Source organism: Muntiacus reevesi, chromosome 1 (assembly GCF_963930625.1).
Source record: "Muntiacus reevesi chromosome 1, mMunRee1.1, whole genome shotgun sequence".
Taxonomy (NCBI): Eukaryota; Metazoa; Chordata; class Mammalia; order Artiodactyla; family Cervidae; genus Muntiacus; species Muntiacus reevesi.
Genome location: NC_089249.1, coordinates 118,314,906 through 118,434,323, shown reverse-complemented (window position 1 = coordinate 118,434,323; position 119,418 = coordinate 118,314,906). Strand labels below are relative to the sequence as shown.

At 38.4% G+C, this 119,418-nt stretch overlaps 2 protein-coding genes and 1 non-coding gene across 3 annotated transcripts; all 3 read left to right on the top strand.

The window, feature by feature from the left end:
- Positions 1-6,558: 6,558 nt before the first annotated feature.
- On the top strand, positions 6,559-6,665 carry LOC136156597 (U6 spliceosomal RNA). The gene has a single exon (XR_010661092.1). It is a non-coding gene; the product is annotated as a U6 spliceosomal RNA (small nuclear RNA).
- Positions 6,666-17,062: 10,397 nt separating this feature from the next.
- CLCA2 (chloride channel accessory 2) lies at positions 17,063-66,436 on the top strand. Its single transcript, XM_065906922.1, has 17 exons — positions 17,063-17,150; positions 17,448-17,673; positions 24,375-24,461; positions 26,694-27,156; positions 28,055-28,192; positions 31,620-31,770; positions 34,404-34,512; positions 35,762-35,921; positions 37,954-38,181; positions 41,088-41,318; positions 42,394-42,571; positions 43,400-43,506; positions 48,229-48,453; positions 50,847-51,117; positions 53,831-54,001; positions 57,373-57,606; positions 65,994-66,436. Exons 1-17 carry the CDS (start codon positions 17,063-17,065, stop codon positions 66,434-66,436), a joined length of 3,510 nt encoding a protein of 1,169 aa, XP_065762994.1.
- Positions 66,437-83,270: 16,834 nt separating this feature from the next.
- On the top strand, positions 83,271-118,098 carry CLCA1 (chloride channel accessory 1). Its single transcript, XM_065909687.1, has 14 exons — positions 83,271-83,432; positions 89,056-89,196; positions 89,363-89,510; positions 91,871-91,976; positions 96,464-96,644; positions 102,151-102,369; positions 102,917-103,144; positions 106,889-107,063; positions 108,863-108,969; positions 111,636-111,851; positions 112,930-113,191; positions 114,090-114,260; positions 116,670-116,903; positions 117,716-118,098. Exons 1-14 carry the CDS (start codon positions 83,271-83,273, stop codon positions 118,096-118,098), a joined length of 2,733 nt encoding a protein of 910 aa, XP_065765759.1.
- The last annotated feature ends 1,320 nt before the right edge of the window (positions 118,099-119,418 follow it).

Below are 119,418 nucleotides of genomic sequence, written 5' to 3'. Positions count from 1 at the left end.
CCTCAGTCATGGCCAGCTCCTTGCCACCCAATGAACTGTAGCCTGCCAGGCTCCTCTGTCCATGGGATTGTCCAGACAAGAATACTGGAGTGGGTTGTCATGCCCTCCTCTAGGGGATTTTCCCCACCCAGCGATTGAACCCCCTCTCTTATGTCTCCTGCATTGGCAGGCAGGTTCTTTACCAGTAGCACTACCTGGGAAGCGCTTTCTGAGCCACAAGCTTTTGTTTCAGACTGTACAGCTAGGTTAAAATCGGAGCATTAGAATCCGTATTCATCATTCTATGTACCCCCTTGGTGAACCTTATCTGAGCTGGGATGAGAACAGATTGGCTTTCTCTAGCAGCTGTGGATACATTCTAGTTGCAGCATGGCTTATAGGCTGTATCATGATTCGTATCAGTCGTGTCCAACTCTTGGCAACACCACTTGGACTGTCTTCTCTGTCCACGGGATTTTTCAGGCAAGAATATTGGAGTGGATTGCCATTTCCTACTCCAGGGGATCTTCCCGACCCAGGTATTGAACCTGAGTCTCCTATGTCTCCTGCATTAGCAAGCAGATTCTTTACCATTGAGCCACTGGGAAGCCCTCTCCTGGGAAGCCCAAGAAGCATAATTCTTGGGGCCTTTCTAGCACTAAACTAGGATTCTAGCTAACTTTGCTAACTTGTCATAATTAGAAAAATAACTGTACACAGAAGTTAGGCTTTTGTTAAGAAAAATACTTATTTAAATTGTATTGGTATTATAAGTTGTTGTTTTGTTGTTTACCACCTGTGTAAACATTCAAGAGGAAACATTCACAAAAATCTCAAAATGATTACTTAAGATTCTTAAATTGACCTATTTAACTGAATTGTCCAGGTAAAGTAAATATGGCATCCCTCATCATCTGACTCTAGTCTGTTCCTGAAATCTGGTTGGATAGTGAAATTTTGGATAGAAATATCTTTTATTCCATTTTTACATAATGGCAAAACATTCCAGTTCATCAAAAACCCCACTTTCCCCAAGTGTCATTAAATACTTGACCACCTGTGAAACAATCTGCCAAGGATTTCTGCATAATTTAAAGCAAAGGCCAGTATACTTTTTCTGTAAAGGGTCACACAGTAAATATTTTCAATTTTGTGGGTTATACAGCCTTTGTCATACTTAACTCTGTCACTGTTGCATAAAAGATGCCATAGAACATATATAAGCACTTGGCTTGTCAGTGCTCCAATAAAATTTTATTTACAAAAATAAGTACCAGAATAGATTTGGCCTATGGGACGTAGTGTGCAAACCTCTGATATAAAGCATTTTAAAACATCAAATGCCTAATAAACATTAAACTCATTAGTGGGACATTTGTGTGTAGGATGCAACAATATGGAGTTGGATAAAAATTATGTTTGTTTGTTTTATACCCCTCGGCAGTGCTGGATAAAATTTATGTTTGTTTTTTTTCCCCCTCATGGCACCAAATGTACACTATAATGTAAAATAGCAAACAGTGAAATAATAGGTTAAAGATATTTGATGAATAGAAATACTTAGCAAAATAAAAAAGCAATTTAAAAAATAGTTTGGTGGTACAATAAACTGTTTCCAAAGATGGCCTCCCAACAATTCTCAGGCCCGTACACACGTCACAAATGGAGTCTATTTTCCCTCCTCTTGAATTTGAACAATACAGTGTAGTGAAAGAGTGATCCTAGACTGGTTCCAGACCTAGGCCTTGGGAGAACTAGAAGGTTCTGCTTTCCTCTCTTGGAAACCATATAAGAAATCAAATTCAAAAAAAAAAGAAAAAGAAAGAAATCAAATTCCCTGCTGAGGAAGGAGACTTAGCCATATCCAAGCTATTTGAGCCTCTCACCTGAGGTGCTAGACCTGTGGGCCAGTTGACTTTCAAGTCACAGCCTTGTTCCTAGGTGAATGCAGCTGAATGAGTGACCCTAGCCAATACAACATCTGATCCAAAGGGATACAAATTGAAACTACTTTCATTTTGAGGGAATAAGCAAATATATCCCAGACCATTTGGACCCCAGAAATTTCAGTGAGGTATCAGAACTCTGAATTGTCACAGAGTTTAAACCACCCTCCCCATCACCCCCAAATCATATGTGTTCTTTCCAATTTGTTTTAGTTTTCTTTTGTTGTTTTGTCAAACTTAGTGGTTTGAAACAACACTGTTTTATTTGTTCTGAACTATAGGCAGGGTTCCGCTGGGTGTTTTTTTTTTTTTGGTCCATGTGGCAATACCTGGGGTCTCTCACCAAGTTGCAACCAGATTGTTGCTGAAGCTGGACTCTCCATGATGACTTTATATGTCTAGTGACTTGGTGGGTTCACTTGAGAGGCTAAGACTTCTTCCCCCTCTATCTATGTGGCTGTCTATGTGATACCTGAGTTTTCCTCATGGCAACTGTACCCCAAGAGTAAGTGTTCCAAGCAACAAAGGCAGAAACTGCAGATCTATGGCCACATAAGTTACACAATGAAAGGTCGGGTATGTTGAGGCATGCCCCAGGAAAAAGTGCTGCAGACAAGTTCCGGAGGCTGGCTAAACTTCCGGGGACCGACCCCCCCCCCCCCCACCTCGCAGCCTGGTCCAATCAGGAACCGACACAGAGCCCTTGGTCACCCACCGCCGCTGTAGCCCGCGCTTTCTTCCTTATATAGAAAGACCTGGCCTGGGCGCCGGTCCGGGCTATAAAACCTCTCCCCACCTATAAAACCTCTCCCCACCTCTCCTTCCTCACAGACTCCCTTTGTCTCCTCGCTCACCCGCCCCTTCCCGGGAGATCTGCCCGAGAGCGCCCGCCCAATAAAGGCCTTCACCACCGGTCCTTAGAGGTGGCTCTTTCTTCCAGCGGCGTTTTCTAACACACAGAATCTGTTCCACTGCATTTTGTTATCTAAAATATATCAGAGAGTCAGGCCAAATGTGAGGGATTCCACCTCTGAATGAGATAATGTTAAGGTCCATAACATCTATGGGAGACAATTTACTACACAAGGCATCTATGGTATGTGCTATTTCCTGATCATCGGGTCTTGTCAGCACAATATCGTAAATAGAGTAGAAAAAAAAATGATGTCCCATAAGGTGATAAAATCATCATGGTTCCTGCACACTAAATTATGAGAAGGAGTGAAAGAATTATTAAAGCTTTACGTAAATAAATTCTCCTTCATTCTCTCACTTCCAAAGGAAACTGAATAGTTTCAGTTGTTCCATGCATAGTAGGGTGAGTAAAAGACGTTTGTTAGGGTAATATCTGCATATTAGGTGCTAAGAATTGCATCTAATTCCTAGGAATTGCTAGGAATCAACATTTTAGACAACCCATTCATCTTCTACACAGGCCAAATGGCAAATTAAATGGGAATGTGGTGAGAATCACCACTCTCTATTTCTTGAGTCTTTGCTGTTGGCACTAATCACTAGAATTTCCCCAGGAATATGGTATTGCTTTTGGTTTACTCCTTTTGTAGAAAAGGCAATCCCAAAGCTTCCAACTGGGCTTCCTATTTTAATAGCCACGAGTTAAGAAGCCAATGATAAATATTGTAAATCTCCATTAAGGTGATGAAGTTTAGGTCTCTCTTCATCATATCTATCAATTTTTCATTATCATGTAGATTGTCCATCCATTTCACTGATTGTCCATCCATTTCACTGTCCATCCATTATCCACAGCTAAAGATGCCCCTCAGTGAAATGACTATAATTACTGCTCTGGCCCTCCTGCCTATCACCATAACCACAACTACCTCATCTCTGATGGTTAAGTGTGGTCATTTGACCTCTGCCATTTTTGGATTCTACTGTGTGTATTAGGGAATTGGGGACCCCATTAAATGGTGTTATCTCCTAATTTCATCCCTGGGCTCAGAGGATAGCAGCTACAGTGCTGTGAAAGGATTCTGGCTCTCCTCCCCACTAGTTTCTCCATGCATTAGTGAAGAGAAGGTCTTTTGGGCCTTTTCAGGACATATTTGGAGATGGATGACTGGGTCACACATGATAAACCTGTTCCAACTAGCCTATCTCCTTAAATCATTTAAATCAACCCTCTAAAACATCTTGAGAGAGTTCTAGCATGTCAATTATATTTAAATGCAGGCCACCACTGAGTCCAGGCTTCAACCAAAAGACTAAGAAAATCTTTAGAATCACCCCAGATGCTCATGATAAATCTATGGTCTCTGGTAAAGTATAGTCATTAAACATTTTTGTCTCATCAAAAATTGTATTCTTTCATGCCTGTTCTAACACCATTGGAATTCATTATCATATTCAATAGGTTTCCACCAGCACAAATAAGCAAATTCTTGCTATGTTTTGTGTGAAAGCCTTTTCCTAGGCCAGACTTTTTACTTATGCCCTAGAATATACTGAGAGCCAACTCTGTAGATCTATACTAGTGGTTCTTGACATTTTTTTTTTTCTTTTTTTGGAGTCAAAACTGGAACTGTGGGAGGGTACTACCAGCACCTGGTGGGTAGAAGCCAGGGATGCTGCTAAACATCCTCAAATGAACAGGACAGCCCTGTTCATAAAAAAAAAAAAAAAAAAAAAAAAAAAAATTATTTTTCAGGATAAACGTCTATAGTGATGACATTAAGAAACCTTGGTTCAATATGGAGAATACAGAAGTCCTAGTCACCTATAGCTATTGAACATTTAAAATGTGACTGTTTCAAATTGAGATATGCTTTAAGTGCAAAATACACACTGCTTTTACATATTAAGTTGGCTTAAAACTCAACATTCAGAAAACTAAGATCATGGCATCCAGTCCCATCATTTCATGGCAAATAGATGGGGAACAATGGAAACAGTGACAGACTTTATTTTTGGGGGCTCCAAAATCACTGCAGATGGTGACTGCAGCCGTGAAATGAAAGACACTTCACTTCAAGCCATGAAAGATGCTTGCTCCCTGGAAGAAAAGCTATGACTAACCTAAACAGCATATTAAAAAGCAGAGAAATTACTTTGTCAACAAAGGTCCAAACTAGTCAAAGTTAGTTTTACCAGTAGTCATGTATGGACGTGAGAGTTGGACTATAACGAAAGCTGAGCACTGAAAAATTGAGGCTTTTAAACTGTGGTGTTGGAGAAGATTCTTGAGAGTCCCTTGTTTGCAAGGAGATCAAACCAGTTAATCCTAAAGGAAATCAGTTCTGAATATTCATTGGAAGGACTGATGCTGAAGCTGTAACTCCAATACTTTGGCCACCTGATGTGAAGAACTGACTCATTGGAAAAGACCCTGATGCCGGGAAAGATTGAAGGCGGGAGGAAAAGGGAACAACAGAGGATGAGATGGTTGAATGGCATCACTGACTCAATGGACTTGAGTTTGAGCAAGCTCCAGGAGTTGGTGATGTACAGGGAAGCCTGGCACGCTGCAGTCCATGGGGTCACAAAGAGTCAGACATGACTGAGTGACTGAAATGGACTGAATAATAATAATTTTATATTGAATACATGTTTAAATGATAGTATTTTGAATACATGGAATTAAATAAGATATATCATTATACTTTAATATTTTTACTATTTTTAATGTGGCTACTAGAAAAATTTTAAAATATGTATATGGCTCACATATTTCTATTGGGTGGTACTGGTTTAGAAGGATAAAGAAATGATAACACTGAGTTATAAGAAGGTAAATTCCTCAGCTGCTATTATTTCAGAATTTTCAGAAAAGACAGGACCAGCCTCATAAGACAGGGAAGGGGGAGTTTTTCAGAAAGCCCAAAGCTCTATAAGGTCTGTGTATCAAGATGACAGAATTATCTAAGTCTATCCAAACAGCTTCACTACAGTTCTCAAGATCCAACTCCTTCTCAATCATTGCTTTAATTTTTCACCTTGTCAGTTTGTTTGTTCAACTTACTTTGTAGCTCAGCTCTTCACAGTGTTAATATTTGATTTAGATATGTATACTGGCTCAGCAGTAAAGAATCTGCCTGCAATGCAACAGACCACCTGCAATGCAGGAGATGTGAGTTTGATCCCTGGGTCAGGATGTTCCCCTTAAGAAGGAAATGCAACCCACTCCAGTGTTCTTGTCTGGGAAATCCCATGGACAGAGGAGTCTGGTGGGCTACAGTCCTTGGGGTCGCAAGAGTTGGACATGACTTAGTGACTAAACCAACACCACCATGTCATCCCAGCAACCCACAGTGATGTTTTTAGGCAATCACAGAAGCCTTCCTGACTGCTGTTCTGTGTTTAGTCACTCAGTTGTGTTCAAGTCTTTGGGTCACTGTGGACTGTAGCCCTCTAGGCTCCTCTGTCCATGGGATTCTCCAGGCAGAATACTGGAGTAGGTTGCCATGCCCTCCTCCAGGGGATCTTCCCAACCCAGGGATCCAATCCAGCTCTTGAGCTTATTGCATTTTTCTTTAAGCCTCTTAATACAGTGATAAAGATCAAACCCATCACATAATGTTTATATTCTTCATTTCTGCCATTCTCAACAAAGGCTTGCCTTTAATAACTATTTATTTCCTGATCACTACAGGTCATTTTAAAACTAAGTTAAGTGCTCGCTTCGGCAGCACATATACTAAAATTGGAACGATACAGAGAAGATTAGCATGGCCCCTGCGCAAGGATGACACGCAAATTCGTGAAGCGTTCCATATTTTTTTTATAATAGCCAGGACATGGAAGCAGCCTAGATGCCCATCCACAGATGAATGGATAAGGAAGCTGTGGTACATATACACCATGGAATATTACTCAGCCGTTAAAAAGAACTCATTTGAATCAGTTCTAATGAGATGGACGAAACTGGAGCCCATTATACAGAGTGAAGTAAGCCAGAAAGATAAAGAACATTACAGCATACTAACACATATATACGGAATTTAGAAAGATGGTAACGATAACCCTATATGCAAAACAGAAAAAGAAACACAGAAGTACAGAACAGACTTTTGAACTCCGTGGGAGAAGGTGAGGGTGGGATGTTTCAAAAGAACAGCGTGTATATTATCTATGGTGAATCAGATCACTAGCCCAGGTGGGATGCATGAGACGAGTGCTCGGGCCTGGTGCACTGGGAGGACCCAGAGGAGTCGGGTGGAGAGGGAGGTGGGAGGGGGGATCGGGATGGGGAATACGTGTAACTCAATGGCTGATTCGTGTCAATGTATGACAAAACCCACTGAAATGTTGTGAAGTAATTGGCCTCCAACTAATAAAATAAAATTTAAAAAAAAAAATAAATAAATAAAACTAAGTTAAAATTTACATTCAATAAAGTGCACAAAACATATTAAATGTTCAGAACATGAGTTTTGACAATTATATACACCAATAAAGCCACTACCTAAAACAAAGATTTAGAAACTTACATCAACCTAGAAAGTTTATTTGTATTCCTTTCCAGTTCATCAACCAAAACTACCTTCACTCCTTCTCACCGCCTATGTGCACACCGTCCTTCTCACCACCTATGTGCACACCAAAATAGCCATTTTCTAATTCCAGCCACTAGAGGTTAATTTTACCTATCCTTGGTCTTTATATAAATGTAATCATACATTACATATTATTTTGTGTCTGGTTTCTTTTATTCAATATATATGTTTTTTAGATTCATTCATGTTCTTGCATATTTTAGTACTTTTGTTCCCTTTTATTCCTGAGTAGTATTCAGTTACATGAATATATCACAATTTATCAGTTCTCCTCTTGATAGCTATCTAGGTAGTTTGCAGTTTGGGATTATTATAAATAAGGTTGCTACAAACAATCTCATAAAAGGCATTTTATGAACCTGTTTTCATTTGTTTACCTCGAAGTGGAATTGCTGGGTCATGGGATATATATATCTTTAATTTTATAACAAAATGCTATATTCATCTTCAAAATGATTGTACCAGCAATGTGTTAGATTTCCAATTGCTTCACATTTTTGCCAATATTTATTATAGTCACCTTTTTTTAAGCTATTTTAATAGATGTGAAGTGGCATCTCATTGAGATTTTATTTTTCATTTCCCAGATAATTAATAATGTTATTGAGCACTGTTTTAATAGTCATGGGCCATATGTGTATCTTTATGAAGTGTTATTCAAGTTTTTTGCCCACCTTTATTGGGTTGTCTTTTTATTACTGATTTGTAGGAGTCTTTTATATTTGTGCTTTTATCAAATATAATATGAATATTTCCTCTCAGTCTGTATTTCAGTTCAGTTCAGTTCAGTTGCTCAGTTATGTCTGACTCTTTGTGACCCCATGGACTGCAGCTGATTCCATTCCTTGTGGGAGCCCTCTTCCTACTTTACAGATAGATCCTGTCCTCCCAGGAGAGAGAAAGAAAACAAGCTCTCTCATGTGTCTTTTAATGAGGGCACTAATTCTATAATATGGGGTCCATGCTTATGACCTAATTATATCCCAAAGGCTTCATCTCCATATACCATCACATTCTTAAATATGAATTTGGGGAGAACACAAATATATAGTCTGTAATATTGGGCAACATGCCACCTGTTGTTGAAAGGAAGTCCTTACCAGAAAACATTTGGAAATGCAGCAACCCCAGTTTGGGACTAACTTGTTCAAGCTGTATTTAGAAAAGGCAGAGGAACCAGAGATCAAACTGCCAACATCTGCTGGATCATCAAAAAAGCAAGAGTTCCAGAAAAACATTTATTTCTGCTTTATTGACTATGCCAAAGCCTTTGACTGTGTGGATCACAATAAACTGTGGAAAATTCTCCAAGAGATGGGAATACCAGACCATCTGACCTGCCTCTTGAGAAACCTGTATGCAGGTCAGGAAGCAACAGTTAGAACTGGACATGGAACAACAGGCTGGGTCCAGATAGGGAAAGGAGTATGTCAAGGCTGTATCTTGTCACCCTGCTTATTTAACTTACATGCAGAGTACTTCATGAGAAATGCTGGGCTGGATGAGGCACAAGCTGGAATCAAGATTGTTGGGATAAATATCAATAACCTCAGATATGCAGATGACACCACCCTTATGGCAGAAAGTGAAAAACTAAAGAGCTTCTTGATGAAAGTGAAAGAGGAGAGTGAAAAAGTTGGCTTAAAGCTCAACATCAGAAAACTAAGATCATTGCCATCCAGTCCCACCGCTTCATGGCAAATAGATGGAGAAACAGTGGAAACAGTGGCTGACTTTATATATTTATTTTATTTTTTTTTTTGGCCTCCAAAATCACTGCAGTTGGTGACTGCAGCCATGAAATTAAAAGATGCATACTCCTTGGTAGGAAAGTTATGACCAACCTAGACAGCATATTTAGGAGCAGAGACATTACTTTGCCAACAAAGGTCCGTCTAGTCAAGGCTATGCTTTTTCCAATAGTCATGTATGCATGTGTGAGTTGGAGTATAAAGAAAGCTGAGTGCAGAAGAGCTGATGCTTTTGAACTGTGGTGTTGGAGAAGATACCTGAGAGTCCTTTGAACTGCAAGGAGGTCCAACCAGTCCATCCTAAAGGAGATCAGTCCTGAGTATTTATTGAAAAGACTGATGTTGAAGCTGAAACTCCAATACTTTGGCCACCTGATGTGAAGAGAACAGACCCTGATGCTGGGAAAGATTGAAGGCAGGAAGAGAAGGGGACGACAGAGGATGAGATAGTTGGATGGCATCCCCAACTCAACGGACATGAGTTTGGATAAACTCCGGGAGTTGGTGATGGACAGGGAGGCCTGGCATGCTGTGGTCCATGGAGTTCCAGAGAGTCAGACATGACTGAGCGACTGAACTGAACTGAACTGAAGCCACTGGAGATCAGGCTGGGAATAAGCAAGAAATAAGATTGAAATGCATTGTTGCAATAACATAGTGATTAGTAGCAAGGGCTTTGAAAACATTCCACTGGCATTCATGTTTTCTAGTTGTGAGTCTTGAGCAAGTTACTTTATTTGTAGAACACATAGCCCTGACCTTGATAAATCCTGATTTCCCATAAGTAGGTGGTATTAATAAACAATGATTGTTTTAAGGTTCAAAGCACATGATATAAAATTAGAATGATTAGCTCTCTCTTTTTTTTAAAGACTTACTTTTCTTAGAACATTTTTGGGTTCACAGTTAAAATTAAGAGGAAAGAACAGAGATATACTATATATTTTTCTGCCCCACACATGCATCCATCAGCAACACCTCTCACCAGATGGAACATTTGTGATGACAGATGAACCTCAGCTGATACATCATGATCACCCAGAGTCCATAGCTTAAATTAAGTTTCACTCTTGGTGTTGTGCATTCTATGGGTTTGGACAAATATATGACATGTACTCACCTTTATAGTAAGATAGAGAATATTTTCACTGCCCTAAAAATCCCCTGTGCTCTGCCTATTCATCTCCTCCCCCCAAAACCCTTAACAACCACTGATCTTTTCACTGTTCCCACATTTTGGACTTTATAATATATTTGGAATCATACAGTATGTGGCCTTTTCAGATTGGTTTCTTTCACTTGGTAATATCCATTTAAGTTTCCTCTGTGTTTTTTTCATGGTTTGGTAGCTCATTTCTTTCTAGTGTTGAATAATATCCTATCGTCTGGATGTACCATAGATTATTTATACATTCACCTACTGAAGAACATCTCAGTTACTTCCAAATTTTGGCAGTTAGGAATAAAGCTACTCTAAACATCCATGTGCAGGTTTTTATGTGGACATATATTTTGAAATCCTTTGGGTAAATACTAAGGAAAGAGACTGCTGGATCTGATTATCAGTTTTCACCCAGATACTGTCTGCAGAAGTTGACGTCTTCAGACATGAAATTTCTTAATAAACAGAAGCAATTTCAATCTAATGGTATAAAGATGCTGTGTGTTAACAGAGAGTACACACATTATTTTATTATTCTATCATTTCAAAATTATCTACTAATATAATTAGAAATTAGGAGAGTTAGTTAACTATCTCAAGAACACTCAAAAAATAATGGACCCCCAGGTGTCAAATATGAAGAAAAATACTCATAAGAAGATAGAATGTGGTCTTTGGAGGCAGAAGATTAGTAACTCAGGGATACAAATATGAAATTGGCATAGTTACTATATTACAGTCAGTTTTTAAGAATAGCTTAAAAAAGCTAAAAGATTAACTTTGGGTTTTTTTAAATTATTTTATTTTTGGCTTGTCTGCTATGGATGGGCATTTTTAAAACAGATCTTTTCCCTGCTAGCTTATTGAAATCAACATGATCCTTTTGTACAGAAAAGAAAATTACTTGGACAAAATTTTTTCAAGGAAATGAAAATGATATTAATTTGTTCATCAGAATATCATACATTTGCTTATTAAACCACTTACTGTACACATTTTCAAACATTGACTTGCACTTTTTAGAAATGCCTTGGAAAAAGGAGCATCAGACACCACTTTCGACCTGTGGTGTCGGAGAGTCCGTTGGACTGTAAGGAGATCAAACCTGTCAATCCTAAAGGAAATCAACTCTGAATATTCATTGGAAGGATTGATACTGAAGCGGAAGCTCCAATACTTTGGCCACTTGATTTGAAGTGTCTACTCATTGGAAAAGACCCTGATGCTGGGAAAGATTGAAGGCAGGGAATAACAGAGGACAAGATGGTTGGATGACATCACCAACTCAATGGACATGAGTTTGAGCAAACTCTGGGAGATGGTGAAGGACAGGGTAGCCTGGCGTGCTGCAGACCATGGGGTCGTAAAGAGTCAAGCACGACTGAGTGACTGAACATCAACATTGCTATTTTCTGGAGAACATTTATCAGCTGCAAGATTTTTGGTGGGAAGTAACTGGATACCTAACTAATGATGGCTTGAAGAATCAGCGCTTACTTTACACAGTAAGAAGCCTGGAGTTTGGCACACCCTGGTCGGCTCAGTTGTCACCTGTGTCATCAGCGACCTAGGCTCTTTCTACCTTTCAGCTCTGCTACACTTCACTTTTGGGCTGCCCTCTTCACCTAAAGACCACAGAGACTTTCCCAGCCTCTGTCCCTTACAGGAAAGAAGGGTAGGCTTTTTGTAGACATTTCTCTTCTTTTTCAGGCAGGAAAATCTTTTCTGTGAATGATCCCAACACCACCACTTCCTTCTCCTTGCTCTCTCTCCTGCTAGGAGACTACTCCTTAGATTACTGACTGGGATCAGGTTACACAGTGCCCCAGTATGAGGGAGCCTTGGGGAAAGAAGTCTCAGATATTTCTGACTTCTGTTCTGCCAGCAAGAAAGAGAAGGAGGCTGACTAATAGTGTCCAAGCAGTTGCCACACACCAGAGGAAGGCCATAATTAATATGGATTAAAATTTACTAAACTCTTACTCTGACCTAGATACAGTTTTAATCATTACATGTACAATTTAAATTTTACAGATGTTGAAACTGAGGTATGAAGATGGTTAATAGCTTACCGAAGGAAATGCAGCCCACTCCAGTATCCTTGCCTAGAGAACAGCATGGGCAGAGGAGCCTGGCGAACTACAATCCATGCGTTCACAAAAAGTCAGACACAACCGAGCGACTAACACACAAGGCCATTCAGCCAGTAGAAAGCAAAGCTGAGATTTCAATTCAGGAAGCCTAACTTCAAAGCCCAATCACTTAACCATGTAACCACTGCTTCTACATAATTAATACAGTACAGGATTAGAGGTGAATGCCAATAAAAATTTATAATTGAAAACAGAAGTGGTAGAAAATTTCAACATATCCTTAGACTCTGGGATTTTAATATTTTGGCTTGATTCACTGCTTAATAAGCAATCTACAGTGTGTGACTCATTGCTGTAGTTGATATTATGATAACTCATCCTCGGGGAGATAAAACATGTATGTGATATAATAACATTTAAGATAAATTATGACACTGGTAAAATTCTTTATTCTTTGTTAAGAAGATAAAGTGCTTCCTGAAAAGTTTCTTTTAAAACATTAGTCAAGTTTTCATAACCATTGTTTTAAAAATGCTCTTAATATTTTTATAATATGAGAATTTGATCTTAGCTAAAAATGTATCATTCATTGCACATTTTCTCCTTAAAATTATTGTGCTTTAATAACTGATTATAGGATCATATTAAAGAACTGATTGTTTTTTTTCCTTTTTCCTAGTTATATGACTCTAAAGAATCCCTACTCAAAAGACCCCCATTAACTTTCTAATAGAAAAAAAAATAAAACAGCTATGTAATAAAAGATACATATTAATAATTCTTTTTAAAAAATTACTCCCTAGCATTTTAGGAGAACAGAAAAAAGGAGAGAAGAAAGTTGCCATAATTGAGACAAAAAAAAAAAAAAGAATTGATAGGTAATAAGGAATAAAGGGTGCTTCCCTGGTGGGTCAGACACTAAAGAATCTGCCCACAATGCAGGAGACCCGGGTTCGATCCGTGGGTTGGGAAGATCTCCTGGAGAAGGAAATGGCAATCCACTCCAGTATTCTTGCCTGGAAAATTCCAAGGACAGAGGAGCTTGGTGGGCTATAGTCCCTGGGGTTGCAAAGAGTCAGACATGACTGAGCATCTAATACTTCACTTCAAGGAATAAAGAAAGGAGATCTCAGTTTAAGCAGGGCCTTCACTGGAATTTTCAAGCAAGCCGCAGCCCAAACTCTTGAAATAATTACAATGGGAAGTTATTCAAGAAAACTTGGCTCAAGGTAGGTTGCTAGGAATTGTGGGATAGGGGATGAACTCTGAAACCTTATCTATGCCCAGCTAGCTAAAGAGAAAAGAGCAACTTTAGGAAATAGAAATGACATGTCACAGGAGAAGTAATGGTAATAGAATAAATGCTTTGACTTTGAATTTAGAGAAGATGGAGAGATGATTTGGAGTGGCTTTTGAAACCATCCAGAAAGATGAGTGGCTGAACCAGAATGGTGTTTAAAAGCTCTCATTGGCCTGAATCCCTCATGGGAGAAGACTAGGTGTGTCTGTGGTTGAAGGGAAGCCCTTCTAATCCTCCACCGCGCCTCGTCTCTGAATGGTGGATTCAGAGGAGCAGGGCATTGGCTCTGTATGAGGCCATGCAGGGATTTTTGTTGTAGCTGATTGGTTGGTTTTCCTTTAGAAAGTAAGGAAAAGAGAGAAAGGACAAGAGATGAAGATCCCTCAAAATAGAAAGAAGCTGAGGCAACTTGGGCACCAGGCTGCTCCATAGTTGTAGAACATTATTTTTTAAATGCTGATGCCTTCCTTCAGTGATGTAAAAACTTTATTTTTTTTTTCTGTGACAGAAATACCTCCTTAGCTTCCCCTATGAACTCTTTGATAAAATTCAAATTGCTCACAAACACAGTATGTACATAGTTCTCAAGAACACTACATTTGAACAATGTGAAGAGCAGAAGCAACGTGTGTGGATCTAGGAAAAAGGAGTTTCAAGATCAAGTGTCTAAGCAGTTGCAGAAGTCTTAGTCTTCCACAAGCCATGGAACTGACAGAGATAAAAGCAAGTTACATGTAGGTCTCTTAAGAACAAGAGAATTCCAGCTGACAATAACTGATAATCACATTGATAATAACTGTACCTACCATTTATAGCACACTTCTGGATAAGGCATAAAGAATCACAGCCTTATGTTACAAACATGGTGTATATTTTTATGTCATTTAAATACAGGTAACTATAGATCTCAGGTTATTTTCATGGCATTGTTTCCCAGTTAATCTCTTCTGTTGTCAGTCAGTATCATGATAGGTACTTTTGGGCAAAGAAGTATTCCTTGATTCCTCTCTTGATAAGCATACCAACTGAAAGGCTTTTATTTCATCTTCATAGCAAAAATATTTAACTGAGAGGGGAAAGGCAAAACTGTTGTCTGAGCTCTGTCCTTTTCAAATGCATTCAGCAGTAACTCCTTTGCTGGCCCCTGCTACACCTTTGCCTTCTCACAAAAAGTCGAATGGTCAGATCATGTCACTCCTCCACATTCACCATTTCCTAGTTCATGGGTAAACTCTAGTCTTTTCCACAAGCTCTGGCTGAATGAAAACAAATAGGTTGCCAGGTATTTCTCCAGCGAAAATGGGTTGATTTGGGATTGACAGAGAACTGCAATTTGGGATCAGTAATGATGGTGAATAACGTGCAAGTCCCCCACAGTTGGGTAAGGAGAGACTTTGAAGAGAAGAAAAGGAATTTGGGAGAGCTATAGTAAACCTAGAATCCTTGGCTTTTCGTTGGCTGAGTCCTTGGCAGGAAAAGAACAGTCTTCTTTTTCCTGCTGGGCTCAGCTGTTGTCTCAGGATGTTAGAGCCACCTCCCCACCCCCCCGAACCCCAACCATTTCTGGCCTCCCAACTTTATTTAATTGAGCTTTCTATTTATTAAATTTTACAGCTGCAAGCTTTATGTGATCTGTGTTCTAAACACAGTTCCCTCCAGTTCATAGCGTCTCCCACTGCTCTCTTCAGGGTGCATTTCACTCCAAGCACTCCCCGCCTCAGGGTCTTCCCTCTTGCCCTTCTATCAGCCTGTGCTACTTTTCTCTCTTGTGGTCAAATGGCTCCTTGCCCCAATCCTGACAGTCTTACCTGTGAGGCCTTGCCCAACCACATGATACAAAATAGCACACCTCTCTCATTGGCCTCCTCCCCATTACCTGATTTCTTACTCTTCATATCACTTTCACTAGATATCCCATCATATGTGTTTCCTTAGTCTATCTCTCTCTCCCCTACTGTTAACTCTCTGAGGACAGACTTGGTCCATTTCATTTTACATCCAACATTTAGAAGAGTGCCTGACATCTAGTAGAAACATGGTTTCAAATTTCCAAAAGATTTACTGAGGTACATTTGATACAATTTTATTTTTGAGTGAGTAAATGAATGAATGAATAAGCAAGTGAAAAAAGAAAAAATTAAGGAAGCAGTTCCTTGTTTAAATAAGGTATATCCTTAGAAATTACTTGCTTGAGGCTACATGCAGAGATCAATAAAGCAATCTTATCATGGCTCACATAATGATTAAAAAGAAAACAGATTGAATTTGAGGCAAGAGCTTTAATAATAGATGATTGTGGCTTTTGAAAATCTAAAACCTGAAAGATTAAAGCTTAGGCAAGCAGTCCAAGGTGCTTTAAGGAGAAGATGAACATTCTCACTCATGCTTTCCATAAGCCTTGTACCACAATGTATCTTACCCAAGAACTGGCCTTTCCTTAGGTCTGGAACTAATGATCACACAGTACAATGTCTTACAGAAATGCTTTTCTTAGATTCTATGTTAATGATTATAATTGTAACAAATCTTGCCTGGGAACCTATTTCTCAAGACTTGTATCCCTGATGACACAGCAACAGTATTATCTTGTCCAGAGACTTTGCCTGTAACCCACTCTCCCTGGTTTATCTTGTGTCTAAGTTATCTCAGGATGATGCCTTGGGAAAAGCTCTGGTGGAAATCTTACAACTTTGAGGTATTCTTTTTATCTATTCTCAGCAGCTAGTTGGAAAGTATACAAGGTCCTACTTAAACTAGTGAGGTGGCTATTCTGCCCCCTTCTGATGTCTGTGTCAGAGCTTTTTCTGTCACTTTCACTTTAAATAAAATCTACCCAAGGCTCTGCGTGACTGAGACTGTCTTTGGGCCCAGAGTTGAATCTTCTCCCTTAGAGACCACGAATCCAGTGGCACCGTTCACTGCTTGCCACATAAGCTATCATCTTGGGGGCTTTCCCAGGATCTTCAAGACAAGGTAAGAATACTCAGAGCTGAGACTCTTTTGCTCTTTGCTGTAAAGTCTCTACTAACTCAGAAGCATAAGGACCAAACTTCTTTTGCTGGCCAGCCTTTTCTGGTCTCTCTGACCATTTCACAACTGCTTGGGGAATTAAAGCTACTAACCTAGTGTGCCAGATTGTAGACTTTCAGGGGATTCGCAATCCATGATGTTATTGTGTTTTGCTAGCCAAACCCTCATTCCAAGTTTTACAGGACATTGCAGGCAGGATCACATTAGGGAGCTCTAGCTCCAGGGACATCTCTCAGACTGGAAATCATCATCCTGACCCCAGAGACCCAGAGGCAAGTTCTTATCATGGCTATGCCTCCAGACTATATGGATGGAGGCATTACTTCTAAGCATGAGATTCCTGAGGACACAGTTCGGGGAACCTCAGATTTGGGTAGATTGAAAATTCAGCGGGCTTCTGAATTTTCTTATAGTGCTAGCTCTTAGAGGACCAGAGAAAACCCTCCAGTGGCTCTTGTCTCAATTCCTTAGATATTCTTTTTGTACAATCTGCAGGACAGGAATAGAAATATTGACCTTTACACACCATGAACATGAAAGATTATTTTTTTCCCTCTCAGGCCAGCTCTCCATCACTTCCTTTTTTATCACATAAACTGGTGTGATGACACTCAGAAGGGACATCTTGGGTTTTTGTTCATCCCTTTATGACTTACCACTTCTATTACAGTCAGGAATATGCTTGGGAATGTGCACAGGCATACAGAAGAAGGATGTTTCCCCCTAGCAGTCTTAGCTTGGGAGACATTCTGGAAGGTTATTCTGCTCCACCCCAGGAGGCACCAGAGAGAAAAAGGAAATCAAGTCAAAGTTTTAATAGTGGGGAACTGGGCATCAATCTGGGATGCCATCAGGTCTACCCCTGGTGTACCTCCACCGGTAGGACACCTGTGTCGGTAAGAGATGGGTTAACTCTGGCCAGGGAAGGAAGCTTAGGTGGAATACCTGTCTCTGCCCCCATCTAGAGTGGGGAGGGACACCTCCAGTAGAAAAAAGCCACAGCACTCAGTACCGCTTTTTTCTCTCTTACAGATGGGAGCTAGCAGTTCCAGAACCACCCCTTTGAATTGTGTATTGAAAGACTAGCATATGTTTGATCGCCAGAGCCTAGAAAGGCCAGTATATATAGGCTCTCTTCACTTTAAGAAAGGACCTCACCTTCCCAGAGAGACTATCCCTGCTGGGACAACATCTTATCAGTCAGTCCACTCCTGTCATCAGAGCCAATTTGAACACACTCTGGTTTAACTTTTAGCTATGAAACTATAACTACATAAAGGAGAGATGACATTTCTGACACTAAATGTTAGACTCTGGAGAAAACTGGTTAAAATGAAATCTTTTTGAAATTGCAAAATTGTTTCTTTTTGCATGTGCAATTAGGAAAAAGCTGACTTGTTTTTTGTTTTTCATTTATTTTTATTAGTTGGAGGCTAATTACTTTACAATACTGTAGTGGTTTTTGCCATACATTGACATGAATCAGCCATGGATTTGGATGTGTTCCCCATCCTGAACCCCCCTCCCACCTCCCTCCCCATCCCATCCCTCTGGGTCATCCCAGTGCACCAGCCCTGAGCACTTGTCTCATGCATCCAACCTGGACTGGTGATCTGTTTCACACTTGATAATATACATGCTTTGATGCTATTCTCTCAGATCATCCCACCCTCGCCTCCTCCCAGAGTCCAAAAGTCTGTTCTATACATCTGTGTCTCTTTTTCTGTCTTGCATATAGGTTTATCGTTACCATCTTTCTAAATTCCATATATATGCGTTATTATACTGTATTGGTCTTTATCTTTCTGGCTTACTTCACTCTGTATAATGGGCTCCAGTTTTATCCTCTTATTAGAACTGATTCAAATGTATTCTTTTTAATGACTGAGTAATATTCCATTGTGTATGTGTACCATAGCTTTCTTATCCATTCGTCTGCTGATGGGCATCTAGATGACTTTTAAATTTAGTGATTTACACCTGTTGGTAAAGTTATAATTTTTTTCTCTCTGCCTCATCTCTCCAGAAATCAGAGCCTTATCAGATATAAACCTCAAAATATACTGGGGAGCTCTAAAAGAAAAATCCACCCAACTGATGTCAGGCCTATGGCATCTATTATGTTTCACTGAATACTAAAGTTCTAGTTTTGTTAATTAAGGTCTGTATATACTAAGATTCACTTCTGAGACAGTTCCTTTTGGTTATGTTATATTGGTAAGAGGTTTAATTAAGTTATTTAAAAAGGCACTCTGAGTTTTTTTATAAAGCTTATCTCAGTAACCAGTCTTTGAATAAAGATCAGATGCTCCAGGATCTACAACCAGGAGATTAACAATAGGCCAGAGTCATTTAACAAACTAAGTCAGATGACCTGGAGATGTCACTGGGCTATACCTAATGGAAGTTCTTGACTTAAGTTCTTACTTATGATTTACTATTACTACTAACTATATTGTTTTCTATATTGCTTGTTGCAAAAGTGTTGCCCCTTACATTATCAAGTGTGTGACTGAGCCACTGATATAATGATGGTGTACAGTTACATTTGAAATTCATAATTATAATGGTGTGACTCTGTATATGAGAAGAAGCAACAAAAGGGAATATTTTCATGGACCAACAAACTAGTGAGACAAATGTGGTCCAGAGACTTTTGCTACTCACAGGGCCTGGTCAAGGTCACATTGAGTGACCTATCAGTGAAAACCACAACAGAACTGGGAATGAGCCTTCCCAGTACTGTGGGACAAGATGGTCTTGAAATCCCCTCCGAACCATGGGCAAACTCATGGCCATCAAGGGGCCCTGTGACTGGAAATTGGCACTTGCCATCTGCCTCTACAAAGATTAAATCATGGACACTACAGCTGCTGACCTTCAACATCCCCTGAATAGAATTCAGGGTGAAAATCAGAAATTAGACACTCACTCTGTGCTCTGAAAAAAATGAACAAAACAGGCCTTCAGATAGCTAGATATTTTCAGGTAAAGATTTCTTGAGCCCAAATTCTTGCATCTTCTCATACCTAGAAAAACACTGAAATTGTTAATGGTGACAACTGCTTTGGCTTATATGTTAATACCACAATAAGAGGCTAAAGCCTACTTGGACAAACTTAGACAACTGGTTACCTGGCTATAAGTCTCCCTAAAACAGCTGTCTACACTGGGGCTCAGACTCATTCTTCTAAAAAGAAATGGTAAGACTTATTTTGTTTGTTAAGATTCAGGTTGTCACTCTTCCAACTACTTCTAACTGGGTTTGTTATACCTACATTCAAAATGTGTATGAACACGCCAAGTGGCTCCATTCTTATAAACAGGGCAGCCCAAGTGTTGACTCTATCTAGAACAGGATCAAAGTTAACTACCAATGTGACCTGATTCTTACTCTTGCTTGGACCGCTAACTACAATAATTCTTTTACTGATTATTGGGCTCTGCCTTTTTAATCTACTTGTCTAGTTTGTTCTTTCTAAAGGGTACAATGGCTTCCCAGACAAAGTAAAGGTGATGAAGAAATTCTGGTCACACTTCAAAATGGACTCCCTTGATGTTCTACTCTCGTCACACATACAATTGTGATTTACAGGCTCTCCTTGGTGGAAACCTCTCTCGACTGTAATAATCGTAATCATCTTAGTCTTGCAGTTTGCTCCTTATATCTGTAACTGTATAATGAATTTTGTATCTAAGCGGCTTGAGGTATTTAAGTTACAAATGGTTTTTCAAGCTCCTAAGATTGCCACAGCCTCTTCCAACTATTACTTGGGGCCCCAGGATCAGAGATCCTCAGTATGAGGGTAAGGAGAATATGTTGCCTAAACAATTTAGGGTCTGTGCCCCTTACAAGCAGGAAAAAGTTACAGAAAGAATTCTCTGCCCCTTTCCCTGGCAACCATATTCTGCTAAAAGAAAAAGAGCGGGGGGGATGAAAGAGTTAAAGCTTAGGCAAGCCGTCTAAAGCCCTTTAAGGAGGAGATGAACATTCTCCCTCATGCATTTCTTTTTGCCTTGTGCAACAATGCATCTTGCCCAAGAACTGGCCTTTCTTTAGAAGCTAATGATCACACAGCACAACCTCTTACTCACAGAACTGCTTTTCTTAGGCTCTGTGTTAATGATTATAATTGTAACACGTCTTGCCTGGGAACCTGTTTCTCAAGAGGTCCCCTGATTACACAGCAACAGTATATCTCACCCAGAGTCAGTTGCCCAGAACTGTTCTCCTTGGCTAATCTTGTGTCAAAGTTATCTCAGGGTGTATGCCTTGGGAGAGGGTTTGATGGAATTCTTACAACCTTGAGGTATTCTTTGTATCTGTTTTCAACAACTAGTTGAGAAGTATATGAGGCCCCTTAAACTAGAGAGGTGGGTACTCTCCTTCCCCCTCCTGATGTCTGTATCAGAAGCTTTTTCTGTCACTTTCTCTTTAAAGAAAATCTACACAAAGCTCTGAGTGACTGAGACTGTCTTTGGTCCCAGAGTTAAATCTTCTCCTTTGGAGACCACGAATTCGGTGGCACCATTCACCATTCACTGCATAAGCTATTAAACCTAGCTATCTGTGTTGATATTTTCAACCTTGTACTTAGTAGTTGTTTCTTTACAAAGAATAAACAATGGTGTTACCACAAAAATTCATAATTAATGCAATATTTTTTCCCTGAGTTCTGAAGAAAACACATGCCTTTCCCATGAGAATTTTTAAAAAAATATATTGAAAGACTACACAGACTACCTCTTTCTAGTGTAAGGAATGTAATCACGAAGTGTGGCCCAAGGACTAGCAGCCTCAGCATCACCTGGGAGCTGAATAAAAGTGCAGAATGTAGACCTTGCCTTGACCTCCAGAGTTGGAATCTGCATTTGAACAGGTAACTCTCAGGAATATTTAAATTTGAAAAGCACTATGCCAAGTATCTTTCGGTCTACTCTAGAAGGTCTGTGCAGGCTAATTTTGTTTGCTGAGAGTTTTGCCTGGGGAGTCAGAGCCCCACGTACCTACACTCTAGAAACAGAAGGGGGAGCCCTAATCCCCCCATTTCCAGATCTGGTTAGAGTTGATTCCTGTTCTTTGTCTGGTGGGATTAAATGGAGTAGTAGAAGCAGCATAAGGAGAGAAGGAAAACCGAAAAATTTGCTGCCCCCTGTTGGTGGGAATGGGGGAAGTCAAGGAATCTGGCAGAGTCGGGGGCTTCTCAGAGGTATTGAGGACAGAATCAGACCAAGAAGAAAGCAGAAAGGGAAACTAGGGAAGAACAGAGTCAAGATTTTATACTTCTATTTCTGCTTTTTGTTCTTACTGAGTCTCTCTGGTTATTTTTCATCTTTTAAAATAATTTCCCCTGCATGTTTGCTTTCTCTTTTTTCTTCTCTGAAAAAATAATGGTAGTAATATCTTATACATAGCGTGCTACTATACACTACCTGGTACATAATAGAACAATATTTTATAGAAAGCAACTTTATAGAATTTTTTGCAAATGAATATTCCATACTTTTCTCACATTTTCTTTATTGTGCTGTGTCCTCGGTCGCTCAGTCGTGACCAACTCTCTGTGAACCTATGGATGCTATAGCCCGCCACGCTCCTCTGTCCATGGGATTCTCTAGGCAAGAATACTGGAGTGGGTTGCCTTGCTCTCCTCCAGGGGATCTTCCTGACCCAGGGATTGAACCCACATCTTTTAGTCTCTTGTATTGGCAGATAAATTCTTTACCACTAGCTTGGATTATCATTAAAAGTAGTTCTTGTTTCCATTCATTTGGGCAAATTTTGGAGGGTTTTCTTGTGCACAAAATCATCTTCATTATTGCCACCATGAGGGTGGACTTATTGTTGTTCAGTTTCTCAGCTGTGTCAGGCTCTTTGTGACCCCATAGACTGCAGCACACCAGGCTTCCCAGTCCTTCATCATCTCCCAGAGTTTGCTCAAACTCATGTCCACTGAGTTGGTGATGCCATCCAATCATCTCATCCTCTGTCGCCCCCTTTTCCTCCTGCCTTCAATGCTTCCCAGCACGAGTATCTTTTCCAATATCCTTTTCTAAGATCCAAGATGCAAAAGTCAGCTTTTTGCAGCAGAAGACCAAAGTATTGGAGCTTCAGCTTAAGCATCAGTCCTTCCAATGAGTATTCAGGGTTGATTTTCTTTAGGATGGACTAGTTTGATCTCCTTGCTGTCCAAGGGACTCTCAACAGTCTTCTCTAGCACCATAGTTCAAAAGCACCAATTCTTTAGTGCTCAGCCTTCTTTATAGCCCAACACTCACATCTGTACATGACTACTGAGAAAACCATAGCTTTGACTATACAGACTTTGTCAGCAGAGTGATTTCTCTGCTTTTTAATAAGCTGTCTAGGTTTGTCATAACTTTTCTTCCAAAGAGCAAGCATCTTTTAATTCCATGGCTGCAGTCACTATCCGCTGTGATTTTGGAGCCCAAGGAAATAAAATCTGCCACTGTTTCCACTGTTTCCTCATTTATTTGCCATGAAGTGATGGGACCAGATGCCATGATCTTAGTTTTTTGTTGCAAAATCCCAGAGGTGAAAGACTGCATGGGGAGAATTCAAGAAATGAGAAATGAAGTGTAAGCATTCTGTGCTTTGGCAAAGTGGTGACTCAAGAAACACAAATGACTTCCCAGACCCTGTCTGCACCATCAGCTGCACTCCTTTGCCTTGAAAATGAGTGTAACTGTAAAGAAAATGGGGTAAGGCAGTGTACAATGTGCCATCTTCTTCCTTAGCAAGGCCTGTGTTTTATTTAAACTCTGCTCAATACTATGTAACAACTTAATTGGGAAAATAATTTGAAAAAGAATAGATATATGCACATAGGTATGATTAAATCACTTTGTTGTACACCTGGAACTAACAAAATATTGTTAATCAACTATACTCCAATATGAAGTAAAAAGTTAAAACAAATTTAGTTTACAACTGGTTTTACCTTCTGTTTTGATTTAGTTCAAAAACATTGCAAAACTAAAGTGGCCCATAAGCTTTGTAGCCAAGACACACAGATGATGATATTCTCCTCTTCTAAATGGGATTGCTGACAAGCTGAAACAAAAGCCTGAGAGAAAATTATTCAAAGCTTTTTGGGACTCCTCAAGATGTCAGATCTTCTGATTGTCTGACCCCAACTGCATGTTTAGCTCACTTGGATTATGGGTCTCTACCTGCATATTCCATGAGAAAGAAAGAGAGGCCTTCTGGGGTCAGCCTGAACTGTAGATTTAGACAATGAACAAAAATGTGCTTTAGATTCTTCAGTTACTGAAATGGAATAACTCTTATTTTCTTGAAAACAGATAAAAACAGTAGAATCCTAAAATTTATATAACATTGAAATAAATGCTTAAACACTGTATTCCCATTTTTCTTCACGTCAGGTTTGTTTCAGTTCTCAGATATCATAAAATCTGAGGGAGCAGGGACTTTTTTTGAATGAAAGGATAATCTGGGTTTTTGTTGTTGTTGACAAGGTCTCACAATTTATCGGAAGTGGACACTGCTCAGGAATGACTTTAAGTCACTTAGTCAAGTCAGGATTTGCCAGCTCTTTAGTTTTGTCTCCTGTAGGGTCAGCGTGGTCAGAAGAGAAGGTAGGAAGAAGAAATACTCAGCCCGGCCCCAAGTCTGGTTGCTGAGAGCAGAAAGTGTTCTCAGGTAGGTCAGAATAGAGGCGATGGGAAAGGGCTTTCAGGAGTGAGTATGACTCCCAAGACACAGGGTTTAAAAAAAAAAAATGGGCCAGGGACTAGGAATCTGAAGAGGCAGCTGATGAAAGTGGAATCCTGCCAAGCGGCCAGACCTAGGGATTAGATTCCAGAACCAAGGAATCAAAAAGCAGATAGACAGGAATGGATGCTATGCCTGGACTCTCAGCCCAAGGTGAGCAAAATCTGACTGTGTTTTTCAGGTTTTAACCCAGGTGAAGTTGGATAAAGCTGTTCACTTATGATTGTTCTTTATAAGGTTGCATGCATTCTGTAGCCAACATTCTCCACCCCTACATTCTAAGAGAGCCATTGTAACTATTAAGAACAAGTAGAGAGAAAGCTGGATGTCCGCCCTCAGCTCCCACCTTAGCCAGCGAACAACTTACATAAGTGTGCACAGTGCTAAGAAGAAACTTCCCTGATTGTGGCAAAAAGCTACTGTCATGATGTGGCTTACGCATTTAATTTTTTAGTATATTGCTTTGCTGATGGGAATAATGCTTTTCTTGAAAGCATAAGAGATTAGCAAAAGAAAATTAAATGCCAAGGAAAGCTGAAAATAAAGCGTATTGTTTAATCAATGAGTCACAGTTCTGGGCAAAGACTTTGAAGTTGCCACACCTTATAGCTTCCACTCAGACACAGCATGAGTGAGAGGGAAAAACCATGGCTGTGAATCGGCCCCAGAAGACAAGACGGCTAGGGTGACCTCTGAGCTGTAGCATGAGCAACTCTGGTAGGCACGTGGTGACTAGTGACATTCATTCCCCAGCACCCCCGAGAGAGCACCAGAACCCAAGCAACTTCTCTTAAGAGGAATCAAGAGGGAAACGGTTCCAGAGCAGAAGTGATACCTTCTAGAAAAGATACTTTCAAAATTGGGGAGATTATTTTCACACTATAATCCAGGCTGCTACTTATTCTGCTTTACTTTACTTCTCTGACTCTGTTCATTCATTTATTCAACAAATCTTTATTGAGTATTTACTGAATTAGGTACTAAGGAGGTAGTGAGAAAAACAGGCAGGGTCCTTCTGTCATAGGCCCCTCAGTAGGAAGCAGGCAACCGATAACACAATATGAATGTGACACTGTAGCGATGATCAGGCTTCAAAGGGGAGGTACCTGATGCACTGACAGAGTGAAAGAGAGGATTCTAGGCAGGTAGAGAGCTCAGCTCAGGCTCCCAGGATGGTAAAGGAATTTGTAAGAAAAGCAGGTGAGACGCAGTGGGAGAAAAGTTTACAAACAGAAGGACAGTAAGAGACAAATTGCCTTCAATATCCCTCAACATTTCAGCTCTGAACACTTCATTTCTAGTTTCTTGAGAACATAGAGACATGGTTCAGTGAAAAACCCTGGAACCTCGAGTCAGCTGGTCTCATTCTAACCCTGTAATAATACTGACACAGCTTTGAACCAGTTACTTAGATTTTCTGAGACTCAGTTTTGTTACCAATAAGATAGAAATGATAAAACCCAGCACACAATAAAAGTTAGCTCTCTTCTCCATTGGCCAGTTTTCATCATCTGTCTGAGACTCAATGTCTTCGTTGAAAAATAGTAGTAAAAATTACCTATACTAGGCAATTGAAATTGAAGTGGGTTCACTTGTAAACTCTAAAGCATTATATAATTATCAGGTAACATTAGTCACTTATAAAATATTTGTGAGGCCTACTGTACTCCAGATCCTGTGAGAGCTATTGGAGAAATGGAAGGTTGATTGAGGCACAGCCTTGCTCTCTGGAGAGAGCTGCTAAAAGAGAAATTAATTCTTTCCCTTGATCCAGAGAGAAAAGGCAGCAAGGTCAGAGGGAATGGCCTCTGTGGCCTGCACAGGCAGGCGAGTTCCTGGTACCTGATCCTCCCTGGGGGATACCTGATACCTTCCCTCCAGTTATCAGCTGACCTAAGGGAGAGGGTTGCAGGATGGATTTTCGAATCTTAAATATCAGCAGACAGAGGAATCTTTCGTCAAACAAAAAATTACCTGAGAGCCATAGGGAAGTAGTTGCTCTGACTGATGGAGGAGGTTTTCAAAGATGAAGAGAGAAAAATAGATCTCTGTGTGTCTAGTAAAAGTAGATGGAAAAACCCAGATTGATTCCCAGCCCAGCCAGCCAGCCCTCCCTCTTTGAAGCTCTTTTTGCCTTATTTTCCTATTCTTTTTGAGAAGACATAAAATAAGTAAGGAGTGGAAGATTTCTTGCCCAACCGTGATTCAGGAGGAAGCCCAGCCGCAGAACAGGCAAGTGTGGTATCGCCTAGAGAAAAAGGACTTGCAGAGACAGGTCTCATTTAGATCCACCCCAGATTTTGCAAAGAAGGCACCTCCTTCATCACAGACTCTAAGCCCTTCCAAGTTCGGGAAGAAATTATCTGCGTCGCCATTAACAACTTGGCACAATGTACCTGGCAGGACCAGTGTGACTGAATCGGAGGTTTTTCTCAACATGACCCACAGGGACAGTGAAGGTCCTGTTTGCAGCCTGAAATTTGTGACTCTCCTGGTGGCCTTAAGTCCAGAATTCCTCTTCCTGGGAGCCGGGCTGCAGCTTCGAGACAGTGGGTACGATGGATTACTTATTGCGGTCAATCCTCAGGTATCCGAGGATCAGAACCTTATCCCAAACATTAAGGTGAGTGGCATACATGAAATTGAAACCATCATCTTACTCATGTAGACCTGTAGCCTTCTTTACGGAATTAACAACCCTGCCTGGTTTGTATTTGAGCAGCAGAGAAAGGGGTGTTTCTCAAAGATAGCAACAAAAATTATAATTAAAGCCAAGCCAATTCATTCACCTAATTCTGTGTAGTCTCAGCCTATATACTGTTTACCTAGCCCCCTTTTATCTGTTGTTGGTTACTACTAATTTTAGCTTTTGTGTTTAATGACTTGACTGTTTTGGGGGCAGAAACTCCAAAAATAACCCATTGTGGCAACAAAGACCAGATGTTTGACTGATGAAGACGCATGATTGGGTTTATTAAAATCATGTTGCTGAATTCCATCCTGAGGGTGGGAATTCTCAGACAGAAAAAGAGAGTCTGGATGGAGCGCCAAAAAGCAACATTCTTTTCACCTGAATGTCCTGTGAAGTAACTTGACTATTTTCACCTTAGTATGGTAAGGTAGACTCACACCTCCATTACTTGATTCTCCCTTTGGTATTGCTTTAATGAAATTAGTATTGTCATAAGGTATGGTCTTGGCCATACCCACAGGTATGACATGAAAAAGATTTGTTTGGTGAAAGCTTAGAAAGCTTTGTGAAAGCTTTTCTTTTACAAAACTGGGAAAATTATATGGGCAAGCCGAGACACACAGTTAGTGTCCTAAATTCTCAGATAAGCATTTGAAGTTTATTTATTTTGCTTCTAAGTTTTCCCCAAATCTAATGCTGTCTCTAAAAGAAATGGGCTCCTTCAAAATAGTTTCATTATTTTTGTTACTACCTATTCAAGTATAACTAGAAAACCAAAACATTAAGAATTCACAGTGATAATATAAACTTTTCTTTTATTTGGTTATAGGAAATGATAACCGAAGCTTCTTTTTACCTATTCAATGCTACCAAGAGAAGAGTGTTTTTCAGAAATGTAAAGATTTTAATACCTGCCACATGGAAAGCTAGTAATTACAGCAAAGTAAAACAAGAATCATACGAAAAGGTAAGAATTCAGGATTTCGTTAAATGAATTTAACTGAAGAAGAAAATACAATATAATGTTCAAACTTTAGGCAATAATAAATCATTGATATTAATACACAAATAATATCATTGAAAAGATTGTTATGCACAAAATGTATGAAAATGCATACATGTAATAAGTGAAAATTGTGAAGTAAAAAATAAGCAAAATGCCATTGCCCAAGCATCCTCGCAGATGATCTCTTTCACTTACAGGGTCCTTCCTTTCTGAAATTCTTGGTTAAGGACCAAGAACTAGTTTTATTCTGAGTATGAGATGTAAAGGGAATGATTCCAATTATGACTATCCTCATTTCCTACCCTGTCAGGGGCAATAAACATGCATGTCCACATGGAAGCCTAAGCCACTCACACATAAAAATTTGACTTTCCTATCCCACAGAGTGCAAATTAATAGAATTTCACATTAGCCCAAGTCCAGGACACTGTTTTTGAGAGAAGCAAGGAAGAAAGCAGCATAAGAGGCATGGCTACCTTTTCTTTCCCAACCAAAAAAAGGAAAAGAATTTAAGCTTCAGGGACTCTCATAAGCTGAAAATTATAAACATCCATGGTCATGTCTGGCACATACTGGGAGCATGCTACAAATAAATGTTAAATAAATTTGGCAAATGACTATTTGAGATTACTGTGAAAAGAGTCCTGGCAGCTACCAGAAGGGGCAGGAGCAGGGGCACTGAGGACACAGCTCAGGGCGTCAGCAATGGAGTGGGTTCGAGATCTGTAATGACAGCTCAAATAGAAGGGCTGGATTACGGTAATTTCCCCTTTTCCTTATTTGTGTCACTTGGCATGAATTTTCCTAAGGCTGTTTTAATTCTTAGCTCTTTTTTGAAGTTTATGCCTCAGTAACCAAATGATACATTAATAGCAATCTTGATAGGCATTCCAGCGTCCTAAAAAAGTTAAAGGGGCTCTTAAAACTATTTGATTTATAACCAAATGAAAGCATTTGATGCTCGGACATGGAGAAAAGAGAGACAGAGGCACTGGGATAAACTAAGAAGAGAGATGCTGTTTATCAAACTTCAATTAAATGCCAGGCATTCCACATATAAATTATTACAATATTATTATATTGTTGATGTATTATTATATTATTGTGTATCAGCTGGTAAAGAATCCACCTGCAATGCGGGAGACCTGGGTTCGTTCCCTGAGTTGGGAAGATCCCCTGGAGAAGGGAACACCTACCCACTCCAGTATTCTGGCCTGGAGAATTCTATGGACTATACATTCCATGGGATCGCAAACAGTCAGACATGACTGAGTGACTTTCACTTCACTTCCAATGCCAGACATTACATATATATATATAATTATTATAATATTAACATTATATTATTATATTGTTGGCATATTATATTATATAGTATATATTCCTACATATTCCATGTAACTGCTTAAGTACTTAATATATATATTGCTTAGTTCTCGGTCACACCTAAAATTGTTGCTGTTAGTTGCTGTTATCAAAAATTACAAAAATGAGGCTCAAATATAGTAAGGATTTTATCCCAAGTCAAACAGCTGGTAAATTAAGGAGCAATTTTTAATACATGCTTATTTGATTCCAAAACCTATGTTTTTTTTTCTAAGCTATGCTGTCACCAGTTACCTTACACAGATGTTGTTAATCACTTTGGCCTTTTGTAGAACAAAAAAGTATTGGCATTAACCAACAACAAAATCAGGTGGTACTTCTTATCCTAATGGAGAAAATAAATAAATAACTAAAGCAAAGATGACTGAACAGAAAGATTGAAAGAAAGAATCACTGAATCATATACCTGCTAGATATCAATTCTTTTAATCTCATAATGTTAATCAAGCAAGCAATTAGTGAATAATCATTATATACAAGAGCCACGTGAGGTGTGACAGAGGACACAAGGAAAAGCAATATAGTTCCTGTCCTTATGAATCTACAGTCCAGTGTAGGTAGGAAGCAGAGGGCGGAGAGAGGGTTAGGAAAAGCAGATAAAAACTGCCTTTTATGGCCTATAAGGTAGAATATAACCCCAAACAGCCTGAGCATTCCATCCATGCAGAGCACTCTTTCCTGGTTGCTTCAGGACAACTTTCCAGACATAGAAATGAGATTTTGTCCTCGTGAAGACTCTTCTACGGCAAGACTGTAGTTCTTCCACAGGTGTTGCCTTGAAAAGTCCTTGGCCTGAATTTTTACCTTTCTAAAAATAAATGTTAACTATTATAAAAATAATCCATGCTTATTGCAAAAAGACAATGTAGAAATATGGAAAATGAAAACATTACCTTCCATTATTCCTCAGTGGTGTGTACACAGACACATACACTTACCAATACACATGTAGTACTTTTATAGTGATCATTACATATATATATATATATATACACACACACACACACACACACACATTTGTGAAAGTGAAAGCCACTCAATCGTGTCTGACTCTTTGCCACCCCATGGACTATACAGTCCATGGAATTCTCCTGTCCAGAATACTGGTGGGTAGCCGTTCCCTTCTCCAGGGGATCTTCCCAACCCAGGGATTGAACCCAGGTTTCCCGCATTGCAGGCGGATTCTTTACCAACTGAGCCACAAAGGAAGCCCATACACTTATAGGATTATATTAAGTCTATTGTTCCAAAATCAGCTTTAAAGAAATTAACCAGATACTCAACTTCTAAGAAGTCTCCAACTTCTAAGAGCAAGTCTTAAGACATTGTATTATCTTTCTACCTAAAAATGAACAATGTTGTATATAAAACTGTGTTTTCTAGATGGTTATTTGAATAGATATTTATTTTAGTTTTCAACTTAAAATAATGTGTTTTATAAATAGTAATTGAAATGGTCAGGATACAATATGAAATATAACTTCAACAGAAAAATTGTTTTGTTGATCTGATTGGTTATGGGAATAAAAGGACAAGGGATCAACCTACAGAAAGTTGTTCACAAAAAGCTATAACATTTCACAGTACAGCTCTAAATGATGTGTAAATGATCTTAAAATTTCTTTAAATATTTAAATTACATTTTACAGTGTATATAATGTCAGAATTTTACTGTGTTGACTTCTGAGAAAATTTTAATCTGGAAAATGGGTACGTCAAATGACAGTAATGAAGTTCCATGGAAATCTGTTAAGTCTTTTAAATGTACACATTTTTGAAAGTGACAGATATTTGTGTTGACATTTAGTTGTGAATTCATTCTAAACTCCATCTAAAAGCATATGTTTTTAAAAATCTGTTTTTAAATTGGAATACAAACCACACAGAAAAAATGCACATATCTTAAATGTACAGTTCAATGTGTTTTAACAAATGTAGATATTTGTGTCACCAATATCACAGTCAGGATACATGGTATTACAAGGCATTTCTCTTAATCTAGGCAAATGTCATAGTAACTGACTGGTATGGGGCACGTGGTGATGATCCATACACCTTGCAATATAGAGGATGTGGAAAAGAGGGAAAATATATTCATTTTACATCTGAATTTCTACTAAATGATGGCTTAATAGCTGGCTATGGATCACGAGGTAAGTGTGATCAATCAAGAAACAGACAATGGACAGCACTATTTATAATATTGTGCTCAGTGCTGAAAGGGATTCAGAGAACCTGAAACCTGTCTGGGACTTACATTTGGATGAGAAGATAGGCCACATGCCCATAAAAATGATGAAAATCAAGGTGAGCCAGAAAGGGTTAAGCACCAGATTAGTGGCCCAGACAGGGAGCACTTTAAGAATTCAGCAAAGAAGGAAAGCATTTTGAGCATTTGAGCTAGAGATCCTCTCACAAGAGGATCTTCAAGGTTGAATATCATTTTAATGAATGAAAAGAAGGGAGAGAAGAGTGGGAAGAGTATGAATAAAACTATGGCAGCGGAAGAATCCAGGGCATATTTGAGAGAAGGAAGCAGTAGACCCCACTGCTGGTGCAGAGAGATTATGGGCAGCGAATAGGGGGAGAAAATGCTGAAATGCACACGGGGTAGGTAATGGAGAGCCTCAAATGCCCAGATTAAGGAATCACCACTGAAGGTTTACAAGCATAGCAATGAAACCATCCAAGCAGGGTTTTTCAGAAGCTGAATGTGGCTGCATGGATAATCTGGCTTCCTCAGATCAATGAGGAAGAAACTGGATTATTGAGAGAATAACTAGAAGTCCAAGCATGAGGCCGTGAGACTTGAGTAAGATTGGAAGCAGTGAAATGGGGAGGACAAGAAAGATAGCAATGAGAACAAGAAAATTTTCTCCGTGCCAAGTGCTGGGCTATTTGCTTTTTAAATGTTGTTTAATTTAATCCTAACAACTCTAAGTAAGGACAGTCCAGAGAGTGGAAAAATATTAAATAGAGATCAGAAGTGCTTCAGAGTGAAAGGCAGTGGGTGTGTGTGTGGGCAGCAGCATTAAGGAATACATTAGGTTTTTGTCAGAAATAAGATAGCAGTTTAAAGGGGAAATCCACAAGTCTGAATTTAGGTGATTGAGTGTGAAGAACAGTGTTCTGTGCTTGGAAAAGCCTAGACTGTGGCTGGAGGAGGATGACGAGTGTGACAGAGAAGTCAGTGTCATAGGTTTGGAGACCAACATTTAGTGGATGAGATCTGAGAAAGAAACTGTGGTGAGAAAAAAATCAACAAATCGAGGGCTAACTTTTGAATTCTTAATTTTTTGCCTTTGATTAACGTACAGTAGTGCCATTCAAATGTTGTTTTCACTTTTACCCGCATTTAAATCCAAACAGATTTTATTATCCTCTGTATAACTAGCAGGAAGCAGAGCCATGCACCCCATAAAACACACTTTACATAACACTTTATAAAAAAGGCCTCTTTTCCTGGTAACTATGAGGTGCTGATAATCTCTGTACAAATATATGACTTTACCAGCACTTCTAAATTCCATGAGTAGGCAGAAACTTTCCTTAACACTTTCAGCTTAGACTGTTTCCCTCCCTTCCTTTGTCCCAAGTTCCCAAAATTGCACAACAGGTCACAGCCCGAGTCAACTCAGCAAACATTTCCTGCCTTCCCAGATCTTAAAAGTATTCAGTAAAGAAAGTGTACTTTGGGAGGGGAGTTAATCTGGAAAATTCTAGAGAAGTCAGTTTTTTGCTGAATATTGAAAGAAATGCAAGATTTAGAGAGGTAGAGAAAAACTTGTAAAGGACCTGATGCTGACAATGAGGATTTTCATGAGTAAGAGTTGGAGATAAACATGAAGAATCAGAGATATAATGAAAGAGAAAGGACCATTCAACCTGGTGAGGAGATTCTATGATTCTTTTGGCTCCTTCCTCCCTCCCTGGCCCCAAGGTTTTAATTTTTGCTCCAGACAGAATTATCTATAGGAAAAAAAGCAGCAGGCATGCCTGGATAAAATAGACTGAAACACAAGAAAGCTTTATTTGCTTGTTTGGCGTCTTAGTCCATTTTGATTGCTATAACAAAGTATCATAGACTGAGAGGCTTACTCACAGCAGAAATTTCTCACAGTTCTGGAGACTGGAAGTCCAAGATCAAGGCACCAGCAGAACTGGTGCCTATGATGGTCCACTTCCTAGTTCACAGACAGCCATCTGCTCCCTGTGTCCTCTCATGGCAGAAAGAAGGGAACTCTCTAGGGTCTTTTGATAAGAGCACTCATCCCATTTATTAGGGCTCCAACCTCATGCTAATAATTACTCCCAAAGGCCTTACCTTCTAACACTTTCACATTTGGGGTCAGGATTTTGACATATGAATTTGGGAAGGACATAAAAATTCAGTCCATTGAATTAAAACATTCAGTCCATGTGTTTTTTTCCTTTCCCAGAATCCTGAACTTATAGGCGTGTATGAAGCTAAATAGAAATCTGTTAGGCAGCTTCATTAGGGAAATGAGAGGATATGAGATTCCTCACTACTTTCTAACAGGTGTGCAACAGGTAAATCACTGGTTTACACTTACAACACTAAACATATTTTTATGCTCCCTTTTTTGTGGTGGTGGGAATAAAGCAGGAGATGGGAATGGGGTGGGGAAGAGGGAAGTGGAAGGAAGAATTGCACTTCAACCATTCAGAATCAGTATATGTAGTCAGCTGATGCTATATCATCAATGATTAGCAAGGTACATTGCTGAAATTTTAGGAACTCAAAACAAAATTCTCTCTTCCACAGGCAGAGTGTTTGTTCATGAATGGGCCCATTTCCGCTGGGGTGTGTTTGATGAATATAACAATGACAAACCGTTCTACATAAATGGGCAAAGTCAAATTGAAGTAACAAGGTTAGTGGTTTTTCACATGTTTAAAATTTCTTGTTTATTTTTTTATTCTAAAATAGTTTATAATGGCAGCTAAAACTTAATTGACAATTTTGAAATTTTATTGTATTTTTTAAAATGTGTAAATATTTATGTGGTCAAATATGAAAACAATAGAAAAAGTTATACTCATATATCATGCTGCCACCACTCTCTTCACCCTATCCTCTTTCATTCCCTCTAGGTCACCCACCTTATTTGTGTTTTTTTAGGAAAATTGAAATAAATCTTAACAAATATTTTTCTTCACTTTTTTCTTTTAATTGCATAGTGTTCCAAAGTATGATATGCCATAATTTTTCAACCAGTCCCTCGTTGTTGAACAAATGAGTTGTTCACAATGTCTGTCATTACTACTGGTTGCAATGAGATATATATAAATATATATATACATGACCTTCCCTGGTGACTCAGATGGTAAAGAGTCTGCCTGCAATGCAGGAGACCTGGGTTCAATCACTGGGTCAGGAAGATCCTCTGGAGAAGGAAATGGCAACCCATTCCAGTATTCTTGCCTGGAAAATCCCATAGACAGAGGAGCCTGGCAGATTACTGTCTGTGGGGTCACAAAGAGTTGGACACAACTGAGCGACTTCACTTCACAATATTTGTTATTACTACAGGTCATAATGAGATATATATATATATATATATATATATAAAATATATTATTTCCATTTTATACAGGCAGATCTGTGTATCTATTGAACAGCTTCTAACAATTACCAGGTCATAGGGTAATTTTAGTTGTAACTTTGGTAGATACTGATTCTTCTCCTGAAAGTTATAGGTTTTTCATCCCTTTGACAGTATTGAGACTGTTAAATTAAGAAGGAATCCTTTATCATTGTTACATGTTCACCCTCTTCTTCCTCTGATGTCCAGTGGCAATGAGCTCAAAGAAGTCCTGATTCAGGATATCATCACTTATGCTTTTCCTAGGGCCTCCAAAAGTTCATGGGGATTTCCTAGTTGCTTTTGCTTTGACCTTGTATAGCTGGTAAAGCCCTTGGCAAAACAGAGCTTCCCAACAAAATCAAATGCCTGAAAATAAAGTGGAGTGCATTTATAAATTAATGACCTTTCTTAATAGTTTTAAAAATGTTTTATGTGTATATAGCAATCTACAATCCTTAAAACAAATTATTTTATGAGCCAGTGAAAAGGAAACATAAGTTTTTATAAAACAAACCAATTTCTCTTACTATTTCAGGTGTTCATCTGACATCACAGGCATTTTTGTGTGTGAGAAAGGTCCCTGCCCCCAAGAAAACTGTATTATTAGCAAGATTTTCCAAGAAGGATGCATGTTTATATACAATAGCACCCAAAACGCAACTTCATCGATAATGTTCATGCAAAGTTTATCTTCTGTAAGTATAATCTTAGAATAGCAAACTCCTACAAGACCCCACCTTTCCCCAAGATAGACTGATATGTTTTAAGTATTGAAACAAAAAGGCAGTTAAGATGCACTACATTTTAAAACTTGGGAAACCTTAGAGTTAATCTAGTTTTTACTTTACAGATTAAAAAAAATACCTCAGCATCCCCCTCCCCCCCCACACACAGTCCAAGGTGATCAGTAAAAACTGATTCCTTTATAAAAGTGATTATTTCCTCTCTGGGGAAGATGGTTTAACAAGGAGAATCCTGGAGTCTTCAAAAAATTTCTTGTATAGCGGCTCTCCTGTATCCTTTTATGGGAAAGTATACCAGGGGTTAATGACAGAGATGTAATTTATGATTATATTTCTCACATTTGAGGTAGAAAACCATTTTTATTTATATGAAATTCCCAAATTCTCTTTCCCTCATTTTGCATATTCTAGAACTTAAAAAGAAAAGTCTGTTGTTACCAAGGGAAGTCAACTAACCCTTAGCTTTTCAGGTTCAAAAACTCAATCTTGTCAGTATTCCCCACCAACTGACAAGAAATTTGTGTAGGAATCCAGAACACATTTTTAATATTATTATTTAAAAAGAGTACTCTGTCATGGAGATCTGACACTTGCATCTTCGAGTCAGTTCATTTTCTATTTGAAGGAAGCATCATGGAACAGCCAAATTCTACCCAGAGCCCTGCTTTGACTTTGAGAGTATGAAATCAGAAAGGAGGGAGATAGATAGGAGATTCAGAGATTTAGTTCCATCAGCCTTCATAACCTGATACATTTTCCCAACTTCATCATCTCTGTGGGTCACTTCCTCTCCAACAGGCCGGGAACACTATGGTCAGTGTTCCAGTGAAGTTTTCTGTCTCTGTGGTTGACCCAATGTTCCTTGGATTGACACATTCATTGTTTTAGATAGTTTGTTTTTTCCCTTCAGTCCAATTTTAGTCAAGGCTAAGAGTCATTCTGTAACTTTAAGGTGACTTCTCATATTTCTTATCCAATTCATTATAGTTTTAATTACAGTTTCAATATCTGAACCCAAGCTAATTCCGTGTTATTTAATCCACATTGTTTGTGGCTAGTACTCTCTTTGTGATCATTTGAAAGCCCTACTCATTAATATCATCAGAAAAGTTTCACCATCTCCTAACCATAGTCATGAAATATAAAGAGTTAAAAACAAACAACAATAAACCAGTTCTATCTTGTCTTCCCATCCTACTAAGAAACTCATGTCTTTACACAATTGTTAACTTTTTGAAACTTCAGCTTATTTTCTAAGAAGTTAGACTCAAGATTAGAGAGTCTATAAGATTTCTAATTTTAGCTCTAAGATTCCATGGCTCTATTAGCAGGCAGCTTCTACTCTTCATAGGAATATAGCCACTGGGAAGTAGATAACACATTAGTTTGGAATGCAAATCATGCCTTTAAAAAGGGTGCTGCCATAGGTTTAGTATTTTTATATGAGTTATGGCCATATCTCCAAATGAGGGGAAGATTAGGAAATAGATTTCAGTTGCTTTTCTCCTTATCCTATTCTTACATAGATTAGTATTTGAACTAGCTTAATATATGTTGACTGATCAACAGATAGAGATGCAGTGGTTATTAAATATGATTTCAAGGAATATCTGACCAAGATAACATCTCCTGGGGTGTTTTCTTTAACACATTATCATGCTAAGGAATGAGAATCGGGTTTTATTTTTTTAAGGACTAAGTTATTTATACATGGTCTACTCTCTCTGTTATCTAAGGGCAAATAAAATTTAACAGAGATTGACCACAATACCACAAGGGTGCCAGTGTTTGAAGCAAAAGGTGTCAAGGTTCATTTTTGAAATGGCATTCTTGAAGTAAAGATGGACATTGCTGTAGCACTTCTGATTTCTCGTGTTTCAGCTCACTTTTCCTTTTACCTTTAGTTGTCTGAGAATGAGAAGTATGTCTAGTATGAGAGGAGTATTTTTATTTTCTGAGTACTTTTATTTTGTTCTTTTTCTAGGTGGTTGAATTCTGTAATGCAAGTACCCACAACCAAGAAGCTCCAAACCCACAGAACCAAATGTGCAGCCTCAGAAGTGTCTGGGATGTAATCACAGGCTCTGATGACTTTAGTAACAGTCTTCCCATGAGCGGGACCGAGCTCCCACCTCCTCCCACTTTCTCTCTGGTACAGGCTGGTGACAGAGTGGTTTGTCTAGTGCTGGATGTGTCCAGCAAGATGGCAGAGGTAACATCTGAACCAAAATGGTTATCAACCATTCATCCCTTTTTTCTATCAGTTTTTAATTTCTTTCCTTTTCAGAGGATAAGGGCAGGGAACGGTGAGGGCAAACGTTTGGAATATTTATGGGCATCATCTCTTCTTGCAGATGAGAGAAACAGATTCAGAATGTGGCCCAGAAATTGATATAATGCAGATAAAAAAAAACCGCACAAGTAATTTCCAACCCTTATTTTTGCTAATAATTGCAATCTTTTCCAACAAAAACCCTCTACGAAACTCTGACATGTAACTGAAGGCTCCTTTCTGACCACATTCCACTCACTGGTAAACACCCTTCCTGAGGCAATAGACTGAGTTTGCAGTTAAATGTGCATATCCACTACATGTATATTTTCTATGTCATTGTGTACAGAGAATCATATCTCAGTCACCTCTAATAGCAGCCTTCCAGAAACCCACTCTCCAAAGCTCCATAATTCCTAGGCAGTATTAGAGATTTGAAAGTGAAAGTCGCGTCCAACTCTTTGCGGCACCATGGACTATACAGTCCATGGAATTCTCCAGGCCAGAATACTGGAGTGCATAGCGTTTCCCTTCTTCAGGGCATCTTCCCAACCCAGGGATCGAACCCAGGGTTCCCACATTGCAGGCAGATTCTTTACCAGCTGAGCCACAGGGGAAGCCCAAGAATACTGGAGTGGGTAGCCCATCCCTTCTTCAGTGGATCTTCCTGACCGAGGAATCAAACTGGGGTCTCCTGCATTGCAGGCAGATTCTTCATCAGCTGAGCTGTCAGGGAAGCCCATTAGAGGTTTGTCTCTGGAATCAGGCAGCTGTGCTTTGAGTCCTGGCTCCTTCACTTACTGTCTGTGTAATCAAGAGCAAATAACCTCTCTGGAAACTCAGTTTTCTCTTCTGGTAAAACAGAGACAACAATACCTATTTCATTGTTGGGACAGAGCCAGTTCCTAGTGACTCTCAGGAGTCAACTGTTAAATTTTTAGGAAATCTGCAAGTTGTAAAGGCAGCCATTATTAAAAATTAAACTATGTAGACTTATAATTAAATAAAATATTGAAATAAGCATTAATAAATGCTTGAAATTCATTACTTCCTAATTATTTTTCTACTATTTTTACTGCTTTGCATTGCCTGCAAATTGAGAATGGGTTTATTAGGTAGACACATGAAAATTATATGAAATTCAAATTTTAGCATCCATAGTAAAATTTTATTGGATGACAGCAACACTTATCTGTTTACATATTATCCATGGCTGCTTTAGCACTAAAATAGGAGAGTTGAGTAGTTGCTGAAGGGAATATATGTCCGACCCTAAAACATTTACTATCAGATCCTTTATAGAAGATGTCTGCTAATCCCAGATATAGGCTCCTTGAGGTTCTTTCTGGTCTATCCTATCTCTATGTCTGCTCCTACATATCTCTTCGCAATTGTGGACTCAGTGACATCAGGTTGACAACTTAAACCAGTCACAGTGGGAATATTTTACCCCACAGAAACTGCAACAAGCCCAGGATTTCCCCCCTCTCTCTTTTCACCAGAGAGCCATTTTTTAGCATTTACCAGAGCACTACTACTTCACAGAATTGTTGAGAGGATAATGAAATAATTGATATGAAGGTTTTGGTTTATAAGTGGCAACTGTTATTTTATTATAGTATTGAATACTTTAAGGAAGAGTTTATCCTCTTGCATTTTCTGGATCAGTTGTTTTGGAAATCTGGGTTCGAACCCTGAGCTGGGAAGATCCCCTGGAGAAAGGAATGGCTACCCACTCAGATATGGAGGCTGGCAACACAAGAGTAATAAAAGAGAGCTTCAAGTTTCTGACTTCACTAATTAGGAGTAGAGGTCATGACTACGATATTAGGGATAGCTACTATTTACTAAATGCTTACTATGTATCCATTTTGCAGATAAGAAAATTGCAGCTAAAAAGGATAAGTAATTTCTCTATGGTCACACTATTAGTAAAACTTGAAGGCATATTCAGAGTCCTTGTTTTATCTACTCTGCCAGTTTACCTCTCAATATTGAAAGAAACAATATTTGCGAAGGAGGGCAATGAATTCAGCGTGAGCAGATTTTGAAATACCTATGGGATGTTAAATTGGAGGTATTTCCTAAGCAGTGTGAAAAGCAGGTCCAGATGTTAAGGGAGATGCGTAGTTTGGAGACAGAGACCAGAATCATAACTGAGCAGGCAGTCACTGAAGCTCAGCTTGTTGCTCCTGCAGCCTCCAAGACTAGTGACCCTAATGAATTTATCACTAGTATCACCTGCCCAAATGCAGTCAGTAACATTAGTATTACTTTATACTTAGTATTTCAAGGTGTAACTATTGTCATATACATATCTCAGTTGATCCTCACGGTAATTCTATTTTAATAAGTAAGAAAGAATATTATTCCTCCAATTTACAGATGGAATACCCAGTCTAAGATAAACATGGTAACAGAGGGTAGTGCTAGGATATATACCTGACTACTGTTCCTCTCTACCATAAGGTGTTTGCTATGTTTCCTCTTACTCAGGATGAATTTTCAAAGAAGAAATTACAAACCAAGTCTCTGTTGGTTCTACAGATCTTTGAATTCGGATAGGAGAGAAACAATGGCTATATCTGTTCTTAGGGAATGGTAAAGTATGAACAGCATCTTGGGGGCAGAGTTAAAATCACACCCTCCCCGAAAAGTGTTCATTTTTGAGCCTGCAATATCAAACAATATTCTAGCATCATATCAATTTTTACAACTCAAAAAGTCACAATCTGATATCTCTAAAAAATTGACAGAGATATTTGCTAATTGAATTACTAAGTCATACTTTTGTTTACCTACCAACCAAATGTTATTATCTTTCTTTTTTCCTTTTTGAAACATAGGCTGGCAGACTCCTCCAACTGCAACAAGCAGCAGAATTTTACTTGATGCAGATTGTTGAAATTCATACCTTTGTGGGCATTGCCAGTTTTCACAGCAAAGGGGAGATCAGAGCCCAGCTACACCAAATTAACAATAGTGATGACCGAAAGTTGCTAGTTTCACATCTGCCTGTCACCGCGTCAGCTGAAGCAGAAACCAGTGTTTGCTCAGGACTGAAGAAGGGATTTGAGGTACAGTAGAGCACCCTAAGCCTCAGATCACCATCACTTTCCTTTCTCTCACTTCATATCTGAGGTTGCTTCTGATTTGGGGAAATCTGTTACAATGTCCTCACAATATCAAATACAGGAAAATAATAATGGGTTAACTTTAAGATCAGGAACCACAACTTTCTCATCGCTGAATCCCCTGCACCTAGTAAAAGGCATATAACAGTAAATAGTTGCTTCAGAAATGTTTGTTGAAGCAATGAGTAAATAAATAAATACAATGGTCAAGGTTGGGGCATCAGGATCATCCGAATAATTTCTAACACTGTCCCTATCCTTTCTGGGACTGTGGCCATTGTTACCCTTGGATTTTCCAAACAAAATCAGCATGTCTGGCTCCTGCCTACAGTCATACTAGAACTTAAGCATATGAATATTAGTTAAAGTCAGAGGTATGTTTCAAGAATAACGGAGTTCATCTAAATCAGCATAAGTTTGGATTTGACACTGAGGATACAACCATTTGTTAAACATCTAGTAGCAAGCAGAACAAAGTTGCAGTTGTTACTGCTCATAGGTAAGTGTTTCTCAACCTTGGCTGCCCATCAAAATCACTTGGGGATACAAAACTTCTGTTATCTTTGTCTCACTCTGAGAGATTCTGTTTTAATTTATTTTGGGTGTGATCAGACCATTAAAAATTTTTAAGTTCTCATCTGATTCTAATGTATAGCCACTGCTCTAGGTTCTTTTATTGGCCACTTATTGGATCTCAGAAGCAAGGATCTCACACTATAATGTTCTCCCATATCCTCTATGATGGACACTGTTCTAAACTAGGGCATCTCATAGTGATTTGAACAGGAAGAAGCCCTGTCCATGAGTAAGCTGACAATGGTGTGTAGGGTGACAGGTGCTCTGATGGGGTGAGGTAAGTACTGACCACACATGGGCACGTGGAGTGCAGGGAGCTATAGAGGACCTGGAAGAGGAAGAAGCCCCACTTATGGGGAATTTGCAATGAAAGTGAATTCTTCTGCTTAGTAAGGCAATCTGAATTACATCTCCTCCTAAATGACTGATACCCTGTGTTCAGGTGGTTGAAAAACTGAATGGAAAAGCCTTTGGCTCTGTGATGATATTAGTGACTAGTGGAGATGATGACCATATCACCAACTGCTTCCTCACTGCTCTCAGCAGTGGTTCAACTATCCATACCATTGCCCTGGGTTCATCCACGGTCAAAAACCTGGAGGAACTGTCACGTCTTACAGGTAAGTAAATTCCTGGGAACATATTCTAGAGACTTTGCTTTCAACTTGAATATTCAAAGAACAGCCATGAAACGCATATAATGTGAACAAAATACAGGGCTTAATTGAAGGAAAAAAATATAAACAGTTTTCTTAGAATAAAACACAACAATTCAGTGCTAAATTCTGTCAAAAAATTTGCTGACTTTTTTGTACTTTCCTTATGAAGTGCCAGTTTTATACATCCAATGAAAATATTATTACTACTTCTTTGTTAAACCAACCTGAGTATGTGTAATCACGGAGCTAAAAGTATGTTTAAATGCATTAACTTCTATGATAAGATCACACACAGTATTAAACGTATATCTTTTTGTTTTAATTGAGGCATAAGATAATTTTATCTTATATTCCTTATACTCAATAAAAAATGAGTATGCTAACTTGAAAATTAGGTTTTATTGAATTATGCTTGAAAATAATGTTTTCAGAATGTAATGTAAACATATAGTGATATAAATAGGTAGCAATTAACCTATATTATCTGGGAATTGCCTTCATTAAATATTTATTGAATTCAATAAATATTTATTGAGTTTTTATTGCATACTGGATAAAGCTCGAGACCCTACAATTACAGCCATGAATAGCACAAACAAAGACACCTGCCTTGGCCATCTACTCACCATGTGATTGTATAGGATGTCTTGTATAGCAAGCCAAGCACAGCTCCTGTTTTCCCCAAACTCACCCTCTTAAGCAAAGGAAGTTTGTCAGGAAAAGTCTATCATTTTATCTTTTGTATTACTTTACATTTTAATATATTTTAATCCCACTCATGTATTTCAGGAGGTTTAAAGTTCTTTGTTCCAGATAAATCCAATTCCAATAGCATGATTGATGCTTTCAGTAGAATTTCCTCTGGAACCGGAGACATTTTTCAGCAACCTATTCAGGTCAGAATTTCCTCAGTATTTTATTTACAGATGAGTGAAAGAGGAGCAAGAAAAATAGATGAATTGTGCTGCCTCATTAACCTTATTTGAATATGTAACAGTCCTTGTTAAATTAAAAGAAGGCTTTTAATGAGTTTCCTGACATCACTAGATCCAGGCTCCATCTTTATCTGATGTCTATACGTCTCAGACCTACGAGTCATCTCACAGATGGTGAGTGAACCTCCCAAGTTAATGGCTTGATGGGAGCAATGAAGTCAGTAAAGTGTTCTAAGAAAACATTTAACATGAAGATTATGTGTACACAGTAAAAGCAATGATCACAATTCTATCATTAGACGTGGAAAAAGATGAATTTTAAGTGACAATTTATATTTTAGATTAGAGTACAATTTGCTGTCTCGAATAATCTTTCTACCTTTGATTTTCTCTTTAATAATATGAAAGAAAAACAAATGTTCAAGAAAGTAAAACAAAAAAATTAACAAAACATAGTTCATATGACTCAAATTAGTTTCCAGACTTGGCCACCTCTCCCCCATTCTTTGCACATCATTAACCCCATTAGACTATGGGCAGAAACTATATCTAATCCCCTTGAACAGTACAGAGTGCAGCAGAGAATGTGTTTGGCACAGTAGTCAGCAACCAGGGACACTTGTGAAATTGGTTTGGACAAATAACCCACAATGTTTTTGCTGTTATTCACCAATAAAATTTTATGTTCTTTACAAGTTTGAGCAAATTTTCAGTGTTGCTAATGTGTTTATTTAATAAATGCAATTTTTCAAAGTTATGTATAGATTTGTATCCTTTGTGAAGGCACAGCAATTAAATGAAAAGGATCTGGTGTCAGCTAACCTGGGCTCTAGCCCATTTCACCTCCTTGCTGTGTGACAGCTTCCTTCCCTAAGTCTCATTGATTTCATCTGTGAAATGTGAGTGACCACAGCACTCATCTCAGAGGGCTTTGTAATGCCCTCTGAGAACAATGTGAACAATATGAACACATGAACAATATTTTGTTAAATTTTTTCATTTACTTTTTTAAACATTTTTAAAATTTCATATTATTAAAGAGAAAATCAAAGGTAGAAAGATTTTTTCAGGATAAGCCTCTTATCCTTCTCCATCAGAGGGCAGACAGAATGAAAACCACAATCACAGAAAACTAACCAAACTGATCACATGGACCATAGCCTTGTCTAACTCAATGAAACTATAAGCCATCCATGTAGGGCCACCCAAGACAGATGGGTCATGGTGGAGAGTTCTGACAAAACATGGTCCATTGGAGAAGGGAATGGCAAACCACTTAAGCATTCTTGCCTTGAGAACCCCATTAATAGTATGAAAAAGCAAAAAGATAGGACACTGAAAGATGAAATCCTCAAGTCAGTAGGTACCCAATGTGCTACTGGAGAAGCGCAGAGAAATAGCTCCAGAAGGAATGAAGATGCTGAGCCAAAGTGGAAACAACTCCCAGCTGTGGATGTGACTGGAGATGGAAGTAGAGTCCAATGCTGTAAAGAGCAATATTGCATATGACCCTGGAATGTTAAGTCCATGAATAAAGGTAAATTGGAAGTGGTCAAACAGGATATGGTAAGAGTGAACATTGACATTTTAGTAATAAGTGAACTAAAACAGACCAGAATGGGCGAATTTAACTCCACTGACCATTTTATCTACTACTGTGGGCAAGAATCCCTTAGGAAAAATGGAGTAGTCCTCATAGTCAACAAAAGAGTCCAAAATGCAGCACTTGGATGCAATCTCAAAAATGGTAAAATGATTTCTGTTCATTTCCAAGGCAAACTATTCACAATCACAGTAATTCAAGTCTATGCCCAAACACTAATGCCTAAGTAACTGAAGTTGAACTGTTCTATGAGGACCTACAAGACCTTATAGAACTAACAGCAAAAAGAGATATCCTTTTCATCATAGGGGACTGGAAGGGAAAAGTAGGAAGTCAAGAGATACCTGGAGTAACTGGCAAGTTCAGCCTTGGAATAAAAAAATGAACCAGGGCAAAGGCTAACAGACTTTTGCCTAGAGAACGCACTGCTTATAGCAAGCACCCTCTTCCAACAACACAAGAGACAACTCTACACATAGACATCACCAGATGGTCAACACTGAAATCAGATTGATTATATTCTTTGCAACCAAAGATGGAGAAGATCTATACAGTCAGCAAAACAATACCGGGAGCTGACTGTGGCTCAGATCATGAACTCCTTATTGCCAAATTCAGACTTAGTTGAAGAAAGTAGGGAAAACACCTAGACCATTCAGGTATGACCTAAATCATATCCCTTACAATTATACAGTGGAAGTGAGAAATAGATTTAAGGGACTAGATCTGATAGACAGAGTGCCTGAAGAACTAAGGATGGACTTTCGTGACATTGTACAGGAGGCGGTGATCAAAACCATCCCCAAGAAAAAGAAATGCTAAAAGGCAAAATGGTTGTCTGAAGAGATATGGACCTAACAGAAGCAGAAGATATTAAGAAGAGGTGGCAACAATACACAGAAGAACTATACAAAAAAGATCCTAATGACTCAGATAACCATGATGGTGTACTCACTCACCTAGAGCCAGACATCCTGGAATGTGAAGTCAAGTGGGCCTTAGGAAGCATCATTATGAACAAAGCTATTGGACATGATGAAATTCCTGCTAAGCTATTTCAAATCATAAAAGGTGATGCTGTGAAAGTGCTGTGTGCAATATGCCAGAAAATATGGAAAACTCAGCAATGACCACAGGACTATAAAAGATCAGTCAGTTTTCATTCAAATCCCAAAGAAAGGCAATGCCAAAAATATTCAAACTACCACACAATTGCACTCATTTCACATGCTAGCAAAGTAATGCTCAAAATTCTCCAACCTAGGCTTGAACAGTATGTGAACCAAGAAGTTCCAGATGTTTAAGCTGGATTTAGAAAAGGCAGAGGAATCTGAGATCAAATTGCCAACATACGTTGGATCATAGAAAGAAAAAAACAAAAAACCACATAGTGTTCCAGAAAAACATCTACTTCTGCTTTATTGACTGCGTTAAAGTCTTTGACTGTGTGGATCACAACAAACTGGAAAATTCGTTAAGAGATGGGAACACCAGACCACCTAACCTGCCTCCTGAGAAATCTGTATGCAGGTCAGGAAGCAACAGTTAGAACTGGACATGGAACAACAGGCTGTTTTCACATTGGGAAAGGAATACGTCGAGTCTGTATATTGCCACCCTGTTTATTTAACTTACATGAAGAGTACATCAGGCGAAATGCTGGGCTGGATGAAGCACAAGCTGGAATCAAAGTTTCAGGGAGACATATCAATAACCCCAGATATGCAAATGACACCACCCTTATGGTGAAAACGAAGAGAAAGTAAAGAACCTTGATGAAGGTGAAAGAGGAGAGTGAAAAGGCTGGCTTAAAACTCAACATTCAGAAAACTAGGATCATGGCATCCGGTCCCATCACTTCATGGGAAATAGATGGGGAAACAATGGAAACAGTGAGAGACTTTATTTTCTTGGGCTTCAAAATCACTGCAGATGGTGACTGCAGCCATGAAATTAAAAGATGCTTGGTCCTTGGAAGAAAAGCTATGACAAACCTAGAAAGCATATTAAAAAGCAGAGACATTAGTTTGCCAACAAAGATCTGTCTAGTCAAAACTCTGGTTTTTCCAGTAGTCATGTATGGATGTGAGTGTTGGTTCATAAAGATGGCTGAGTCTTGAAGAATTGATGTTTTTGAATTGTGGTGTTGGAGGAGACTCTTGCGAGTCCCTTGGACAGCAAGGAGATCAAACCAGTTAGTCCTAAAGGAAATCAACCCTGAATATTCACTGAAAGACTAATGCTGAAGGTGAAGCTCCAATACTTTGGCCACCTAATATGAAGAGCCACCTCATTGGAGAAGACTCTGATGCTGGGAAAGATTGAACGCAGGAAGAGAAGGGGAGGACAGAGGACAAGATGGTTGGATGGCACCACTGACTCAATGGACATGAGTTTGCTCCAGGAGATGGTGAAGGACAGGGAAGCCTGATGTTCTGCAGTCCACATAGTTGCAAAGAGTTGGACAGGACTGAGCGACTGGACAACAACGACGACAGAGGACTTTCATAAGGATTGTGTAAGATAATATATGCAGAGCATTTAGCACAGTGCATGTCATCTGTATGTAGTTTACATATGTTACACACACACACAAGTCACAATTGCACACATAGTTTAAGTGCATACAGCTTAAATCATGACTAAATTTTTTTTTAATGTACAAAACCCATGAAACCCATGTCTGATATCTTTTCAAAATACATAATGGTATCTGGACAGATTATATACAAATTAATTAGAGCATATTCACAAAATGAAGTAAAAAGAAGCTGGTTTTAACTGCTACTCTGAAGCTAATGTTGATTTGGATAAGAGGCAAATATGAGAACACCTAAAATCTCTTGATAAAAATGAATGAAGTGACATGTGTACTAGCTACAAAAATATTTTATATCTACTGTACTTATAATACTTTGCTGAAGCAAATATTTTTATATGAAAAATAATTTATATACTTAGGACATGTTAGAACGAAATGGTTTTTATTTCTGCCAATTCAGTTTTGTCATAAAAACAAAGAAAATATGGAATGATTATGCATATGCTGGAAACTGTCACTTACATATTCTTTTGAACAGCTTGAAAGTACAGGTGAAAACGTTAAACCTCAGCATCAACTGAAAAACACCGTCACTGTGGATGACAGTGTGGGCAATGATACCACCTTCCTAGTTACATGGCAGACCAGTGGTCCCCCTGAGGTTGTGTTATTTGATCCTAATGGAAGAAAATACAGCATGGACGATTTTATCACCAATCTAGCTTTTCGGACTGCTCGCCTCTGGATTCCAGGAACAGCTAAGGTAGGTGTTGTAAGCTTGTTCATAGTGACAACGTTTAGTCAAGCACATGACTTTCGAATGAATCACAGAACTAAATGCATTGTGTAAAAGAAACCAACTCTGATATACCAAAATTCTACTTTGAATTTATGAGGGAGTTTTGTGAGTGTTCAAAATTTAAAAGGAACGACTAAGGTATGTTCAAAACTTTAAAATGGATACCAAAGCCTTCTCTCACTTCAACAGTGAAAATTAGCATTTACGTAGTGCAAATAAGTTTTTGCTTACTTCCTTCTTTACAAAGTCTATATAGAATACTTATCTCTACACTTCGAAAAAAGCCCTCTACTTAGAATTTATAATATAAACACATGCAGTACTTGTTTTGGAACACCTTCTATGTGCAGGGTCTTGTTCTAGGTGCTTTAAAATAAAATGCCATAATAGGAATAAGAACAGGGTACTCAGAACACAAGAAGCCATGTGCAGGCAGTAGGGGAAGGAGAATGCTTCCTGAAAGTGAAGACATCGAAATGGAAATATGGAGGACGAAGGAGCCAGAGGTGTAAATGACATTCTGGACAGAGGAAACAGCACATAGAAAGGCTTATAGAAAAATAATATGGCTTTTCATAGAACTGTAAGTACTAGTTTGATGTGGATGAAATACAAAATAGCATAGAAAGTGGAGATTTAGGGGAAGAAGAGGAGGGTGTGATGGGGTTAGACGGATATACAGGAGTCAATAAGAGGAACAGTTAAAGGGAACCACTAGAGGTTGTCAGCAGGGTGGTAAATTCGTTAGATCCACTCTTGCATTGCCTGAATGCCGTCCCTCTTCAGGTCTGTTGGCCTTCACCTCCCCTTCACGTGACTGTTGATAGCCTCTGCTAGGTCTTCCAGCCTCTGCACCAGCATCCTTCCTTTCATGCACCTTTATTAGAGTAATCATTCTGAAGCACAAATCTTATCAAATCTGTGTCCTACTCAAAACTCTTTGATGGTCTCAGAATAAAATACATTTGGTTATTATCGCATACCAAGCTTATTACTTTCTGGCTTCTGCCTAAACTTATCTCTTTTTTAAAATTATTTTTTAATTTAAAATTTTTAATATAATTTTAAAGGCTACAATTATTACAAAAGATTGGCTATATTCTCCAGGTTGCACAATATATCACTGAGCCTCTATTATATACTATTTGTACCTCCCACTCCCCAACCCCAAGCTTATCTCTTAACCTTTCTCCCAAATACCTTATGCTCTGCCCTTACTTTTCTCCACACTCATCATGTTCTTTTCACACCTGTGCATAAGGACCAGGCCACTTTACCTACTTTTTGCTGCTTTTGCCTGACCACTTTGTCTGGATTAGGTGCCCTGTATCAAAACACTTACTATGCCCACAGAGAAGTTTTCCATGTGGAGTTTCCACCATGTGTCTGTTACTAATGTTACGAGCACAAAAACCAAAAAAAAAAAAAAAAAAAAGATAGATAATCTTGTTGCTTGAATTGTGACTTCACTGTAAAATGGTAAAGCATTGTTTCCCAATGAAGAAGGCTGGGTAGGGCATTCAGGCATCTTAATTTTATAGTTAAACCTTAACCCATTGTTCTCTCTTCTTCCTCCTGCTCCACTGTGTTCCTCCTGCTACTTCCAGGGTTTAAGAAGGAGCAGCAGTAGGAATGAAGAAAAAAGGGAATACTTATGGACAGCTGTATCAAAAAAACAAATTTCTGCTACACTGTAGTTTAAGTTTTTTCTTCTAGATATTCTTTTGCAGGTTTCCCTCAGGCAGCCCGGGCAGATAAAGAGAATGGTATCTAGCAATATTTCTATAATTCAACATAGACATTATGAAATCCTGACCTATTAAACAATAGTATTCCTTTTCTTGATCCCTTATAGGGCATGTGGATTTTGTTGCTTGGGATTTCTGGGTCTGGGAATATTGAAGGAAGTAGAGGGAAGGAAGGATACTATTGCCTTTTAGTCCAGGATTTCCACATAAATCATAATTGTCCACTTTATTTGTTATAATTTTTTCCATTATGTAAAAGGAATAAAAACACTGAACCTCCTTTTGGGTGAAGGAACTCAGATTAGTGTTTGCCAAGTACTTGGAAGGTGGACACTTGTTATTATTCTCTAAAAATGTGAATCAAATTGTGTCCTTCCCCACAAACAAATTCAGGGTTTAATTCCCTAAAGAGAAAGTAGGTTGTACTTGAAGTCATGTAAATACTGAATTTAGTTATCTCTTAACCAATATTACTCTTCCTGACATTCTTTTGTATTATTTTAGAAAATGCAGTATCAACAAAGCAAGAACAATAAACCCTTGGAGGTTATGCTTGCACTTTAAAATAAGGGTTGATTTTCTTCTTGACAAACAGTCTTTGTTTTGCAGCCTGGGCTGTGGACTTACACCCTGAACAATACCCACCACTCTCCTCAAGCCTTGAAAGTGACAGTGACCTCTCGTGCCTCCCGCCCAGCCATGCCCCCTGCCACTGTGGAAGCCTTTGTGGAAAGAGACAGCACCCATTTTCCCCATCCTCTGATGATTTATGCAATTGTGAGAAAGGGGTTTCATCCCATTCTCAATGCCACTGTAACTGCTACAATTGAGCCAGAGACTGCAGATCCAGTTATGTTGAAACTTTTTGATGATGGAGCAGGTAACAAGGAATTCCATGTCATTTTTCATGTTCTTAAGAGCTGTTCTGATGTAATATCAATATGAAGTTTTTTTTTAATTCTCTAAATTTATATTTTTTCTCACCTAATCTTATGAGATTCTCAGATTGTCATAGTCATTGACATACCAAGTAGCTACAGGTTTCCATCTGCACAGCAAAAGTAAAAAGTGAACTTGGGAAAACGAAAGTCCCCTTGAGGCTCCTGAGAGTGGCTGTGTGTGAGCAGCATTGAGGGAGGAAGTCTCCCGACATTCAGGTCTTGGCTTCCACTTGTCCTGTGACACTGAGCACATTCAGTAAGGTCACTTGGGAATAGGCATGCCCACATTCCTCTCGGATTCACCAGTTTTACTATGCACTGAAATAATTGGATTAGACAATTAAATAGTAAATGAAAACCCAAAAAGGGAGATGCTTGAACTTGTGAGTCATGAGATGTCATAGACTGTTCTTTAGTCAAGTAGCTCAGATGATGAGAGAAAATAGCCAGTGCCTTTTACATGTGTTATTTGATCACAAGAAGACCAGGCCAGCAAGCCTAGTGGAATCAGGGTAGAGATTTTTCCATCTCTGGAAAAACAAAGCAAGTAAAACCAACTCTGCCTCAAAGCACTTATTCTGCATAGAGTTAAGAATTTCATCATCATATCTCATAGCACAGCATCAAGCTGGGCAAGGAACAGCAGTCGGGCTCTTTCTGACTAAGTTGTGTTAACTTTTAAAAACAAACTCCTTTACTGTTTTATCTTTCCTGTTCTGTTCTTTTCCTAATCTAAATTCTCAGAATTACAATAGACCTCGAAGTTTATGTTGGCAGCTCCAATGTTTGATCTACCATTAAAATCATATTCCTTCCCTTTGTTGTTTCAAAGGTAAATTTTTTTCAAGAGCCTCATGTTTGACAACTCATTAGTATCTTGCCATGGCAATCTTGTATGATATTTATGAAGCAAAAGTTCATTTAAAGGATTTTAGTTCAAGTCCACCTCAGACAATACTAGAGAAGTCCTCTTGTTTTGCCTACTGGAATGGAGCCAAACAATTTTTCAGACTCTGATGCCACACCTTTCACTTTTTGTGTATAGTCCAAAAATACACTTGGGCTGGCCTGGAGAACAGATCCTGCTGTCTTATGTTCAATATGCTCAATAGGCTTTTATATTTATTCCCTGGAACCATTTTATTTATTTGATATCAAAATTTAAGCCGGATGAAAGAAACAATGAAAAGGCTGTTTAAACATCAAAGTGTAAATTTTTATTTTCCCCCTGTATTTACACACTTGCATATAGTTTTCTAATACTTATTTTTATAGTGGAAATAGTATTTATCAGCTAATAAAATGAACAATAATAAAATTTATACTAATAAAATGTCATAATTTAAAATGTACTTTCTTATGCATACTCTCAAGTAATCATCACAATCACCATGTGAGATGTTATGCCCATTTTATAGGAGAGAAACAGAGGCTCAGAGGGATCAGCTACTAAGTGGCAGATCAGACCTTAAAAAAGTCCCCTGAGATCCAAGTCAGTGTTCTTTCCCATTTCTTTCTGACTCAGCAATTAAAAGAGGTAACAGTGGTAACCATGGCAGGAAGAGATTTGGTTTTATCATTTCTCAACAAAGATAGACCTTTATAAATAATTAAAACAATAAATATCAAGATCTGGTTCCTTTCCAGTACATAAAAACGTTTTCTAAAACTACTATGATGATAAAGTGTTTAGTGTTTTTGTTTTAATAAAATATACTCCCATTTTTCTCATGTTAAGAAGCAGCCCTGCCTCTTTAGCTGAGATTCTAGAGCCCTTCAGTGTAGGGCTTGGGTGTGTGGTGTGAGAGCTGAACTGGCCCTAGAATAAGACGAGATGCTTGCCCCATGTGGCCATCTGCACTAGAACAGTGAATGTGATCTCTGGCCTCAGCTACACCTTCTATGGCTGCCCTGGAGTCCAAGCCTTGCTGCCATTCAGTCACGTACTTGGTTTGGAATTGAATGGCTCTCTGAGGAGCAATGCAAATGGAAGAAAGTCTAGCAAGTTTTCAGAATGCCTCCAGAAATAAGGCACATTCTCCTGAAGCAGACAGATCCCAAAGCCTGTCATTCTCCAAGTCAGTGAGCCTCTTCAAATTGAGAACAACAGTTCCATGTATCCTCTAATGAGGAAATTAAATCATTTCACATTGTTATATCAACTACCAAAGTTTTTTTTAAAAATCAGGGCTTCAGGGTATTCATAAACATCTTGAATTTGTATGAACGTGTGTGTTTATGTGTATATATATTTATTCACTGGGAGCAGAAAACTTTTACCTCCAAAGGGTCTGTGACTATAAACTGACTTAAGAATGTATTTGGTTTCTGTGAAAACCTAGTACTATTTTCAGTGATAGAAATGAGAACTCTAAAGGTGATTAAATGCTTTACTGGCACTAAAGCAGGTACAACTCATTCACCTTTAGAAAATAAATTTTCAGAGGTTAATGAATCACAAGGAGAAATTATAGAGCCAATGGAATTTTTTAACCACCTGATAATGTCAAAAGTAGATATTAGCATGCCCGCATAGGTCAAAATTGGAAAAATAAGGAGAATAAATTTTATTTTAATGACTTAATTAAATGTTGGTAATCAACCGTGATAAGTATTGACCTTGAGTTTCTTTTTTTATTTATATATAAACAGGTGCTGATGTTATAAAAAATGATGGAATTTACTCGAGGTATTTTTTCTCCTTTGCTGTAAATGGTAGATATAGCTTGAAAGTGCATGTCAACCGTTCTCCCAGCATAAGCACCCTAGCCCACTCTATTCCAGGAAGTCACGCTATGTACGTACCAGGTTACATAACAAATGGTAAGAATCATAAATACTGTGATTTGAATAACATTATTTAGTGTGTGTATTTCTAGTGAATGTGTGTATGTGTATGTATTAGAGAGAGGTGAATTTCAAAACTCGTGCAAGTCAGTGCATAATTTGTTGATTATCTCTTCAGTCCTTAGTGATTTATAGTAGTGGATAACAGGAAGGCAGTAGGTAATTCCCACAGATTATTTTGACCTCTTTCTGGTGAGTGTTTTATCAGAATTACTACCAGGCAAGGGGATTAATTGAATTTTTTCAGTTCCAACTCCTATAGTTCTTTATAGAGCTTTAGGCAAAAGGAAGAGGAAAATGTTGTTAGCAGTTTAAAGAAGGAAGCAAACAGCCCAAACGATCCACACAGGAAATGGATTCCTGGAAAAATATGAGTGTGGATATTATGGGAAAATGAGGGCTTCCTGAGGATGTTCTGCCTTCCTTCAAGATAAAAGTGCCGAATACACATCTCTTTTAAACACCATTATTATAGTAGTTCCTGATAGGAAGCAGTGGTTAAAGTATAACAAACAGAAATATGCTGTAGTCTTTAAACATAATCTTAAAAAATGTTTGGAAGCATTCTTATTTGCAAAACAGCAGAGTCTTTAAGAATACCTACATGTATTTTAGCAGCTACAACCAATCATTTGGACTATACAGTAGCATGATTCTGTATTTTTCTACTATATGTACTTTTCAGTAGAAAACAACTAAGATGTTACAGTGGATTTGCATCTCATGATATTTTTTGCATTGCTAGAATATAACTTGCTCTCACCTATATTTAAAATAATTTGGATTACTTCAAAACCAACATAAATCAATTTGCAAGGTAACTCAACTTTACTTCCAAGATGTGATTTTGTATCTAGATGTAATACTTCATTTCGAAATAGATATCTCCTCTATATCATACATTGACGTTTTTGAAAGCCTAGTAAGTGACAGGCTTAGTCCTGGGAACTTGGGATACTAGGACTTATTGATATCAAGTCAATAAGACTTGATTCCTATCAAGGAGTTTGCAGATTACACACTGGTATCTTTTTTAAAGCCATGAATTTAAAGGATTCAAATATCAATATCTACAGTACACTGAGAATAGAAAAGTCGTATTCTACTCTGCTTTTACCTATGTACTTCATATAGGCCCTTGATAGCACAGAAAGAAAAATTTAAATTTCTCTAAGCATGCCTAGCTCACATAACATTCGTTAGCTCATTTTCAGGTGATGACCCTGAGCATGCACAATATGGCACAAAATGGCAACTGCTCTGTTTCCACACAACCGAATCTCCGAATCTGCAGCAACCTCTCCCTTCCTCTCCTCCCCAGGGCCTCTGCTGAATCTGCTGTAGATTCCACCCTGCCTGCTCACTCAGAGCTTGAGAGCTCTCCCTTGCATGTCCCCACACTACTGATCCCTCTGAACAGCATTCAAGAATATTAAAAAGAAATTTTGTTGGTCCCCCTTAAGCTACTGTCCACCTCTTTACTCTCTGTCATCTAGTTCCTTGAAATTAAATCTGTCTGTACCTTCTTGTCCCCAGTTTACTATTCAGCTCGCTGCAAGCAGACTTCCAGCCACATGACCATGATGCCACTGGAATTGCTCTGGTTCTAGTTACCAATGACCACCTGCTGTTAAGTCCAAAGGACACATTTCAGTCCTCATTTTACTTGACACAGCTGATTGATTTCTCCTTTGTCATTTCCTGGTTTCTATGATACCACACTCTCTGAATTACCTTTTATTCTCTGGAATTTTTATTCTTAGGCTCTTTTTTCCCTCCTCTTTTTCTACCAAGCCTCTAAGTGTTAGCAATTATCAGAGCTTAGTCTTAACCTTCTCACTCTTCTATCTGGAGCAACACTGCCTGAGTTTGAAATCTAGCTCCTCCATTTACTAGTTGTGTGACTTTGGGCAAGTCACTTAGACTCTGTATGCTTAGCTTCATCATCTATAAACATGGGGGCAATTGTGCTCTCCTCAGAGCATTGCTGAAAAAGTTAAATAGTTGATACATGGAAGGTACTTTAAAAAGTGCCTGACATATAGCAAGCACTCAGCAAATGCTATTTGTTTTTACAGCTGAAATTCTTACTGGGTAATAGCATTAACTTACATGGCTTTAATAACATCTTTATGCCGGTAATTTCCTAATTTGGAGGTTCAAAAGTATTAAATTTAGCTAAAACTTCTACTTTGGGCTTATAATCTACATCTAACTGGCTCCTTGACATCATCAATTAGATGTTTTACAGGGACCACAAACCTTAACACTTAAATTTGTCTTCTCCTCTTAGCCTGTTAGTCTTTCCATTTGCTCATTTTAGGAAGGTGGGAGCTATTCTTTTTGTTCACCAACTTTCTCTCCTTTACCATTTCATATTCAAATGCATAACCAGATTTTGCTGATTTTTATCTCCAAAATGCGTCTCAAAATGCCTACTTGCCTCCTCTCCACTGCTGTCACCAGCCCAAGCTACCATCTCCTCCTATCTGGACTGTTGCAGCGGCCTCATTGCTCGCTCTGCTAGTCCATTCTCCGCTGAGAGTAGCCAGAGTGACCTGTCAGAGAGCAAAGTGACCATATCACTGCCTTGCTTCCCCACAGTGTGTAAAATTAAACTATAAAACTGTCACGGTGGCCCACAAGGTCCTGCCTGAACTTCTCTCTCCTCGCTCATCTCAAACTATCTTCCTCCTAGATTTAAATCTTTCTATTGTGCAAAGCTCTTCCATACCTCAGAATTTTTTACTCAGCTTGCTTTCTCTGCCTGGAATGTTCTTAACCTCCACTCTTTACCTCCCTGACTCCTACTCAGCCTGTAGGAAATCTTTAAATGTTCCTTCCTTGATTCCACTTTAAATTATTGGTTGCTGCTTAGTTGCTAAGTCCTGTCTAATTCTTTATGACCCCATGGGCTGTAGGCCACCAGGCTCCTCTGTCCATGGGATTTCCCAGGCAGGAATATTGGAGTGCATTGCCATTTCCTTCTCCAGGACATCTTGCAGACCCAGGGATGGAACCTGCGTTTCCTATATTGGCATGCATAGCACCCTTCCTTTTTTTTCCTTTCAACATTTGCCACAATTATAAAACATATGTTTATAAACAGGACTTATAAATTCTGTGAGGGATACTGTTTTGTCTATGATTGCTGGCACAGCATATGCCCTCAAAATACTTATTGAATGAATGAATGGTTGAATGAATAAAAGAACTGTTGAATAAACAAACTTATTCTAAAGATGTAGCAAAGGAAATAAGGACTTAAAATGTCAATAATCTATAAAAACAAGCTATCCAGGAGATTGTAATTTGTTGTTTTGGCTATTTTTTCTTTGATGTCACAGGTAATATTCAGATGAATGCCCCAAGAAAATCGGTGGGCAGGAGTGAGGAGGAGCAAAAGTGGGGCTTTAGCCGAGTAAGCTCAGGGGGCTCCTTTTCTGTGCTGGGCGTTCCAGCTGACCCACATCCCGATGTGTTCCCACCATGCAAAATTATTGACCTGGAAGCTGTAAAAGAGGAAGAAGAGGTGGTTTTATCTTGGACAGCACCTGGAGAAGACTTAGACCAGGGCAAGGGTAGGTTTCTTGCTTTCATTGTCTGTTTTTCTGTAAAGTGGCATTTCCAATAACTGTCAGGGGACAGTTGGCTAAAAATAGCTTTGGGGATTTTCAGCTGACAAAGTTGTGAGGGTTGTCATGAAAAGTTTTGAGTTGCTGATAAGGTCATGTATCCTGGAGCACAGGAAGAGAATGTACCAGCTCCCCCAGGATTGAAGAGGTCCTGGTAGACTTACTGACACTAATATAGAAACCTCTGTTGGAAGTATGAATATCACATGTAACAGTGATCTAGTCAAAAGATATGGGCTTTACATGACAGAGCATGGACTTTTAAATATTGGAGGTGATTAGTCTTCTGAAGATTGAATGGTAAATTGTAAATTCAAGGATTTACAATTCAAGTTTAAGGGAATAATTCCTGTAAATCATGAAGTACTTGGCACACTGTCCTCTCCTACTTCTGCTCATCATTTTTTGTTAGGGAGGCTGGGGCCTGTTCTCCAATTTGAGGCTTTCTAACCCTTGCTTGGACATGATGAGTTCCTTCTTCTACCCTCTCTTTTCTAATGCTTTTATGCCAGCCTCCAGGCTTCCACCTACCTCATTTCTTGATAGCAACTCAACAGACTAAATTTTGTGAAAGAACAAATGTTCCAACATCTTTGCCATTACCAGAACATGATTATCATTGGTTACACATGAAATGGTTGATTTCCTAAAGCCTCTAATTGAGATTTCTGTAGGAACCAGCCTTCTCTCTTGAAAGCGAATTTGTCAATATCAGTGAATAACAGTGGCCACCTTAGGCCTCTGCCAGCCTTGCTTTCAAATTGGATCTTTTTTTTTTTTTGGCTTATAATTCTCTACTACTCTCTCCAGAAAGCATCTTAATTACAAATAATTCTGCACTGCTGAGAAAGTCAATATTGTACTTTTGTCTTGAAAAATCTGTTATCACAATCTATCTCTTCTTGCTAGAAAAGAAGGAAGAGGAATATTTTACATTCTAATTTAAGGACTCTCCTAATTTAAAGTTTGGAGATATGAATTGACTGAAACTGTGGAATGGGTCTATCACTTGTATAATGGAAACAGCTGTAACTTAACATTAGAGCCAAAAAGTAGTCCCCACTGTGACTATAAGTTAGGACTCTCCTAATTTAAAGTTTGGAGATTTGAATTGATTGAAACTGTGGGATGGATCTATCACTTGTATAATGGAAACAGCTGTAACTTAACATTAGAGCCAAAAAGTAGTCCCCACTGTGACTTTAAGTCCAGTTGTTGGGTCTTTGGCAGTTTGCTTAAACTCTATTAGCCTCAGTTGCATATGTGAAAAATAGAACTAAGACTATCTATTTCACAAAGTATTATAAATATGAACTAAGGTGACATATATGATACAAAATGGAGGAGGAAGAGGGCCCAGGAAATTTCCTGGGCTCTTGATTTGTGTTTCTAGAGTTCTCTAGCTTCTTATTTGAAGTAAGGAGCCACCCACACTCACTCCCATCTTTATGTAAAAGTAAGTGTGGTGCCTGCCATCTAGTATTTTTCCTCTTTCCTCACTGCCTAAGAAGCACAGTAGTGTGAAAAGAGACAAGCTCAGCCTACTGGCAACTGTGTTCCCAGTTCTCAGGGGTTTCAACTATACCACTGAATTAAGAGTACAAAGAAAATGGGTGTACAGTATCAGTGGTTTTGGATGGCTTGAAAAGAAGAAATACAACTGAATGGGACTTTAGAACTGATATTACAAAGGGCTTTAGAAAGGGAGAGAGGATTTCACACATTCACATAAATGGCCCTGCAGGATGGGAGGATGACTAGAGCAGGATGACTAAAGCATATCAAGACTGTTACAATGTGAAATCTCAAATCACAAAAGATCGGGAGGTAGGGAGCGGTTAAATGTGTATTAAATTGCTGAGATCACTCAGTCATAACTGACTTGATGACCCAGCAATGGCAAAATTGACCAATTAGCCATGAGTATACCAACTAGCAAGTAGGTGTCTGTTTAACTCATAAAAATGTGCTTTCATCCCCTCTTTTTTTCACAAATTGTTGTCTAGAAAGTTGTGATATTCACCTCTATCACCAGAGTTAAAAACAATCAGGGTATGTCTCTGGCATTACATTATGAAAAATTTCACTATTCTTAAAAACCTGATTAGCAATAAATGAACAACTCATATATATCACTGTATATACAGTACCAACTCTTTACCATATATAATATACCGTAAAAAGATGACAAAGTATATGAAATGAACAAAATATTACCAGATCATTATTATGTTTGGGAATATATGTGGACAAAGTATTATGGAAATGGATTATTTCCTTAACTCTTCATTAAGAGTTTGGGTTAATAACTGTTAAAACTGAGTGTTTATTATTTACTGTGTGCTAAGTCACTTCAATATGTTCAATTCTTTGCAACCCCATAGACTGTAGCCCGTCAGGCTCCTCTGTCCATGGGATTCTCCTGGCAAGAATACTGGAGTGGGTTGTCCTGCCCTTCTCCAGGGGATCTTTCCAACCTAGGGACTGAACCTGCATCTCTTTTGTCTCCTGCATTGGCAGGTGTGTTCTTTACCACTAGCACCACCTAAGCAATATTAAGTGCCCAGTACAGTGCTAAGTGAAAGTGAAAGTTGTTCAGCCACGTCCAACTCTTTGCAACCCCATGGACTATATAGTCCATGGAATTCTCTAGACCAGAATATTGGAGTGGGTGGCCTTTTCCTTCTCCAGGGGATCTGCTCAACCAGGGAACGAACCCAGGTCTCCTGCATTGCAGGCAGATTCTTTACCAGCTGAGCCACAGGGAAAGCCCAAGAATACTGGAGTGGGTAGCTTATCCCTTCTCCAGCAGATCTTCCTGACCCAGGAATCGAACCAGGGTCTCCTGCATTGCAGGTGGATTCTTTACCAGCTGAGCTATCAGCAAAGCCTGTAAACAGTGCCAAACATTATATAAAAGTAATTTAAGATGGTATTACACTCCAAGAACTTATAATCCTATGTTAAGACAGAAAAGACATAAAATAGTCAAAAAACCATTTTATGTATTACATGGTGCCATTTGTACAATTCAGACTTTGGGAGCTAAAGGTATTAAAAGGATGTAGAGTGGTTGGAAGCAGATCAAAGGCCAGATTCTAGTGCCAGAGGCCTGAGCAGAGCCTTTGGAGTAGTGACAGATCACAAAAGCACCAAACTTGCACCTCCTTCCTTATACTGAGTAGCTTCCATGTGTCTAACAGCCTGACTTTCAAACTGCTTTTTCTGACATCTTTTCATTGTGTTCTTATACAACTGTCATTGAATATATTATCTTTACAAATTGTTGAAAATTTGCTGCTTCTGAAAAGCTTTTCAGTGACAATAGTTTTTTCCCACTTCCCCCAAACCTCAGTTATGTTTCTTGGATGGAAGAAGGCTCAATGTAGGAGAAACATAAAGTAATCCTTAAGGGATGGTTTGGATTTCAAATGAAGAGAGGAAGTGGGAACTGTACCCACTGACAAAGAGTAAACTCCCTGAAGATTGGGTCAAGTTTTTGATTCTCCATGTACTAAAAATTTATTGGCAAAGATGCTAATGAAAGTGTAAACCTTGGTAACTGGAAGAGTAGCTTATTAGGAAACAGGAGACAGTGTAGCCTAGCAGAAGATATTGAGCTCTGGAATCAGACGGACCACCTTTTATCTGTGTAGCCTTAGACAAGTTACTTGATTTCTCTAAACTTCTGGTTTCTAGTCTGAAAAAGCAGATAGTAGGAGTACCCATCTTAGTTGAGAGAACTGAATGAGAAAAGGCACAAAGAGGGATTAAAACTGTGTGTGTGTGTGTGTGTGTGTGTGTGTGTGTGTGTGCGCGCGCGCGCGTGCTAAGTTGCTTCAGTCGTCTCCAGCTGTTTGCGGCCACTTGGACTTGCCAGGCTCCGCTATCCATGGGATTATCCAGGCAATAATACTGGAGCTGGTTGCCATGCCCTCCTCCAGAGGATCTTCCCGACTCAGGGATTCAATCTGTGTCTCATATGTCTCCTGCATTGGCAGACAGGTTCTTTACCACTAGTGCCGCCTGGGAAGCCCAAAACAGTGTCTGGTCCACACTAAATGCTCAGTAAATATCAGCAGTTATAACATTTGGGAGCCTGAAAGGATCTTAAAGATAAACTAGTCTGACCCCTTGTTTTAAATGCAAGGGAATATTCCTGAGAGGTTAAGTGTCTTGCTCATGGCCTTGAGAGCTGCTTTCATAGGCTGAAATATACTGGGAATGTAGAGGTAGAGGCCAAAACTAGAGATAAACCTAAGAGGTCAAAGATACAGAACCAGCCCATTTTCTTTCTCACAGGGAGACACAACTGTTGTAAACAGAAAGAAACCTTTCATGAATGTATGAGCTGAATTAGTTTTGAGTCCTTGTAGTTAACACAGTTGTCCTGAATCATTTTTAATAGCTGCTCATTGTTGAAAGTACATGGAGCTTGGAATTAGAAGAAATGAATTCATTTCCCACACTACAGCTTCCTAACTTGACTATAGGCATGACATTTAACCTGAGTCCCAGTCTTTTTTATTTTAAAATGGGATGATCAACTTCACACAGGGAGGGCTAGGTATGTGGAAAATCTATGTAAATGCAAAGGCTTATGGAATATTACTTGTTTCATTATTTAGGAGAAGATTCTAGCATTGCCCCATGGGGAGGGCTTTCTCCACAGAGAACAAAGGGCATAGGAAAAATGAACAGTTTCCATTGTGAGTGAAGATCCGATGGTCAGCCTAGCTTCTCATTCCTAACTATACAATTGTATTTGATCCACAGTAGGAAGCAATTCAAGTGGGTTCACTCAGAGAAAATTGGCTGATTGATAAATTTGAATATGAAGGTGATTTTTGTTTTGCCAGCCTTCTTTAAGGGCGCTTTACTCTAACTACAACTCAGAAATAGAAACAATCTCATTATTAAAAGTTATTATAGATTTAGAAAATGCTCAAAACATAGTCACTAGGATATTTTTATTTTTTTATTAAAATTCAGAATGTCCTGTTGTTTTTATTCCTGAGAATAAAATTGTTCTTTGTTGAATTCTGTTCACTGTTGAATCTATTTTTAACCGTTTTAGGTAAGAATTATGCTATATTAGAGTTAGTACTACAGGTGGCTTTCTTTAGCAATTATTTCTGACCAATAATTTTGTTTTTGAGTTGATAATACATGAATACAGTTTGAAAGCCATAGCAGTACAACAATATAAATGTACTTAACACTGCTGAACTATACACTTTAAAAAGTGGTAAAAATGGTAAAGTTTATGTTATGGGTATTTTACCACAGTTTTAAAGGTCAAAACAATATAAGGGAAATCAAAACAAAATTCTGCCCTCATTTACTCAAATGTTTCTCTTCTATCAATTGCATTTTTATTAATTTATCAGAATCTGCCTTGCATTAGTATCATGCTACTACCCATATAGAAAGAGACATGGGTGGCTCAGATGGAAAAGAATCTTCCTGCAATGCAGGATACCTGGGTTGGATCCCTGGGTTGGGAAGATCCCCTGGAGAAAGGGATGGTAACCAACTCCAGTATTCTTGCAAAGAATTCCATGGACAGAGCTGCCTGGCAGGCTACAGTCTATGGGGTTGCAGAGTCAGATGCAACTGAGCAAATAACACACATACACACACAATAATATGTGAATCTTTCAAAAGTATATTTCCATTTACCCTCTGTCATATATTTTACTTCTACATTTGTTATAAACCCCACAATGCATTATTATGGCCTTTGTTTTAAACAATCAATTATCTTTCAAAGAAATTTTAAAGAGAAAAAATATATCCTTTTTAATTACCTATCTAGTATAAACACTATTTCTAGTCCTCTTCTTTTCTTCCTGCAGATCAGATTTTTTATCATTTCCTTTGTAGTTGAGGCCTTTGAGTAACAATTTTTTTAATATTAATTTTTCTGAAATGTGTCCCTTAATTTTTAAAGGACATTTTTCACTAGGATGTAGATTTCTAGGGCAACAAGTGTTTTTTCCAGCACTTTAAATATATTATTTCATTGTCTTCTGGCCCCAATTTTTTTTCTGACAAGTTAGCTTTAAATTATTTTCTTTTATCTTTGGTGTTTAGCAGATTGACCATGATGTGACTCAAGTGTGGTTTTCTGATACTTACTCTGTTGGGGATTACTGAACTCTCCAAGTCTGTGGAGTGTTCTTTTGATACAATTTAGAATATTTTCAGCTGGCAAATCTGCAAAAAATATCTACATTAATTTATTCTTCTTTCCTTCCTGGGTATTATATATCATATCATAACTTATCAGACACACTAAATGGATATGTCTGAGGATCTTAAAAGTCATTGAGATTCTGCTGAATTTTTGTTCCTTTTCTTTAATGGACCTGTCTTCAAGGTTACAAACTCTTTCTTCCATTGTGTCCAGTCTGCTATTAATCCTCTCAAATGATTTTTTTCATTGTATTTTTTTCTAAAATTTCCATTTGTTTCCTTTTTAAAGTCTTCATATCTCTCTTCAAATTTCCTATGCCTTCATTCACTATATCCAGCTTGTCTTGTGTGTAGACCATATTCACCATGGTTATTTTAAGATCCTTGTCTATTAATTTCAAATCTGTCATTTGTGACTGCTTTGATTTGCTGATATATTTCTTGACTACATATCACATTTTCTCTTTCTTTGCATGTCTAGTAATTTTTATTATATATTGGACATATGGTAGTAAATTATAGACTCTGGACTTTGTTGTATTCCCCTGGATAGTTTTGAAATTTTCTAGCAGATACCTTGGATCACCTGGAATTTTAGGATGCTTGATTTTACTTTTGGCTTGTGTTTGTCTATTTCAGTTTTGCTCTTAATTGTATGGCATATCGCTTAATCCTGGGACACAACTGTATTCCTAAGGCACAGCTTTTATAGTGTTTTAATAGGCATGTCAAGATATTTACCAAGCTCCTTTAAAGTGGCAAGACTCACACTCCAAACTCTATATCTCCCCTGTGATGGGCGCTGGCAGAAGACTGCACTCCTTTTATCAGCTATCTAGCTGTGGTTTTCCCCTTGAGTCCTTGATTTTTCACCAACACATGTAATTCAGAGGTCTTCCAATAATGTGAGAGAAGCTAATATCCAGATTTGGGGCTCATCTCTCTGCAGCTCCCCAATTTTCAACCACTCTGGCAATCCCACACTATCTTCTCTAATTTTTAAGACCAAGAAGATAGTAGCTTTGTGTATCAGTTCTAGATAGCTGTACTGAAGTGGAAAGTACCTTCAAAGGAAAAGTTGTATAAATGTAAATCAGTCCCAGTCTGGTTTTCTTCTTTTACAAGTTGTAACTCCTCTGGTTCTTATTTGTTTTTATTGGATTCTAGTTTTTCTTTCCCCTTTCCTTCTTCAGAGTTTATATCTATTATCTGCTAGTGAGTTAGTCCAATAGAAGCCACTCAACCATTACCATTTATCTTTGACTTAAGTTACAAATATTTTTGTCACGTAATATATATGCTTATATTTTGCTTAAGAGTCTTTTTCCCATGTATAAAATTTTTATTTTATGTGTATAAATTCATGGAATTTTTTGTTAATGGCATCTGAATCTTGAGTCCTAATTATAAGGTCCTTTTCCACTTCAGGTTTTTAAAGAAATTCATTCATTGTTTCTTACTACTTAGTATTTTTTTACATCAAACTTTTTATTTACTTTGGAGTTTTTATCCTGAAAATGTTTGCAGTATGGATCATATTTTTTCCATCTTTTCGCCCAATTGTTATAATATCATCATCAAGAAATTTGTACCTTCCCCCATTAACTTGGATTCTATCTTTATCATATACTAAATTCCTGAATATATTTTGGCCGATTTTTATATATGAATCTATTCATGCACCCGTGCTGCAGTTTTTTAGCTATTGAAGCATTGCAGGGTTTTTATATATGATTAAGTCAGTCCTTCCACTAAAAATTTGCTATTTTGTAAATTTATATGGCTAATTTTGATTATTTAGTTTCTGTTTAAACTTGCAATAAGCTCGTTAAAACAGAAACTAGAGGTACTTTTAATAAAATCATGTAAAATTTACAAAAGAACTTAAGGAAAAATAACATCTTTTATTTTGTTGAATCTTGCTATTGAAAAACATAATAAAACTTTTCTCTTATTCAGGTTTTAGTATGAGTTCTTATGTAGTGTTAAAAGTTTTGTTCATATGCATATTTCTCACCTTGTTTATTCATAGGTATTTTTATTTTTTGGTTGCTATTGTCATTAAGCCATTTCTAATAAACTAGAGAGTTTATTCAAAATCACCTAACTTCCCATTTGTATTTTTTTAATTTCAGCTAACAGCTATGAAATAAGAGTGAGTAAAAGTCTGCAGAAGATTCAAGATGACTTTAGCAATGCCATTTTAGTGAATACATCGAAGTTAAATCCTCAGCAAGCTGGTACCAAGGAGATATTTAAATTCTCATCAGAGCTTTTCACAAACAGACCTGAACACCAACCTGATGGAGAGGCACAAAAAAGCCACAAAATTTATATGGCAATACGAGCAGTAGATAGAAACTCCTTAAAGTCTGCTGTCTCTAACATTGTACAGGCATCTCTGTTGATTCTTCCAAATTCTTCTCCTGTACTTGCCAGAGATGATCTGATATTAAAAGGAGTTCTGACAGCAGTAGGTATTATAGGAATCATTTGCCTCACTATAGTTGTAACACACTGTGTTTTAAACAGGAAAAAGAGAGCAGGTAAGAAAGAGAATGAAACAAAATTACTATGAGCAAATGTACAGAGTACATTCCCTCTTAAATATAAGATCCATGGCTTTTGCACTTTACAAAAACATACTAATAAAGTCAAATTAATATCAAATTATTAAAAATGCCTTGAGTTTCTGTGCAGTATAGATCAGAATTTTACATGGTAAACAGACAAAAAATCTTTTTTATAACATTAATTTAGGGGAATTAGAAAACCTTTAGGCTTTGGCTATGGACAAAATAATGGAATTTATTCTCTAAGTTAATGTGTTGAAAGGCAAAGGCAATAGCAAAATTGAAGCAAAGATTCAAAAGCGTGCTCTATTGAAGAGGAAAAACAGCCCCAAGTAAAAAGAAGGAGGTTATGCCTGAATGATACAGTATAATTATCTACATGAAACAATTGTTCAGTTGTTATGATTAATTTTTCATTTCTCCTTATTTGTTCAGAACAGATTGCTTGTTTATGGCTAAAAGTCAAGTTGTATTTTATATATGAAGCACCTACTGTAAAGTTCTTTTCTTCTTTCATTTGGTTAATTAGACTATAGATAGATGCCACTGCTAATGCTCAAAGAGATTTGGTGCACTGTAAGAGTTAACCTTAAAATGTACTGACACTGGTTTTATAACAGAGGTATAATAAAATTATCACTTATAGTGTTCTACTCTTATCAAAGCAGCTTTCCAAGTAATTTGCTTTGAGTGTTATTCAATGAAAATGGTTATAGTTCTCATAAGACTAAGTAAAGTAAAGAGTACATAGTTCTGAGCTTATTTTAACACATATATAGGCTATATCATTTCATTCAGCTTCAACCAAAGAAGTCACAGGGGAGAAACTGACCTTTGGAAATTATTAACTAATTCTGTTTTTTACTGTTTAAATAAGACTTCAGGAATCCTTTCCCCATAAAAGATTATTTACCTACAGTTATTTACCTACAGGGGTGGAGGGTGACTAGAGAGAGGCAAGCACAGGTCATAAGGAAATAAAAAATTATCTTTTATTTAATTTTACTCTTATTTTTTTAAGATTATGGGGCAATAAAATTGCATGTTTTGCATATTATAGAACTTAAAATTTTATTGGGTAAATATAAACAATAATGTGGAATAGAACTGTTTCATTACTAGTACCAACTAGGAATGACAATTAGATTAAGTTTTGGAGGTGGACTTCCCTGGTGGCGCAGACAATAGAGCGTCTGTCTACAATGCGGGAGACTTGAGTTCGATCTCTGGGTCGGGAAGATTCCCTGGAGAAGGAAATGGCAACCCACTCCAGTACTCTTGCCTAGAAAATCCCATGGACGGAGGAGCCTGGTGCAGGCTACTGCCCATGGGGTCTTAAAGAGTGGGACACGACTGAGCGACTTCACTTTCACTTTCACTTTGGAGGTGGAGAGGGAATAGCGGGGAGCTGGAAGAAGAATGCAAAGAGACAAAGAGCATGAAACCTTGAGTAAGAGACTCCAGAACAGTGCTGGGGAGTCAGATGACCAGCAAATACCTCTACCTAGGCTTCCTCCTTGCAGTTCATATGACATCCCAGGTCTGGCCTGTCACATGCTGAGTCTCACGGTGCCTAAATTTTCACTGATGGGGACTTCAAGACTTCACTTGGCAGGCAGTCCCTCATCCCTTTCTTCCATTGTGTCCGTATCCTGGGATCTGCTTTTTTGTAGCTTCACTAAGCTGGTAAAATACTGAGATGGGGTGGGTGGGTTTTCAAATCTTTTCCTCAATTTATAAATTGGGAAATGAAGGTTAAGGGAGTAATCTAAAGCACTGTGCTGGCTAATGGCAGAGTATACAGGAGTGAAGTTGTCATAATGCTCCTTCACTCCTGTCTATTTTTTAAATTCATTTCTTTATTTTGGCAGTGTTGGTCTTTGTTGCTGTGTGGGCTTTCTCTAGTTGCAGCAAGCAGGAGCTACTCTTTGTTGTGTGTGAAGGCTTCTCATTGTTGTGGCTTCTCTTGTTGCAGGGCGTGAGCTCTAGGCAGGCAGGCTTTGGTAGTTGCATCACCCAGGTTCTAAATCTTCAGGGCTTCAGTAACCTTGGCACATGGATCCAGGTGCTCCTCGGCATGTGGGATCTTCCCAGACCAGGGATCGAACCTATGTCCCCTGCACTGGCAAGTATGATCTCAACCACTGGACCACCAGGGAAGTTTACTCCTGTCTATTTAAGAAAATATGGGGAAATGCCAGGGATATGTCTAGAAATATTTAAATCTTCAAGGTTAATAAGCAAAAAAACAGGGTTAGGCTGAAGGAACAGGGCTTTTTTTTTTCTTTTAGTTTTGTGGGTATAGTATGAACACATGGCTTTAAATCCACAAATCACTGCATTGAGAGAGACAGAACTGAAACAGATTAATGATGTTGAAGTGGTAAAGTGAAATATAACAGAGTTGAAAGAGTGATCTCTTCAAAGGTATAGGGTAAACAAGCTTCAGTGATTGTGAGGGAGTGAAAAACACTTTGTTGGCTTATCTTTTACTCATTGCAAGAAAGTCTGCTTAAACAAGTGAGTTCTTTGAAAGAAACATGGTGCTTGCAACTACTTGCTAGGAGCTCATCTCCTGCCTACTACACCTAGGCTTATCCAGGTGTACATTAGACAATAAGAAAGATGTGGTAAATGTGGGATGATACTGATTTCGAGACCCCAATGATCATCAATAGAACAGAGCCATAAGAAAGAAGGTGACACTGATCCTGAACAAATGATAAGGAATATAAATATATGAGAGCTGGGCCAAAGAGAATGAGGAACTGTGAAGTATTGGTCACTAGTGGGATACCACATGAATGGTGACATCACTGATGATTTGATCCAAGATCGCAAGAGGAGGAAAAAATTTTGAGCCAATTGCTAAATTATTTGGGAGAGGAAAGAGAAGTTTAGGAATTGAAGGTGACATAAGCTGCTCTGTGGCTTACTTATGTCTGACTCTCAGCAACCTCATGGACTGTAGCAAACCAGGCTCCTCTGTCCATGGAATTCTCCAGGCAAGAATACTGGAGTGGGTTGCTGTCCCCTTCTCCAGGGGATTTTCCCAACCCAGGAATCAAACCCAGCTCTCCTGCACTGCAGGCAGATTCTTTACCATCTGAGCCACCAGGGAAGCCCAAAGATGGATAAGCTGCCTGGGAGGTAATATAGGAAAGTATTATCATTATCATATTCATACGCCAGAATGGTTAGTTATGCAATATATAGAAATCTGTTCCTGATATTGAGGACAATATCCTTTCCATTTTTACACTATTCTTTTTAGGGATAGTAAAAGAAGGTTAAATTTCAATGATAGAGATTTTTAGGAGATGAATTCATGCAGCCTATGTGCTGAGCAGTTGCTGTTATATGTGCAATGTTGACTGTTCCAAAATGCAAATGCTTTTGCACCTGCATATTATTAGAAAGTCTACTAAAAATTATTTAGTTTGGTTTTGCCTTCTGCCATAACGTAATTATTTCAGAAGAATTGATCCCCACCTATATCGTTTATTTAAAATAACATGATGAATACAATTGCACTAATGGCAAATTTCTTCATATCAAACCAACCATCTTGTTGATAATATTTATAACCCTGGAATAAAATATAAATCACAACCCTTTGACGGCACCGGAAACCAAGAAAAACAGGTGAAAACTGGAGGGGATATGATCCTTGAAAAAAGGAACACAGTCTAGGTGATATCCACATTTAACCAGTATTTTCCCCAGAAGTCATTCCCAGTTTGCTCAGAATATCTGGATAGAGCTCAAGCAGAGAGCAGCAGTCTTACTGAGCTGATAAACCAAAAGTAAGAGTTCTGGGTTGCTAAGGCAGTTGGCAACTGACGGAGGAAATTTCAGAAAGGAAGCAACTGTAAGGAGGAAATTCCCAAATCTGCAACTTCTTAATCCTTGGATAAATGCTGATTCATGTCAATGTATGACAAAACCCACTGAAATGTTGTGAAATAATTAGCCTGCAACTAATAAAAAAAAAAAAAAAAAAATCTTAAACTGCAAAAGAATTTAAAGGAAAATCAGAGCTTAGAGGCTAAAAGAGCTGACCAGAGATTTCAGCAACTACCTAGTCCTGAGGAGAAAAAGTTTAAGGTTCAACCTCATCTAAGTTGGAGGAGTTGGTAAGCACCTTGTGTTTTCATTGAAACTCTGGAAGGGCCACAACTGTGGTAAGGATCACACCCACAGACTAAGAATTAGGCCCCAGAAGCAAGGGCAAAACTAAAATAGATCTGTTCTGACAAAGTCTAAAGCCAATACTCTATAGAATCAAATCAATAATTTGATTATGCTAGAACATAACTCAGAGAAAGAGGGCATAACACAAAGTCTTTACAATTTATCATCCAGTACATAATAAAACATTAATATACACGGCAACAAGCAGGAAATGTGTTCTATAATTAATAAGAATAAAACTTTGTCAATAAAAGATGATCCAAAAATGATCCAGATTTGGAACTGGTAGATAATTAGTTTACAATAACATTATAAATAAGATAAATTATAGGAAAAGATAGATACAAGTGATTAATTGAGGAAGAATTTCAGGAAAGATGTGAAAGTCTTTAAAAACAAGCAAATGAAAATCCCAAAATTGAAAAATGAAATGTATGGAAAAAGTCTGTAATGGATTAACAACAGACTGGCACCACAGAAGAAAGGATCATATGACTTAAAGAGAGGAAATTAGAAAGCGTCTAAACTGAAGCATTTCATTAAAAAAAAAACAACCAAATGACTTGTGTGACATTATCAAGTAGTCTACTGTAGACATAAATAAGTACCAGAATTAAAGGGAGAGAAATAGAGCATAAAATATTCAAAGAAATATGAAAAATTTCCAAATTTGATTCAAACTACCAACCCACAGGTCTAACATGCTCAGTGAATCTAAAATTGGTATCTATATAAAGAAAATAACACCTACATATATTATAGGAAAGGTGACTAACTACTCATCAGAAATAATTGAGGGCAGAAAAAAACAAAATGATATCTTAGAGTGCTAAAAAATATCTGCCAATGAGGAGCTTTATATTGAGCAAAGATATATTTTAAAATCTAGGCAGCCAAAAATGTCAATAGTGCCATGATTGAGAAACCTTGCTTCACAGGGAGGAAGAGAAAGGCACCATTCATATGGACATCTGACACATGAATGTGTAAGAAACGCGGAAAGTGAAAGTGAAAGTCTTTCAGTCCTGTCCGGCTCTTTGCGAGTCCATGAACTATACAGTCCATGGAATTCTCCAGGCCAGAATACTGGAGTGGAGAGCCTTTCCCTTCTCCAGGGGATCTTCCCAACCCAAGGATCGAACCCAGGTCTCCCACACTACTGGTGGATTCGTTACCAGCTGAGCCGAAGGGGAAAATGAGAGCAAAACTGAACCAGATCTCAATGAAATAGAGAAGACAAAATGAATAGAAACAAATAGTTAAAATAAAGTGAAGACAGTCCGTGTTAGAAGATTTAACTCATATGAGGCTGGTAGAAAATCTAGCTGATGAAAAATTAAGAAGGGAGATGGATATAAAGTTGGGTGGATGCTGCTTTATATGCTAAGATCTGTGCTATTATCTGGGACTGTAAAATACAGGAAAACAAGGAATAGAAGCCAGGGGAAAGTCAGATAAATAGCAGGCTCTGAAGAAATGAGAATCTGATTTATTTTGTATGTATCATAGGACTTTATTTTCCTGGGCTCCAAAATCACTGTAGATGGTGACTGCAGCCTTGAAATGAAAAGATGCATACTCCTTGGAAGGAAAGTTATGACCAACCTAGACAGCATGTTAAAAAGTAGAGACATTACTTTGCCAACAAAGGTCCATATAGTCAAAGCTATGTTTTTTTCAGTAGTTGTGTATGTATGGGGGGCTTCCCTTGTGGTTCAGCTGGTAAAGAATTCTCCTGCAATGTAGGAGATCTAGGTTTGATCCCTGGGTTAGGAAGATCCCCTGGAGAAAGGAAAGGCTACCCATTCCAGTATTCTGGCCTGGAGAATCCCATGGACTATACAGAATATATAGTTGGGTCACAAAGAGTTGGACACTCACAAAGAGTTGGACATGGGTTCCATGGACTATACAGTCAGGTTGCAAAGAGTTGGGCATGACTGAGTGACTTTCACTTTCACACATATGTATGTGAGAGTTGGACCGTAAAGAAAGCTGAGCACCAAAGAATTGATGCTTTTAAACTGTGGTGTTGGAGAAGACTCTTAAAGAGTCCCTTGGACTGCAAAGAGATTAAGCCAGTCAATCCTAAAAGAAATCAGCCCTGAATATCCCTTGGAAGGACTGATGCTGATGCTGAAGCTCCAATAATTTGGCCACCTGATGCGAAGAGCCAACTCATTGAAAAAGGCCCTGATGCTGGGAAAGATTGAAAGCAGGAGGAGAAGGGGAGGACAGAGGATGAGATGGTTGGATGGCATCACTGACTCAATGGACATGAGTTTGAGCAAGCTTCAGAAGATGGTGAAGAACAGGGAAGGGGCATTCTGCAGTCCATGGGCTTGCAAAGAGTCAGACATGACTGAGCAACTGAACAACAGATCATAGGAAGTGGAAAAGCACAGCTCAGGCACAAAGATAGAGACAAAATAAAATATGAAAACTAGGGATACAGTTATAGAATACATGATGATAGACAGAGAAGTACTCAAAGGCACAGAAACGTATGCTCATATGCATGGAGGTGATTAGAGCTTGTCCCCAAAGATCAAAAGAGATGCCTCCCTCCATAAACTCCGTCTGCACTTAGACCATAAAGCTCTTTTCAGCAAGATGATTCCATGCATGCGTGGAAAGCAACCCAGATGGTAGCCAATTTTGTCTCCTCTCAGCTAGTTTGCTGTGCTTAGTCGCTCAGTCGTATCTGACTCTGTGACCCCGGGGACTGTAACTCACTAGGTTCTCTAAGGCCACCCTTTCTTACATGCATGTGTCCATGGGGATTTTCCAGGCAAGAACACTGGAGTGGGTTTCCACGCCCTCCTCCAGGGGTCGAACACAGGTCTCCCGCATTGCAGGCAGATTCTTTGCCATCTGAGCCGCCAGGGAGGCTTCTAAGTCTTATCAAAAAGCAGCTTTCTGAGCTGTTCTCTTGAACACTTGTCTCAAGGGCACAAGAAGGAGGAATTCATTCAGTACAATGGGCAATAGCTTTCAACAGAAAGCTTGTGGAACAGAAGCAACATAAGTTAGCAAACATTCAAAAGAACATTTATAAAACTGGCATAACCTTACTTCACATTAATATAGGGAAGAAGAAGCAAGGGCATGAAGATAAAAGAAAATGGAGAGTGTTAAATGGAAAAATAAAGAAAAAAATAGGTGAGAAATTAAGAATAGAGAAAACAGAACTACCACTTCTATGCTAACATTTTAGGATTTCCAATGATAGTATTTAGTCTAACATTTTAGTTTTATATATGAATTTAGTTCACATATAAAAGCAATACATGCTATTATTAAAACTACAGATGTTTAAGATGTGATAAAATAGATAATTAATCAATAAGCTTACTTATTAATTCTACTTCTTGCTATTATAAAGTATATTTTGAGGGACAAATTATATTATCCTTGTGCATATAATCTTATACACCTATATGAGTCTATTGGTAAATTCCCAGGATGGAATTGCTATGTTGAAAGACAAACACACTTAAACTGTAATGCATATGTCCTTCCAAAACATTTGAACCAATTTTTCTGTCATCAATAATGTATGAATACCTTACAGTCTTATTACCATTACTAAAGGATGTCATGAACTAGGGAGTGGAAGCAGGAGTAATACTGAGGTGCTATATGGCAAACAGCTTAAAATTACCTGTTAAACACACCAATGTCCTACATATATATATTGGTCATTCTTACTTGATGCCATCTAATGCAAAGCCCCAGCTTTTTCATGTTGTTGACTCCTCTCCAATCTTCCCCTTCAAGGCTACAGTTTGGGTAAAGGGAATGAAGAAGTGTAAAGATACTTTATTGAATAAATTCCATATGCCAAGAACTGTGCTGTGTTTTTTTTAACTTTTTAGTGTTCAAAATACCAGTATACCATAGTTAATATCATTAAAAGTAGATTTTATGTAAGAGGCATTATTAGAGATAGAAAAGACATTTTGTGATGATAATTATATAACAATCCTAAATTTGCCTACACCAAAACCATAGCTGAACTGAATAGAAAGAAAAATAAATAGATAAGTTCACAATTATAATTGGAGATTTTAACATATCTCTCAGTAAAAAGACAAAAATTGGTAACAAATGAGAAAATTTGTATAACATGATTAATTAACTTGGTTAAACATGTACAGAACACTGTAACTTAATAACTACAGAGAAAATATCTTTCTCAAAAGCACATGAAACATTTTACCAAACAGAACATAAGCTGAGGCTAAAAGTAAGATTCAACCAATATCAAATAATTTAAGTCTTAGCGTATGCTCTCTGGCTCCAGTGGAATTAAACTAGAAATTAATAATAGATTATCTAGAGACTCCCCAAATGTTTGCAAATTAAGCAATAGCCTTCTTTTCACATAGTACATATGCTAATAAAAGAACCCAAAATAAAAGTTAGAAAATATTTGGAACTGAATAATAATTAAAATATATCATAGCAAAACTTACAGGATGAAGCTAAAACTGTAGTCAGAAGGAAATTTAAAGAAGAAATAGCATGTTTTAAACAAGTAGTTTGTTTAAAACTATTCAAGAAAATAGAAAAATAGGAAACATTTTCAAACTTTTTTGAGACCAGATAGCCTTGAAACTAATACCTGGCATGACCATCATAAGAAAGGAAAAGTTAAGGTCAATCCCTCTCATGAACATAGATGCAAAAAATCCTAACCAAAATGTAAGTACACCAAAAAGTATACTACATCATGATCAAGAACTTATTCTAGGAATGTGAGGGGGATTTAATATCAAAAACTCAAACCCATGTAAGCCCCCATATTACCAGCATAAAAAATAAAAATTAATAGATGCATAAAAAGCACTTGGGAAAATCTAAAAACCTATTTATGATTTTTAAAAAGAAAACTGTTAGCAAACTAGGAATAGATGGAGACTTTCTTAGTCTGATGAAGATATCTACAAAATATCTCTTAATATTATACTTAATGGTAAATATTAATATTTACCATTATACTTAATGGTAATATTATACTTAATGGTAAAATTATATTATTTTATATCATACTTAATACTTAATGGTAATATTATACTTAATGGTAAAATATAGAATGCTTTTTCATTTGGTATTGGGAACAAGAATAAAGATATCCATTCTTTCCACTGGTATTCAATGCTGTACTGGGGAGAAGTACAAGTGTAATAAGAGAAGGAAACAAAATACAAATATTATAAGATTGAAAAGGAAGAATATTATTATTCATAGATGACATAATTATAAGCATACAAAATCCAAAAGACTCTATAAACTACTAGAAATAAATGTATTTAGTAAGTTTTGTGGAAGAAAAGTCAATACACAAAAATCTAATATATTTCTATATATCAGCAATAAATAATTAGAAAATGAAATTTTCTAAAAATACCATTTATAATAACACCCCCAAACTTTTAAAAACCATGGAAATAACTTTAACCAAAGGTACATAAGACTTTTACCCTTAAAATTATAAAACATGATTGAGCTCAAATAAATAAAACTTAAAATGAAAAGATATTCCCAGACCATAGATTGAAAGAGTCAAAAACTCAATATTATAAAAATGTCAATTCTTCCCAAACTGATGTATAAATATATATATATTTATATATTTGTTTAAGTAAGAAGTGGATTTATTTAGAGAGATACACATTCCATAGACAGAATGTGATCTGTCTCAAAAAGACAAAAAAGGGTTTGAGAGAAATACAGTCCACCGACAGAGTGTGGGCCATTTCAGAAGGTGAGAGGCCCTGAAATATGAGGTGGAGAATTTTTATAGGCTGGGTAATTTCACAGGCTAATGAGTGGTAGGATTATTTCAACTATTTTGGAGCAGGGGAGGAGATTTCCAGGAATTGGGTAACCATCACTTTGTGACATTTTATGGTTGACCTCAGAATTGTCATGGCGCTGGTGGTTGTATCATTTAGCTAACATATTACAATGAGCATATAAATTTAACATGATCCTGTCAAATCCAGAAATTTTCTTCTGGTAGAATTTCCAACCTGATACTTTTATAGTTAAATGCAAAGGACCAAAAATAGCCAATATAATCTTGAAGAAAAATAAATCTAGTGTTTACACTACTAAATATTAAGACTTATAAACCAGCAGTAACTAAGACAAAACAGTACTGAGATAATAAGCCTAGTCATATACACCAGTAGAACCGAATAGTCTGGAAACAGATCTGCACACTTGCAGTCGCCTCATTCACAACAAAAGCTCAACTGCAACTCTGGGGGTGGGGAAAGGAATGCGTGCTCAGTTGCTCAGTCATGTCGGACTCTTGGTGACCCATGGACTGTAACACACCAGGCTCCTCTGTTCATGGGATTTCCCAGGCAAGAGTACTGGAGTGGGGCCCCATTCGCTTCTCCAGGGGATCTTCCTGATCCAGCGATCGAACTCAAGTCTCCTGTTCTCCTGCCTTAGCAAGTGGATTCTTTACCACTGAGCCAGTTAGGAAGCCCTCGGGGGTAAAAGATGATCCTGTCAATAAATGATCTACATGTACTGCTACCTAGAGAACAAAACAAAACAAAACAAAATCTTGAATCCTACCCCATACTATACATACAAAACATAATTTGTGATAGATCACAGAACTAAATGTGAAAGATAGAATGACAAAGCTCTAGAATAGAATATTATATAACATCTTCATGAACTTGGAAATGCTGTCTCCAACATGACCCCAGAAACATTACCCATAAAATAAAACATTAAATTGAATTCCATTAAAATGAAGAACCTCTGTTTATCCAAGAGAACCGTTAAGACAAGCCACAAACTGGGAAAAGATACTTGCAATGTATACATCCAATAAAGAACTCAAACGAGAGAACTCAAACCCAGAACATCAAAAGAATTCCTAAAAATCAACAAGAAAAAAACTAACCTGATTAAAAACTGGGCAAAGACTTGTAAAGGCACTTTGTAACAGAGGATATCCAAATGACTAGCAATTAAATGAGGTGTATAGCAACATCAGTCATCAGGAAACATGCAAATTAAAACCACAGTACATGATTATACCCCATCCAGTGCGGAAAAAATTGTAAAGACCAGCTGCACTGTGTACTAGTAGAAATGTAGATCAATCAGTACACCATTTTGAAAAGTGTTTGGGAGATCAACTATGGCTAGACATACACATATTCTGTGCCTTAGCTAGTCCACTCTTGGTACATACCCAACTGAAGTCAATGCTTATGTCTATGGCACTGTTATTTAAAATAGCCCCAAAGAGGAAATAATCCAAACGTTCATCAAAAGCAATCAGTAAGTAAATTGTGGCATATTTTTACAATGGAATACAAAGGAAAAAGAGCATGATTACTGCTACAGAAAACAACATAGCTGAAATCCAAGTTGAAAATACTAGGTGAAAGCAGCCAAACACAGGGAGACATACTTAAATTTCTTATATCTCTGACAAAGCCAGATCCCAGGTGCCATGGTGTGAGATGCTATGTGAGCCAAAGCCCCTGTGAGTCTGTTTAGGCTGAACTTGGGTACCAGAGAGTGTAGAGCTGCTGCCACAGCCTGCCCAGCAGGTTCATGCCAGCTCCCCCCTCTCCCTTGGGACACAACCAGCCAGCGGCGTTAGGAGATGAGGCAGCCGCAAGCACTCTCTACTGAACGAGCAGCCAAGCCCCAGCCAGCAGGGAAGGCCAAGCAAAATATGAGCAGGCACCTAAACTGCTCTGTCATGCCAGGTGACGCCTGTCACAGGCATCCGCTCCAGCCATAGCTCACAAGGGCAGAGTGACCCAAGGCTCAGACACCTCAGGGATGAAGGGCTGGCTCATTCCATCAGGCAGACAAACAACACAGATCAGCCAGAATGCTGGCTAAAACCTTAGGGAAACTGCTGATGAAGAAAGGAGATGATACATATCTGTACTGGTCTTGAGACCAGCTGTAGCAGCAGGCACCACAACTTATTTCAATAACTCTCTTGCTTTGGGTGTTTTAGGAGATTGCCCATGACAAGCAATTCAAAGGAGATTCTATGAATGACTGATCTTATACCTTCTCTCAATGAAAATGTGAACTAGCTCATGTCCCTACCCCCAATTCCAGCCTTACCTTATAATAATGGAACTAGATATGATGAAAGGACATGAGTGGATCTGAGCAGTTCAAGAAGTAAACTGTACTGGACTCACTTTAATGAACTTCTTTACGTTTGTTTGGCCCCACCTGACCCATTGGGCACCTCAATCACTACCTACTCCTTGTAGGCCCAAGTGGATCTACTGTCAGAGGTCAATCAGGCACCACTTGGAATCTTTGCCTGTTTATATACCATGAGGCACAGCGTTTTTCTTTCTTTCTTTCTTTCTTTTTTTTGCAGTCAGTTGCTGAAGATTTGGGTGACACAAGAAAGTTGAGGAGAAGTGATCACACGTAGATGAGAAGGATCCAACAGACACTTTCCCTTCCTCTGATTGCCCATTAGGAGACATTCCAGATGGCAGGGCAGCTGAATCTGCAGGGTAGCCTGCTGATCTCTATGACACCACAGTGGTGTAATAAGTGCTTTTTATTACTTTCCAGGCTTCTTTGAATTATTTCCCCTTTCTCTCACTCCCATTGTTCGGGAATTAGGCTTGCAAATCACTAGTACATAAGCTTGTCTAGGCTCTCTTTTCTAAGGAACCCAGGGGAGAGACATGTATGGGGGGGGGGCAGTGTCTGAAATATTTTAAAACGTAAAACTTTTAATGATTCATGCATATTAAATGCATAAATTTAGTCAATAAGCACTGAATAAATTATTTTTATGTAAAAGCATACTGGACAACTACTTTATAACTGGGTACTTCCACTCTATTCCAATGCCTCACTTTTGATTAATTACAGATTTTATACTTAAGCAATAAGTACTAATTATTGCGGCTTCTTTTGTGGCTCAGCTTGTAAAGAATCTGACTGCAACATGAGAGACCTGGGTTCAAACCCTGCGTTGGGAAGATCCCCTGAAGAAGGAAAAGGCTACCCACTCTAGTGTTCTGGCCTAGAGAATTCCATGGACAGTCCACGGGGTCGCAAACTGTTGGACATGACTGAGTAACTTCCACACACTAATTATTAGCAATAAGTACTAATTTAATTTTTATTGAGTGAATGTCAAAGAAAAAGGCAAGATGAAACTGATGCTTACCACTATGCAAAGATCAAATGATATTATCAGTCAATTCAGTTGCTCAGTCATGTCCAACCCTTTGCAAGCCCAAGAATGCACCATGCCAGGCCTCCCTGTCCATCATCAACTCCCAGAGTGCCATCCATCCATCTCATGCTCTGTCTTCTCCTTCACCTCCTGCCCCCAATCCCTCCCAGCATCAGGGTCTTTTCCAATGAATCAACTTTTCGCAAGAGGTGGCCAAAGTATTGGAGTTACAGCTTCAACACCAGTCCTTCCAATGAACACCCAGGACTGATCTCCTTTAGGATGGACTGATTGGATCTCGTTGCAGTTCAAGGGATTCTCAAGAGTCTTCTCCAACACCACAGTTCAAAAGCATCAATTCTTTGGCACTCAGCTTTCTTCACAGTCCAACTCTCACATCTATACATGACTACTAGAAAAACCATAACCTTGACTAGACAGACATTTGTTGACCAAGTAATATCTCTGCTTTTCAATATGCTGTCTAGGTTTGTCATAGCTTTCCTTCCAAGGAGCAAGCGTCTTTTAATTTCATGGCTGCAATCGCCGTCTGCAGTGATTTTGGAGCCTCCAAAAACAAAGTTTGACACTGTTTCCATTGTTTCCCCATCTATTTTCCATGAAATGATGGGACCAGATGCCATGATCTTAGTTTTCTGAATACTGAGCTTTAAGCCAGCTTTTTCACTCTCTTCTTTCACTTTCTTCAAGAGTCTTTTTAGTTCTTCACTTTCTGCCGTAAGGGTGGTGTCATCTGCATATCTGAGGTTATTGATATTTCTTCTGGCAATCTTGATTCCAGCTTGTGCTTCTTCCAGCCCAGCATCTCTCATGATGTACTCTGCAATAAGTGAAACAAGCAGGGTGACAATATACAACCTTGATGTATTCCTTTTCCTATTTGGAACCAGTCTATTATTCCATGTCTAGTTCTAACTGTTGCTTCCTGACCTGCATACAGGTTTCTCAAGAGGCAGGTCAGGTGGTCTGGTATTCCCCTCTCTTTCAGAATTTTCCACAGTTTATTGTGATCCACACAGTCAAAGGCTTTGGCATAGTCAATAAAGCAGAAATAGATGTTTTTCTGGAACTCTCTTGCTTTTTCAGTGATCCAGTGGATGTTGGCAATTTGATCTCTGGTTCCTCTGCCTTTTCTAAAACCAGCTTGAACGTCTGGAAGTTCACGGTTCATGTATTTCTGAAGCCTGGCTTGGAGAATTTTGAGCATTACTTTACTAGTGTGTGAGATGAGTGCAACTGTGTGGTAGTTTGAGCATTCTTTGGGATTGCCTTTCTTAGGGATTGGAATGAAAACTGACCTTTTCCAATCCTGTGGCCACTGCTGAGTTTTCCAAATTTACTGGCATATTCAGTGCATCACTTTAACAGCATCATCTTTTAGGATTTGAAATAGCTCAACTGGAATTCCATCACCTCCAATAGCTTTGTTCGTAGTGATGCTTTCTCAGGCCCACTTGACTTCACATTCCAGGTGTCTGGCTCTAGGTGAGTGATCACACCATCGTGATTATCTGGGTCATGAAGATATTTTTTGTACAGTTCTTCTGTGTATTCTTGCCACCTCTTCTTAGTATCTTCTGCTTCTGTTAGTTCCATACCATTTCTGTCCTTTATCGAACCCATCTTTGAATGAAATGTTCCCTTGGTATCTCTAATTTTCTTGAAGAGATCTCTAGTCTTTTCCATTCTGTTTTTTTCCTCTATTTCTTTGCACTGATCTCTGAGGAAGGCTTTCTTATCTCTCCTTGCTATTCTTTGGAACTCTGCATTCAAATGGGAATATTTCCTTTTCTCCTTTGCTTTTCACTTCTCTTCCTTTCACAGTTATTTGTAAGGCCTCCTCAGACAACCATTTTGCCTTTTTGCATTTCTTTTCCATGGAGATGATCTTGATCCCTGTCTCCTGTACAATGTCATGAACCTTCATCCATAGTTCATCAGGCACTCTGTCTTTCAGATCTAGTCCCTTAAATCTATTCCTCACTTCCACTGTATAGTCATAAGGGATTTGATTTAGGTCAAATTTACCATTCATTTACCTGAATGGTCTAGTGGCTTTCCCTATTTCTTCATTTTAATTCTGAATTTGGCAATAAGGAGTTCATGGTCTGAGCCACAGTCAGCTCCCAGTCTTGTTTTTGCTGACTGTATAGAGCTTCTCCATCTTTGGCTGCAAAGAATATAATCAATCTGATTTCGGTGTTGACCATCTGGTGATGTCCATGTGTAGAGTCTTCTCTTGGGTTGTTGGAAGAGGGTGTTTGCTATGACCAGTGCGTTCTCTTGGCAAAACTCTATCAGCCTTTGTCCTGCTTCATTCCGTACTCCAAGGCCAAAATTGCCTGTTACTTCAGGTGTTTCTTGACTTCCTACTTTTGCATTCCAGTCCCCTATAATGAAAAGGACATCTTTTTTGGGTGTTAGTTCTAAAAGGTCTTGTAGTGATACTACAAATGATATTATAGAAGGGATATTTCAAGTAATTTGAATACAGGAAAGTGGTGGACCAATATGAGTTTTCATCTGAGACTTGGCAAACTTAAAAGAATCTATACAGTAGCTGACAATAATCTAAATGCCTCTCACCCAACAGACATTTAATTTCAGTAAAATAATTTAACACTAATTTGAATTTTATTGGGCAGTAGAAGCTATGAAATAATGAAACATGAAATAATGAAAAAAATGAATAGAATAATGAAATATGGAAATATGAAATAATGAAATCAGGAAGTCAAGTTTCCTGATGAGGAAACTTGAGGGAGTTTGCCTTGCAGAGTCAGATACAAATTTCATCTTTTCTAATGTTGCTTGCTAATGCTTTTGGTACAAGTAGATTGTCTAAGAGAGTAATAAGGGGTGCTGGGGTTATGTAAAGATCAAAGAGGATAAAAATAAAGACCATTTTGAGGGATAATTGGAAATACGGCTTACACTTAATGAATACGTATCAAATACTCAGAACAGTCAGGCTTCCACTGGGCAGGCAGGGGTTAGAGGGTGGTGTTGGGTGGGTCAGTGTCCCTGACTGGGCAAACATTTGTAAGAAGTAAACATCTTTCAATGGTAAAGCTGCTTGTCAGCTGTGAGTCCTTCCAGGGAACCGGATGTGGCTCTCCACCCTCAGTCCCAGCAACTGGCAAAGGTGAAGGCAAGGCTAACATTCCTCTCAAAATAAAATATTTAAAAGTAAACAGAATTTGAGACCAAGATATAGTTATCATTCATCATAGTGAAGACAAATGCAAATAGTGAAACAATTTGGGGTCAAGAGGTTAAAGTCCTGCAATAAACCACTGTTGATAAATTGGAAAAATGTGTGCCTGTATATTCATATATATAGGGGTAAGGAAAGATGCCTCCATAACCAACATTTTCCAAAGAGAGAACTGAAAGGGAGATGTACAGCAATGGGGTCATTTAAGAATTCTGTTTTCATCTTGGTCCTTCACCTTCTGGAAGGGGCCCTGAGTGATTCACTCATTCAGCTGAATAATAATGGCTATGAAGGCATTGTCATTGCAATTGACCCTAATGTACCAGAAGATGAAACACTCATCCAACATATAGAGGTAAGTCTGAAATGGTAACTATTCATGCTGTTTTGAAAAATTAAGCATAATATATTGATAGAGCAAACATGAGTTCTCTAATTCCAACTGTGTGACACTGGAAAATTTTTTAAAAATATCTGTGGTTGCATTTCTTCAGCTATAAAATGGAAATAATAACACAACCATTATGATTCTTCTGAGGGAGGAGATAATACATGCAATATGTATAATTCAGAGCTTGATATACTGTTGGCACTTACTAAATGATATCTCTACTTCTTGGCTGTAGATGACTTCATCAAAAATTATTTAGTTCTACACCAAGGCAAAGCCAACTATATTTGGCAGATATTATGAAATGTGCAGAGGGTAATTCCTTTGTCTGATTTTACCACTGGCTCCTATCAGAGTCTCCTTTTATTCTCCTGATTAAACTCTCCCTTCCCTGTGATTCTAATATAGGAGTCCAAGATGCAAATCTTAGTCTCTGACTTAAGAACAAACCTGACCCATCCAATGGGAGGAAATCCTACATTTTGCCAGGCCCAACACAAGGCGTCTTCTCAGGGCTGTTGAGCAGTCACATTTCACTTGTTGCTTCTTCTGTAGGGGATGGAAAAATTAGGGAAGAGGACTCTTCCTGTCCACATAGAGGCATCTAACTGCTGTAAGATGGAGGGATTAGAGAGGTTCTGTACAACAGCAAACAGCAAAGAATAAGAAGGAAATGTCTTATAAAAGCCAACCCTGAAAAGTGACTGTAGCTCACCCAGAGGTAGTACTGTGTAATGGGCAAAAGTACTGATCTACAAAATGGGGAAAATGATAAATATCTTCCTCACAGGACTTTGTGAGGATTATCAATGCACACATATAAGGGAAGTTGGATGAAGGGTAAATGGGAACTCTATACATTTTTTGCATGTCTCACCTGTAAGTCTAAAATTTTCTCAAAAACTTAGGAGACCTTTATAAATGTATACAGAATGCCTGGTACACATTAAGAGCTCAACAAATGGTAGGCAATTCATCAGTCCCCAGGTCTCCTTTTAATATTAGATGGAAAGGGCTCATCATTTCTTACCAAGCTAAAAGGACTGAGACTTGTTTCTGGGAAAAGTTCCTCTGTGTAAACTCAGAAGCTAATAGTACAAGGGCCTCAAAAGGGTTGCCTCAAAAGGTTTCTTGCTCTGAACAAGTGAAAACCCAGAAAGAGGAGTTAGGGGAGAGAACTATCTCAACCACGAGAGGAGTTCAGGACTAGCGAAGTGCAGTGATTGAAGAGGAGGGGAAGTTCACCTGTTCAAACCAGAAGACCATCAGATATCATTGCTATCAGTGAAAGGGAAATTCATGCCTTTTGAAATCTCTAAACAATCAGAAACATTAGGTGAGTCTTTGATTAATTCCAGTAAGAAGATCAAACCAGGCAATCTTAGGGAAATCAACTCTGAATACTCACTGGAAGGACTGATGCTAAAGCTGAAGCTCCAGTTTTGTTCATCTGATGGGAACTGACGACTCATTGGAAAAGTCCTTGATGGTGGGAAAGATTGAGGGCAGAAGGAGAAAAAGGCATCAGAGGAGGAGATGGCTGGATGGTATCATGTCCAATGCAATGGACATGAACTTGGGCAAACTTTGGGAGATGGTAAGGAACAGGGAGGCCTGGAATGCTGCAGTCCATGGGGTCGCAAAGAGTCAGATATGACTGGTCAACTGAACAACAAACTTAGAAATAGCATTAGCAAAAATGAAGCAGCCACTGGAACGACAAGAAAAATTGGGAGAAAAATGTGACCAGCATGTTTCTGGCTCTGGCTGGACAGTGAGCAGTCCTCAGGAACATATGAAAAGGAGCCACAAATGCCTTATCTCTAATGACAATGGTAATTTGTATTTATTCGGTGCTTTGGCCACCTGAGGAGAAGAACTGACTCATTTGAAAAGACCCTGATGCTGGAAAAGGTTGAAGGTGAGAGGAGAAGGGGACGACAGAGGATGAGATGGCTGGATGGCATCACTGACTCAATGGACATGAGTTTGAGTAAACTCTAGGAGTTGGTGATGGACAGGGAAGCCTGGCGTGCTGCAGTCCGTGGGGTCGCAAAGCGTTGGATATGACTGAGCAACTGAACTGAACTGAGAGAAAAAGCAAAAGGACATTCACTTCACTCTCTCTGAGGGTTCCTCCTGAGAAATACACTTCTCACTGCTATTATTCAGTTGGTTTTCTGGTATGGTCCTAAACGAGTTGGGTATGAGAGAAGTTGGTTTCCGCAGTTACCTTGTCACAGGAACACTTCTAAGGACAACAGTGTGCTCAGGAGTCCCTGGGTAGTTAATAAAAGCGAGTCCCTGTTTGATGTTTCAGATATGCGGTCAAGGGACCTCACTGTGGGCTTTGCCACCTTGCTGATCATCCCTCAGTTCTCTGCATTTTGGGGAGACTCTCCCCTTGGTGTCCTTGTGTGAGCAGAACCCTCTAAGTCAGTTCTTAAATACCTGCTTCGGCAGGGCCGTCCGAAAGGTACTCCACTCACAGTACCAGCAGGTGGCGCTGCAGCATTCCCCCGACGCTGGCCTACACTGCGGGAGCGGTGCGAGGACTCTTCATAAAATGAAGGAGTGAGGGTCAAGACGCTCTCTCCGCCTCGCGCCGCCTTAACACACGCACAGTGGGAGTAGTTGGGGTCTCCTCAATGCATGGGAGCCCAAGCACCTCCTGTCTTGGCACTCCTGGGCAGTTTGCCCCTCATCGTAACCTCTTCATTCACTCATTTGTTCGTTAATCCAACGAACATTTATTTACAGAGCATTCACATTATGTCAGGTACCAGGAATTCGGTGGTCAACAGTATAGTATCCCTGTTCTTAAGCAATTACCAGTGCTTCATATAAATTTCATCCTTAATGTTCTTCAAACCTCAAAAACTCAACTATTTGGATATGAGGTCACTTTCTCAAAATATGAAACAGATGTCAAAGATTCCTTATTAATGTTTCTAATAAAACATAGCTGCTGCTGCTAAGTCACTTCAGTCGTGTCTGACTCTGTGCGACCCCATAGACGGCAGCCTACCAGGCTCCCCCGTCCGCGGGATTCTCCAGGCAAGAACACTGGAGTGGGTTGCCATTTCCTTCTCCAATGTGTGAAAGTGAAAAGTGAAAGTGAAGTTGCTCTGTCGTGTCCGACTCTTAGCGACCCCATGGACCGCAGCCCACCAGGCTCCTCCGTCCATGGGATTTTCCAGGCCAGAGTACTGGAGTGGGTTGCCATTGCCTTCTCCAAATAAAACATAGAAGACAAGACATTTCATGCTGCTTAGTTATCTTCCTAGGAGACACTGAGCATTTACATTTCACAAGTTAAATTGTAATATGATATTCGAACGTAGGAAGTTTTATACTTATTTTTCATTTTTTTGGTGATACTGATTCAATATTTTTATTTAAAAAGTGATACAATATTAAATTTTCCTAGCAGATGTTCAAAATCTGGCTTTTTTGGTAAAAGGAGAAGCAAATCGTTTTGAGAGCTTTTTTTAAACTAGCAAGGCAACTATTATCATTACCATTTGAAAAGACAGAAACTGAGGCTCAGAGAGATAAATTCCCCAAGTTTATCCCCAAGAAGTAGCAGAACAGGGTTTACTCCTGCATCAGTACAGAAGTACTATTTTCCCAAATAGTGATGCACTGTCTCTGCTTCTAAGGCCACCCCTAGAATTAGATGTCTAGGCATCAATGTCTCACCTCTCTGGTCTGTTCCAGTAAGGACTCTCCTCCAGCAATGATCCCTTTTTTCCCATCTTGAATTATATGCTTTGTTTTTTTTCCCCACTAGCACATACATATGTTATAATAGCTCCCATTCAAAACAAAACAAACCTCCCTTGCCCAAAATCTTCCTTCAACTGCTGCTTCATTTCTTGATTTCCTTTTAATTTGTAGAAACATTTCTTGACCTGCTGTTTTCATTGCCTCTGCTTCATCACCTCCCACCCTATTGAATTCACTCATATAGAGCCGTCATCTCCATTCCACAAAATGGCTCACTCAGGTTGCCAAATTCATTGCTCAGTTTTTAGTCCTCATCTTCCTTGATTGCTCAGCAGCGTTTAATTCTGATGGCCACTCTCTCCTTCTCGAAATGCTCTCCCATGCCTTCCGATCTCCTTCCCCTGCACCGGCTGCTCCTTCCGAGTTTCCTTTGCTGGCTCTTCCTCTTCCCACTTCTGAATGCTCAGTCTTCAATCTTCTTCCCTCTGTCTACACCCATTTTTGCATTTTTCAGTGATTTTCAGCCCTAATAGTCCCAATTTCCCTTTCTATAATAAATATCTTGTAATATCCCTTCTACTATCTTGTCATGATGCATTTCAGGGAAACAGGCATTTATAATTTAACACTACAGCTCTTTTTCTTTAGAGAAATAAAGTTAGGCATAATTTGGAAAGAGATTATATACTTATGCCACTTCGTTGTATCTAATACTTAGTATTATACTAAAAACATTATGCCACTTCGTTGTATCTAATACTTAGTATTATACTAAAAACAAACACTATCATAACATTTGGGCTTCCCTGGTAGCTCTGTGGTTAAGAATCCGCCTATCAATGTAGGAGACTAGGATTCGATCCCTGGGTCAGGCAGATCCCCTGGAAAAGGAAATAGCACCCACTCCAGTATTCTCGCCTGGAGAATACCATGGACAGAGGAGCCTGACCTCGCTTCAGTCCATAGGGTCACAAAGAGTCAGATACGACTTAGCAACTAAACAACAACAATACAATTATTACAGGAGGTGTTGAAGTTGTATTTATTTTAATTTGAGTTTCTTTTCACTACTACTTGGTGCCTTGCTTCAGTCCATAGGGTCACAAAGAGTCAGATACGACTTAGCAACTAAACAACAACAATACAATTATTACAGGAGGTGTTGAAGTTGTATTTACTTTAATTTGAGTTTCTTTTCACTACTACTTGGTGTGAGATGTTGAGACTAATACTCTCTAATTCTGTTTCTCCTTTAAAGGTTCATTGATCTTTAAAGGATCGTATGAAATGAAACTAAGAGCTAATATTTGATAAGCATTTGTGCTAAGTAAACATGGTTCCAAGTGCTTTCTTGACTTCATTTGATCCTCACAACAACCTTATGGGCTGCTCTCTGTAATACTTTCCATCTTATAAATGGGGAAACTGAGGCTCAAGAGCGGTTTAGGACATTTCTTTTTTCTTTTTGGCCACACCAGTTGGCTTGTGGGATCCTAGTCCCCCAGCCAGGGATGGAACCCAGTCCCCAGCAGTGAAAGTGCTGACTCCTAACCTTTGGATCACCAGGGAATTCTCTCAGGGAAATTTCTGATGTCCCACCATAAGTGGTGAGCAAGGATTAGTGCCTGCTTCTGAAGTCTTCATTGTCAAGTATTATACTGTGACACAGAGCATGCAGTAAAAATATCAAAAAAGGCTAGCTACTATTATTAACAAAATAATCTCCTTTTCTTAGCTCGATAAATAGCCAGTTTCTGGAAATGTGAAATACAAATATAAATTGGAATAATTGGTAATTTCATCTTTTTTTCTGTCATTAAGCATGCTTCTTTATATTTTATTCCCCCCCTCCCCCCAGGATATGGTGACTGATGCATCTCCATATCTGTTTGAGGCTACAGAAAAAAGATTCTACTTCAAAAATGTTGCCATTTTGATTCCTGAAAATTGGAAAACAAAACCTGAATATGTGAAACCCAAACTTGAGACCTACAAAAATGTAAGAATATTAACTTTTTTTCAAATTTAGTTTTATTTTGTTACTTAGATTCTTTTATAAAAATATTCTAGAATCAAACAAAATTGTTTCAATATAGTCTGCTGTGAATAAGGTCAGTTCATTTGCTGAAATTTTTTAATGATGAAAAATTTTTCTTAAATTTCAGGCTGATGTTCTGGTTGCTGAACCTAATCCAACAGGTAATGATGGACCTTATACTGAGCAGATGGGAGGTTGTGGAGAAAAGGGTGACAGAATTTACCTCACTCCTGACTTCCTAGCTGGAAAAAAGTTGCCTCAGTATGGACCACAAGGTATGGGTAGAGATGAAATATTCTGCTATGTAATAATTTAAAAATTTTATGTTGCAAATAGATCAACAATAGCATTATCTTTCTGAGTAAGAACATAAAAGTCAAATAGACTATTATAGCCTGCTTTTTTCACATAAAACAGATTCAGAATAGTGCATTTTTCCATTAGAAATTTATTCTGTTCATATCCTGCAAATATATGTGTATAAATATAATATTTTTAATTTTCAGATACTCAGTTATCAGATAATAACTCCGATTAAATAGTTTAATTAATGTGATATTAGGTTCCTATGGTTCTGTGGGAGGGCACCTGAACAAATTAAATCTCCTGTCTGCAATTCAGGTATGGCCAAAACATATGGCAGACACATAATGTTTTCAGACTTTAATATGCATTCAGATTATAAATGGATTGTTAAAATGATTTTGATTCAGTAGGTGTGGGGTAAGACTCAAGGATCTGCATTTTAACAGGCTCCCAGGTGATGCTGATACTGCCTGACCTTGGACCACACTTTGAGTACCAGACAGAATAGCCTTGATGTTCATCTCTGACAAATATCTGACTAAAGAAAAAGTCAACATTTCCTTCACAAAATATCATTTATCATTTTCATATGAACCAAACAGAGCAATCTTGGGGTAAAATATTAAAAGAAATCAGCAGTGGCATATATACAATATGTACTTTTCAAGGATAATTAAGTGTGATTAATATTAACTAATTAGGTTAATTAACAACTAGGTTTCTTTATTAGCTTAAAAATATTAGAACCATTTTAATTTTTTTCCTTTAAATTGGCAAGGCAGAGAAAACAAGCAAACAAAAGAGCATTGCTGCCTGCATGTCCCACCCCAAATACACTAGAGCACTTTTACAGACCTTAACAGAGAGGATTGTCTAACCAACACACCTCTTTTACAACATCTCCATAATGGAAACAGAAAATTCCCAACGTATGGCTCAATAAAAATGTGTTGAATTGATTTACTTACCAATTGATTGATTTACTTGCCAGCTTAAGCTGTTCCTTCCCACTCCTGAGCCCACTCCAGTCATCAAGATCACCTTATACAATGCCATTCCTTTATACTCTCTCCTTTTTGTATCCTGACTCCATTACTACTCCTTCACAATCTCCCCTATCTTTAAGAGGCCATCAGTTATTCCTCAGCATGTAGAGCAATCTAAAATCCTTAATATGAGATACTAGGGCTTACTAAACATGCACCTCCTCACTTAATCCTCCAAATTCAGCCTACCTTGGAATTTACATTTCAGAAAAACTGACCGGTACATAGGTCACTAATATTCATCCAACTATAACAAAGTTACTAAGTACCAATTAAATTCTAGACAATATGGGCCAAGACATGACAATTAAGTCACGATACCTGTTTTCATGGAGACAAGAGTCTAGAGACAAGAGACTGGCAAATAAACAATGACAATATAACATGACAAATGCCATAATGGAATATAATGAAAGTGAAAAAGGAGGGGTACCTGAACTAGTTTGAGGATGTCAGAGAAGGCTTCTATCTGGATATAAGCTTAATTTTGAAAGAAGAGTAGGAGTTATCTCCCAGTCAGAGATAGGGAGGTTGTATTTCAAGCAGAGGAAAAATATGTAAAAATGATCAGAGATGAGCAAGAATATGGTGTGACTCTCGAAACTAAAAGGGGTTTAGGAATCCATTGTCATTATGGAGTTTTTGAAGTGGGTGGAGAACAGAAAGAAATATGGCTGCATAGAGGAGCAAGGCCTGAATCATCAGGGACCTTGTATGCATGTTGAGAAGTTGGACTTAATTCCGAGCACCAAGGGTAAGTCATTGAAGACTGGAGACATGGAGCCAGCTGGGTGAGTGTCGCAGTAGTTCAGGAGTAAGTGGCGATGAGACTGGAAGGGTGAGAATAGGTCAAAGCAAAAAGGCCGATGTGGAGTAGGCAGACCTTGAGATCTGTCCACATTTGGGTCATTAGGAAGAAGGACCTTCTTGGCTGCCCTATAGGTCAGCCTGTGCTGACCTCCATCATTACACTTGCACCCCTAAAGATTTTAGTTATCTAAAATGATGTGTGTCATCTGCTAGACCATGAGATATGTGAGCACAGGGCACTTGTTTTACCTTTGAATGAATAGCTTCCTGGTACTTACTAAGTGCCTAATTAGCACTTGACAATTCAAAATAAGTAGTCATATTTATAGAAATGTACAATTGTCATATCAAATTAAACCTTTAACTTAAAAAAGCAAAACATAATAATTTTCAGAAGAATTACTTTCTCTGAATTTAAGAGGGTAATTTTGCCATTCTTATTGTAATTAGGTGTTTAAAATATTTTTTCACAGGAAGGGCATTTGTCCATGAATGGGCTCATCTACGATGGGGAGTATTTAATGAGTATAATAATGACCAGAAATTCTACCTATCCAAAAGAAAAATAAAACCAGTAATGTATGTATATTTTGATTAATTTTCCCAAACTGTTTTAAATTGCAACCAATTTTGTCTTGAATTGAATATTTTTAAAATGTTGGTCTTTTATCATATTTTCCTCTTTCATTCTTAGTGTCTTCTCTCTCAGCTTCCCATAAAACTACTACTTTTGTTCACTTAGATGAATGAAAAGTAAGAATGAAGTAAGAATGAAAAGTAAGGCACTTACTTTTGTGCCTTAGATGAATTCTCTACTCTGCAACTATAAATCATTTGCCTGTTTGTGTGTGTGTGTACAACTAGAAGAAATTCACAGGTTCTACATTCAGGATCTCCATCTTCCTGTCTCATAATCAGAGACATAAAGCTTCAGTGCCTTGCAGGTAAAATAGTATCTGTGTGAACTATATCAGAATGAATGGGCCTGAGAGACACTGGGGAACTTAGCTGAAAGACAGTCCAAACATTAAAACAAAACAAAATCTCTCCCAATTTGACTAAAACCCTGTATGGTGTCAGTAGAAAGCAAATTGAACACTTAGAAAGTATCCTGGCAAAAAAAAAAGTACCCTGGCTCCCGTAATTTTACAGGTAGGTTCTTGGAATCAAAAGTTTCAGGGAATAAACTGCTTTTGTACAAATATAAAGGATAGGGAGCTTCCCAATTCATTTTAGACAAGTGGCATAATTCAGATACTAAAATCCGACATATGGGATGCATAAGAATTGTGTAGATACAGCTTTCCAAAAAGATTACAAATAAAAGCAAAGTAAGTTACACCTGGACTAATATTATACAGGAATAACAAACACACCAAGGCCAAGAAGGATATCTTCCAGATATCAGAAAATGCTATGATAATAGGTAAGTAATTAATATAGTATATCAAAGAAAAAAGAAAGTTATTCCAACAGATTCTGAAAAGGAATTTGATAAGCTTGCACATTTATACCTCAGTTGAAAACAACAGCCTCTTTTAAAAGACTAGAGCTGGGGCAACACCACTCTTCACTTTTGCTTCTAGTTCTACTCCCATGATGACTCTTTAAGGAGATGCACTCAGCTTTGGTTTGGTTACTGTCTACCCAGCACAGTTTCCAAAGGAAGCTGCATGGAATTCAGAACTCTGCCTTGGCTTCCCCTTTCTCCCATAGGAGCATCACTGCTTTCTGCTTTCCCTTTTCTTTATTATACTCAAATTCTGTCTTTTGACATTTTCTCTCCTCTTACGTCACTTTAGGTATAAAAAGACACTAAGTACCTCCCAGAGCCATACACAATCTACCCGATTCCTTTGGCTTGTTCCCTCCACACACTATAGAATCCATTCCCCAGTGTCACTGTCGATGAGATCATGTTAGGTGAACCTCTCAAATCTCAGCCCATGGATGACATTCAGCCCTGACATCTGCCTTTCCCACTTCTTGCTATGCTTCCAGATAGAACCTGTGTTCCCCTTGAGAGAAAAGCTGATTAGCACATATTCTTTCTAAGGGATATTCTAGAAATATCTATACATCATTTTCATCCTTCCACAGATAACATTTTGCAAAACTGACATAATTACCATGTCCTCTTAACAATAAATTTTGTTATAACATACAAATAGTATTTATTGCTTATCTACCAATTCTTTATTACTTCTTTTTTTTTTTTTTCTTTATTACTTCTAAGACTTAGAAACAACTACAAAAATGACAGTACTACCCATAATAGAAGGCTTCCTTAATATGAAGCAGAACATGAATTGAAAGCCAACTGCCCACATAATATTTAACGGGAATTACTAAACATTCCCAGGAATATGATAAGAATGGGAACTACTAGAAATTATCATTTTTAGAAAGTTGTAGCCAGCGCAATAATGTGTTGGGAAGGTTAAAAAAACAGGGGCTACTAGAAAGAGAGAGAAAAAATTTCTTCTAGGCAGATGATAATGTGATCCACTTTGAAAGCCTGAAGGGAAAAAGAGAAATTAAAATTGACAAGAGAAGTCAATAAGGCAACCAGATATATTTGAAGAAAACTCTAAGAAATGTGAAAGTTACATCTGAAGAAAAACATAACACAAAATCCTTCTAAAGAATTTAAAAGGAAATTAAGATTAACTGAGATATTTTTAATTCATAGAATACTTAAATTCAACCCAAATTAATATATAGGTCTTATGAAACTCTAGTCAAAACATTTCTATTTTTACCTCATTTTAAAGACCCTGAGCTTATCCAATAGATAGCAGCTGCAAACATTTTTGTAAAAGGATAGTAATAAAGGAAAATTTTCTTGTTGAATTTTAAATATACAATAAAGCTACATTAATTAAAACAATGCAAACTAGTAGACTTGTGATAATTTACTATTTGATATAGCTAGAATTATAAATCCACAAGGAAAGGCAAGATTTCTTTAGATGTCAGGACAATTTTTAACTATGTGGGGAAAAAATTAATAGACTCTCTTTCAACTGGATAGACTTATTCAATATAAAAAATAAAATCATGATGAAAACTAGAAGTATATTAATAAATATCAAATTCCTAAATGGTGAATGTCTTTCTATGCATTCAAGAGTTGGAAAAAGACATAACTAAAAGAATGATAAATTTGACTACATATAAATTAAAAACTTTATTGCATATAAATCAAATATAAACTAAATTAAAAATAAAAAACAGAAAAAGATGTTTGCAAATATTTAAAAAACAGACTTTTAAAAGCTTAGCATTATAACAGATAAAAGAAAACAATAACACCCTAATAGAAAAATAGACACAAGAGAAAACAATCTATATAAAAGAAGAAATAAAAATGGTCAGTAAAAATGTAAAAATGTTCAGACATTAGAAGTCAAAGAGGTGCAGATTTAATAAAGATGATAATCGTTTATTACCTAGTACTAGTGCCTGTCAGTGGGATTGTTGCAGGAAGGGGGACCCCTTCCAGGGCCCGAAACTGGGCTCTTGTCTAACACTTGGAGATGAATTGTCCAAGGAGACGCATGCGCTGACAAACCAAGAGATTTTATTGGGGAAGGGCATCCGGCTGGAGAACAGTAGGATAAGGGAACCCAGGAGAACTGCTCTGTCACACGGCTTGCAGTCGCGGGTTTTATGGTGATGGAATTAGTTTCCAGGTTGTCTTTAGCCAATCATTCTGACTCAGAGTCCTTCCTGGTGGTGCACGCGTTGTTCAGCCAAGATGGATGCCAGAGAGAAGGATTCTGGGAGGTGGTCGGACAGGTGGTGTCTCCTTTTGACCTTTCCTGAACTCTTCTGGTTGGTGGTGGCTTATTAGTTTCATGTTCCTTACCAGGACCTCCTGTCATAAAACAACTCATGCAAATGGTTACTTTGGTGCCTGGCCAGGGTGGATGGTTTCAGTTATGTGATTCTTCTAACAGGATGAGTGCTTTCATTGATGGTTATCAGAGGAATAAACTAGAATAACCTTCCTGGAAAGCAATTTGATGACACATATCAAATCTCTAAAATTCTTTCCTATTTCTTGATCTACTAATCTTATGTTTAGCATCCATTTTAAAGGAAATATAGAATGAGCTCTATCAACAGGCTTTAAAATGTTCAAATTTCTGAATCTGACCATTTATTCTGAGTGTCAGTCATAGCAAGCTTGGAAATAGAGTCAAAATGTTATGCACCAATTTCATTTATTCACAGAAGTTTTATTTTTAGCACCAAAAAATTCATGGAGGAAAAAAATTAAGTAAATTAGGCTAAATTCACATTGTAATTTCAAAATGTGAAGTTATTAAAATCACATTTTGAAAGAATATTATGAATTATAATAATACATTACAATTTAAATGTACTAAAATACTAAGTTTTATAAGATCAGGCAGTAAAGCTATACATAAAATGTTATGCTGATACATAGAGAACAATAGTTCATCTCTGACAGTGGCATATGATTTTTTCTTCTCTTCTTTATAATCTTCCTAGTTTCCAAATTTCCCATGTTCATATGTTTTTTATATACTCAAAAAATAAGATGTGGGGGAAAAGTGCTCCATTCACAATAGTGACAAACTCATAAGCATATAAATAAAAATCTAAAATACCTATATAAACACACAAGAACTATGCAAAGTATGACATAAACTAACTGGATCAAAACAAACAAACAAATAAACAAATGTCAGCAACACTTTCTAGAGAAACGAAAGAGGCTCTTGATTTTCCAGGAATGAGAGGACCAGATTAGGAAGTGCCTTAGGACTTTGATCCTTATTAATTCTTAACAGTGGCTGTAAGACAGCCTTAGCTTTTCTGCTGCATAGAAACACATTCTGATATCATTTTGGGAACCCCTCAGATACTTTCTGGTAAACAAAATTACTCTGATGAGAATTTGATAATTTTAATATTTAAGGTGATACATTTATTTCTTAAATTATAAAGTGAAATTGTAAACAAAGCTGTCTGTAGAAACTGACCAGAGTCCAACACTTTGAAATTATCATTTCACTTAAATATCTAACCTGCAGATGTTCAGCAGCTATTACTGGTGAAAATGTAATACAGACGTGTCAAGGAGGAAGCTGTGTCACTAAACAATGCAAAACTGACAGAAAAACAGGACTGTATGAAGAAGGATGTGAATTCATACCGCACAATGACAGTCAAAATGACAAGGCTTCCATAATGTACTCACAAAGTATTCATACTGTAAGTACCATGTCCTTTTTCTTCTTTTTTTCTTGACATGAATTTAGTGAGGTTTTTATCCCAGATGATGCAAGAGAGGGTGAAATGTTAGGAAGTCAAGTATCAGTATTAGTATCAGTTCAGTTACTCAGTCATATTCAACTCTTTGCAACCCCATGAACTACAGCACGCTAGGCCTCCCTCTCCATTACCAACTCCTGGAGTTCACCAAAACCCATGTCCATTGAGTCAGTGATGACATCCAGCCATCTCATCCTCTGTCATCCCCTTCTCCTCCTGCTCTCAATCTTTCCCAGCATCAGAGTCTTTTCAAATGAGTCAGCTCTTTACATGAGGTGGCCAAAATATTGGAGTTTCAGCTTAACATCAGTCCTTCCAATGAACACCCAGGACTGATTTCCTTTAGGATGGACTGGTTGGATCTCCTTGCAGTCCAAAGGACTCTCAAAAGTCTTCTCCAACACCACAGTTCAAAAGAATCAAATCTTCTGTGCAAAGCTTTCTTCACAGTCCAACTCTCAAATCCATACATGACCACTGGAAAAACCATAGCCTTGACTAGACGGACCTTTGTTGGCCAAGTAATGTCTCTGCTTTTTAATATGCTGTCTAGGTTGGTCATAACTTTCCTTCCAAGGAGCAAGCATCTTTTAATTTCATGGCTGCAGTCACCATCTGCAGGGATTTTGAAGGTCAAAGAAATAAAGTCAGCCACTGTTTTGCCATCTATTTGCCATGAAGTGATGGGACTGGATGCCATGATCTTAGTTTTCTGAATGTTGAGCTTAAAGCCAACTTTTTCACTCTCCTCTTTCACTTTCATCAAGAGACTTTTTAGTTCTTCGTCACTTTCTGCCATAAGGGTGGTGTCATCTGCATATCTGAGGTTATTGATATTTCTCCCAGCAATTTTGATTCCAGCTTGTACTTCATCCAGTCAAGCATTTCTCATGATGTACTCGGTATATAAGTTAAATAAGTAGGGTGACAATATACAGCCTTGATGTAGTCTTTTCCTATTTGGAACCAGTCTGCTGTTCCATGTCCAGTTTTAACTGTTCTTTCCTGAGCTGCATACAGGTTTCTCAAAAGGCAGGTCAGGTGATCTGGTATTCCCATCTCTTTCAGAATTTTCCGCAGTTTATTGCAATCCACACAGTCAAAGGCTTTGGCATAGTCAATAAAGCAGAAATAGATGTTTTTCTGGAACTCTCTTGTTTTTTCCATGATCCAGCAGATGTTAGCAATTTGATCTCTGGTTCCTCTGCCTTTTCTAAAACCAGCTTGAACATCTGGAAGTTCACAGTTCACATATTGCTGAAGCCTGGCTTGGAGAATTTTGAGCATTACTTTACTAGCGTGTGAGATGAGTGCAATTGTGCAGTAGTTTGAGTATTCTTTGGGATTGCCTTTTTTGGGATAGGAAGGAAAACTGACCTTTTCCAGTCCTGTGGCCACTGCTGAGTTTTCCAAATTTGCTGATGTATTGAATGAAGCACTTTCACAATATCATCTTTTAGGCTTTGAAATAGTTCAACTGGAATTCCATCACCTCCACTAGCTTTGTTCATAGTAATACTTCCTAAGGTCCACATGACTTCACATTCTAGGATGTCTGGCTCTAGGTGAGTGATCACACCATCATGATTATCTGGGTCGTGAAGGTCCCTTTTGTATAGTTCTTCTGTGTATTCTTGCCACCTCTTCTAATATCTTCTGCTTCTGTCCTTTATTGAGCCCATCTTTGCATGAAATGTTCCCTTGGTATCTCTAACTTTCTTGAAGAGATCTCTAGTCTTTCCTATTCTATTGTTTTCCTCTATTTCTTTGCATTGATCACTGAGGAAGGCTTTCTTATCTCTCCTTGCTATTCTTTGGAACTCTGCATTCAAATGGGTATATCTTTGCTTTTTGCTTCTCTTCTTTTCACAGCTATTTGTAAGGCCTCCTCAGACAGCCATTTTGCTTTTTTGCATTTCTTTTTCTTGGGGATGGTTGATCCCTGTCTCCTGTACAATGTCATGAACCTCCGTCCATAGTTTATCAGGCACTCTGTCTATCAGATCTAGTCCCTTAAATCTATTTCAAGTCAAGTCAAGTCAACAGTGAGCAGCCTTTCTCTATTGGACAAGACAGGAGAACATAATCAGGAATAAAGTCCTATCTTCCTCAGATCCCTTGCTTAGTTTTGTTTTTTTCTGTTTTCTGCTTCTCCTTCTCTCTTCCACTAGCTTTTAGTTTAATGGCTTAGCACTACTTCAAATATCCTTAAAGACAGACAAGCACAAGAGTTAGTTAAATAAGAAATTCATCCGGGGGATCAGGTAATTTTTTTTGTGAGTAATAAGGACATGATCAGTAGCTTTTAACTTTCAGATATCCTTCAGCCTGCATATTTGTTTTTGGTTGTTAACTAAAATTTTCTTCCTTTTTAAGAATGTTGGTGCCATTAGGGAGTTTGTACATAATGTTAATAGTTTTAAGTAGTTTTAAAATACAGATCTTCCTCCATCCTATTGTAAGTTGAAAATGCATTTAATATACCTCACCTACCAAACATCTTAACTTAGCCCAGCCTGCTTCATGCATCCTCAGAACATTTACATTAGTTTCTGGGCAAAATCATCTACCATAAAGTCTGTGGTATAATAAGGTGTTGAATGTGTCCTGTAATTTATTCAATACTGTACAGAAGAAAAAAGACAAAATGGCTGTTAGTTATTTACCCTCACAATCATCTGGTCCACTAGGAGCTACATACAGCTCAATGGCACTGGCCACGATCACCAGAGAGTATCATATTGCATGCCACAGCCCAAGAAAAGGTCAAAATTCAAAATTTTAGGTATGGTTTCTACCAAACGTGCATTGCTTTTGCACCATAATAAAGTCAAAAGATTGTAAGGTGAACCATTGTGAGTCGGCAATCACCTGCATTTTTAAATTATTTTTTAAATGACCAACTGGTCATAAAATAAACTTGACAAATTATCTTTATTAATGCCAAACATCTGTTCAATTCAGTCGCTCAGTGTCCGACTCTTTGCAACTCCATGAATCGCAGCACGCCAGGCCTCCCTGTCCATCACCAGCTCCCAGAGTTTATTCAAACTCATGTCCATCAAGTCAGTGATGCCATCCATGTGACAGCAAATTTGCACAAAGATAAATGCATCAGTTAAGTGACTTGAGCGCAGAATGTCTCTTATCTTCCCAGTCTTTTACACAAAATTATGTTTTCTTTTTGGAATAAGAGTGTAGTAACTTGCAAGGGTCTATCCATAACAATAAAGTGAAAGTGAAGGTTGCTCAGTCATGTCCGACTCTTTGCGATCCCATGGACTGTACAGTTCATGGAATTCTCCAGGCCAGAACACTGGAGTGGGTAACTTTTCCCTTCTCTAGGGGATCTTCCCAACCAGGGATCAAACCCAGATCCCCACATTGCAGGTGGATTCTTTACCAGCTGAGCCACAAGGGAAGCCCTAACAAAGATAAGTTTTTAAAATGTGGTTTTTGAAATAAGTTTTTAAAATTTGATTCACTAAGGCCATCCTTCAGTCTGGCTTTGTAGTTTATTTCCAGGATAATTCAGAAACTTCCAAAAGGGGGACTAGATTGTTTTAAATTAGTCATAGTTAAAGTTGATGCACAGTCAGGTTTGGGAGCCTCTGCTTGGGATTTACAAAAAAGTATTTCAGGTTCCCTTGTTAAAAAAAGTAGCTATAATGATAATACAGAAAGTGAAACTGTTAATTGCTCAGTTGTGTCTGACTCTTTGCGAATCCATGGACTGTAGCCCACCAGCCTCTTCTGTCCACGGAATTCTCTAGTCAAGAATACTGGAGTGGTTTGCCATTCCCTACTCCAGGATGATCATATGGAAACACTACCAAAACAAACTGAAAAATACAAATAAAGAGAAAAATAAATGTTTTCCAGCTAATGATGACTTTCTACATTACTTGAATCCCAGATATTTAGGATTTTTAATTGAATATACTACTGTAAAGTCACTGAGAGGAAGAATTAGTTTATACATTTTTTGTGTACTAAGCCTTCTTTTTAAATCCCCCAAATACTAGGGATGTAAAGCTTAAGAAAGGGGAAGACACTATGATTTACTGGCTGTGTTTGTATTGTCCATTGCATATGTTCTCCTATAGTTCTTGCCTAACAACTATTGCCATTCTGTAGATTTTAAAAAATCACTGAAATACAGATTGGTAAATGTTATTTAAAAAAAAAAAAACCAACAACAAACTTAAATCAAGCTTTTATTGTGTGTCAGATATAGGGCTAAGTTTTGAGGAAGCAAATTTAATGAGACAGGGTTCTGTGATAGATTAATTTTCATCCATTCAGTAAGTACTCTATAATGTTAAAGGGGCCTTATTGAAATTCCTTATAAGGTACTGTGAGGTCACAAGGTTGAGTGGAAATTCTTTGCAGAAAGGGTATGAAATAAGAAAACATTTTGAAAATAACTTTCGGGGCTGAAACATGAAGGTAGAGCTCAGAAGGCAGAAGACATAGGAAGAACTCCTCGACATAGTGGGAATGGTGAGCAGACACAGAGATATATAAACAGTCTGGCAACTTTGAGCATTATAGGCTGCAATAGGGAAAATTAGAGCCTTGGGATACACAGTCAGAGCGAGGATAGAGAGTGAAGTGAAGTAGTCTGGATTGTAGTGTGTGAGCAATGATGAGCTGCAAAAAGATGTTAAGTACAGAAATAAGGACTATGTAACTGTGGAGTAGAGCAGTATGGAAAATCACAGTATGGAAAAGTCAGATGGGAGACTCCAGTAGTTGAGGGAGGGACCATAAGCGCTTGAATGATGGACATTCCATTGGAGAAGGGAAAAAGATGATGTATTGGGGACAGAGTGAAATGTATTGATGGTGTTATTCTGTAGAGGAAAGAAGGAAGGAAAACTGTTTCCTGATTTAGGTGACTGAATAGATAGTGGTGACATCAAGTTAGGGAATATTTGGTGATGAAGAGGAGCAGAGTCAAAGGAAAGGTGATGAGTTCAGTTATGAACACCCGAGGTTGAGGATCCTGTGGGACATCCAACTGAATTTTGGAGACAGCTGGAATGGTGGGTATTGAAAGTTGAAACACAAGGTATTTATGAATCACTGGGAAGTGAGAAAGTGAGCAAGAAGTGAAAGGATGGAGAGAGAAAATAGTACCAGAGGAGAAATGTTGAGATATAGATGGCTTGAGGATAGTTATGATTGCTTGCAATGACAAATTTGAGAAATAGGAGGGAAGCTAAGAACAGGTAAATAGATTCCTGAGGAGCACAAAGGCTCCAATGTGGTCAAAGTCATGTTTTGAGATAGAAGCTCTGAATTTTCATTGTGATTTTCCCCAAGGCAGACTGAGAAGGAGGACACATAAATGTAAATCTACATTTAAAATATTTTAATCAAATTATTAAAGATTTTAACAAGTAGTTTACTGCTATCTGTATCATTTTACTGACAATTTTAGGTGGTTGAATTCTGTAAAGAAAAAAATCATAATAAAGAAGCCCCAAACGAGCAAAACACGAAATGCAATCTCCGAAGCACATGGGAAGTGATCCAAGATTCAGAGGATTTTAAGACAACAACTCCTATGACAACACAGCCACCCAAGCCCACCTTCTCATTGCTGCAGATTGGACAAAGAATTGTGTGTTTAGTCCTTGATAAGTCTGGAAGCATGACGGTAAGTTCAGTGGGTCTTGGTCTTCTGGATGCTCATCTCATATTTCTATATGATATGATCTAGACTAAAACTTGGAGCTGGCTGCGAATAAACACAACCTCAAAGGTCAAAACAGTTACAAGCATAACATTTCCATCAGAAAAGGCCACCTTCACTTTATTCAACAAAAATTCAGCATCAAGTGTCTCATTTGCCAAATAGCTTGCAATTTGTGAGCAAAGATCTGATGAACTATATAGAATTAACCTTTTTTTGTTTTCCTGACAATATGTACATTTATAAAACTATTTCTAGGGCATTGAACTAATGAACTAAAGCCAAACCTGGATATAGCTTTTAGAGTTATTTATACAAAAGCCCTGAAATTGTATCCAAATATACTACTAAATACAAAGGAGAAATTTTCCTCCATAGAAGGATATGCCTCGAGTAAGCTTGTTGTTATTTACTCTGCACTGAGGCAATTACTTCCAAATTTCCTCTGTTCTATTGCCTGTCTGCCGGTCCAAACCTAACCTGACTGCTTTTCTTCTGCTTTTCCATTTAGATTGGTAACCGCCTTAACCGACTGAATCAAGCAGGCAAACTCTTCCTTCTGCAGACGGTTGAGCAAGGGTCCTGGGTCGGGATGGTGACATTTGACAGTGCTGCCTATGTAAAAAGTGAACTTGTTCAGATAAACGGTGCCACTGAAAGAGATGCGCTTACCAAAAGCTTACCCACAGCAGCCTCAGGAGGAACATCCATCTGCTCTGGGCTTCGATCAGCATTCACTGTGAGCCAAGTTCCCCTATCATAGTTTACCAGTGTTTACAATTTATGTCTCCTAAGAAATTACCTTTTCCAGTATTTCTATGCATGCCTCATGTCTAGCTGAATTAGACAACCAAGGGCAAAGCAATGGTCCAAATGATACAGTAACACAGGCCCCCAAAACTAGTGTTAACTAAATCATTCACACTTTTGTGTTTTTCTGCATCTGTGCATTCATGCTTTTCTGCTTTCATTTGAAACATTCATGGTGTTACTTCTACATGCCGGGCACTGCAATGTGCCAGGCATTAAGAGTATCATGAGGGCCAAACATATCACACCTGCTGTCATGGAGCTTAAAATCTTACTGGGGGAAGATTCATTAACCTCATAGTCACATAAATAAGTGTATAATCATACACTAAGGTATGCTATGAGGAAAGGTACCCAGGGACATAAGAGAATATCTTCTCTGAAGAAAAAAGTAAACTGAGTTATGGTTAAATTTTGAAGTAGCTTAACATTCCAAACTTTTGGGTATATAAGACCTCCTTTTGGGCAAGCAAATGGTTTAAGTTTGAAATAGGATGGCTTAGGAACTGCAAGTCTAATTGTATTAGGGATGTATCCAAAGATCCCATCTGATCATCCAATCATGTCACCCCTCTACTTAGGTCTCAATCTCTCCCTGTTTTCAACAAACTAAGTAAAATTTCTCAATTTAATATTTAATTTATTTTATAATATAGCCCCTATCTACCTTTCCAGGTTTAAGTACCTGGGATTCTCTTCCAGGTATTTATGCTTAAGCAAATTAGATTACCTATCCTTTGCCAGCAGTTTCCACACTTTTGCCCAGCCAGCTCCCTACTTAATTTTTTGTCCCTCCTTTGTATCTCTAATCATGCTCTTCCTTCACATATCCATCACAGACACTATCTATTTCTTGACATCATTCCTGATCCTTTCAACTGTATAGAGTTTCTTTTTCTGAATCCTATGAACTTGTTTTCTACTTTTAAAAATATCTCAAGAATTTTAGTTCTTCTATCTTCTTTCCTGTCATGTCCCTTGCTCAAACAAAACTTGTTCTGAGATATGAATTATCTTTTAACTTCCGGCACAATATCTTTTATATAGGAGGGTCTCAATAAATAAAATTAAATTGAGCTATTTGATTATATCAGATGCTTAAATGATCCAAATATAAACTATGATATTATATTTATTAGAGGCTATTTAGTCCCATGAAATAAATAATAGGAGTCTGAGAGAAGCTGTCTGGTCTAAGGTCTCAGAATCTTTGCAGGGTCTTGGAAAGTCTACCTTCTGCCTGCTTGGGGCACAACAAATCAGTGGGGCTGTCCCCGATTTCCAAGCAGCAGCAGGAATATTTAGTTTTCAGCTCACATGTTTCATGTTGACAGTGGACTCAAGCATTCCCTCATATGCAGTCTGACCCTTTGGCCCTTTTATTCCACTTTGAAGATCAGAAGTAGATTTTATTGCATACATAGTCAGCTTCAAAACCCTTCTCCAGATGCCTTTGTGCACCTGGGTTCTCTTGCCTCTGCCACTCACTCACACACTTTGATTAAAGAAGCAAGTAAGGGAGGGAAACTGACACTGAAATCACTGACATGTCTACTGGACTCATGCTATACAAAACCCGAGGGGACATGACTAATACCAGATGGCCTGATAGTGAAGAGGGAACTTCTGGTTCTGCATTTCCCCCCGCAGTGGGCGAGAGAGTATGTGAGGCACACAGTTGGAATTTAGATGCTCCCCTGCCCTACAGAGCCCAGGTACAGGGTGGGAGGAGGTTGTATGTGACCACACACAGGCAAAGGAGTGATAAGGTGATGAGGCAGAGGGCCTTGGATCCTGCCCTGTCTCAAGTTCCCTGCTGGCCCCGGCGAGGACCCCGGTCAAGTTTGGCAGTGGTGTCTGTTGAGCTGGGCCCACTGGACTTTACCTGCTCTCTTAGCTTGGTCAGTGCCCACTGGTTTTCCCCCAGCTGACTCGCCACACTCTGGTCTCAGTGCTGGGGCACAGCCCTGAGCACCCCCATGTCCTGCATCTGGCCCTTGGGAGGTTGCACACCCCTTAGCTTCTAGGACAAGATTAATTGTCCTCTTGCCTGCCAATCCTCAAGTCAGCTGATTTCCATTTCCCCTATGGATACTTCTGCATGTTTTCCATGACACATAGCAATGATGGGGAGTGAGACAAGGGAATCCAAATGGAGCCCTTCCTCTGTCCTCTCAGGGGCTTCTCTGGTGGCTCAGATAGTAAGAAATCTGCCTGCAATGCAAGAGACCTGGGTTCAATCCCTGGGTTGTAACAATCCCTAGGAGAAGGAAAGGCAACCCACTCCAGTATTCTTGCCTGGAGAATCCCACAGACAGAGCAGCCTGGTGGGCTACACTCCATAGAGTCAGACATGACTGAGTGAGCCCTACAGCTTGGTCAGACTGAGGTCTCAACCACAGCTGACAGGCTCCTGGGCTCTTGGGCTTCAGGCTTCCTCACATGACAGCAATCAGAGTTCTGCCTTCATCCTTTGTGGAGCAGCCCCCTCTCAAAAGGAGTGGGACAGAAGTCTCCATTGCTTTCAGCTTCTCTTTTAACCTACATCGAGTTTCTTCCCTTCCTGAGAGTCTGGTCCAGAGATTGGAGTTACTTAGAATTACTTGTTTCCTCTACATCTGAGTTTCCCTTACTCTTTTTAAGGGAAGGTGAACTCTTGCCTTCCTCTTCATAAACATTATGATATTTATCTGATTTTCCTTCTTATCCAATTTTGGCACAAGGCATAACTTCTCTATACCACATAAAAAACATAATCTGGGTCTATCAGGAATAGTTGAGACATAGGTGCCATAAGACAACTAGGAACTAGGGATTAATAGGAACAAAATGTTTTGCTTTCATCAGAGGGGATATTAAAAATTTTACTAATTTATGTGAACTGCTGCTGTTGCTAAGTCACTTCAGTCGTGTCCGACTCTGTGCGACCCCGTAGACAGCAGCCCACCAGGCTCCCCTGTCCCTGGGATTCTCCAGACAAGAACACTGGAGTGGGTTGCCATTTCCTTCTCCAATGCATGCAAGTGAAAAGTGAAAGTGAAGTCGCTCAGTTGTGTCTGACTCTTAGTAACCCCATGAACTCAGCCTACCAGGCTCCTCCATCCATGGGATTCTCTAGGCAAGAGTACTGGAGTGGGGTACCATAGCCTTCTCTACATGTGACCTGGGAACTGACCAATCAGAATCAAGGCCAGCCATAAACAGCTGGAATGGTAAGACAGATGAGTACCAGGCAAGCTAAAATCTGCCACGAGTCTAATATGATACTAATAATAGTAATATATTAGTCCCCATTATTATCCCTATTAAATCAGGGTGATTTCTGAATTCATCTGGGAACCTCTGAAAGCCTGTCAAGGAGACATCATGTGAAGAAAACTAGAAAACCCTTCTTTTCTGCATCCCTAGAGCTGTCCATTCCTGGGGCTGCCCTGTATCCCAACTTACCGAGCCTTCTCTGCAATAGGTTAACCAAGGGAAAAAACCATTGTCAAGTTCCATGAATCTTGCTGATTTATAATTGTATCACTGCAAGACAGAGAGATATTTGACCATTCCCAGACACTTTTGTTTATTCCCTCTAGAATTTCTCTTCTCGTTCCCTTTAATTGCAGTTTTCCCAATACTTTGGATAGCCTGAGTGTGACAACTCATGCCTGAATTATGTCCTTAGGTGATTAAGAAGAAATATCCAACAGATGGAGCTGAAATCGTCTTACTGACTGATGGGGAGGACAACACTATAAGTACATGCTTTGATGAGGTGAAACAAAGCGGAGCAATCATCCACACAGTTGCCCTGGGGCCATCTGCAGCGCCGGAACTAGAGGAGCTGTCAAAAATGACAGGTAAAGGGTGACTTGCTGAGTCCCACTATACTTTCTCTTCCACTGGACTTTGAGCTCCAGTGCACTGGGGAGTAGGGGAAGGGTAGGGCAAGGAGATATGGGATTATCTTACTGACCAATCAGCTGCCCTTACCCCCAAATGACTTTAGAACCGGCTCCATTCATTTATTCTAATGCCTTGTTTCTAGGATTAGGGCAGTCTGGAGAAGATGGGACCAGCACACCACTTGGGACTCTCTTCCCAAATACCTTATAAAGATTGGAAAGAATCTAATAGGTTAATTAGGAGCTATTCACTTCAAGTTGGCAGCTGACCAAGAGACCCTGGGGAGACAGAGGACAAGCCACTAACTATATAATACCATGATACAAGTGCTCTGTTAGTAAGAGAGGGTACAATGAGCACAAAGAAGGGAACCCAGACATCATCTGGGGAAGAAGTGTACAGGAAGGTGACATCTGAACTGGGACTTGAACAAGAAGTAGCAGGGGAAAAGCAAAGTGCCTGCTGAACCACACAGAAGGTCACTCTGAAAATATAGAATGTAATGCAGGTTCTTTGTAAAACATTCATATATTGTGCTTCACCTTCCATATGCACATGGTTAAAACAGATCCCACCTCAACTATTCTTCAGGAGAGTGGGTTCTTATTACTTAAAATTTTTTTAACCTAGGGCCAGAATTAGTGATATCAATTGCTGAATTGTAATGTGAGCCAGCTAAAACAACAGACTGTTTGCTCTTAGCAGTATTTGTCTTATGCTGGGATTCCTAGAAGCAGAGCCTGAGAAAGGGATTTGGGTGCATGTGATTGACAGAGGGAGAGCTCTCAGGTGAAAGGGGCAGTAGGGACTAAGATCGGGCAGGGGAAGAAGCTAAGCACAGATGTGAATTAGGAGGCCAGCGGAAGCCTGACCTCACAGGAGGCTCTGGATCTAGAACTGCAAAACAGATTTGATCCAGTCTTCAAAGACAGACCATTGTACCACTGTGTCCATCAGTCAGTGGTTAAAAAATATCACGGTAGGGCAGGGGTGAGTGGGGCATGCTGTTCTTTAGCTAGGGTGGCCCCATTTTGTAAGGCAATTTTCTGAAAAGGAGGCAGCTATATGCTGTTTGGCTAACACTCAGAGCTGCTGGGGAGAGATGCATTAGCCTAGATAAGGGGATCTGGGTGAGGCACCAACAGGATGACCAAAACACTCTCCTCAGATTTTAGATATCACTAACAGTTTAAAAGTGCCTTAACATCAACTATCTTAGTTACATTTGTTCTAAATAGGTGTAGACTACATGGCTGGTATATCATTTCATGTTTACTACATACAATGCTTTTCTATAACCATCACTTGTCTGTTATTTCTTACTGCTGTAACATACACATTTTTTCTGATTTAAGAGAAAACTTGAAAGTCAAGCTTGCTAAGATTATGTGTAAATTAAGAATAAATCAGTATGCTTGCAGTGAGGCTTAATGGCTCGTATGAAAGTGCATGACCTTTAAAACACAAGATTTATATTACTTGTTTTGGTCTATCAGGGATTCTTAACTGCTTTGCAGAGGGCTGAAGTAGCCAAATGACGATGTTGCTGAAGAATTTGTTTAGTAGGATTAAAATATTATTAATAGTATCAGCTTCTGAGTTAATCTGGACACCTATTTAATGTTAATCTATTAATATTAATGCTTTAATAGCACAAAAGAGTAAGTATTTTGTGTATCTTATCTTAATTGCTAAAATGTTGCAGATAGTTGTTTTCTAGAAAATAACTTCTGATAACAAAATTGCATTCTAGGAGGTTTGCAGACATATGCTTCGGATCAGGCTCAGAACAATGGCCTCGTGGATGCTTTCGCGGCCCTTTCATCAGGAAACAAAGCTGTCTCCCAGCGCTCCATTCAGGTCAGAGTTCCTCCTTAGTTTTTCATGTTTATTAAAAACTACAGCCAAGATAGGGAGTTTCATGGTTATAAGTTTTAAGTTCCACATTCTTCTAGTAATGAATTAAAATTAAAATAGAAGCTTCAGGCTGATATTAGTCATTATTTCTAAAATGCAACAGTATTCCTTTAAACAAGGCAATCAGTGCTTCTAATCTGGAAACAATACTAAGTGACTTCCTCTTGGAAACCATCAACATAAAATGTAATGGGTCCAAGAATTCTTTTTTAACATATGTTAACAAGCACCCATAGCAATATAATTGGCCCAGAATTTTCTTCGGAGTAGATCATCTCAATATAAATTATCTGGAACAAATGTTCAGGGATTACTTGGTCTTTTTTTCCATTACCTCAAACCCCTGACATTTGTCACGATTTTCCTATAAAGAGTGGAAAGTGATTTGTACTGTGAAAACGCCATGTGGTCAGTCCAGACACCTGGATCCTGTTCCTGGGTCTGTCATTAACTGTGACCATGGGCAAAGAACTTCACCTCTCTGGACTTAAGTTCTCAGCCAGACGTGAACCAGAAAATTTCTGCGGTCCCTTCTGCTTCTAGAATTTCAAGAAAACAGAATTTTCTTTCAAAAGCCTTGGGACAATAAAAAATGGACAAATATATTTTTAAGTGCTCTTTCCTAATGGCTGTAAAAATTATTCATGTGAATCTTTAAACTAGAGAGAGTGAACAATCCGCACCACACCTGTGTGAGTTGTAACTTTTATTGTGAAAGAAAGTAAAGATAATGTAAATCAAAGTCAAATAATGACCTACTGTATAACCCAGGGAGTTCTAATCAATACTCTGTAATAGCCAATATGGGAAACGAATCTATATGTGCTTCTCTGGTGGCTCAGTGGTAAAGAATCTGTCTGCAATGCAGTAAACCTGAATTCAATCCCTGGGTTAGTAAGAACCCCTGGAGAAGTAAATGGCAACCCACTCTAGTATCCTTACCTGGAAAATGCCATGGACAGAGGAGCCTGACGGGTTATAGTCCATGGGGTCACAAAAGAGTCAGACAAGACTTAGCAACTAAACACAACATATGTATGTGTATAACTGATTCACTTTGCTGTGCTCCTGAAACTAACACAACACTGTAAATCAGCTATACTCCAATAAAAATTTTTTTAAAGCCAAATAATGTCAGATTTCAAAACAATGGGCTTTTTAGTCTATCAGTGTAGCGTTTATTCAGTCAAAGAATATAGCAGTTACACTCATTTACTAGTTCAGATTTAGAATATTAAACCCAAGAGCCTGATTTGAACAGAGGAGGAACAAGTCTTAGAAAAGTAATTAAACTGATTAATGGGCAAGTTCACAGTCAGGCAGTTTCTGCCCATTATTTTTATATTTAAGAAACCTAAAAGGGAGGGAGATTGAGACATGAGTAGGACTCATTTCCCTACCTGTCATAAGAACAAGATCTAAGGGCCCCTTGTTTTCGTCACATCTTAGACCATAATCTATTTTCAAAACTAGAAAGTTGGGCTCAATGACCAGACCATCCTATCTTCTAATAGATATTTGTTTAACGACTATAAATAATTAACTAGGAGATAATCCTGAAAAAGTATACTTTCTACAAAGTCTGGTTAGCCCTTCCCTACTTCAACCCCTACGTTTCGTTCTTCTCCAGATAACAAATCAACCTTGGGCATTGACTTATTTCACTTACCTTCACAGGGACTGCAATAATAATTGACCTAGGACTTGGTTATTTGCAAGTCAAGCAATGGTTATTTGCAAGTCAAACAATCCAGATGTGGGTCAAAATAAGTCCTAGTTAGTCCCCTTAAGGGTTTAAGTCCAGTAATAAGATGAGACGTACAGTATACTGGTAGGTATAAAGCAAAACACAATGTGAGGACATCAAAGGATTGATAGAAACAAGATCCACTCACAGACTTAGAGAATGAAATTAGGGCTTCTGGGAGAAGGATGGGAGGAGGGGGTAGTTGGAGAGTTTAGGATCGACATATACACACTGCTAAATTTTAAATGGACCTACTGTATAGCACATGGAACTCTGTTCAATGTTATGTGGCAACCTGGATGGGAGGGGAGTTTGGGGGAGAATGGATACATGTGTATGTATGGCTGAGTCCCTTCACTGTTCACCTAAAGCTATCACACCATTGTTTGTTAATTGGCTATACCCCAATACAAAATTTAAAGTTTTCAAAAAAAAGATACTGTGGGAGATCAAAGGAGGGAGAGCTTATTCTTTGCTGGTGACATGGACATCAAGTGACTTTCAACTTGAATTTTGAAGGGCAGGTAAGACTTAGACAAATGGAGATGAATGTATAGATTTCCAGGAAAAGCAGAGAGTGTGGTAGAGAGTCAGAGATTCATGAAGATCATAAGAGGAAGTGGTCTTGTTTAGGTGTCAGGATCAACACTATGGAAGTTAAGGCTGGAAAACTCATTTATGATTGGATCATTAAAAAAAAAGAAGAATTGGGTCATAATAGATACTAAACATCAAACCAAGTTCTTAGATACCACTGAAGTCTTTTTAATGGGGCAACTAATAGTTGGAGGCAAAATGGAAGCTATTATGTGATGGGAGCTGTATTCTCCAGAAAGTAAAGAATTGTATACTTACTTTACAGCTTGAGAGTAGGGGATTAACCCTCCAGAACAATCAGTGGATGAATGGCACAGTGACTGTGGACAGCACTGTGGGGAAAGACACTCTGTTTCTCATCACCTGGACAACTAATCTTCCTCAAATCCTCCTCTGGGATCCCAGTGGAAAGCAACAAGATGGCTTTGTGGTGGACACAAACACCAAAATGGCCTACCTTCAAATCCCAGACATCGCCAAGGTATGGCTCATCTTTTTTCCTTCTCACAATTTGATAAGATAAAATTTTTACAGAATAACTGCAGCTTTTTAAATGGTAGTGGTTGCTAAAAAAAAAAAAAAAAAAAAGTCAGTGTTGAATGAAAGAGAACAAGGAAAAAACTCCATTCAATGGAAATCACTCAGTATGACAGCAAGTCTCTTCAGTTCAGTTGCTCAGTTGTGTCCAACTCTTTGCAAACCCATGGACTGCAGCATGCCAGGCCTCCCTGTCCATCACCAACTCCTGGAGTTTACTCAAAGTCATGTCCATCGAGTTAGTGATGCCATCCAACCAGCTCATCCTCTGTCGTCCCCTCCTCCTCCTGCCTTCAATCTTTCCCAGCATCAGGGGCTTTTCCAGTGAGTCAGTTCTTCACATCAGGTGGCCAAAGTGTTGGGGTTTTAGCCTCAGCATCAGTCCTTCCAATGAATATTCAGAACTGATTTCCTTTAGGATGGACTGGCTGGATCTCCTTGCAGTCCAAGGGACTCTCAAGAGTCTTCTCCATCACCACAGTTCAAAAGCATCAATTCTTTGGCATGCAGCTTCCTTTATAGTCCAACTTTCACACCCATACATGACTACTGGAAAAATCAGAGCCTTGACTAGACAGACCTTTGTTGGCAAAATAATGTCTCTGCTTTTTAATATGCTGTCTAGGTTGGTCATAACTTTAGTCAAGAAAAAGGAAATCGGTGATATTTTCTCCAGGTATTAAAAGGAGAACCTTCAAATTACACAGCAGCTGATGCTTTGGCATAGTGGAAACTATTTCCTCTATTGATCCTGCTCTTGAGAAATCAATGCTTCGATAAGGACATGACTTCCAAACGTCATATTTCCTAACTAGAATTTTCTTGGCAGTAAGAACCATATCATTAGTCCAAACATACCAAAGTTTCCCTTGACTACAAGAGTATAAAAAACCTTCTTAGATCTACTTGTAATGTACATGTATCAGATGAGCTCTTCCTGTAGTTAGCATTGAAGTCAGGTCTGTCACTTAAATTCATTAACTGGAAATGTCTCCATTTTTTTTTTTTTTTTTTTTGGCTAGATTGGCACTTGGAAATACAGCCTACAAGCAAGCTCCCAAACCCTGACTTTGACCGTCACCTCCCGCGCATCAAGTGCTACTTTGCCTCCAGTTACAGTGACCGCTAAAATGAACCAAGATACAGGCAAATTCCCTAGCCCTATGGTGGTCTATGTCAAGGTTCACCAAGGAACCAAGCCTATTCTCAGGGCCAAGGTCACAGCCCTGATAGAGTCAGTGGATGGGAAAACAGTTACCTTGGAATTACTGGACAATGGAGCAGGTAACCACCCCAGGAAGTGGACACATTTTTCTTTCCCAGGAAACAACCAGGCGACTGAAGGAGGGTGTCTGTGGTGAAGAGCCCAGCACTGGGGCTGTGGTGGGAAAGCCCTCTGCCTCCCTGCAACTCCTGTACTTCAAAATGTTGGGAAACATGAGCAGGACTTGCCTTTAGCTTCTATACAGTGCAACAAAGTGGTCAGTGGGCATTCCAACCCTCTCAGAAAAGGAAAGGAGGAAAATTAATAGCTATTTTGTGTTAGGTGTTTGTGATAGATGGATGGATAGATAGGTCTTCATTTCTTATCTTCGCCACACACTTTTGAGGTATTATGATCCCTACATTACAGATGAAGAAAGAGGCTTTAACATTTGGAAAGCAGCAGAGATGGATTCAAGTATTGTTATATGTGACTCCCCTATCTATGTGAATTCTATATTATCTTGCCCAAAGTGAAAAGTCTATTATTTTTATATTTAAGAAGTCTAACAGGGTGAGAAAAGAAAATTCTGCATTTATTTTAGAAGGAACTTGACTATTTACTATAAAACAAGTAACTTTATTAAAACAAATTCTGTAAATGAATTTCCTACCTAAACCTATCATCGGTAAAAGTCATAAATTTTAAGAAAATAATCATACAACACTTCTTTCTCACCAGTAACATACAGTAATTCAATTCAGTTCAACAGATACTTATTGAGTAGTTACTTTGTGCTATGTTGGATGTAACAGAGACACATGACTTGATCTCTGATTTCAAAAAGAAAGACAATTCAGGAGGACAAGATGTATGCATTTGAAATTACACACACACAAAGTGGTAAAAGAAGTATACCTCACCCTTAACACAGTCAAATCCTAATTCCTTTACTAATTCCTTCATTTCTCTGTCAAGGTGCTGATGCTACTAAGGATGATGGTATCTATTCAAGGTATTTTATAGCTTATGATACAAATGGTAGATACAGTGTAAAAGTGTGGGCTCTGGGAGGAGTCAACACAGCCTCTCAGAAGGTATCATCCCAGAAGAATGGAGCCATGTACATACCTGGCTGGATTGAGAATGGTGAGTAATCTGTAACAACACCCTTGGCTTGAGCAAAAGGCTTGGAATCAAGGGAAAACCAAAACCTGAGGAGAAAATGGTACAGAATAAAATCAGAGTTTCTCAACCTTGCCATTACCGATATTTTGGTCACATAATTCTTTATTGTGAAGGGCTGTCCTGTGCATTGTGAGATGTTTAGAAACACTTCTGGCCTCTATTTACTGGACATCAGAAGCAGCCCTCACAGTCATGACAATCAAACATATGTCCAGACATCGTTCACTGTTCTCTAGGTAGCAACATAGCACCTAGTTAAACCATCAGATAGAATATAGATTTTGACTGCCTTGGTTCGATTCCAGCCTTCTACCAGATTAAGTATTTTAGGTACGCTCTTGTGCTTTGTCTGCCTCTCTTGTCAAAAAGGTAATAATAGTAACTACCTCATGGAATGGTTAATACGAATAAATAAGAAAATGCATCTAAATAAGCTATTGCTGGTAAACAAGAAGCATTCAATAACTGTTTGTTTTTACTTTTAATAATATTTTAAAACATTTTGTAATTAAGCTCTTTCTACTGATACAGGCATGTCCACAGAATCAAAAAAATAACAATTCAGGTCTTGTTATCTGCATCAGTATCACCATAAGCACACTGTCTCCTTTTCCTCCTCTCTTCTTCTATCAGACCAGGGAGAATAGTAGACAAACCTAATAACAGACAAAGCACTGAGCCCACATGTAAGGAAGTGGAGAAATTATGGTCCGTGGAACGGATAGTCCCATACCAATCTTCGTTATGAACACTTGTCCTTGAGTAGAGCTGGAATCAGACCTGAGACTGAGTCCTGCTAGGTTCTAGGACTTATTTTCCATCAATATCCATTCTGTCCTGGACAAGTCTTGTCCTAGCTCTGGTGAATAGTAAGAACAGCTCTTCCAAGAAGCTTCCCACTGTCCTCTTGAGTGTGTACTCAGGAAAGGGAAGATTCTGAGACAAGTGGTATGCCCTCAAGCAAAGCTGACCATAGGGGAAAATGTTTTAAAAGATACTGTTGCTTTCAAAGCTCTTTTACGTATTTCAGCTTAGTTTATCCTCATTTGCTCTTCGTTTTGAGTCAAGGAAAGAAGTCAGGAGGAAACTGGTAGAGTGACTATATCTAGCAGTGCTATATTTGCATTAGTATATCTCATTCTCCTAATTATGTCATTTTACAGATGGAGGAACAGAGACTAGAAAGGTTATCAGTCCACATTACTAATAGTGATAAAACCTGATTTGGCATCAGGAAGCCATGTTTTTCCCCCATCCCCTGATGAGCCTTGGTACCAAGAGAGACCATCTTTACTGGTGAATTGAACTAAACTTAAATCTCTTCAAATATTCATCTAATCTTTGTCTAAGACCAGATTAATTGGTATAAAGATCAATCTGTCTTTATAGACAAAAAAATTATAAGGGCTAAAAAAGTAGAGTTTATGAGAAAGTAAAGTCTGAGTAATGTAATATTAAGATATTATAGAATATTTTTATTGCAAAGAAAGTCTAAGAACCCCACTGATTGAGCAGGTCAGGGATTTTTAGAATTTCAGGATGATTTTTATACAAATTTTCAGCAAGAATGTGAAGCAGATTGGAATTGCTACATTAACTAGATTTCCATGCATTCATTGAGAAAATCAAGTCTTACAAAAGCACACAATTTAGAATCCCTAACATAAAACATTTTGTGAGAAACTACAATCTAATAAGGAAGATAAAACACAAATATGGAGAGGAAGAGAAAAATTCAAAGAATAAATAATTAAGGCAATTCTTGAATCCCAGATAAATGATTAAGAAATAAATAGGAAAGACAAGAAAACCCACAGTATTATCTAGGTGGAAGAGACTGCTTGAGGAAGTCTGAGAGGGTTTAAAGCAGAGGTAGTATTTAAACTGATGTTGTGGCAGGTTAAGATTAGGATAAGATAGTAGGATAGCAAAAACATAGGATAGGGTGGAAGGTAGAAGGGAGGTTCAAGAGGAGAGGGATTTATGTATACCTATGACTGATTCATGTTGACATATAGCAGAAACCAACACAATATTGTGAAGCAATTATCCTCCAATTTAAACTAAAAAAAAAACTTACACAGACACAAAATCAACTCCAGGACAAGTGTAGTTATAAAAAACAAATTGTGGAAGCTATCCCACTAAATATCCAGAAAATAAATGTATGTGAGATAAAGAACTATGATTCTTTTTGCTTTTTCCCCTCTGATGTGACCTGATTTGGGAGCTTTACAACAAATAAAGTAAGTTTTGTGCATGGGAAGAAAGAAGGGAAGCGTAAGAAGAGGGCAACTCAATGACAAAACAGAGGGAAGTATAGCTGTTTCATGGTATTATCTGTCTTAACTGAGGAATTTTTTAATGCAGGTGAAGTAAAATGGAATCCACCAAGACCTGAAGTTAACAGTGTTCAAGACAAGCAAGTATGTTTCAGCAGAACTTCCTCGGGAGGTTCATTTGTGGCCACCGATGTTCCGAAGGCCCCCATACCTGATCTCTTTCCACCGTGTAAAATCACTGACCTGAAGGCAAAAATCCAAGGGGACAATCTCATTAATCTGACTTGGACGGCTCCTGGGGATGATTATGATTATGGAACAGGTAAGCTGAACATGGTATGGACCCTGTAAAGAAGTTTAGTAGCCAAGCAGAGGGGCAAAGGGTGGGAGGCAGGCAGGTGTGTTGTGATGTATTTAGAGGGCAGAAGGGAGGAGGGACCTGAAATGTCTCTGAAATGACAGTTTAAGACTTTTAAACATGAGAAGTTTGGAATCTGAACAACTGGCCTATATAGGTGTAAGATATTTTAACCAGAAATAGCAATCCTCAGTTTTTTTTCCTGAAATCTTGCCAAGCTGTGCTTTAATAGACTTCATTTTTAGTAATGTCTCTTGGAGAGAACTGGGATAGAGTTACTATGGAGCAGAGTTGTCCTTTGGAAGAAACCTCAGATTCTACTAGACTTTTTCTTTCAAAATATGGTCTGTGAATTGCAGCATGGGCATCACATGAATGCACGTTAGAAGTGTAGAGCTGGGTCTACTGAACCAGAATCTGCATTTTAAGATCCCTGGATGATGTGTGTGTATATTCAAATTTGAGAAGCACAAATAATGAAATAATAAGCTGTAATTATCTCCTCTCTCAGTCAGGTACTATGGCCAGAAATAATTAGCTAGGCTTTAAGTCAAACCTGATCCAATTTTACATTTATCACTCTGTCAGAATTGAAAAGGGAACAGGATATAAAAATTAAAATGTAATAAAAAGAAGAGACTAGTGCTTATAAAAATGGACCATCAATTTCATTTATTAATTGGTAGCTTATAAGATGGTGATATTGTATCTAACAGATTTTTTAAAACTTTGACTTGAGGATTACAAATCACGTCCTTTTTTTAATTATGTTTTAGCTGACAAGTACATCATTAAAATAAGCACAAATATTCTTGAGCTCAGAGACAAGTTCAATGAATCGCTTCAAGTGAACACTACTCTTCTCATCCCAAAGGAGGCCAACTCAGAGGAAGTCTTTGTGTTTAAACCAGAAGCCATCACTTTTACAAACGGCACAGATCTCTTCATTGCTATACAGGCTGTTGATAAGGTCAGCCTGAAGTCAGAAATCTCCAACATTGCACAAGTGTCTTTGTTTATTCCCCCAGAGATTCCTCCAGAGAAACCAAGTCCTTCTCTTCCTTGTCCTGATATTAGTATCAACAGCACCATTCCTGGTATCCACATTTTAAAAATTATGTGGAAGTGGCTAGGAGAATTACAAATTTCCTTGGGCTGAGTTTTCCTGAGATAAATCATTCATCCTTCTTTTGATTATAAAAATTTATAAAATGTATTTTAGATTTCCTTATGAGGCAATTTAATGAAATAAAATACTAAAAACTGGATACACATACATAAAAAGTATCTATTCAAATCCAAAAATTTAATCATTGCTCACTTATTAATTACTTGAGTACAGAAAGAAGGGGTGCTTGCATCAATAAATAGAAATATGTTTAATTTGATTTGAGGAACTTTGACAGTTATAAAAGAACATGTAGTTATATTGAAATATGCCAGAAATGCCCAACTAGGTCAAACTATTTAAATATAAAAGGCATGTTCAATATTATATAGCAACATAAATGGAAAAAGAATTTGAAAATGAATAAGTGCATGAATATGTATAACTGAATTACTTTGCTGTACATCTGAAACTAACACATTGCTAATCATCTATACTCCAAAACAAAATAAAAAGTTAAAAATAAATAAATAAATATAAAATTCATGACTTGTTATAGAAGAGATTTGGACCAACATTACCAGGATTGTATATTCTTTTTCTCTAGATTTGAGCAAAGATGATGCATTTAAGAAAGAGATTGCATTGTAGCTTCCCTTGTGGTTCATCTGGTAAAGAATCCTCCTGCAACATGGGAGACCTGGGTTCGATCCCTGGGTTTGGAAGATACCCTGGAGAAGGGAATGGCTACCCACTCCAGTATTCTGACCTGGAGAATCCCATAGACTGTATAGTCCATGGGGTCTCAAAGAGTTGGACATGACTGAGTGACTTTCACTTTCACTTTACATTGTGGAAGGAAATAACAGCATGGTAAAGGCTCCAAAGGCACAGAAATGTATGCGATGTGCATGCAATTGTGAGTCAAAGATGCCTAAAGCCACAGTGGTGGCATATGCAGTAGAAAAGTAGGTTCAGGCCAGGTGTGAAGGAAAGTGATTGAGAAACATTTGCTGTATACTTTGTGTCAAGTGGTCTACTAATGCCTTATATGCATCATCTTATGTAATGCAATTCAGTTCATTCAACAAATACTCATTAGTTGGCTACTATATTCCAGGCTTATGCTAGGTCCTGAATACAAACAGATGAGTAAGATTTGGCCTTTTTCTTATAGGCAATAAGGGACATGTGAGGATAAATCAGGAGTGCTATCTATGACTGAGTAGGGTGGTGAGGGAGGTTTTGGGGACTACATGAAGGACTAAACAAAACTGGAAGAGGCAACGGTCCTGACAGATGAAAGGGGAAGGAGAAGAAAAGGGGAAAAGGACAAATAGACTTAGCAACATGACAGTTCCCATCAAGGAC

Bases quoted from the DNA above. Each gene is read 5' to 3' on its own strand.
- CLCA1 (XM_065909687.1), top strand. From the start codon at position 83,271: ATGGGGTCATTTAAGAATTCTGTTTTCATCTTGGTCCTTCACCTTCTG. The intron at 111,852-112,929 runs GTATGGCTCATC...TTTTTTGGCTAG, and splicing joins AAATCCCAGACATCGCCAAG to ATTGGCACTTGGAAATACAG. The intron at 116,904-117,715 runs GTAAGCTGAACA...ATTATGTTTTAG, and splicing joins TGATTATGATTATGGAACAG to CTGACAAGTACATCATTAAA.
- CLCA2 (XM_065906922.1), top strand. From the start codon at position 17,063: ATGGCTATGCCTCCAGACTATATGGATGGAGGCATTACTTCTAAGCAT. The intron at 34,513-35,761 runs GTTAGTGGTTTT...TTACTATTTCAG, and splicing joins AGTCAAATTGAAGTAACAAG to GTGTTCATCTGACATCACAG. The intron at 38,182-41,087 runs GTAACATCTGAA...TTTGAAACATAG, and splicing joins TGTCCAGCAAGATGGCAGAG to GCTGGCAGACTCCTCCAACT.